Raw genomic sequence first — 144179 nt, 5'->3', positions numbered from 1 at the left:
TCTGAAGTTTGCCAGAGAGCACATGGATGATACAGCAGAGGATTGGGAGAATGTCATGTGGTCAGATGAAACCAAAGTAGGACTTTTTGGTATAAACTCAACTCGTCGTGTTTGGAGGAAGAAGAATACTGAGTTGCATCCCAAGAACACCATACCTACTGTGAAGCATGGGGGTGGAAACATCATGCTATGGGGCTGTTTTTCTGCCAAGGGGACAGGACGACTGATCCGTGTTAAGGACAGAATGAATGGGGCCATGTATCGTGAGATTTTGAGCCAAAAACCTCCTTCCATCAGTGAGAACTTTGAAGATGAAACGAGGCTGGGTCTTCCAACATGACAATGATCCAAAACACACCGCCCGGGCAACAAAGGAGTGGCTCCGTAAGAAGCATTTGAAAGTCCTGGAGTGGCCTAGCCAGTCTCCAGACCTCAACCCCATAGAAAATCTGTGGCGGGAGTTGAAAGTCCGTGTTGCTCGGCGACAGCCCCAAAACATCACTGCTCTCGAGAAGATCTGCATGGAGGAATGGGCCAAAATACCAGCTACTGTGTGTGCAAACCTGGTAAAGACCTATAGTAAACGTTTGACCTCTGTTATTGCCAACAAAGGTTATGTTACAAAGTATTGAGTTGTATTTTTGTTATTGACCAATGGATTAAAAAACCCATGTCATATTTAATACTAATAAATACTAATGAATGCTAAAAGTATCTGACAGGCTGGTCCATATTCATCTGGCAGGAAAAACTCACCTGTGGTTGTTGGTGTTCCAAAATATTTTAACAGTGCTCCTAAAGGTTGATGGAGTTTAATTTAGGTCAGAATAAGCAAAACAACAACATCCAGAACAGGTCTTACCAAATATAACGGCAAAAACTCCAAAAAGTAATTCAGAGCCATGAAGTACAAGTTTTGTTTCATAATGAGACGATGCTTGTCACAAAGCAATGGGATATAATTCAGCCTGAGACCAGGATAAGGTGAGGATCCAGGAATATCCCTTACATGTTACTAGCATAGTCCCCCAGTTCGGAAAAATCTAATTACATTTGCAGAAAAAAGTAAACTAACTAGTGACGGGTTATCTTTAGAGTGAAACTTGCTATAACTGATATTCTAATAAGTGAAAGGCTTAGAAACATGATTAAAACATGAAGAGCACATATGGTTATTTGGCTGTTAACTGATTAGCGAGCTAAAGCTAAGTTACCAATAGTGACGCCTGTGATTTTTTACAATGTACAACTGAAGCTCACCATACACTTACTCATATGAAGGCTCGTTTGATGCTTCTGTTTTGCTAACATCATTGTCACAGTAAATATTTCAGTATAACTAAGATGAAACATTTAAAACAAAGAATACAGATTCTTTCATGACAAAATTAGCAACACAAAAACATGGGAAATAGCAGGATCTGAACTGGTTGTGTACCCAGGGGTGGGCAGCACAACCTCAAAATTAGGACATTTCAAGAAAATTTGCAGTAATGATATTTTCATTATTAAAAAAAAAACATAACATTATATCGACGCTTCCAGGCAGCATCATTTTTAAGCATAAGTAAATTACTAACATTTCCCATCCTTCTTTTCCAATAACTTACCGTCACTGATGACAGACTACCTCATTTAAAGTGTGAAACAAGGTGCCAGCAGCAGCATTATGGTGGAACAAGCAGTTAGACAGAATAAGTTAAATGTAAGCAGAAAAGTAGCCAATGAAGTGTTTCCCCTGGAAACTTTAAGTATAGAACAACTCCTAACACTTTATAGAGTTCGTTTATTATTAAGAGTAATTAAGAAGTAATAAAGTGAATAATAAAGTAATAACCTTGTAACTTGTCAGGAGATTGCCACATAAGTGTGGAAACTCAACCATCAAAGCCAGTGGAGTTCTTTTTGATTGTTATCTTATATCCGTGTCTTGTATCAAAGCTAATTGAAGCCATTCCATTAAAGTGTAAATGCTGGTGCTGTGTTTTTGTAGATCGTCTACTCAAACTCTTTGACCCAACAAGAAATCTGAAGCTAGAATCCAGCCAGAAGTTTAAAACTGCATTAATTAGCGACCAGTCTGGCTTCTTTTCACTAATTATCAGTAAAACAAGAGCGAAATTTGTAGAAACTTTGCTGTCTGAGCTTATTAAACCATATAAACCAGTGTCCCCTCATTGATTACTTGATGCTGGTCTCTTGGTCATCTACCATGCTTTGTATGTCTTGAATGGCCTCTTCCTCTTCTAACTAACATGCATAAAGGAAAGAGAGAATCTGTCATGGCTACATCTTTGCAGTCGATCAGAACCAGCTTTGATCACCAGATGTGTAGACATGCACAGCTGTATTCATCCTTTAATTGCAATACCTAACTGCATTTTAGCATTTCTGAACAGATAAAGAGTTGTTGTTATTTTATACTTTTCTTTCCACTCTTGCTTCCAAGCCTTGTTGAAAGTTTTTATATCCATATGTCTCTCAAACATTTAGTACATTTTAATCAGATTTTCAGAAATGGATTCTTCATTACTGCTTGATTCTTTTTTATTTGTACGTCTTTGCACCAACTTTTTAATACATATTGAATAATGACTCAGATTAATTCACACTATTGTTAATTAAACTCAGGGGTTGATGTGGTATTTGGTAGAATGGGAAACACTAAGATCTAGTGTAGCAGTGCAGAGGGAGACATGGAAATTACAAAATAATTTGCACTGATATTTCTTTATCTTTTTTGGGGGGGGCATTGCAGCGATCAGCTGACCTATGCTTTATCTGAGATGACTGCTCTCTATAGTTTAAGACAAATGGATTTTAATTACAGCAGCTAGTATTCAATCCTTGGTCAGTGTACATGTGGGATTCAACAAATGATACAAAAGAGCATCATCAGCTTAAAATCAAATTGACTTGTATCCTTGACCGTGACTGTGTATACAATTATTAAAGATTAAAGATTTGGGTACATCAGCTGATAAAAGGAATTCAATCCCATTTCCAGCAACCAATAAAGTGAATAAAGTCAACATGTCCAAGGGTAATGCTAATTCAATTCTTCTAGACCTTTCTTCCAGGCAGATTGTACTGAATTGATTTAAAAGGTTTAACAGTCTGCTGGAAGTATTCTGCCCAAAAGGTTATGTAGGAAAGACTGTAAAATGTCCTCTGCTTTTCCACAATCACTAATGCCGAGCCCAGCATTAGTGTGCAGAGTACAAATATGGGAAAAACTCCCTTCAGCACTAAGTAAAAACTGCTAACTTAATAACGGAAGTAGCTGCATATAAAGTATGCAGAACAGGACAGAAAAATAAATTCTCTACTGGCATAAATAGACAGAGAAGAAGCACACTGCTATTACGCTCAGCCTCGACCTTTCCACATAATCATTTTTGTTAGCTTTTCCTTCTGGGTAATTGTATTGTCTCAGTAACAATAGTTAATATGTTATATTATATTTTTAAAATACAAAATTGTTTTTGATGTGATTTTTCTGGCTTGCGCCAACATTTATTCATATATATATATATATATATATATATTAGGGGTGCAACGATACACAAAATTCACGGTTCGGTTCGGTTCGATACTTTGGTGTCACGGTTTGATATTTTTTCGATACAAAATAAAATGTTCATGCCTTTTTAATTTGTCATTTATTAAAATTATAAATATATATTTTAACTCAAAAGTACAGTTTTTAAATTTAACCGTAACCCTTGTGCGTGTTTTTTATTTTGACAGCGAATGCGCACCTGCAGACCACTTATGTGCAGCCCTGGTTATTTAGCTCGTCATATTGCAGCCACAGAAATTCTTTTGTCCATGAAACCATAAAGCTGCACTTTCTTTTTGCCTTATAGTCTGATTTGTCATAACTTTTCCGTTTTGCGGTAAGCTTTTCTTTGGCTGTCACTTCTTCACCCTGACCTGTCTTATTTGTCTCAGCAGAACTGAAATATATATCCTGCTGCTTTTACACACGCACTCACATAAGCTCAGCGATTCTCTGCGCGATCAACCTCTCACATGTTTAAGCTGCGGGAGATTTCACTTGTCATGTTTGCGTAGTAAGCTAACGATTAATAAGACAATGTCAGAGGAATTGGTGCACAAATTATCATCACTCACAGATCAGTGCTGTCGCTCTCTATACACAGTTCGCACGATTGCAAAGTGAAAGCAAAAAAACAAGCGCAAATTCAAACGCGATTTCAATATGTCACATATTGACAGTGGCTCACCGATGCCAATGACATAATTACCCAGCTACATTTCTGAAAGAATGCAAAAGCATTGACATATATTTTTCCTTCCTACGATAGGGAAGAGATAGATTTTGGTAGCCCGACTGGAAAAATCTCTAGCCCCAGGACGTCGGGCTAGCGATTTTGCGAGCCCTGTATCTGATTGAGGAATCACTCATCTTTGGAAAAGAGAGTTTATTACAGAGAAATGGCTCTTTCCAAAATAAAAGCTATACTATCCGCTTCTTCTGGGCTATATTCTCAGCAGCATATTAAACATATCAGGTCCCCATAAGGAGAATCCTGTGCTAACGGCTGTCTAAATGACTCGGGTAAAGTTTGTAGCATGCATGCTTGTTGTTTTTGTCTTTGCACTAGGATAATGTCGGCGTAAATGTGCAGTCATATTCGTTGTGTTCCCACTAGTGCTTTCAGGTTAACCTCGTTAAAATGACCTTAACGCCACAACACGGCAAATCTCCGTTAACGAGCTACCCCTGATAGCCCCGTGCATGGGGCTAGACAGCCAACACGTTAACGAGCTAACTGCGCTAACACGCTAGCTCCCACCCATGTAATTGAGCATTGCATGGCACATCCAACATACTGTTTTACTTAATCCATGACTCGCTTACCTTCAGGGTCACACGTCACATGAAAACCAAAATAATTCCAAACGCCAGATCTGAATGAGGGTGGGGGAGGTTCAATTTGCCATGTTGCAAGGAGAGCTTAACTTCTGTCACGCTAGCTTGCCCTGCGCTCTTCCTTCTGACTATGCTGTCTGTGTGGAGCGCTCAGTGGATCTGCGCTGTATCGAACGGTTCAATATCGATACGAATATCGTTGCACCCCTAATATATATATATATATATATATATATACACACACACACACACACACACACACACACACACACACACATAACCTGCCATGTGTTTTCTGCTGTGTCTGGTGTTAATTAAGCTACAGTGAAGAATATTAATAATAAGTATCAGATTTCAATACAGTACATCTTATCACTCGATTCTAAAATTATTTTTTCCAATGTGTTTAGTTTTGCAAAGATAGGATTAACCTTCAAGAAACAAGAAAGAAGAAAAAGCATCAGGTCTGTGTATCTGTCTATATCATGTCAAATCCACTCACTCCACAAGCCACTGAGCTATTAAAGACTAGTACAGAAATTTGTACTTTTCTACAAAGGAAAGCACACTCTCAGCCATGTTAGTTTGCCTGGTGCTTTGAACATTAAAGTAGATACAGCAATGCAGGGTGAGTGTCGCAGGCAGATTGCTTTGAATCAAGCCCACTGTTGACATGAAAGACGAGCCAATTTTACATGTCTACTGACTCATCGACTGTGTGTGATCAGAAGCAGGAATGTTGATTGTAGAGCTCCGTCTGAGTATCTACCCACTGCAAATGTATGGTGTGCATTCAAAGCAATGGAAATTACATTTAAACAAGAGACAACAGCCATGCTAACAGCTTGTCAGGCTGGATGTAGATGCAACTGGGATCTCATCTAAATGCTAATGTCAGCGCGCTGCTACTCACAATAATAATGTTAACGTACTGATACTAAGCAGATATCCTTTCACCAGCTTATTAAGTTTGATTCTAAACAATTGACAATAAACGCAAACACATAAAACAAGTACATTAGGGGCTAATGGTATTTAGTCATTAGTAAGAATTAGACAAATTAAAATGTTGAGCTGATGACGATAATACTACAGTGCAGCACAAATCATCTTCTGTCATGAATCTCTGCTCGGCAGTTTACTGCGGTCCATGCAGTCAATGCTAATTGGAAGAAAAGCAAAGTCCATCAAAGCCATTACAGAGATAATCATCAGTGCTGGCTTGCCTTCATGAAATGAAAAAAAAAATAATCCACAGACCTAGCTATAATTGCTAAATGGTTTTAGCAATTATAGCTTTTGGATAAGATAATTGCTACCCAGGTTATGTTTACTGTTACCCCATTTAAACTGGGAAAACAGCGACATAATTGTGATACACAGAAATAATGTTGGATATTTCTACTGAAAGAATAAATATCAGATACCAGCATGGGCTACAGTGGATCTAGTACTGTTCTTGGTGTCTTTGAAGAGCAGAAGTTAAGGTAATTTCTGTGGGAATAAAATTAGCAGGTGAATCAGAATATGAGGGCTGCAATTGTGGAATTATCTGTGAATTGCTTGAGGCAATCCAAAGCTGTTTGGTGTAAAGTCACGGACCATTTACCAAAGGTCCTAACACCATGTCTGTGCTGTGTATGGTTTGGCCTAGGCTATGCTGTATTTGATAAAATGCTGAAAAATAACCAACCAACCACTGCATGTACATACTATCACTGTTTAAGTTACTAAGGCGAGCCAGTGAGCAATCCAGCTTTCTTAGAAAATATGACACTAATGCATGTTGCATGTTGCATGTTTGTGCAAATATCAAATGTTCAGACGTGGTGGTCTACAGAAAATAACCAGCCCCAGTTTGGAACATGCATCAAAGGTAGGACCATAGCACTAATAAAAGGTAAGATGATTTTTTTTTTGTTTGTTTGTTTGTTTTACAAAACTTGTAAACGTTTAAAAAAAAATAAGTTCCCTTGAATTGAAACAGTGTGGTAGGATACGGTAGTGTACGTGGGATTGGTGTGGGTTTAGAGCAAGAACTCTGCAAATGATGCTTAGTTTTTACCAAGAGGAACTTCTCAGAAACAATAAGCCACTGTTTTCTCACTGGATAATAGAGTTTGTTTTGGGGTTTTGTTTTGTTTTTTTGCAAAGTTCTCGGCTGACACTGAACCTGAAATTCTATCTTGCCGAGTATGGCGCGGTGACTCGATATCATCTGTAGTTTTTGATGGCAGTTAATGAGACAGTGGTGTTTTGTGTTCCAGTGCACATAACGACTACCTCAATTGTGTCTTTTATTGACTTTTAGGGTCTGAGCGTAGGCTGCTCACCAGCATAAAATTGTTGGCTTAAAAAGCCGTCCATCGATTTCCTCTGCCGGGTTGGGCTTGTTTCCATGCTTCCCTCTGTGTATCTGGACCAGGCAGACACAGCACTTGATGACAGCTTCATTAGTCAAGCTGACTTCATTAAAATTAATCTGTGGCTATGCATATCGTTCAGCTGAATTATTCATGCTGGGTTATTTACGGTTTTAGAGTTGAAAAATTAGGGCTTGTGAAAAGCTATCTGATGGTGTAAAAAGCTCATTTATGGTAAAGCTCAAACACAGTGCACTACAAGGTAAATGCTTTGCTATTAGAGATACAGCAGAAATATGCAAGCCTGGTCGACTGAGCTCTGTCCACAACATGACACTTCCGGAGACAAAGAAACTGACGTACTCTGTGTTTTCATTAGATTCGGGTTCAAGGATTGCTGACCTTAAAACCCCTAGCTCACAATCATAATCCTTCCTGTTATTGCCATAGCAACACTGCAGCATTTGTTAAGGCTATGTGTCAGTTTATGTTTAGGTCTTGTCACATGGCCTAGAGGAAAAGACAGATCTGTGAATTACACATACATAACAATCAAATCTATGGCTTTGGGATTATGTCAGTCAGTACTGTCAGTTGTAAATGTAACGTGCGGTTGATGGTTTGTGAAACGTGTGTGAAACAGATAAATGCCAAATCATTTGAGACTTTCCAAAGCTACATGTACTGCTGTACTGCAAGACTGGCTAACAATGCTAACATTTCCTGTGTAAGCACTAACCAATGGACTCTAATGTCTCTTTGGACGTTTGACACTGTAGTGGCAACGAATACAGGCCCAAAGGAAAAGTCTGTATTCCCCAGCCTAATGGTGAATGGTCTCAAGGTAAAAGTGAGTATACAGGTAAAATTGGTACAATACTGATAGTTTGCAAACTTATATTAAATCTAGATTGTACTGTTAGACTAAATTTACCAGAATAACATTAAACCCCAACCAAAATTCTTAATCCCTTTTGCTTGCATTTGCAGTTAATATTGAAGTAATGTTGAATTCATGACCAAAGATAAACAGTGATCCAGTGGTATTTCAGCTGACGGTTAATAATGACACAGCACCGACATCACTACTAAAGATCAGCAGGACATGTACTTCTTTATCTACGGCCAGAAGAAATGTTCCAGTCATGTTGATTAAAATGTATCAAATTATAACCTTAGAACTTTATCATTAAATATTAGGTTCTATCTGGCCTGTAAATAACAACAAAAACCTTGACATCAGTTAGAAGGAAAAACATGTTATTGTGTGTTTTTTGCACAATACACAGTCTTTTGCACATTTCTATTGCACTGTTGTGTCTTTATCGTTCTGTTCTGTCTGGTCTTGCACTGTCTTTGTTTTGGTTTTTTGCAGTTTTGGCACACTTGCACTTTATGTAGTCCTGTGTTTATTGTCTGTTATATGTCATATGTAGCACCAGGGTCTTGGAGGAACGTTGTCTTGTTTCACTGTGTTCTGTACCACTGCACATATGGACTATTGTTTGACGTCCTGGTTACTTGCTTGTCCAACAACACTTAAAACTATTGAAAACGTTTATAAAAGAAGTTTAAAACTACTTGACAAAAAACCGACTTCCCACCACCACTGTCATGTGTTAAAAAAACATAAATTACTGAACTTCAATAACTTAGTGAAACTTAAAAGAGTGTGTTTAATATATAAAGTCTTACACCCTTGCTCCACCACCACTAAAGCAGTTCATTAGGCATAAAGAAAGCTCAGACAGGACCACTCGAGCTTCAATGCGAGGAGACTTGTCCCCACAGACGGACAGCATTTGGGCAGAACGTCCTCTCTGTCAAGGGAGGCCATCTGTGGAACAGTCTTCCTCAACCCATTAGAGAATGCTCTACACTCAATTTGTTTAAGGCAAAGGTTAAAAACTGGTTATGGACAAATCAAGTATGTGATCATGTATGAGTTGTATAGTTTTAATGTTTTATTTGGGAACAGAATGGTGTGTATGTGTAAGTTTGGTGATGGCGTTTTTATTATGAATGAATGATGAATTTTTATGAATTATTATGTCTATTTTTTATGCTTAAGGACAACAGATGGAAATTAGCCCTTGGCTATAATCTGGTATGTTTACATTCATGTAATTTTTTTTACATTTATGTTCATTAACATGCACTGTCCTAAATAAAATAAATAAATCATGGTTGGAATGACAGTAAAGCCACTTGACTTATTTAATTTATCAAATCATTACTATTTTAAAATCACATTTGATGAATTCACTCCTACTTGGTACCACGACTTGCCTCCACCTGGTCTGGATCAGAGCTGTGAACAGCCTGTATGTAAAGGAGAATTCTCAGAGTGCCACTAAAGTGCCATTTGCTTATGCATATAAAAAAAATATGCAAGGAGCATGTTCTGCTCAGATTTGGGGGTTTTCCCTAATATTTGTCTCTCTTTCCCTAAATCATCCCAGCTAATATAATCCTTCCATCACTTAAATTCTCAGTTATATTAGAAAGCTAATTTCAGTAAATTAAATTTAAGAAGCATCTGATAGTGACAGTTATAAGTCTACAGTATGCATCACTGAATGTAGTGTTTGACAATATGCATAAAATACATTTTGCACAATTCAGATATAATAAAACAGTAAGTGAATTCTTACTTTGTGTATTGACAGATGAAATTTCTAGGGTACAGTAATGTAGACTATAAATGCAGGACGTTTTCATATCTGGCAGGTGGGATCGGGTGGGTGGGGGTGGGGGCGTCAGCCTCAACACATCATCCCCACCGTAAAAAATGGTGATGGCAGCATCATTCGTGTTAGCGTGCCCCAGACAAAGTCAAGACCTAAATCCTATTGGGAATCTCTGGCAACAGTTGAAGATTGCTGTTCACAGACACTCAGTTCAAACTGCCCAGCAGCGTCTCCACTTTCTGAGAGTGCTCAGGAGGAACAACCTGGAGGAGAGGCTGCTGGTGACATTTTACAGAGCCACCATAGAGAGCATCCTAACGTACGGCATAACAACATGGTATGCAGGGTGCTCAGCTGCAGACAGGAAAGTACTGCAGAGGGTCATCAACACAGCCCAGTAGATCACTGGCTGCTCTCTGCCCAGCCTGGAGGTCACTGCAAACTCTCGGTACCTCAGCAGAGCTGGCAATATCATCAAGGACCACTCTCACCCCAGCAACCAACTGTTTGAACTATTACCGTCAGGCCGACGGTACAGGTCACATAAAACCAGGACAAACAGATTCAGGGATAGCTTCTTTCCCAGAGCTATCACCGTAGTAAATAAGCACAAAAACAATTGAACCTATTCCATACCGTCACTGTCATTATATTATGCTGCTATTCATACTGTCATTATATTAATGCTGCTATCCTGTATATATTGTACATACTATTGTTTGAGTACTTACGATTGTTTTTTTTTGTACTTTTTATATTTTACATTTATATTTATTATTGAAACTTGCACCAAGGGAGTGGCACTCCAATTTCGTTGTACTCTGTACAATGACAATAAAGGCTATTCTATTCTATTCTAACTGACTGAAATGAAGCGATTTGGCAAAGAAGAATGTGCAAAAGCTGAAGTGAAAGGTGATTCAACAATATGTAGACTCAGGAGTGCTGAATAGAAATGTACAGCACATTTTTCAGATTTTTATTTGTGAAAAATCTTCAAAAATGCTTATTATTTTCCTTCTGCTCAACAATTATGCCCAACTTTTTGATGGCCTATAACATAAAAATTACAATGAAATATCTTTAAGATCATGGTTGTAATGGAGCAAAATGTGATGAAGTTCAAGGAGTATGAATATTTAGGAGTAAAAAATCCTTATTGGCAGTCATCACCAGGACATGACAGTGTCAGGTTTAATCATTTCATCAGGTATTTAAATGTTGATCCAGCATTCATTTTTTCTCAACTTTAATGATACTTCAGATCAAGAGGTAACATTGTTACCTGAGCTGTGCCAATCTGCTAGAAACCAAAGCAATCACAAGGAGGTTCTTGGTGCAATAATTCAATTTAGGTCGTTTGTTTATATATACACAGCGACTGTTGTTGTGATAGCACCAAATCACAACAACAGTCACCTCAACACCCTAAAATAATACTGCACTTAATTTCACCTTGCTGCTTGTGAACTCCAGAAACCGCTTAGCAGTAAAGCATTCAGAATATGCATTTTCCCCTCATGACTGGTGGTGGACAATTCTTGAGCAATGTATGGATGATGTCACAGAAACCTCAATAAGCAAGTCTCATCACTCTGCAGTCATATTGAAGGGATTCAACCTTGGTTTTGTACAGGTTTTTCTTTTGATGCATTATCAAATAAACTTAATGGTCTCAGGAACATAACTCCATCATAGGATCACCAGGCCAAGTCTGCTACAAATTGCATAAAGTCTTCTCTGGATTTGCCTTAAGACTTTAAAGCTTTTTCCTCTCAGGAACTTGTAATTCTACCAACATGGTTTTGTTGTGGAATTTGTTTTGGAAATTTCAGTTCAGGATTCTTTGACTTCAGTGTCTCTTGTATCTCTTTTTGTACAAATTCGGCCTACAAAAGATAGTTTTGAACTGATTATAAGGCAAAATATTTGAAATAGATATATTTTAAAATAAGTAGATTTTTGCAATGAGTGGCCCAGTGTTTTGATTTTGTATTATTGTTAACTGGTAAGGTTTAGACAACAAAGCTATGAAAAAAGCATGTGTAAAGTAAGTTAAAAAAAATGCAATCAAAACCTGGTCTCTTGGATGACGGTCAAGTAAGTTATGCCTCCAAAATGCTTTATGTGGACTTCAGTCTTTTGAAATGTAAGCCTCTGTGGAGAGAAGCTGTATCCGATGTAGATGTAGTTGAGCAGTCTGCTTGTACGGGAACATCATTATATTGTACACAGTGTGCGGCGGCACAGCCTTCTCAGCATTAGGAATGCTTGTTAGTGCCATCAGACTATACAACAAGTCAGCTCTCAATACATTACAACACAACCACTTTTTTTTTTTAAATAATTATTATTACTCCATGCCTGAGTTCACGTGGCTGAACGCAGGCATCGGTTTTATGTACTGTTTTTCTACTCCTTGCAAGACAGCAGTTGTCTCTAGTAATAAACAAATTCTCCATCAGTTTTAAGTTGGTGTGATATTCTGGCACAGTAACCACTGTTTTTTAGTTGTTTTTTGTTTGGAGGGGGAACTGTGCTGTTTTAAAATTCATGACCTACAAAAATGTTGCTGCAAGCCAGAAAAATCACATCAAAAACAATTTTGTATTTACAAAGCTAAACAGAAGGCTCCCGTGGAAAGCTCTTTATTCACAGATCGTGACAACAATAAATGATTTTACCAGCAGGAACAACAAAGCTAAAGAAAAAGTCTTCTGTGTCAAAGATGAGTCATTTGTATGTGTCCCGAATGTGGCACAGCGAGTCTCTGAAACAATGCATGATAGAGTTGCTGACATCCACTGAAAGGAAAACGCATGCAGTGGGAACACTTCCTTAGTAATAAGCAAAGTGAGATAGGATTCTTTCAGTGTAGAACAGCTGGACTGCTTCTGTATATATTTCCTGTCTAAGGATGTGTGTGCTGATAGCTGGGTCTGAGGACTAAAAAGAGGCATTGTTGTAGAAGATTACCCTTACAGTTCTGTTAATACAAAGTTTTGAAAGACTGATTAAAATATGGAAGATGTAAAAAATACAGTGATTATTGTCATGTACAAAGGAACAGTGCAAAAGGTGGATTAGCCTTAGACTGAAAGTGGAAAAAGCTTTAGGTGTTGCTTTAAAGTAGACTGGATGGACCACAGTTACATCGTCAGTGACACAAATATTAGATAAGAGCAGCACTGACCCCACAAACAGCTGCTGTTAAGAATGACTCCCTAGTGAAGTCCGTTCTGCAGTTTTTTTCTCCTGTTGTTTCACTGTGATCTGGTCAACATTGGGAACCTATTGTCAGTTTAAACAAGCAAGACAGGAAATCTAAAAACACAGGTAAGGGGCAAGTTCACAGAAAAGCCACAGACAGCATTTCCATGTAAATGGCCTCTTCAGAGTCCAATTAGTAATTCAGAACCATAATTGCAGCTAAAGTTGGAAAAGAAACCAGCTATTGTTTTCCCTCGCTGCTTTGCCCGAATCAATAAACTAATCTCGCTAGCTTTTTCGCAAGCAGCGGGGGTCTCTCTACAGCTGTGCACATTATTCTGCTTAAACCTCAGTTCCATTTTGGAGATATATTACTGTTCAAAAATCTTGAGCCACCAGCCATTTCTTTATATTTTGTTTTTAAGGAGTCAGACTCTCTTCTGATTTTTTTAAAGCAGTTTTGAGTAATATTTCTTCAGGCTTTCTGAGGATCTTTCAAAGTTTTCCATTGGGCATTGGCTGCTTTTTCCTTGTACATAACCATTTTCAGAGAAGTGCTTTTATTTGCTTCTTTTTAATATACTTAACTGTAACCTAAGAGTCATTTAAGCAGAAAAAAGGCACCTAACTCAATGGATGAGATATGTGAGGTAAGATGAAAGGAAGCCCTTGAGCCAGATGTAATACAAGTCCAAAACATAAAGAGTCAGTCACAAATAAATAAATAAATAATCTAACGAATGCATTGAGAACACGTTATATAATAATGATCCACTAAAGAAGAATATACAAGTTAAAAATATGGACTGATTAGTGATGAGACAGAGGAGAGGCATGAAACCGGTGAAAGTAAGAAGAACAAATAAAAACCAAAACAAGACAAAAAGACACTAAACAGGAGACAGGGATGATTTGCAGTAAATGTAGACAGAGAAACGCAGAAGAGACGAGTGTAATAATGAAAAAAAGTAGCTATTGCAAGCTAAATGTCATCGTTAAAAAGAAACAACTGGACTGGCCCTTTTCTCAGCACTGAAGGAAAAAAGACGTCAGAAAAGCAAAAAGCAGTTCTTAAAATCCATAAATCTTGGGCTGGTTAAGACTCACTCAAACAAACAACCACAGCGACTACTCTTTAGTAGCGAGCATTTCAGTCTGCTGTTCTGCAAACAAAGTGACACCCTGAACTGTACCTGAATATCGCCTTTGATAGGAGGAAGATCGTATCCGGTTGTTCAGTCTGACGTCACTAGCCGTGTCTGGGCCTAAACTCCGCTGCAGGTCCATATATCAAACGATCACTATGGCATTACTGAGAGTTGAAAAACTGTCTAAAGTCTTTCATCTTTAATAAAATGAAAACGCGTTCTGCTCTACCAGGTGTAACAATTGAGTTTAACATCCAGGCATCCATAAAAACGGAATTTATGACATTTAACGGAGATAGAAGTTAGCAGGGAGTTAGCTTGCTAGCTTCTATCTAAATACAATATAGCATGTCCTGACTGCGGGGTTTTGGAAACAAATTAAAACGTACAGCTCTGTTATCACTTCCAGCATAAATGAAGACAGGAAACTAAACAGCAGTGACGTTTGTAGGGTTACTGAAGTTGGGCTAGCTGGTATATAATGATGTGCTACGTGACCGCTAGCGACACAGCTATGTTAGCATAATATACACAAGCTAACTTTTTTTCCGCTCGATAAAAGTTACCGTGAGTGTTCTCAGTGGTCAGGAACAAATGTAATCGCATGGCAGGATGCTGTAAAAGGACCAAACTTCAGCCAGGAGAACAACTGAGATAATCCATCTGTGTGATTCTTACTCTGAATCTGAATAAGTACGAGGGACCACTGTGTGCGGTAAGACCATCTCTTTTACTTCCTGTATTACCATCTACCGGCATGCATTGCCAGTGCGTAACACGTAATTACACAATCAAACAGTGAACACATACTGCCCATACAACAAATGTACCAGAGACAATTATGAATACACCACATCTCCCCTTTTAAACAAAAACAGAATATTCCTTTTCTCAGGACAGAACTTCTCTTTTTCAAAGCCATACAAGAACATCTGGCAAACAATCTGCATTACATTTTTAACCTTTTGTTTTTGTTTTCTTGTTCTTTTCTTTTCTTAACAACTCTTTTTAGCTTTATTTTACTGTGCTCTACAAAACCCTTATAACACAGTTACATAACAACAACCTTTTCTTACAGATCTAACTTTTTAGGTTTAACTATTGGCCTCCCTGACTTGGTTCTGACCACATCAGTGTTAACAGGTGTAGCAGGGATCACACTGGGTGTTTGAGGCTTCTGCAACACAGGCACATTAGCAGGTTCATGCACAGGTGAACTTAAAGGAATCAAATGCACACGATTACGCCTCACAGTCCCTTGTGGTAACTCCACTGTGTATGATCGGGGTGTAGAGTGATTTTGGATAACAGTGCCTGTAGTTTTGACATCAGTCACCCAAACTTGCTCTCCTGGGGACAGGCTGCATAAAGGTTTTGCGCGGTGGCGCCTGTTGAAGTTTGCCATGTCCATCATCCTCTTCTCCCTTTCCTTTCGAGCGAGCAGTGCGTTGTCCGGCAGTGTGGGCTCCAGCTGCGATGGAAGCATCGGCAGTGTGGTTCGCAGACGTCTGCCCATTAAAAGCTCTGCAGGGCTGTATCCGGACTGCAGTGGTGTAGCTCTATAGGCAAGAAGAGCTAGATAAGGATCAGCTGCTTTTTTCAGAAGATTTTTTACAGTCTGCACAGCACGTTCTGCTTCTCCATTACTTTGCGGAAACTTGGGACTGCTTGTGATGTGTTTGAAGCCGTATGCTGCTGCAAAGTCTGTAAAGATTTGACCTGAATACTGTGGTCCATTATCAGACATGAGGACCTCTGGGATGCCGTGACGGGCAAAGAAAGATTTCAGGTGAGTAATGACATCGTTTGATTTTGTCCTGTTTAACAAAGCAATCTCAACAAATCTAGAGTGATAGTCAACAGCGAGAAGGTAAGTTTTCCCTCCCAGCTCGAAAAGATCTGTGCCCACTCTCTGCCATGGGTGGGCAGGGTATTCTGTTGGCATGAGTGGCTCACTGTTATTGTGTCTTTCTTGAATACACGTTTTGCACTTGAGCACCATCTCAGAGATTTGTTGACTCAGCCCGGGCCACCACACTGTTTGGCGTGCACGAGCTTTACATTTTACAACACCTTGATGTCCTTCGTGTAGTTTTTCCAGCACCTCGTTTCTCATTGCTGAAGGAATGACAAGCCGTGTGTCTTTTAACAAAAGGCCGTCTTCAACAGTGAGCGTGGCTCGGTCAGGCCAGTAATTTCGCAGTAAAGGCTCTTGTTTTGCATGTTCTGGCCAGCCTTCGGTGCACATGTCCATGACGCGAGCACACACACTGTCGCTTTTCAGTTGTTCCTTCAGTGTTTGCATATATGATGAACTGACAGGCATGTTTGCTACAATACTGTCGACATATATGTCTGTGCTTTCCATTAGCTCTTTGTCTGACAGGTTCATTGGTTTTTTCAGAGGTGAGCGGGACAAAGTATCTGCTGTCCAGAGCGATTTCCCTGGGGCGTACTGCACAGTGTACGAGTAACGCATGAGTCTCATTCTGAATCGCTGGATCCTGGGTGGCAAGAGATCCAGAGCTTGTCCTCCCAGTAAGGAAACGAGAGGTTTGTGGTCCGTTTCAAGACAAAAATGTTTACCAATCAGGAAATCACGAAAACGCTCACACGCCCATGTAGATGCCAGTGCCTCTTTTTCCACTTGTGCGTATCGTTGTTCTGTAGGAGAAAGGGACCTCGATGCATACGCCACTGGTCGCCATCCTTCTTCCCACAGCTGCAAAAGAACACCTCCGAGACCATAGGATGAAGCATCTGCTGATACTTTAATGTCTCTGTTGGGGTCATACATTGCGAGCACTGGGGGTGAGGTCAGGGCATCTCGTAATGTTTTGAAAGCTCTCACTTGGTCAGTTCCCCAATACCATGCGTTCTTTTTGGAAAGAAGATCTCGCAGGGCTTTGTCTTTTTCAGCTAAATGGGGGGTGAACTTGCCCACTTGATTCACCATGCCCAGAAAACTGCGCAACTCTGACACATTAGTTGGCTCTGTCATTTCTGTAATTGCCTCCGTTTTCTTCGGGTCAGGACTGATTCCTGTATCCGCTATGATGTGACCCAAGAAAGCAACCTTGCTCTGGGAGAGCTCGCATTTTTCAACATTCAGCGTTATGCCTGCTTTTTCCAGTCTTTGCAGTGTAGCATGGAGACGGGAATCGTGCTCCTGATGGTTACGTCCCCACACCAACACATCGTCAATGTGACACACCACTCCTTCGAGACCCTCGATGACCTCCGCCATCATGCGCTGAAAGTGTTCGGGCGCTGAGTTGATCCCAAACGGTAGGCGGTTAAAGTGGAACCGCCCAAAGGGTGTGATGAAGGTGGTGAGTTTGGCAGACTCATCGGACAGGGGAATCTGCCAGAAGCCCATGTTGGCATCCAGTTTGCTAAACACTTTGGCTCCTGCGAGCATTCCGAGACTTTGTTCAACCGATGGCAGCACATATTTTTCCCTGCACACATACTCATTTAGTCCGGTAAAGTCTACGCAAAGTCTTAGCCTAGGGCTGTTTTTCTTTGGAACAACAACCATGCCGGCACACCAATCCGTTGGTTCCTCAACTCGGGTAATGACACCAAGCTCTTCCATTCGTTGGAGTTCCTCTTTTACCCTTCCCATCAGAGGCAGAGGAAGCCTTCGCGGAGTTTTGAGTGAGTACGGCACAGCATTCGGTTTGAGTTTAATGTGATAGGCCCGCTGCACTTTCCCTAGACCATTGCAAAGTTTAGGGTAAGTAGTCTTCAGAGTGTCCATTGAAACCGCGTCAACTCGCACCAGCAGGCCAAGAGCTGTAATGGCGGGCAGGCCTAGCAGTGGAGTGCTCAGGTTTCTTACAACATAGACCTTCTCTGTTGTCTGTTTCGCTCCGTAGTTGAGCTGTAGCTTTGTAAAACCTGCAACGTCCAGTGGTGTTTTTCCAGGGCCTAACAAAGGTTTTTCTGGCTGCTGGAGAACTGGTCTGTGTTCGTTAGCAAAAATCTTTGATAAGTCCGAGTCAGCTATTACAGTCACATCTGCTCCAGTATCCAGTTTGAAAGTGATTTTTGCATCTTTCACTTGTATGTTGGCTGTCCACGCCTGGCCGTCACTGGAAACTGAGCCTAGGAAGAAACCTTGCTCCTCTTCCTCCTCAATACTTTGCACTGTCTTGCTTTGTCTGCAGACTCGCTGGTAGTGACCTTTTTTTCCACATAAATGACATTTTGCATCATTTGCTGGGCACTCAGGTTTCGGATGTGGAGAGCCTCCGCACTTGTAGCATTTGTTACTTTGTCTCTTGCTATATTGCTGTTGTGTTTTGACAGTTTTATTTTTGAACATGTTGAACTTTGTTTTGTCGTGCTTTTGTATCACTCTGTCAACTGTTTTCGCATTTACATGCATTACATTTGTTTCACTTCTCAAAGCTGACTGTTTCTTTTTGATTTCTTCTGACTGCCTGGCCATATTTATAGCTTTATCCAAGTCCAAGTCTTTTTCCATCTGCATGCGCTCAGACAGCCTCGTGTCGGCCAAGCCCACTACTATTCTGTCTCTTATCAGCTCATCGTGGAGCGGTCCGTAGTTACAGTGCTCTGCTAATGCATGCAAGGCAGTCACGAATGCATCAACAGTCTCATTCGGCTCTTGTTTGCGCATATTAAAACGTGCGCGCTCATAAACAACATTTTTCCTGACAATGAAAAAGTTGTGGAAGCTATCTCTCACTTTAGCATAGTCCCGTTGGTCTACATCACTTAACTTTAGTCCTCTCAGGACGTCATCCGCTTCGTCTCCCATACAATATATGAGAGTGTTCACTTGATTTTCCTCCGAGCTCGCAGACAGATTACTTGCCTGACGGAATCTCTCGAAGCGACGGACCCATCTTGTCCATTCGTGTGGTTTGGAAAAATCAAAGGGCTCCGGTGGTTGGATGCTAAACGTAGCGCTGGGAGTGCTAGCCGCGGTGCTAACTCCTGCCCTCGGACGATCGTCTACGTCGTCATTCGGCATTTTGTTTCCACCTTCCCCTTCTCCTCACACTCGGCAGATGTATGGAGTCTTACGAGTCACACAGCACTTCTGACACCATGTGTGATTCTTACTCTGAATCTGAATAAGTACGCGGGACCACTGTGTGCGGTAAGACCATCTCTTTTACTTCCTGTATTACCATCTACCGGCATGCATTGCCAGTGCGTAACACGTAATTACACAATCAAACAGTGAACACATACTGCCCATACAACAAATGTACCAGAGACAATTATGAATACACCACACCATCCACAATACGAGGTTAGTCATTCATATACTGCTGCATGGGCTGGGCTGTAGTTACATCCTAAGGTTTTAAAAACTGAGCTTAAATAAATGATTAGCGGTAATAAAAGCCGAGGGAGGTCAACAGTGATCACTGACTGTTTTAGGAGCTTTTTGAGATTACATAGAAGAAAATACAAAACATTAAACATGTTAACAACACAAAAGCCATATTAAACGCAGACTACTTTAGGCCCGGAAGTAGGATTCGTCGCGTCATCACTTAACAATCGGATAGATTTCCTCCTGCTCAGCAGAAAGAGGAAATCTATATGCTCCCCGTTGCCTCGTCCAGCTGCTCTGTCTCTCTCAATAGTTTGCAGCTTGGTGTGGATACGTGAGGAGGTATTGACTCTGACAATTACATCTGTCTGTACGGGCCTACGCACAGCTCAGCTTGCCATTTAAAGGGTAGTACAGAATCGGGGAGGACGCTACACCTGTCCAAGTGTACTTCAAGTTTTGTCCAGAGTCACACAATCCTTGGAAGGTATCTGAACACAAAAATTCCTTCCTCTTTTTTTAGCAAAGATGAAAAACAAGACATTATGTCAATCTAAATTAGATATCAACCATCCTGCAGTAGTATAGTGTCCATCACCAGTGTATCAGTTAGTTAGTTATACTTCTGAAAGGCTAACCTTTTGCCTCGCTCTTCCCTCTCTGAGTATTTTTTCCCACACATATCTCCATTTTCCACATCTCTTCTCAGTCCCCTCCTGGGCTCTGTTAGTAATTAAAACATCAAGGTGTACCACAGAGTGTTTAGTATTTCTGTTTATCAGGGAACTAGAAAGTGTTTTTCTAGTTTTTGAATAAAAAATGTTTACACAGCAGCTGTAGCCACAGCTTAGGTCAACATGCAAATGGAGTTCCATTATTTCCAGCAGCCAGAGTTTGGCGTGCATGTAAAATGACGCCCCACGGCACTCTGAACTCAGTTAGGTTTTGCCCTGCATAAATGTGCACTATGTTGTTTACATTCAGGCAGAAAGAGAATTTCCAAATGAGGGAATGGGGTTTTATACATGCAAACCATAAACATCTGCAGATGTATTCCCTGTCACAGTAAGTACCAAATGCATTAGTAAGCAGAATAATCCCTGCAGAAGATATGTTGCCATTCTGTGTGATTTACGAGCTGCTGTGAAAGGGTCAAATTTACTCTCAAAAGAGTTCAGAAAGTGCAAAAAACCCCAAAACAAAATCACACAACAGCACAAACTACACCTATGGACGTATTAAGAACAGTAAAAGCACAGCAAAGATTAAGTCAACCAGCCACACAATAGAGTTGACTGGAGTACGGGGGAAAAAACACAGACAAATATAAAAACAACAAAGCAGTCATAAAATCAAGCTGTGAGATGGACGGGAGGTCAGCTGTGGGGAGTCTAATACTGTGAGTGATTGACAATAAAGGTTTTGCTACAGTTTCTGTTAAACAGGACGGTCTACAACAGTGTGCAGCGGTTTGGTTTGTGTGTGTGGCTGGATATAAAGGCAGTGCGCACGAAGCTGTTTCTGTAATAAAGTGATCAGTGCGCTATCATCTCTGCTTAAAAACTAAACTAAAATATATCAGGGCTGGATATATATATTTATTTATTTGCTTAAAAACAGACAAAGAAGAGAATGCAAAATGACGACTACAGCAGCCAAGAAGTAAAACCACAAAATTTTGCATTTTTCTAAGAAGCCTTTAACTTGGCTAAAAGTCAGCATTTTTTTTTAGCTCAATATCAAATTTGAAGGAGCAGCCAAAAGTTACTCTGATACTGAACCCGACGAACCAAGAGAGACATTAAGAAATGAACGGTGACTCGGGACTTTTGCACAGTGACAGGGAACCACAGTTAATGTGCTTATCAAATACACCCGTGTGAAAAAGCTTTGAGTGGGTGAGTGGGAGCGGTGTCTCAGAGCCACCTTGCAGACTGTGATGATCGACTCCCTCACTTAATAAGGAGATTAAATGAGCTCAGACTGGGGAGCTGAAAAACAGAGTTTGTAAATGAAAACTTAAGAGCAGAAATCTTGTCAATGAAGCTAAAATCTGTGCACCACACTCTGTTTAAAACATCAGTCCTCACAAGCATTAAATGTAAGTCAATGTTTGCTGTGCAGCACTCAGTCAGCCATGCACAAACCCTTGCTCCACAGAGTACATCCTGTTCATTTATATGCAGCAGCTATTTCAATCTAGCTTCGCTGGTGCTTCATTTTTGGGCACGCGCCTCCCCTTGACAGCAGTTCAGTTCAACCTCGATGCAGAGTGAAGAAATGAGGTGCAGGTAAAACACTTTCTGAAGCGACAACACACCTGAAAAACAATGACAAGGATACAGACCTCTCACTTTTTACTGCAGCAGCTTACACTAAGTAAATCATGATATATATGAAGATGAGGGGAAATTATCTGTTATCAGTAGAACACAGAAGCCTCAGTATGAAGACATCTTGATAGGAAAGACAGACCTGGGACCGAATTACATACATACACAATTGCACAACATTTAAAGCTAAACTTGTGGTCTGGTGTCACTGTTGTTCATTTTTTGGTGCATAATTTGATTTAGTGTCTGCAAAAAAGGTAGTAGTGCCATTTCTTCTTCACTGTTCTGGAAGTGGCTCTATAAAATGCACAAAGAGTGGATACATCTCATATGTGAGTGACGATAAAAGAAAGCGAGAGCGATTATTCTTTTGTCGTGAGAAAAAAAAGAAAAATCACTTTGTGTAGGGAAAAAAATAAAAAAATAAGTTCCTTTAATGGCGAGAAGGCTTTCAGGTGTGAAAGAGCTCATCTGGAATTCATGTCTTATTATATTGCCATCCCACCGCTCTGATTCGTGCAAAGTCTACAACGGTCGAGGGAGGATTGACATCCTCATGCTGTCTTTGTATTGATCATATATTTTCTCTTATATCTTGCCAAGATCTGTATCAATATTTGCTCGCTTTAACTCAGTGGGGCATTCGAGGCAGTCATCAAACGGTGTAATAGATGAAGCTGACGATCAGTGCGTATCACAGATTCATAATGAATTCTCCATCTCATTTGTAAGAAGTAAGGTTTGAACATTCATTTATTCAAAGCCCATCAAATTCTTTTCAGGGACTGTCTATTAATTACATTGATGGTGTTCAGTAGAGGATGTGCTACGACTGACAAGGTCTAAAAAGTGTTAGAATACAGTTTGTTCACAATGAGTCCTGAGCTGCGGTTGTTTCCATTTCCACAAGTATTCTGTTTTAAGATTTTAGACATTATTTTTTAAAATCAATCAAAAATCTAATGTTGAACGAATTATGTTGAAATAATTTGATGAAGCTGAAAAGCTGCCAAGGTTCTGTTGAGGCTGACTTCAGAATTGAGTCAATTCACTTATTTTCAAATGTTAAAATGCTCAAGTTTACAGCAGTCTCCTGCAGGCTTTCCAGAGAAAGTGCAAATGTTATATGCAGTTAATTTAACAGTAGCTTTGTTTTTTACTCCTTATTCTGCCATGAAACAGCAACTGTTTATGACGCAGCAGCGTTTCCTTTATTGCTGCCACAATAAACCTCTTTGTTGCCATTTTACACTGAAAGCAGGACAAATAATTACAGCAAAACAGACTGTTCTTTCTTGCATTGAATTATCTCAAGACGGGGTTAAACAAGTGAAGCTTAACCAAAAGGCCACCTAATTATAAAGAGCACCAATTATAAACATGTTTTATAGGTTTAAAATGCCTCAAAGTACTACACACATCATGCAGTATTAGCCACAGTACACTTAGAAAGATCAACACTTCATGTATGCTTATTGACTGAGCTCCAACTGGTCAGCTCCACAGTCACCAGAGCTCAGTAAAATAGATTGAGGAATGTTTCCAGCACTTCAGGGCGATCGTGGCTCAAGAGTTGTGAGTTCGCCTTGTAATCAGAAGGTTGCCGGTTCGAGCCCCGGCTTGGACAGTCTCAGTCGTTGTGTCCTTGGGCAAGACTGGGTGGTCAGAGGGTCTGGTGGCGCCAGTGTCCGGCAGCCTCCTCTCTGTCAGTGCGCCCCAGGGTGGCTGTGGCTACAATGTAGCTTGCCATCACCGGTGTGTGAATGGGTGGATGACTGGTTGTGTAAAACGCTTTGGGGTCCTCAGTTGGACTAGTAAAGCGCTATACAAATACAGGCCACTTACTTTGTTAAATCTATGGCACAAACAACGACGTCACTTCTGAAGATGAAAGGAGACGAATCCAGTGATAGCTAGTTGTAACTAATAAAGTGGCCGGTATATCATATTCATATACTTGAAGAACAAATCTCCTTTACTTATTTGCTTTATTCCACCTGATGGTCATCTGAGTCATGTGTTAGAAAGAATACAATCAAGTGGGATAAAAAAGAAAAAAAGAAATGATCAACAGGTTGCAATTCCTCAAGTGGCCACTTGAGGCTGAATTCAGAATTGAGTCAATTCGCTTATTTTCCATTGTTAAAATGCACAAGTTCACAGCAGTAAAAAACCTGGTACAAAAATGGCTTTTGTGGATAAACGTCCTTCAAAAAAGACGTGACAACGCAACTGTACGGACGCTGGTAATGCTTATGGTTAGGGGTGCACATGCTCTAATAATCTATGGCATGCTGAGACAAGAAACTGTAGCAGTTGCCTGTCTGCTAGGCCTCACCACTGCTTATTCCAGTCACTGAACTCAATCTTTGCATCCTATTTGTGCTGTCAGTGCATTTGGAGCATTTTTATTGGAGTTATCAGATGAATAATATGGCCTACTGTGGGGTGCTAAGCATGCAGGGAGTTTGGTGAGTAAATTTTTAATGTTACTAAATTAAACTGTTCATCTGCATTAGTTATCAGATACCTACATTTGTACGGCCCTCTTTGTCCAAATATGGTCATTTGTGGCCCCTGTAAACTAACCTGGTGATGACCAAAATGCTAAAAGTGCCACTCATTGACAACCAATGGGCATTGTTAAGTTATTGGGTTTGCACATCTTTTATATAAAATCAGTGGTTACATCATGAAGAAAAGGAATAAAGGAGTTCAGATGATTTGTGCCATCAATTCTTTATAAATGATTCATAAGCAATAAACAGTGCAGTATCTTAAATAGCAAATACTCTGTTTTCTCATCTGTTTAGTGTCCTGAGGGAGTACCACAGGGTGAGATGCACGGCAGACCCTGCCCATAACATTACTAACTCTGATAAACAGGTATTCTTGATTTTCAAATTAATTTTGAATACATCATTTATTCAGCAATAATATGTGTTATGCACCTTTTAGACTCCAGAAGAACATCAGACCAGTTGAGTAAGATGTGCAGCAGTCCACTGTTATCTGTATGAAATTTTCTTGTTATAATAATGGGATCACATTCAACATTAAGCTTCTTATAAACACAAAAATTAGGTTATATCATTGCACATTGCATATTCCACATATTATATAGGCTAAGTATACTAACAACACTGGAACTTCCTGACCTCGCTTCCCTCAAGCCTCTGAATAGAGCTGTCTTATCTGGGCCTAATAGCCGCTCTGATAAATGGACACAGCCCCTCAGGCATGGACCATAATAAGAAGACAGACCTATTCCTGGGACTAGCAGCCATTATGGAGTCACAGCCCCATTTTATTTTAATCAAGCTGAGGTCATGCACATGAATTATAAAGCGCTTTATTCATCTTTGCACTTTCTTTAAAAGTTTAATTAGAAACTCGTGCTTGGACAATAGCAAAAGCCCTCAGACAATGACACACCTGGATCAAAACACCTCTTCCTTCCATTACATAATCCAATGCAATTTTCCCATATTTCAAATATCATCGGCACATGTGATGGGAAAGTGTTGTATTGTAAAGCACCTTAATGCACATCTGTTTGATTATGTATGGTATTCTAATGACAGCAGCCTGGACACATGTCCTGGATGCTATAATAGATCTCAGGTATACACTGTTCTGCACGTGCTCTGTCTGTTTGTTGTGTTTACTGGCTCACTGCATCAGGACAGGAGAAAGTAAGGAAATGGTTCTGTTTAAATTCCAGACGTAATCCATAACAACTGAAGTTTTTGTGGTTTCCACCAAGTTTTATTTCACACTCACAGTTTCACAACTGTTTCAAACATCTTCAGGAGTCACGCCCTGACACATTTGCGCTCACGCACAATATGAACATGAGGTATCACTTAAGTGTGGTGTTTTTTTATTATTATTTTTATAATGTTGACGATATGTTCTGTGTCTTCGTGACATCTCTGAGGCTTTTTGTTCTCAAATCTGTTCTAAATTGTAGGACACAAGCAGTTTATTCTCTGTGCACATGAAGTGGTTTGTTAAGTAATGCATTTGTCATCCACCATATGGTAAATGGCCCGATCATAACACCCTTCTTCAATCAACCTTTTGAGATTTACGTGTTTTGGCGTCAACAGCCTTAAGAAGACAAAGGCAGGAAAGAAAATTTTAAATGCCTCTTGAACACACACTGTGCTCAGTGATAGAATCGATTGTGGTGACAAAGATAGACATATTGGATCTCAAGTGTCTGGGTCATTTAAGGCTTTTTGTCTGACGTATTGAAGATCTCTGCCAGGGAAGATTGGCTTGACTGGGTGAAGACAGAAAGCCTGGGTATGTTTTTTCAGTGCTACCTACACACACGTGTCCTGGCTTTGGGTATGTACCATTATCAAGTCGGTAAACTGCATACCTCCCTGTGAGGAAGAGACTAGAAGTCATTCTTTCACGTATAAGGCTTGATTTAGTTATAGTAAAGCCGAATGTAGCAAACCCACATTTCTTTCTTTTTGCTTTTTTCCAAGGAGCCAGATTTTCTTCAGATTTCTAAAGTGGTCTTAAGCAATAGTTGTGCAGGCTTTCTAAAGGTCTTTCGGGGGGGGGGGGGGGGTTGTGTTTTTTTGCTTTTGCTTCTTTTTAGACCACCAATGACCTACAAATCATTCAGTAATAAACAATGTTCCTTAACTTAAGCAATGAACAGAGAACTTAGCAGAGAACCAATTTTAAATTGTATCTTTTAACTCTTTGTTACTATGTTGGAAAAAATATCCACTTTCTTTAGATAAATCTATGAAAAGTGTCAACGATAACACAGTTTGACACTCATAAAATAGTATTGATGCACCAATAAGGTGATTCCCAAAGAGCCATTAACTGAAAACTTGGCATACTTCGGTGTCAGGGGAAGGGTGGTTGTCCAGAAGCCATTACTGAATGGAAGGGAAACGGGAAAAAAAACCCTGATGTATGCCAAATTACAAAAGCACTGGGCTGAAAAGAGCTTATGGAGTGATTGATCCAAATTTCACCTTTTTATTTCATATCATTGTTAATATCATTAACTGGGGAAGTCAAGAGAGAGGTACAACAGCATCATGGTATCAAGCTGCATGTCAATCAGTGGTGCTGGGGACCTTGTCAAAATTGGTGGAATTACAAACTCAGAAAGGTACTGTCAGAGTTTGACACAGCACTGAAAAAAGACAAGAAAAGCTTACATAAGAGAGCTCAGACTGTGCTGAAGAATAAAAGTGGTCATAGCAAATAATGGCTTTCAAGCTTGTTAGGAACATGGAAACATGAAAATGGCCTCATGTGGCCACTGTTTGTGCTGAGCCCTGTCCAGGGGCTGGATCACAGAAATATTTCTGTTGTTCTAACAGACCAAAGGTAAAGTTGTCTCTATTGTTTACAGTCAGGCTGAGCAACATGGCTGAGATGTGCTCATTTCCTACATATCCCAAAAACACTCAGGTGTGGTACGTTTTTAATGCGCAGAATGTTTTGAGCATCTGCAAAACTCTTGCTGAAACACATCTGAGACAGACAGGAGGATGCTGAAAAAAGTGAACCTTCGTAATAATTATCGTTTTCGCTGATGTGAGTAGTTAACGCATGCACATTCAAGCTTCCTCAAAGAAGACGCAAAAGTAGCAAATATCAGACAGAATAATCAGCTCAATACTCGCATTAAAGGACGGAGATTGATTTTTTTTTTTTTAAAGGACGGAGATGAATAACACAGTGAACAGACGAGTTAATCACATTCACATGTGTGCTGACTTTGGTGCATAATTTTTTTTTCCCTTCAAGTCATGTCTATTTTAATGCCCTCATGTACAAGTAGTTTAAATGTTGTGACCAATCATGAGACACTGGAGAACATTAATATAGCTTTGGGATTCGACGACGGATGAATGTGATGATAGAAACTGAAGTCAGGGAGCACAGGCCAGCACAAACAAACTTTATTGAGGTTTTCTAGACAACACACAATTGTTACAAGTAGGCCTTTATATATTTCATTACTGAGCTGTCAGTGTTTCGTTATTTTATGTCAGTTATTGTAAGTAATTTCCAATTGAATGCTGGGTATGTGGTCAGTATAATCCCAGAATAAGGACACGTCATAGTGTTTTATACTATAAACACTACCAAGCAGAACTGAAATGCGACCCTGTAATGCATGAAAACTGAAGTGGGGTGGCCAATATTTTTATTTATCAAGTTCTATGGTGAACTTTTGGTCTTGGTGTAGGGAACCATTTATATTTTAGGGGGTGCGCTGATTGGTTTAAATATTAATGACCTCACGAGCGCCCAGCAGCCGTTGTTCTTATTACTGTTAAATGTCCCTGCCGAGTCCCTGCTGGGTGCTCGCTGATGAGGGTAAAAGCAGATTTATTGTTGGACAATTTGTGTCGGATTTGTCTGTGCAGCCTAATGAAAGCACAGAAGCGCATTTCTTGTGGCCGTAATGATGTTTCACAGAAATGTTTTATTAAGTTCTCCTGGCTAGCAAATTACACACAGAAGATGCACATCTTCAACCGCTCGCTTCAGAAAGATGTGCCGCATGCTGGGTTTTTGCTAATCTTTCCCACCTCGCTCTCCGTGAGTTCTAATGATATGTTGCATAATAATATATAGCGCACGATTGAATAATTACATACGCTTGCATTCCATCCTCCACGTGGAAGATGGAAACGCTATTAAGTGATCTTCAGCAGAAAATTTGAGGCCTAAATATAAAGTGAGCAAACAGAAGTATGTGTAACCGAGGCCTCCGAGTGCAAATAAACAGTTGAGCTTTAAATCCAAAGGGATTTTTTCTTTTCTCAACGTGACGGTGCTGATGGGAAGAAAGAAACAAGTCATCAGAAATCACAGCCCTAGATTCTTGGGGGATGAAAGGAAAAATGGCAACATGTATCAATGACTCTCTAGGGGCACTGAACACAGAGTGTCTGAAAATAAGTACTATTGATGTCGCCTGTTAACTATTTCAGCCACCGAGTGTAGGTCGGACACTGTCATACACATGATCGTATGTACACATGGGCGTAAAAGGAGCTTGAAGTATTTAATTCAGATGACATACGAGATATTTAAACACAGACATGGGAACAATCGCATTTAGGTGAAACATTTCACAAGATCAGCTGATAAACAACCTTTTTGTGGAAAATATTCAACGCAGTAAAATATCAGAAACAACATTTTGAGTCATACACCACAGTCTTTTTAATCAAATCACAACTGAAGCTGGTGGGGATGTGATTATTGGCTTTCGAGGTTTTTACTCGTCAGCTGGTCTCAGACAAAATAAAACTCCTACCTGATAACGGTGCCAGACGAAAACGCTACTGCTCAAGTTATTATCAGCTGGAGACCATTCATATCTGAGCATTTCCTGCTAATAAAGTCAAAGTAATATTCAAGCTCAGGTTAGTGCTTGCAGAGAGACTCTTCCTCTGAGCACCACGAATGTCAAATTTGGGATTTTAGTGAATTTATCCAGTACTTGAGGACATATTTCAGTCACAGCTATTTTTTTTTATTGTTTTTGTTCTTTTAATTTGAAAAATGTTTTCAAAATGTGATGTGCAAGATCGTGTGTCTGGCATTTTCTGTATGAAAGCGTTGTATGCAGTGATCATCTGTAGAGTAGGAACATTACACTGCTAGGCTGTTTGCCTTCACACTTATTAGAAGAGTTTCAGTCTTTACCATGAGGGAGCCGTACTTTCACACCATGTGAAATGAGGTGTAATCAGTGTGTGATCATCGGGGCTTTCATCTGCAGTCCGATAGGCTCTTGAGGCTGATGTACATGGAGCTGACCACAGTGGCTTCTTCCTGCATGGACTCCTTCAGGTCAGGCTGACCTACACAAAGCAGGCTGACCACCCTTTTGGGTAGCTTTCCGCTAAACAGCATGTAGATGCAGGGGTTCACACAGCTGTTTAAACTGGCAAGCAGCATCAAGATGGTGAAGGTTGCACCTGGAGATAGAGGAGGAGGACATGAGAGTCACTTTATTTGGGCTTGGTTGTCTCTTACAGATTTGTGGCTATTTTAAGTTATCTGTTGATGCTTTGTGAAATTAAGGACCATTAACCTTTGACCTAATGTACTGTCTGTCGATTACAGTGACTTCATTCAAGTGGAGAGGGCATCCGTCCCTCGTAATTTCACTTTTAAAGTTCACTTTCATTGTAATACTAAGAGATTTTAAGGTGTAGATGTTAGAAATAATGTAATTTACTGGATGTATTAAGTGTAACGGGATTGTATAAGTGGAATGAGTTCAAAGCAATTATGCAGAAAATTCTAGTTTCCTCCTCTATTGTTTTCCTGAGCATGATGGCGTTTGTAGCCACTTAAACTTGCAGTAATAACAATTTTTTTTTGCTTTCCAGTGACTTTTATGTCAGACTGTGCCCTTTTTGCGTGTTGTGGGATCACTGTCTTCTTACTCTGTGTGGGTGCCTCGTCGTCCCAGACAGACCAAAGCTGCACGGTGAAGAAAGGTGTCCAGCAGAGGATGTATGCGAGCACGATGACCACGGTCATCTTCACCGTCTTCACCCTGGCCTTGGACACTCCTGCCACGCTGCTGGCCCTCGATGACGGAGGCTTGCTGACCGCTTTCCCGACGTGGTGCGTCTTCATGTGGAAGTTAAGCTGCACTGCGCGGCAGATGCGCACCTGGCACACGATCACGGTGAGAATTGGCAGGACGAATATCACCAAAGTCGTCCAGGTTACGTAGGCTCTCCGTCCCCACGGCTCGATGAACTGCGCCCAACAATCGTACACGCCGGGAGCGACCTCGACCCGAGAGAAGATGAAGACCTGCGGGAGGCTGCAGAGGACGGAGACGCACCAGGCGGCGCACACCGGACCGTTCCAGCGCGCCCTGCGCCTCTGGAAAGTTACCATGGGATTGCAGATGGCTTGGTACCGATCTATAGTCATCACTACGATCATGTACGTGGAGGCGAACATCCCGACCACCTGCAGGTACTTTACCGCCCGACACAGCACATCTGGACCGATGAACCTGTCGGTGATGTCCCAGATGAGTTGGGGGCAGACTTGGAAAAATGTGACCACCAAGTCAGCGACGCACAGGTGGAAAACGAAGACGCGCATTCTGGAAAGCGGCTTCCTGCGCTTCCACAGCACCAGCAAAATCCCAAAGTTTAGGATCCCCGCTGTGATGAAGATGATGGCGAGAAGGGCGATTTCCACCTGCGCCAAGCGCTCATCCCGAGGATCGTCACCAATCAGTGCACTCTCCGAAGAGACGTTACTGATATTTACACCGATCCAAGCCATGCGTTCAACCCAAGCGCAGCACAGAGGGGATTAAATAACCACTCCAGGTGAATCCAGCGGCAGAGGCGGCATGTGAACGATACAGAAAACTCTTGGCGATTTCATCGAAATGTAAAAACGACGGTGGGAGGGACACGGGCTGAACAACTGTTGAGCTTCTTCATACACAGAGAGCGGTAGTAAAGGAGATCAGCGGGTTTTATGTCTCATCTCTGTGGGAGGGAGGAGCAATCTCACTCCAGCACAGAAAAATTTATTTCTCACAGTGCCAGAAACATTAGCATTCACACACAGGGGCCACCTTTTATTGTACAGAGCATGCAGAAAAGGGCAGCCATGAAAACAACCTTTTAGTAGAAGTGTATAATGATCTGTACAGAAAACAGAAATACAGTCAACATAAAAAAGCCACAGACACAAACATTCCTCTGCTTCCTATCATCATGTGAACAATGAAAATAAACATCTACTGTGAATAAACTGAATTTATTCCATGTGTTGTCGTCCTTTACAGGTCAGAGCGAGTTTACTGCAAAAGATGAGAATTCAACTGGCTGAGCATCAACAATAGTGGCCCAAGGCTGCAGGCTCAGGCTAAAGAGCATTTTTCCGCCCGATTTCATGTCTCACTCACCGTAGCGTCCTTTCTGATTGTTTGAGCATCAGGCTGCTCAAACAATACCCAGGAGCAGTGCAGTCGCAGCATCAAGCGTCCATGTGATTACCATCTAAACACAACAAAAACATTTCTGCTCCTCTGCTTGTTTATAGCTTTACATAACTCAGCAGTTCATCTTTGTCCATCTGGTAATGACTCTTCTTCCAAATGTCACGGAGCTTCTGTAAGGTGGCGCCTATCTCTTTGCCCGAGGTGATGCCCAGCTTCCTCAGATCGTGCCCGCTGATGGGGAAGCGAGGGATGGACCATCTGCTCAGCTCTGACAGGAGCTTCTCCTCACCTTTGTACTTGAGCAGCTCGCACACTTTACTCTGGGAATCCAGCTCCCGACTCTGAAAGGATGCGACATGTGTGTGAATCGAAGTAACCACAGAGGGATTTTCTAGAACATCCCAGTCACAAGCAACAGTAAGAAAGGTTTACCATTTACAGTAAATACTTGGCTGAACTGTTCAGGACACTGTGGTCTGATCAGGTTTGACTGACAGCGGTCTGGCAACAAAAGCAGACAAATCTTAAACTGTCGCCACCGTTTTGACTCAAATTCTCTTAAATCCTGAGTGGTTAAAAATATGCAGCTGCACATTTTTCCAACTGACTCTCAGCCGACGTCAAACCAACATGCACACAGCAAAACCCAAATAAAGAAATCTGCTCTATAAGGCGAGACAAGCCCAGTGAGAAACCAGAGAAACCAGTCTTCGTTCTTTCTCCGTCTACTTTATCCAGTGGTGCCTCTGGTGATGGAAGGGTTGTGTTTTTGTTTATCAATGTCAACCTGAGTAAAACAAAAATTAAATTAAAAGATATAAGAACAAAAACAGTCTAAAAAAAGTGACAGCTTAAGATACAACGACTAAATTTGGTTTTGAAAATAACTTTAGAAAAATGGTGAGAACAGAACACTGTCTCTCCCAAACTGACTTTTTATATATTCAGTAAACATGCCATCTTTCAATTATTGCTTAATCCTACAAGGTGTTGTACATGTTCACTTCCTCGCTCACAGTCAGGGATCCACCAGCATGTTATAAACCAGGCAGCCCTCCTGGCCTAAGCTGACTCTGCACCGATCACTTTTTATTTTTTAAAGAAAGCTGCAACCATTAAATGGTGGAACTTAAAACTCTTACTTGTTCAGCTGATTTTCATTCACTAATTGAATGACATGAAGCAAGAGTCACTGGATTAAATAAACCAGAAATAAACCAACTCCCTCCTTTACTCGCTATATTTGCATAAATGTCTTGATGGCTCTTTTTAAACTTCAGGATACTTCCTGTTGATGGTCATACTCTTTACTGTCTGTGTACAAAACATTGTAAAAATCTACCTCATCTTGACATTTACGAGGCTTTCATGTCACAATCAGTATGTTTGTTAGTTTCCATAATTAGTTTTGTCACCAGCTCAAGACACGACTACTCGCGCTGGTAGCAAAGCACATTTCCATAGCACGGGAGCGTTTATGACTTAGAAACAATACTTACAAGTGCGGTGTGTAGTTTCAACATATAGAAAATATTGTAGAAAGATTTAAAATATGTTGCATTTGACCCCTGGCCAATAAACTGATCTTAAAGTCAAAGTAATAATAATAATGTTGTATAGAGCCATTTAAAACTATGGTTCTTACTACCATTGTTTGTACTGATCACAAGCATATAGCGACTGATATACGGATTCTAAATATCACAGTACTTTGTACCTCTGATCTCTCTTTGCGGTCAAGTTAGGTTAAACTTTCATAAAATGTCTTATCTGTAAAATCCTGCTGCCTTTGTTTGCATTGGCAACACTTTTTTTTTTTTTTCAATTAGTCCCTAAAATGTGTTAATTTTACTGCACTAAACTTCAAGTACATTTAAAAAGAACAAAGAAAACAAAATAACTACATATAAAAGACAATACTATTCCCTTATAAATACTGCCCAGCATGTATGTCTAGTTATACATGGAAATATAAAGAAAGTGTAGAATGTCAATAATGTAGGCTTTATAGTGTTGAAATTGTCTATTATACTTTAGCTTGAATGTGGAATCATGTGTCTAATTAGCAAATCTAAACACAATTTCATATTTATGTCTTTAAGAACTTCAATGACAGTTTTAAAAAAATACTGCTACAACTAAAACTGAAGTTGAGCTACGGTTTGTGAAAGATGCACTAACTACAGAAAGAACTAGCAGAGTGTTTTGGTAGCTGTAGAGCAGGGGTAGGCAACTCCAGGCCTCGAGTGCCGGTGTCCTGGAGGTTTTAGATGTGTCCTTGATCCATCACAGCTGATTTAAAGGGCTAAATGACTCCTCAGCATTTCTTGAAGTTCTCCAGAGGCCTGGTAATGAACTAATCATTTGATTCAGGTGTGTTAACCCAGGGTGGGATCTAAAACCTGCAGGACACCGGCACTCGAGGCCTGGAGTTGCCTACCCCTGCTGTAGAGTATTTGACCCTAACAGATCTGGTTTTGGTTCGGCTCTTTGACCTGTTCTAGGCTCCTCTGCTACCCCCTGCTCTCCTGCAGTGGCAGTGCACAGTGTTGGCTGGCTTTGATAGATGAGATTATAAACTAATTAAAAATAAAACTGATGTTTCTATAAACTCTGGTGTCAGTCTCTCTCCGGTGTGTTTCAGCTTATGAGCTGGGTTGTAACGAAAACTGATCAAAGCTTAAACTAGTGTCAAATCAATTTAGCAAATCTAAACACCAGAGCGATTTATGTTGACATTTCCACATAAAAAAACAAAACAACTTTAAAATAACAGCTAAAACAAATACTGCTATAACACAAACTAAGGTTCAGCTAAGATTTGTGAAATATGCACCATTTACAAAAATAACTACCAGAATGTTTTGGAAACTATTTTTTTTTTTATTCTACAAACATTGCAAAGATAAATATTTCATCAAAGATCAGCAGTGGTTTTGGTTCAGCTCTGGTTAACGATGCCACACATTTCCTAAATACTTCCTGCCTCTGAAAACAAAGCCGTAACAGTCGGATGAGAACATGCTGCAGTCTGTTGTGAATGACGGCTGCAGGCTGGCAACTCTTGAACATTAGCGACACAGGCTATGGTAGGGAACATTCACAGACTCAAAGGGTTAATTAATGTCTGTGAAACTGGCTTTTTAAACACATATGTGACTAATATCAGTGACCACATTGGTCTGGAAATAATATTCTCTGTACAGACTGAGTGGAAGAAGAAGAAACTTACGTCAATAATAAAGTCAGTGAAAGGTTTGAGGCTGTCTGGCTCATCTTCTCTCTTGCAGAGCTCCCGTCTGTATTTGACCAGAAACAGTGCCAGGTTCTTCTCCTCTCTGGACACCTTCAATCGGATGTCCATCTTTTCCACCTGCTCTGGGGAGCGGAACAGAGCAGCCAGGATGGTCATGGGTTTGGGAGAACGGTCTTTGGCGTTCTGCCACACTCGCTTCATCTCGTCAATATCGCCATCTGGAGGAAACCCTGAGGAGCAGCAGGGACAGGAGGGAGTGACCAGAACTGACGTGTAACAAGACAGAAAATGTTTGGTAGAATGATTTCTCCCTCAATCCTATTAAATACTAATTTAACAAGAGTTAAATCAGAGGAAATAGAACCTTATTAGATACGAGACAATAATAGAGCTCAGAGGACCACAGACATCAGGAGGCACTTAATCCTCTTTATCTCAGGGAAGGAAACCAAAACTTTCTCCCAGTTATAAACAGCTGCAAATTGCAAGAAAAAGGTTGGCACATTTGATCCATTATGTCCAGACCTATGCTAAGAAAACAATGATTTCACTGCCATCCCCTCAGCCCACTTTTAAGAAGGAGGCAAAAGGGATACCATGCTCTACACAAAGAGGTCAAATTTGACCATATTGGGTAAAAAATGTTGTCTACAAAAAGCATATTTCACAAATAATAACCAGTTCTATGAGTATGAGTGTATGTGTAACCGTCAGCTAAATAAATACATAAAATAAAATAAAAAATAAAAAAACCTACAGGGAAAAACTAATGTTGACATCTGAGCTGCAACCATCATGATTTCCTTTTTAAAATAATTAATTTTTCTAATTCATCTTTGGTAGTGCTGGATATAATGTGAAAAACTCTTAAAATGTCAGATTTACCTTTTCTTCTTTTTAAAAACAGCTGAACATAAACATATAAACATTTTTTATCTGGAGTTATTAATTATTAAGACACCCAGCCGTGCCCTCCCTCTCTCACCAAGGTACTGAGCCAGTTCCAGGCTATAGATCAGCTGTAGCAGGTGAGCAGCATGGTTCCCGACCGCCAACTTTTTTAGCTCCACCCAGATTCGCTCTCCCGATATAGCGCCCAGTCCGTGACCATTTTCCCTGATGGCAGTCAGTGTCTCAGACTCGTGGTCACCGGGCTCCGAAGCAACTCGGCCGTAAAACCTGCGACAAAATGATGGGAGTGAGGTGGTTAGTAGGCTCACGTCAAACAAGGAAGACAATCTGCTTTTTAAACTTCACAGTCTCAAGTAGATACAAAAAGAAATGAGAAAGTTACCTAAAATATCGTAGTATTCTCAGGTAGTCCTCTTTGATCCTTTGTTCAGCGCTGCCAACAAACCGCACTTTACGGTTCTGCAGGTCCTCATATCCACGATAATAATCATACAATGTGCCGTCCAGACCTGTTATAGGAAGCAGAGTCACACAACTTGTCACAAAAAAATTGGAATGCAAAAACAATACTTTTTGGTTGCAACTGGGAACTTCAGACCGACTCTTCTTCTAGTTCTCTTTAATTTGTTTGTTTTTACATTGATTTCGCATATGAAAACTAATTTAAGCTTGCATGGCAGGTTTGAGATGCACATCACTGATGTTTTGACATTTTTAAATATCAATATAGCAACATAATTTCTGACATTTTAAGTACTTCCAAAACTGTTTTAATGTGTTTATTCTCAATACAAACTCAAGTTCTCTGCTCTGTGATTGCCAAGAAAATTCTGGACAACCTGCTCGAGTGCTTCCTGTGGCTTAAGCTTCCTTTTGAACTCACTGTCAAGCATCAGTTAACAGATTTCAGGAAAAACACCAAGAACACATTCCTAATTTTGGCTTCACTTTTCTGGAGACCAGATTTATTTCTTAAATGGTGAATCTGTCCCATTATCACAGCTGTACAATACTTGAAACATCATAATTTAAAAAAAATAAAACGTGCAAGATGAAAATGGTTTTTAGATTTTGGGTGAAGGTGAAGGTACAGGTGAAAGAAGCTCAGTGTTATCAATTCTTTGTACAGTCCATTTTTAGGCTCAGTGGAGAAGAAGGGAAATTACCCAGAAACATGGAGTTAATGGTGAGGTCTCTCCGCTCAGCGTCTTTCTGCCAGTCAGTTGTGAATTCCACCTCTGCATGACGTCCATCAGTCTGAACATCCACTCGCAGTGTGGTCACCTCAAAGCTCTCATTGTGCAGCTGCAAACACCCAATAAAGGAAACACTCATCAAGATCATCCTGTTAGTGGGCTGCTTATTTATGCAATGCATCAGGGCCGTTCAACCATTACAATCTTTCCATTAAGATTTAAGATTTGACTGATCAGACTGATGATGCAGCTGGCTGCTCAGTGAATCATCACAATCTTTGCTCACGTATTTACTTTATATTTGCACACTTACTTTATTCCACCATTATAACTGACCCTCACATGACCACGTGGTCATAAACAGATGTGAAGAATCTGGACAATTACACTTTTAGTTTGTAATTCTGTAGGTTATTTACCTTAAAATATAAAACAGCTACTGTATGAGACGAACTTTTTGATTTGTTCATTTAAATTTTAAAACATTTAATTCTTAATCCTAATTATGAAGAAAGCTCATTCAGCCTAAAACCTTGTTTGACTGGCTTGTTTTTTTTTCATTTGGTTTTTATTTTAAGAATCATCACAAGTGTTGATTTGGACAAACTAGCTCTAATATTTGCAATGCATTTTTAAGCTTCACTAATTCTTGCCTTGTTAACTCACATGACCTCCCCTTCACCCATATTTACCATAAACACCAACTCTAAAATCTGAACCTCATGCGAATCTTTAAAAATGACACCCAGCATCTATCTATAGAGTACACTTCAAATGTAGCTGTCTAAATACTTATTATTTTCTTAAGTGCATTTTATTTTCTATTAGACAAAAACAGACAGAAAATATACATTTTCTAAGAAATCAGTAATAAAGTTATTGTTCCTTTCAAACAACATTAGCTACCATAACTATACCAGGACAGCAAGTTTGGTTAAGCAGTCGCTGACAGTTAAGTTTAACACTGTGTTCAAAACAGCTTTTAGCATTATTTAGACAAATGAAAGACTTCATCAGCGTTACACAGCAGAGCCTCTTACTCGTGCAGTGATAGTCCCGTGCTTCTCTCCTTTATTGTTGATCATCCTGATCCCAGCCGTTTGAAACATGTGCTTCATCTCCTCAGGAGTGGCTGTGGTAGCAAAATCCACATCTTCAGGCCGCTTCCCAGACAGCAGATCCCGCACAGCACCTCCAGCTATCCTCAGCTCATGCTGGTGTTTCTCAAACACCTCTGGAAAAACCGTGCAAACACACTCAGGAAACTTTTCAGAAGTTGTGCCTGGAGGTTGTTTTGACCTCTGCAGTGTATTTGCTATCTTGCAAATCACCTGATAAGTTTAAAAATTTTAACTATTTCATCCTTAGTCTGTTAATAAAACAGGGAGTTTTACATCTCACGATCTCTTTCTCGTCTAAATATACCTTTAAAAAAAAGGGGGCAAGTTTTACACACTGCTTTGGTCCTGAAGCAGACATTCTGACACAGAAGAGAAAGAACAGTTGCATCATCTGTGAAGCACTGCATCAAAGATGCTAAAGTGAAGTTTGAAATGCAGCCATCATCACAAATATCAGTTAAATCAGTCACTCTGGGGTATGTTCTGTTTTTGATTAGTTCACTATCATGTTTTACTGACGTGACTCCCACTTAAATCCAACTCTGCTTTTCATACCATCAAAATATGTGAAAAAAGGGTCTATGGCTGTTTTAATCAACAGGATTTATTCAGGCAGGTTGAGGGACAACATCAGGGAATGACAGCTTCTTATAACTTGGTGACTTTTCACGCAAACGTTGAAAACCTATTTGGCCCGGCTTCTTCAAAATAACATCCACAGGCTATTCAATCATTCTGGCATAAATGAAAAGTCAGTCTCGCCTCCAACCAGATTAAAATGCAGCAGCTCTGCTTCTACCTCTCTACATGTTTTATAATGTGTTTTAAAAGTTTTAAATTATTTTACTAGTCACTTTTAAAGCAGCTGAGGCCCTTCTGGTTGCTCTAAAGTCAAGACTTAAATCTAAAGGTGACCGTGCTATTGCCATCACAGCCCCAAGCTTTCGAAAACAATCTGCCCAAGGAGATAAGGTAAAATTGGTGACTACTTGAAATCACTAGAAAAAACACATTTTTATAAACTTGCTTTTGTGACATCATTGATCTCTCTGGTTTGTCTTTCGCCCTCTTATTGCTGCTTTATATTCTCATTTGGTTTTTAATTCTCTTTTGCTTTCGTTCAAGGAGCTTGTGTTTCTGGTACTGTTTATGCACGTGTGTATTTCTGTCTGTAAACACGATAGCTCAAAAGTTTGACATTAATTATGATATCCATTAAATTTTGGCTTAGACCCACTGAGGTCTTCAAGGTCAACTTAATGACTTGTTGGTCATAAACTGACAAAAAGCTTTATAACTTAGAAACTATGATTTTTACAAGTGTGGTTAGCACTGTATAAAGATTTAGAATTTCATGTCCCATTTGGGCTTTAAACCTCTCATTCAAGGTTAGTAGATTGATCTGAAGGTCAAAACAATAATAATGCTACACAGAGCTATTTAAAAGTGTTTCTTACTGTCCAGCGAGTGAGCTGCCTTGGTGGAGATTTGGGCTCTCAGAGTGCTTCGTGTGTTTTTTGGCTCTTACAATATAATACGTTTCTGATGCAGTGCTTTTTCTGTCTTAATATTTATTTTCTTTTTAAATCCCGTTTTATATTTGGTCCCAATTTCCAAGCTTTCTGTTTTAATACTAAATAAATAAAGCAATTATTACTATCAACATAGAAGAACCATCATCAAACCCTTCTTTCCGGTATAGTAAACTCAATTTCTCGCCATGGAAGCGCAATGCATTAAAACAATAAACCTGTACCTAATAAAAAACCTCGATGTTGAATAAAAACTGCATTAATAATTAATTGTATAAGAAAGTAAGTAACAGACCGACGGGCGGTCTTCGTTACTTAACTGCTCTCCGAGTGTCCCCATTTATTTTTAATAGGAAGTGATCAAGTTGTCAGTCACTCTGTCATTGTGCACGGGTATTAACATTTCACAAATAGGCGAAAACTCAGAGGTTTAAGTGACCGTGCAGCTAGCACGTGTCCTTCCGCAGCTGTGCCTCACCTGCCAATCCATTCAGTCCATCAGTGAACAGGGACTGGAACTCGCTGGTCTTTAGCTGCATGGTAAACAGGCTTCTCCAACACAAACTTGCTCTACCACTCACACGAGGACTCAGTAACCTGCTCCACATCTGCACAGACAAAAGACACGTTGTCACGGGCTGCTGCTTGGTTGTGTATCACTACTTCTATCGAGCTAGCTAGCTATGAGTCACTGAACGCATGCTCCTGCGCTCGAGCAGCTCTCGTGAACATTTCACGTTGATGTTTTTCCACGCCAACGTATGTGTAACCAAAAACAACAGACAAACTGACCTACAACTTAACAAGGAGATTATATGCGCATAAATCGCCACTATTTCCCATAACACCGTCCTGTTATCTCTCGTGAAAGCTGGCCGGAAGAGTTTCCATACCGGGCACTTTACTAGCCAATAGCGCGAGGTTTCGTCAGGCAGTGTTTTTAACGAACGTGCAACAACAAGTCTCGCGAGATTCTGGTTTGAAGTTAAGGGCGATTGTCTGTCAGATTCTGTGCGCTGTCAGATTTAGTAAAGGGGGCAGAAGTGATGGCTAGGGTGGAGGTGGCACCGCTCCGACCGTGGACCGACTTCTTTCCGGGCTCAAATAGATTCGCAAAACCAGACAAAGATTTTACGAAATGGAACAACAGAGTCGTCAGCAACCTGCTTTATTATCAAACTAATTATCTGTCTTTGGTCACCTCCGTTTTCCTCCTCGTCGGGTAAGTAATGTTATATCAGAGAACTTCGTCTTTTTTGTTTATTTACCCAGCTCGCATAAAGTACAATGACTGTGATGCACTGCTATTGTTATATTCTGAATATGAACTTTTATTTCTTTGGTGCCAGAACCAACGACCGATCATTAAATGAGAATGTAATTTAAGCAGTGTTAAAATGCACATATATTAACTCTATAGTTGAGAAACAGCCTGCGTTTGTGGGGGCTGCTCTAAACAGTGAAACAGGTATCTGCAAACAATTTTGAGAATGGACTTAAGTAGAATAACTTAAAACAAGATCCATGCACAGACACGTGCCTATGCAAAGGAATTTTCTGAAGTCGTCTATTATCTTGTAACTACATACAAGGTAGATGTGACATATATTATCTCTGATCTAAAACATCCTGGCTTTGCTTCTCACTACCCCCCCCCCCTTCTAAAGCCCAGCCTGCTAAAAATAATGATGTCCACTGAGCTGTGCCACAACACTGTTGCTGTGGTCATGAAAGCCCCATAAGCCTTCTGGTCAGCTGTTATATTGCAGATAGCACTGGTGATAAAACAGCAACTTAATCAGAGGCCCCCAGTCTCCTGATTAGTGAGCACTGGAAAATTTGTCAGGGAGAACTTTGACACGTCTGGTTTTTCAGAAAACCCTGTGATGCTATTTCCATTCAGTGTAGAGCAAACAGTCTCTGTGCTGTGTGTTTGTGAAAGTCAGTTGTTTTATAGTGTTATTGTATATGATAAATCAGTGTAATATTATACTGTTTGTACGGTTTGAAGGCATTTTTGCAAGCTTACCAAAGAAGTATTAAAAGTCAGTGTAGGCAGATTAAGTAGGGACTATGTGCAGTGTACTCAGTATTATACCTGTAGACCAAACCTACAAGAAGAAGAGGATTTTCAGGATTAGAGCAACATTCCTACAAATTAGCAAGAAATCAGCTCTCCATGTTGACTAAACAATAGAGCTAAATATGAGGAAGTAGAGCTAAACCGTCAAAGTATAGATGAGGTGACTGTAACAAGACATTAAAAGAAAAAGTCACTGCAAAAGGAAAAGTTCCAAGTAAAAGTACTACAGAATGCCCAAAGAGCCTCTGTGGACTTTGTGGAGATTAACTTTTCTGCTATAAAAGGACGAACATCTGCATATGACAATGAGTTGATCATGCTACATTTTAACCGCTTCCACCTTCATCAAGCCGTGTTTCCTGAAGTTTTCTTGAGCTTTTTTGATGCCAGTAATCCAACAAAGCCTGACTAAGTTGCTTAGCAGGCCACTAGGCCACATTTACTGAGGTCATGGACTTGGCCTGGTGGCATCACTGTCGTCGTGCCAAGGCTGGATCTATCACAAAGCAAATATGTCTGCACAGGCACAAGAGATATCTTGATGTCTTGATGGAGATGAGAATAGAATGCTTCAATCTGCTGATTTATTTAAACCTTAGACAATGTGATTATATCAAATTTGGACAATGAGAAGTGTTATTGTGTTTTGAAAATGTAATAAATGCTCAGATTGTCCTATCCTGGATTTGTAAGATTTCAGCCTCACAAAAGTTAATTCTATTTTCTGTTCCTTAGTGCTCTAAATGTTTTTAGTGTGTGAGACATCTGAGCCGCCGACGAGCCAGTTTAGCAGCCCTGCTGTTGAAGAATGTGGTTTGGCATCTTTTGCACTGTCTGTAGTTTCCATGAAACAAGAAAAAGAAAAGGATATCATGTGCATAGCAGTATATGTTGCTCCAAGTATTTAAATCGTTAAGTGTTATCAGGGCCTTCACACATGCATGAAGGCATGCACATGTGCGCTAACACACCTTGATACCATCACTGATTCTGCTTTTCCTCTTTAGCCCTGAGAATATCCACAGCACAGTTTTCCAGTCCATCTTGAATGTGGTCAGCGCAAAGAGGACAGCTCTGGTTTTGCTTATATGCAGTTTTAACTTGCATTTGTGGATGCACCAGTTTAAAATTTATTTCTCATCAGTAGTTTTTAGAAGTGTTCCTGTGCTATTATGCAGTGTTGCGCAAGGGTCTGAAGAGGTCACAGCTAACTCGGTGACACCCCCACACTTTTGGACTGTCTTCTCTGAATCTTTTAACAGCAACACTTCGGGCAAACTCAACCTGTTTTGGATGCTTGTTTTCTATCAAGTCATATTTCTAAGTTTTAGTGTGAAATGTTCCACCAGAGTTGTTTGGGGTTTTTTTGTTTGTCTGTTTTTGTTTTGTTTGCATTTCACAACTTTTCCATTTTTCTTTTATGAAACAGGTTTAGTGGCATCAGGTTGCAAACAGCAAGGGGCGTTTCTCAGTTTCAGTGGAAAAATATTAATCATCCCAAGTGTACACACACTTATAAGTATTAGGGGCACATTAAGAAAAATGGAGTTGTTTCAAGACAAACTGCCACGTTTGCCTGTGTACATGAGTTAGTGATCAGCCAGCGTGTGATACAACATACATGCTCTGATATTGAAACTATCGATGCCCTACGAACTGTCCATTACAAGCTGTTTCAAAAGAGAAATCATTCCCTTCATTGTTGCTAAAACTGATTCTGAAGTAGTTTCACCAACTCAGAGGGCAGAGCAACCGTGGCATTTTGTCTTGAACAACTGTAATCTCCACATTTCGACTTTTTTCTCGAAATAGAATTGCGACTCTAATCTTGAAATTTTGACTTTATTCTAATTCTTTTTATTCGCTAAATTTTTCTTGATTTGCCCCTACTGCTGTTTCGTACAATTAAACTAATCTGAGATTTGATTTTTGTAAACCAATCTGATCCACTCAGCAGTTGCTGTTGCACACACAGCATCTGACCACTTGATGGAGCCAGTTAGCACACAAGAACAGCGCCTGTGCTCCAGCTGCATGTCAGATTCAAGATTCGGGACTGTTTATTGTCATTATGCAAGCATAACGACATTAAGGCAAAAAAAAAAAAGAGCCTTAAATCACATAAATATACTGACAAAATACATTATATGCAGCATGTACACAGTGAAAGTGGGCCTTTTGCATGCTTGGACTGAACATGAGTTATTTACTGGCTGTGTATGTCTGTGTATACCTGAGTGTCATAATCGTGTGAAGCTGAGCAGTAGAAAAGCGCACTTTACACAAGTTATTTTACATATTATAAAATGCACATAAGGAGGTATAACCCGAGGGGTAGGACCTGGAGTTGGGCAGACGAATATTGCACACAAGGGTTGTACGTCGTTACCATGGCGTCAAGTTCAGCAGTATGCCAAAGCTATTTAAACTTGCCCTCATATGTTCTATGCTGCTGCCTTGCAGGATCCTGAAACCTCTGGAGACGCTCATAGCCATAGTCGTGGTGTCGGTCGTGTTCGTGGTTTCGGTGTGGGTGGGGGAGAACGGAGCTGCGATCAACAACTTTAAGAAGCAGAAACCTTCAGCGTTCATCATTTTGATCATGGTTACCAGCTGCATATTGATTTCCATGCTGGGGAGCATCTTGGTATTCATGTGGGCCATCACTTTACCCCTGACTTGTAAGTTTGGCTTTCAGAGGGGATTGGGTGATTGAATGTCTAATAATTCTTCAGAGCATAATGATCACTGCATTTGTGACATCATGAAATGTTTCAAAATCAATGAAACACATTTTCCAGATCCTCAAAGTGTGATATTACAGCTGACATTTTTCTACGGGTTTGTTTTTCAGTAATATTTGCACATGCTTCATGTCGCAAACGCAATATGCAGAATAAGCTGGAGAACAAGATGGATGGATTTGGACTGAAGAAGACGTTTATGGGCATTCTGCTGGATTCTCTGGGTCAGCAGGAGGAAACCATTCAAAAGATAAACAACTTTCTGAATTAAAAGTTAAAGAGTGACTGGATTTGAGAAGAACCAAATGCACATCTGTGCGCCAAAGATTTTGACTTTTTTTTTTTTTTAATTTTGCTTAGATTTCATACGTTTGTCTCTCTCAGTCTAAACCCCTTGAAGTTTCATGCACAGCTTGTGATTTAAAATGAAAGATTGTTATCTAAAGGGCTTTATCTTTACCTCAGGGCTTCTGTCACTCTACCCAGAACTCGTCAGGGTACTTTTTTTTTTTTTTTTTCTTTCTCCGAACAGTGATGAGGGCGTGTGAGTGCAGCCTCACATCTCTGCTATGCAGTGTGCAAGTGTTCCTGTAAAACCAGCTGCAGACTTAACCCTGGGTACGAAATCTGTGTTCAATCATTCTCAGAAACAGCCGTCAGCCCTGTCTGTTTGTACTCAGCTAAAATTGCGAAAGCAGCACGAGTGTTGCCTTTTAACAAAGAATGAAGAGTGCACGCTCAGTTTAGCTGTACTGCCAAGAAGCTCGGAGGCTGGATTGAATAATCTGCTCACGCAAAATGTAACACCAGCTTCAGTCCACCAGCCCACCCGATGCTCATCCAAATAAAAAGTAGACAAAAGAGAGAGGACTGCTGTGTCTCAAGTCAAACTGCTTTGTCAATATTGTAAAATAAAGACTTCAAAGGTGACCCGTGACCATCAGTGTTCCCTCTGAATCTTTGAGTGCTTCATCTTGACAGTGATGGATTGGTTAACTTTACTTTCCTCTCCACTTACCCCAAATGCTAATCAGTGGGCTTGCAGTAGATTATAGTGCAGAGAGCTGACAGTAGATTCATCTGCACTCACTCACCTCCAAACCTGATTTAGTCGCTGTGTCAGCTTCTCTTTTATTGGATTCCATTTAAAATTGATTGCAGATAACAAGAATCCATCCAGAACCTAATGCTCTGTTATTCGGTTTGAAGCGGCAGCGAGGGGAAAACGAGAGGATGGTCCATGTTAACCCTTTGCTTTCTAAGTTTGCTGTAGATGATGATCTCTTCGCATTGCTCAGTTAGACTCAGCTGCTGGGTTTCCCCTCCTTTTTGTACTTCAGCACTGATTTATGTCCTGCGGTGCTTCATCAGCATCCATATTGTGAAACTTGGACGAGTGAGTATAAGCACCGGTGGCAGTCTAGTCAAGTAAAGTCATGTCTCAGAGGGCACAGTGGAAGCCCTTGTTCTAGCTGCTGATGCAGCTGCTGCGAAGATCGTATCGGCACGTGTGCTGCTGCACACCCAACAGGTGTGTGTGTGTTTGGTCTTTTCTTCTTCACAGTCTCTCCAGGAGTGAGGCCTCTTTTACACTCTACAATACCAAAATCTTGTTTCTGTGCATTTCTGGGCAAAAATCAGCTGCTTTCACCTGCTGTGCGCTTCTTGCACGGGTCACTGAGCAATGTACAGTACACAGTGCTTGCTTTTGCATGGTTACGCGTACTTGCTGTGCTGCCTTCCACTTGACCCCTGCGTCCCCACCCCCCTCCTTTTCCCTGAGAGGCTTTGGCTTGTGGCTAGCTAAGCTGGTTAGCTAGCCTCATAACTCAAACAGCCTGTCATTCAGCAGATCTCGGCTGCTTAGACCTACACCACAGTCGATCATGTGACCCATTAATGATGACCCACCATGACCTGTGCAGTCTGCTGTATCCTCATGTGAGCTGTTCCACCTTCCGGTTTGTCCATGGGCTTTTTGTTTTTTTTTGTTGTTGCTGTTGCCTCCTTTTGAAGGAAGAGACAGGAATGAGCTGTGAGAGCATGTGACCTGGTCAGCTAATCCAGTCGTTCACCTTTCATAGCTTGTCAGAGTCATTACTCCCTGAATCCTGGGGAAGTCGCAGGATTCGGGGAGTAAGCACAGCATGATTTCAAGCCATTTTAATCTCAGTTTGGCTGAGCCCTGTGGCTGCTCAGTTTAGTGTTTCATGTGTGACACTTCCTGTGTGTGCTACCATTGGGAACATTGTACATTCTATATTTAATAATCACTCAGTGTACAGCTGGTCTATTACAGTCTTTATCATATAACTGCCTGCACTGACGAAAATCAAGGATTAATGAAAAAAGTGAAACTGAACTAAAACATATTAGCTGCGGGGCTGTAATGCGGAAACAAGAAGCTGAAAGGTCCTAAAACGGACAGCCATGGAGCTTAGGGGATTTGGTGAGTTTTTCTTTTCCTTGAACTTATTTACACAAAAGAAAATGTATACAAAAGATGGACACCACGCCACCATGACGCCACCCATTGTTTATTTAAGTCCAGTTGTCAGGCATCGTGCGTGTGTTTCCGCCATTGCTATTGTCATTTTGGAAACAGACTTGCTGAACGAGGGGGGGGGGACCTGACAGAAAATCAACGGACAGTACCCACTCATGAGTTGTCATACACAAAATATGACCGTTATACTGGTTATATTACCTATATAAAGCAAGGCTGCCCAGCAGGCGGGTCATTTTCCACTTGGATCACTGTCCTTCTGGAGCTGTTTGAAATTTCTGTTCCCATTGTTGATTGTAACACATTTGCAGTTTATTATAGTTCATTTCAGTATTTTCACACATTGCTTGTAACAGCCACTTGACCTCATTCAGTTGCAAACTGATAGCAGACTGACTCCATCTTATCATTTTATCACCACATCAAGGCACCAAAGTCTTTTTGAAGAAGCCAACTGACAGCAAGTGGTCGTAGACATGGTCCCTGTCTACGAAGCGACCCCATCAAGGACACGAAGTGAGGAGTTCATTACACACATTCATGATAATTTGGGTTGTGCTGCAGTCTCCAACCACTCTCTTCCCTAGTTTGCCCCAAGGGTTGTTTTTCCCCATAAGCCTCTATGCAGAATGCAGGTCTAAGGCACTTCAGGATCCAGGAGCTGTGTCGATCATTTATGTACAATCTATGGTTCTCATGGTAATCTAATACACTATTCAACACTGTTTAGTGCAGGTTTAAATCAGAAACCATTCAGTCAATGAACTCGTAATACAGATATTTGATGCCAGTACTTCCAGTACTTGACAGGTTTCAATACTTTGCGTAACTGACGTTTCCATTAGTCACACAGGTATTGGAGTCCATGTACAGCCTTAATCCACTCTGCATTACAAGAGTTTTGTGTGTTGCGTTTTAGATAAAGAGAAAGTCAATAGAAATCTATTGTTTATGTAGTGAGGTGTCAGCTGGAACAGCCTCCCATGATGTGTAACTACAGCTGGTGTGGCGCGGCCGAGACAGGGAGACAGCTGGATGAAGAGCTCTCCCCCTCTTTCGCTGCCCGAGGAGCTGGAATTGTCCAAGACCTCCCTTGAGCTTGCTCAAGAAGCATAAAACTGAGAGGCACTCTGAGCAAGGAAAGCTGCTCAACTCTGGCCGTCTTAAAGAGGGGACCCGAGGCAGGATACATCGATAGAAAATGTGCAGCAGCACAGGAAGGAAAGGAAGGGGAATGGTAGTGAAAGGTTATAGTACAATGTGAAGGGAGGAGGGCTCGGATAACATGTGTAAAACAGACTTCTCATAACATGAATGCCTGCAGGGAGGGTTTGATGCTATAAACACTAGCTTGTCATTCACACAGAAGACACAAGGAGAGGTTTTATAGCCCATAGTGGGTGTGACAGCCTTTAAAGACTGGTTCGGTCGGTTTACAGCTTAAGAACCCGCACACACAAAAAAGCGCCTGGTTACACAGCAAGGCAGTGAGAAAGTACAGCAGAGCGACAGAACTCTGCAGAGCAGTGAGTTTCTAAAACCGGCTCATTTATTCACACTTGACTGTCATTATGAGTGATTGCAGCTCTGTATTCATTCATTCTTAAGATGCTCAAAAGAAAAAAACCCAGTACTTTAGAGTTATCTCTCTTACTATAATCTGCTTCCTTGAATGAACACCAGATAAGCAGCTTCCAAACCATTTATATGAGGAAAACTCATTTGTGTTGTGTTCTGCAGTCATTAAATGTAAATGACACTTTAGGTTTTCTACCTATTTTCCTTCTGGAAGTGGTGATTATTGCACTTTTATACCCAATTTCATTAACTGAATTGGCCCAGCAGACGTTCATTTAGCTAATTCAAAGGATTTGGATTTAAATCCTGTGTTGTCCTGCACTAAGGGGGATAAGACGCTTCGAAGGCTCAGTTTTAAATAAATATCACCCACAAACAAAAGCACTGGGAAATTCAATTTTTTTTAATCCAAACCATTGTAATTATACAAATTACTAAGAACCAGCTTAACAATAATTGTTTACTATATATTACATGCTTTTCAAATACATAAAAATGCTCTAAAATAATAAAAAAAGACTAAGCCAGTGTATTTACATACCAACATTTACACAGTTTTAATCTCTTGAGAGAAATTTGGAGCACCAGTCCATGATTTCCAGCATGGATGAAATAACCATGTTCAAAACAAAACAAAACTGGTTTTTCTGTCTTCCCACAGAGGCAGTAATATTCGAAACTGGTGACTCAGGTAATACTTAAGTGGTGCAACAAATAAGCATTTGGCTCAATTATGGTGTAAGTATTGACAGTGAAGCAAACTGAATACTTTGTAAATGACAAACGAGTGTAGAGACCGGAACGGTAACAGATGTTGTAATAGAAACGTGGATCAGGTGACTGCAGAATGTTTCCGGAAGTAGCCTTTTCTCTCGACTCCTATTTAACGAGTTCAGTGCTTCATTAATGACCTTATAAATCCGTGTCTAATCCTTCATGGTTACAGTGTTCATATGAGTGTGCAAGTAGCACAACAGGATCAGTCATGTTCTTTGTTCATTGCCGCTCGGTATCCTCTTAGAGCGACAGTTTTCGTCCTTGGTTCAGTATCTCTAAAGAGTAATGCTATACCCTTTGCTATACCATTCAGTCCACTGCAGGGCTTGGTATAGTTTCAGTGCACAGGTCCCATCACTACAAACACTCGCAACCCCATGATTAGACACTCCAATGGGGTTCTTGTTGTGATTTAAAATACAGGGATGGGCATCAGTTTGGCAACTGCATTCAAGAGATCCAGAAATGAGAATACTTCATTTAACGTGCTGAGTTCCACAGAAGTTAAATTCCTTCATTCTTTGGGTTCCTTTTACAAGGAAATTACAAAACAGGTAAGTGCAGTTTAAGGCACAGTGACGTTTTGTCAAGGTGAAGTTTTTGCACAGTTGTAAGGTATCCGGCTAAACTATTGTTCCTGGTTTTGAGTCTTCATGCCAGTAAAGCTGTTCTTCGGGGTCCATGTTAGTGTGCATTTGGCTGTTGATGTGGGAGTCCATTTGGCTGACATCTATATAGGATCTGTAATGAACACACAAAACAAACACATTAGGCTGCAAACTGCTGACTGTGACTGACTACGGGGTTAGAATCGATTAACCCTGGGCTGTGCATCTAAACTACAAAGGTAAAATGTCAATATAAAACAGCAATGTGAGCCATCACCTGTGTTTCAGATTTTGTAATGTGAATGCTGATTTCAAAGCCAGGGTCAAACATTCTCACCCAGTTATAAGGCAGATGCACACAGACACAATAGCCGTCTATACACAAACACATGGCCTTCCAATGCAACAGTGCTCAGGGGTCACATTTTCCCTTTGCCACACAAGTGCTCTCCCACCACCACCACGAGGCACCAAAGTTCGTCAGTGAAATCAAATGATCTGGTGCTTTCTGTCAGTCCCTGCTATGCATAAAAATTAACACATCACCATCACCATGTGGGGAAGTTTTTACACTTTCTCACCCTTTCTTCTCTCCTGTGACTTTGATTATTGGGGGGGAGGGGATAATTTTCCTGGTCAGTAGCATAGGAAGCACCACCACACCTCTCTAAATACCCAGGGGGGCATGCCATCCTATCACATCCTCGCCACTCAAACTCTGGGAGACATCTGTGCATGAGAGGGGGGCAAAGGTCAGTGGTGAATGAAAGCGCATGGGCAAAGAGTGGAGGGAAAAAACAAACAAACAAAAACAAACAAAATCTTGACAGTAAAGGAAGACTGCGGAGAAATGTGACCACTGGATGACAATGTGGCAGTTGAGGAGGAAGTAGGACAAGCATATTTATATTTTTTTATATTTTTTCTTAAGGAAGCCATGCAATCACAGTATCAGACATGACACTGAATGATCAGTCAAACATCTCAAAAATGCAAAGTTCACTTCAAAACATCAACAAGCAGACTCACGAGTCAGACTGCGGGCACACTAAAAGAAGCAACTGCACGGGGTCTGGCCGATGCTGTTTACTTACTATGAGCTACCTTTAGAAAAAGACACCTTACTGAGCCTGTGCCCTCTGGAGGATTGTGGCTGCGCAGGGCTGGAGGCCACCTGCCTGACCCGACAGCCAGGGGAGTAGTAGGAGGAGGGGGAGGAGGAGGGAAAGGAAGAAGAGGGCAGGGAGGAAGTGGAAGGATAACCAGAGGAGGAAGAACTAGCAGGGATAAAGGCACAGCACCTCTGGCCATCAGGGCTGTGCCAGGAGTCGCCATATCTATAAGAGAGCAGGGGCCAGTGGACAGTTAGGGAGAGCAGAACCATTTTTAAGCTCTTAGGAGGAACTGACTGCGGGCAGCACAGATCCTCTAATCCCATCAATGAATACGGCTGTGAAATTAAACACTGGCCTGTTTGTGGATTCAGTTTCATAATTTATAGGTGAAGGTAAAGAAAAGATGAAATTGGCAACACATTATTTCACATTGCTGATGGGTGTAAGGGATAAAACACCAAATAGCAGCTCGTGTTTTCTGTAGCCATTCCCTCTAGGTAATTAAACACTAGCACTTAACTCTGAGGATAAGAAGGATCAGGGAGTGGCTTATTGGATAAGTAGAAGAGCTGAGGGCCAGGTTTTTCCCATCTTACCTGCTGTGGGCGGAGTGGGCGTAGGAGGCTGTGCTGTAAGAGAAAGACTGCGGTGCATGCACGGGCATGTCATATTCCAGCATAGCACTGCCGGTCATGTGACTGTGCCAGTTTCCACTGGAGGCTACTGAGGACATGGCAGAAAAATGGTACAAGTCAGAAAACAACCCACCAACATGTAGAACCAGTGTTAGAAACATAATTCAGAGGACATTGTGAAATTGTCTAACCTGACGAGTAGGAAAGGTTCCTGCTGCTGTAGGCTTGTGGTGCATGTGTGGTTGGATAGCCCAGACTCTGCTGGGAGCCTCTGTCATACTCATAGTCGTACGCAGCCTGTTTTTGTGCAGTGTTACGTTTGTACCAGCCTCTCAAGTGTTCAGCCACCAGGGCCTTCTGGATGTTCTTGTTGATCTGTTCGTTGCTTCGAGGCACTGGACGCTGCCTGGATGGCCGTATCGTGGCGTACACGTTCTGTGATGCACCGTCTATCTCGTCATTACCGTAGTGACCATACACGCTGGGGCTTTGATAAGCTGTTTGGGTGTGGTGGTAGGAAGGGTTAACATTATAGTGTCCCTCCATTTCATTGTCGTAAACATAGACTCCATTGGAGTAAGGCTCCGGTTCTGCGTAGTTGGGATAGCCTGTGACATAGTAGGCTGTTGTGGTGGGCCGAGCCCGAGGCTGGTAGCCATAGCACCGAGTGTCTGGCTGAGCCAGGTTGGGCATGCTGCCCGTGTTGGCGTACATGTCTTTTCTGTGGCGCCCGCGCACTCTGCGCCCGTGGGTGTGGTGGTTACCAGGGACGCTGTATTCCACACTAGACTGGCTTGTGTAGGAGGAACCGTCATCGAGCATCTCGGTGCTGTTGCTGCGTCGAGCTGACGGGACAGTCAGTGTTGGCATGGATGGTTTGGTCTCGATCATGAGCTGAGACTGTGACTCCAGACTCCCGCTACGCTGGCGGAAGTGTTGTGGAGAATCCTCTGATCTGCAATTAAAATTAAAGTTTAGTGAATGTAATGCATAAGAGCAGTTTATGAAGCGGGTCTTCAAAATAATGAAAGAACTACATAAAGCTCATACCTCAGCTGTGTGCTGCTGTATGCGTTGCGGGTGAGGAGGGGAGTGGGTGGCATGCTGCGTGCATCACGTGGCTGCCTGGAAGCTGCTTTACATGGGCTGCTGTAGACCGATAAGGTGTCATTGTGACTGTAATGGTGCGCTTCCTGGTCTTGGTCATAATGTAATCTAGAACACAGATAGGAAATATGTTCAGATGATTAACACCACTATCTTCTTGACAGTAAATCTAGGAAAGGAAGAAAAAAAAAAGGAAAAAACAAAACAGGTTTGCTCGACTGCGGCACTTTAGTCATTCCTTACACCTGAATGAGTTCCACTGCATAGACCATTAATCTTTTCATGCAGCAGCAAGCATTATGACTTTTACCACCCTTCTTTTAAATGAACCTGAGAGTAAAACATCACCCACACCACTCTAAACACTAACGCAGTAGCTGGTGTTTAAACAACATTTCCAGCACCGCCTTCTGTTTCCCTTTTCCTCTCAGCTTGGGATTGTTGTTTGCTCCTTTACAGGCAGAGACATGTTGTTTTTTCATCTATTTTTAAAGCCGGTGTGTTTGGGCTGATAAGCAGACTGTTGGAGAGGCAGGAGAAGGAGGGAGGAGGTTGACTGTCAGGAATGTAGCTCTGGATCTACTCTACAGGTCTGTACTAGCTTCACGCTTCAGGCCCCTGGAGAAACAACAGGCATTGCGTATCTCCACAGAAAAACAGTTCAGCCATGTTTCCCTGTCATCAGTCATCATACCCATCAATCCAGTGGTTCTCTCAACTTGCCTACATGTATCTTTGTTTTTATTTTCTAGCATTTTACACGCATACTTCCAACTGCCTGTGTGTTGAGCTCTGCCTGTATACTGTGTCTGAACAGAGTTGTGTAGTTGCTCACATTCAGTCTCCTCTTCAGTCACAGTGTTAGGACACTAATAAAGTATGCTCCATGAGTGTGGGTGCTGGTCGCATACCTGCTGTCTGCGAGCTGGTCATTGGCAGAGGCTCGTCTGTCTTTATTGTAATGAGCATCCAGAGTGTCTGCGTGGTGTGGTCTGGGGGAGTATTGGACTGAACGAGACCGCTGCCTCTGGGAGCCAAGCTCATCATCTGGGAATGAAAAGTCATTGTTTTAAGTATAACTCATTCATAAATGAGATGGGATTTAGGAAGCACATGCACACTGAGCACACTAACCATCATCCAGAGTGAGGCTGTCAGATAGCGAGCTGAGTTCTGAAGGCTGGGGATCATCTGGTCAGAGGACAGAGAGAGACAAGTGTTCTAAGAAATGTCTCTGATATTATTATCCACAGTCTTGTCTCACTATGACTAATGTTCTACAAGCTCTGATATGCAAGTATGTGTCACTGCCACTGTTCGTGAAATCTACCTCGTAAGATCAGTGAGGCTCTCTGAGTGGGTTTCTGTCCTTTTTTGACCCTGTAGTCGTTGATCTGTTTCTCAATCTCTTCCAGGTTTCTCATAGCGTCAAGATAGTTGTGCTTCCTTTTCCTTTTCACAGTCTTGCACAGGTCAGCCTCATTGGCTAGCTTCATGGCTGCTTCCACAATCTTTTGCTGCAAGGCAAACCGACTCTCCAGATTCCTCAGATGTGGATCCTGTAGGAAAACACAAGACTGACACAGTTAATGGGGACTTTCCAAAAAACACACAGATCTTGTTGGAGCAGAGGCACCCATATGAACAAAGAAACAGACATAAAGCACTCAAAGCTAAAAACACAAAGACATCAGTCTTTTAGAGTCATTTTATATACTCATCTTTAGTTAAAGACAGAAACTAGGTACAGCTCCCCATAAGAGTCTCATATGATATGTTACACAGTGTAGGCCTCAAAAACAGAACTGAACTCCAAAAGCCTCACTTTAAAAAGTCAGCTGATCTAAATGAGCCGTAGCTAAACAACAACAGTGGGGCACTAATGGTGTTTCAAGTGTCACAGCAGCCTCACACAGCAAAACCACAGCACAAACAAATATCTGCATTCACCTCATCATAGGGGAAAAGATCATCCAGTTTGAAGGCTGTCCCAACACGCCGTCGCACGTGAGGAACCTTCTCACCTGTGGCCAGGGGATATTCCTTAGGCAATCTTCCTGTAAGCTCCTGCAAATGAGAATAGCAGCCAGAAGTCAGCTGAGAATTTGACACTTTTGGAAACAAATCCAGTAAGACAGACACTCACAGCTTCTCTTAAGCAGATCTTTTTCAGTTCTTCAAGTTTTGCTGACAGTTTGTCTTGAAGTTCCTTTTCCTTCTTTTTCAATTCAGCGATCTTCTCTTTCTTCTGTTCCTCGCTGACTTCAGAGTCAGCAGAACCTGGAACAGGGACAAAATAAAATAAAAAAAATTAATACATTATCACCTATCAATCTGATGTAGAATAGAAGTCATTATTTGATTATCTGTCTGCTTACCAGTTGAGATTAGGCTTCCATTGCTGGCCATTATTAGGTGATTTTTGCTCTCAATACTGGAAAGTTTAGTGATCCGGGGGGCGGAGATCTCAGTGAGGTCTACTGCGATGTCTCCTGAACTCCTGGTAGTGGTCATCTTTGACTGTAAGTGAGGAAAGAGAAGATTAGGAGGAGAAAAGGGAAGGCGATAGTATTTAATTTTATTGATAGCACAGTGCATCATGACAGCTGCAGTGGCATGCTAAATATTTATCATCAATTGACTTCATTGACTTCCTGTGCATGGCATCAAACCTGACATGCCATGCGCCTCCAAGACATAGCCTGAATAACTTCATATAACTGCAACCGCACACACTCAACCATCTTAACTATGAAATGCACATAACACACATAACACCTGCCTCAGTGCTCAAGCCCAGTGTGCGTTTCCAGAAGAGTTGAACACTTGTTCCAGGATCTTTGCTTTTAATTCACAGTGTATTTTACTTTTCTGTGCTTTCCAAACTAAATACTTTCTTTGTGCACATATGCCTTATCCCTTATCCCTTATCCCCCCACCTTAAGCTACAAATAAAACAAAAATACGTAAAATACTACAATTCTATGATGAATACTATATCCACAACATCATAAAAGTATTTCCTGGGGTGCAATTTCAAGCACTTTGTGCACTTTCAGTTTCATTTTGCAAAAGTGAATTAGAGAGGGTCTGGTTACATGAATTATAACAGCTTTTAAACTTAAGACCTAACAACCTTCCAACATAAAACTCAATGGCATGGAATCTGTTTACTTTAAAACTGGAAGCCCTCGATAAACTCTGAGTCAAGATATTTACACTAGTCACGAGTAAGGGACACGGATCAGGCAGTGTATCACATGAAGAACAGTCATTGTTGTAAAAGGCTGTGACACAACAAACCGTTTAAACATCATTCGGTCACTGTTCAAACTGAAAAAGACTGCAAGCTTTTCTTTGTTGCAATCCATCTAGAGGTTACTCCTTTTACAGCCTACTGAAAATAGGTCAACACCACAAGACAAACTAAAAACATGCAAATAACAAGAAGATTTAGCATTCAAAATTTAAAAACTAAAAACAAGGAAAAAGTCCATTATGGTCTCTTCAATCTTATGATTGACTCTACTCCGAGAAACCACCATGCATATTCTCTAAACACATCAAACAGTGTAAATTACTGGTGTAAACTGGTGTAGAGTGTTTCTTTGTGTTTCACAATAGAAAAACTGGCAGACAGTGTGAACAAAGCAAAGTGAATCATGGAGGAGAAAAAACAGGCAGACACTCACTTTGCTTTGCTTCATGTCCAGGTAAAACTGGTGCTGACTGATGGCCATCACCCAGATGGTTTTAATTAGTGAATGGCTGGCATACCACGTGTGAATAACCAGGCCAGACTGTCCAAAGGTTCGCTTGGTCACTGCTCTTCTGTAGAAGATAAGATGGACATCCAATACTTGCTGTATTGCAGATACAATCTGTTTAATTGCTTAAATTCGAGTGCCTATAATATGTTCATTTAAAGATTCCTCATTTTATTTTGGGTGTGTACCTAAAGCCCAGTGTGCCCCAAACAGTCCCAGGAAATATAAGCCAAACTAATGCTGGTCTAAGATCTGTTGGCTGGTATCAACAGTATGAATCTGGTATGTATCCAGAAAAGACTACTCGTCATATCATCCCATAAAGCACAAGGTTTTAATCAACTTGTTTTTCATGTATTTATATTACAAATATATATATTACAAGGGAATGACAGTAAAAAAGAAAAAAAAATCCAGCCAAGTTTAGCTTCCACTATAGCACAAAGAGAAAAAACAGTAACCCACAGCCAATTCTTATTTATTGTTTTCAAATCAATCTTTAAGTCATTTTTGATTGTCCTTCAGTATTACGGTGCTCACTTAGCTCTGGCCTGTGGGCAAATGATCAAATGCTTACTTCAGCCACATTAGCTCGCAGCATAGTGCAACTACAGACTCTCCTATTCTTGTGAGAACACTGTCATCAAAAACTAATCCACTGGGTGCTCAGTTTCTCAGAGAGCATTAGAAACTTCTAAAAGTCAGCTCTTACTGGCAGCAAAAGAACATGCTTGTTTGTGGATGAAACATTTTAAAGTCAGACCTAGTGGACACAGCTCTAGCAAGTTGGCGAAAATGGAGAATGCGAGGCAGTCATTCTATGCTTAAGGGAGTGCCAAACTAGCTGCTAGCTAGTTAACCTGATTACAGAGCGATAACATGGATAACACATTTATATGGGTACATAAAGGAAGTAAGGGCTCAAGTGTCAACGAAGCATTTCACGTAGTTCAGCAACAGTGTTTGTTATCCAACTACAGAACCCGTTACATACATAACAGCTATATAACAAATCAAAGGAAATTAGAAATAACTAGACAGCACAAGGAGAACAAAAATATTATTAAATCTAATTAAAACTAATAATTAAAACTTCTAGATCTCTGTGTAATAATATACTAAGTAGATATGAGGAATAATTTTAAATCTGAAGCTGTCTGTTAGGTTTAATAATGGCTTTAACTGCTGGAAGTGGCACATTAAAGCTTGTGTTAAGGGCAGAGGGCTTATAACAACCTTAGAATAATAAACAGCCACTGAGCAGCAGGAAAAGACTCATTTAACAGACATGTTAAAAGGCTTTAACAAGGTGTCCTAAATGGGCCAGTGGCTGCAGATGACCTTCACAGTGTGTAAGGTGTAGGATAAGGAAGCAAGAGCAGTTGCTAAAATGGGAACACTTCAGAATACAAGGAAAGCAGCTATTAGGTTAAGTGAAGATAAAGTGGGTTTGTCTTCTGACCTGTGCGGGTCGTTCACTTCCACTGAAAACTTCTTCTCACGGAAATACAAATTCTCCAACTGCTTCCACTGAAACAACTGCAGAGACACAGAGAGGGTTCGGCGGAAAGGAGGGGAAGGGACAGACAGAGATAGATTACACATCACTGAGCACACATCAGCCAACACAACACTATAGAAATATGGATTTACATTACATGAACAAAAAAGAGGAATCAATACCACCAAAAGATACTAAGCAGAGAGGTGGGTATCTAGAAAACTGGCTTAGATTCAGCCACAGCAGCCTGCCTGTGAACACGGTTTATAACGTATACAAAATAACTGCTCAAGTCATGAATGGGACTCAGTGGGCCAGCCAGTCAGGTGTAAGTTCAGGCTAACAAAAGAGTAATTATGAAGCTGCTGCAACTGCAGGAACAAAACTGTGCCAGGCAGCAAGCCAGCTTTTCATTTCTCTCTGTTGAAGAGAACAGACACGACTTCTCTGTGTCAGAAGAAACATCTGTTCTACCGATACGGAAACAACTCAAACAGATTTAAAGTTTTTGTTGCCTTTCAAGAACTCTTTTCTGCTCACGTACAGGAAAAAACATAATAATAAGACCAAAACAATGGGGCTGCCAGTGTTCATAGAAACTGCTTTACCTGATACCAACTCACGAGACAAGGACTGAAACGCCCCATTGTACAAAAACGTATATATATACACACACACACACACATGCTTCTCGGGCTAAGAATCCAGTATCCAGTTCCATTTTCAGAGTTTATTCTCAGTAAAACAAGTACAGCACATCACAGCAGTGACAGACACAATGCTTTACACATTACAGAAAGCACAGCACACTAACAATCTAGAGAAGAGCACAAAGATACTAAAACATGCCAACTTAAAGATTATTTAAATCAGCCTGACAGGTAACTAGTGGACACCACAACATGGCTTACCGTGAACGTTGTATCTGTGCTTATCAAATCTCTGAGGAATTCTCTGGACTTGTATTGAATCCTTTGACTTTCCCACAGGGCTTGAGCTTCTTCGAACAATACTCTCTCTTGTCTGTTGTGAAGCCAGATAGGTGTTGCAAGAGTTTTGGTTGAGATAGCCACGCCCCCCCACCCCCCTCCTTAACCCCAACCCCTCCTCCACCTCTCTCTCCTCCTACGATAGCAGGGACACCTCCTGCAGCCTCCAGTGCTTAGTACTGCTCTGCACTCTCTTTCCCCCCCCCTTCTCTTCTACGCAGCTCTCTTCCTTTTTGGTCAAACCAGATAAGCAGGTTGTACACAACTATTTGATGAACCAGATATTTCACCTTTGCTCTGCTTACTGTCACTCACAGACATTTAAATGCCCCACACTAAATGTGGGAAGTGTTCTGCCGCCCTTACTGTAAACAGAAGACGGAGCACTGCCATGTATAATAATCCACTACAACCATCTCCCCCACCAAGAAAACATGCTGGCAATAAGTAACTTTGGGATAATCATTAATAGCAGTGGCTTTCTTTGCCATTGTGAGAGCAAGTGAGCACACAGCATGGCCCAAATTACCCTACAACCTGAGCCTACAATACTGAAACTGTACATAAATGCTTAGTTCAAACAGGGTATTCCAGCATGACAGATCATTCCACTAAATACTGCACTCCTAGCAGCTGGTAGACACATTTAAAGACCTAATTTTCTTGTGGAGGTCCTCACGAAAATTACCACTGTCTAGTCACCACCATTTAACATCAATCACACAGTAACAACTGATACTTGTGTTGGCTCACTCATTCTGCTAGAGAAACTTCACACCTGTGTGCCAGCGCATAATAAAACTCTAAGGCGGCTTCTGGTAGAACCACTGCTCGAAAAAATGTTAGAGATGTGACACACCTCAAACTCGGCAATCACGCGACCTCTCAAAGAGGAAACAGTCCATGAAATCACCCAGATCACATTTAGAGAAAGCAGAATCAGTTTGCTAAAACCAGAAAACTAACCGGAATTAACAGCACACAAAAATTTTCTGTCTTCATTTTCTGTCATCTTCCTTGTTTTTGCCAAATGTGTCATTACAGGCAGGTGGAAGTGTGCCAGAAATGCCTGTGGTTTCAGATGGGATCAGGCTGTTCTCATGGAGACACACCCACAAGCCCAAGGACCCCCAGGGCCACAAGTCCTCAAAAATCATACATGGATTTTAAAATGGAGCCCTGACTCACATGCCAATACAGAAAAAGATCTGCCACACCCATCACAGAGTACGTCACATACCAGGGTTCTACTTGAACACTGTACATTTCCATGGCATGACACAACATGACACACAGCTCAAAGTAGTGATAAACTGATAAAAATGTAGCTCCTGGAACAAAAAACATCCTGTTTTATTTCATAACAGGAGTGAGGTGAGTTGAGTGAAAATAGGAAAACAACAAAAACACACACCATAGAAAAGAAGTTTGTTCAGTTTTTATTTTTCTTGAACAGAGAGTGAGAACACTTTTATACCCCCAGCTGACACTGTCTCGTAATGACCTGAAGACTGGTTTTGGTTCTGCTGGCTCATCGTACGTGTGGACCAGCATGAGGTCCCATTACATGAAGGGAGAGAGCCCAAGTGACGCAGAGAGAGAGAGAGGGAGACTGACTCCTGGTTTAATTTAAGAAGAAATTAAATGTCGACTTGCCATCTGCCTGAGTCCCAGAAACAGTTGTGGCACTCCAGTTTTGCTCCTTCATATTAAAGCATCACAGGCTTCCTAATTACAATTCTGCATCTTTTTCCTCCCATTCCACATTCAGATCTTTGGGATAGATAATCAGTGGGTATTATCTACATGCTTACATACAGTTCCATTATGTATGCATAATGGAAGCGGGAGAGTATTCACTTTACTAAATATGTCACTTTTCTAAAGCACAGCAGGGAAAGGGGCCTTTTCAGTTTCAGGGTATTCAGTTAAAAGTGATCAAAGTGGGGTGTGTGGAAAGAAGATAATATTGGGTTAAGCTATCATAGCTGCTTTTTAGTTTTACTAGACTTATACAATCAAAAAAATAAAAAAGCAGCACTGAGCAAATGTTTTGTCCTCTTTAAATCAGCACTACAACAATGGCAGCAAGTACTAATTTCCTGTTATCTATTTAATGAAAAACTGTTCAAAGCAACATTGTTGAGAAGGGAAAATGTTCACACAGAATTGAAAATTACATTTAAAACTGCCGTGATGGTCAACTGACCTCCCCTTAATACTAAAATCCAGCACCTCACCCACATCCACAGATAACGGTTTTGTTTTGTTTGATCAATTGTGTTCCCTCTGAGAGACAGACAGACAGACACACACACACACACACACACACACACAATTACCATAATGAATGCAGCATGCTGAGAGGGGATGGGCAGGAGGCAAGGAGGGATGGGATGGGTGGAATACAAGGGCTATGAACTAAGACAAGAATACTACCCGGATATAGAGACCTCCCTTCAAGATAAAGGAAAATGAGGGAAACAGAGGCTTCTAATTACCAGCAAGAACAACAAAAAGAGTTATTAAGAAAAAAAAAGCCACATTCTCCCCCCCCAACAGGAAACTCTTATGAAGTTTTTATGCTCCTGCCCTGAGTAGAAGACTTAGAAAAGGCAAAAAGGCAGTCTTGCTTTGGATGAACATTTCCAACATCCCAAAATACAAATTCTACCTATCCACTTGGCTATCGAGGAGAAAACTCTGGTCCCAAAGCTTTGCTGCTTCCCTGGAGCACCATAATTACCCCTCCTATAGGACTGCTGGGAGAGCCACGCTGTGCGTCTGCCCATTAATGCCTTGCCTCAGTACTGCACACCCTGCTATGTCAACAGGTTCATACTGTATAAAAGCAGCTATGATGAGACTAAAGAAAGAGGCCAGTGAAAATGCCTGGGTAGAACATTATTAAATGACACCTCCCAGACAAAGGAGACAACAATCACGGACACAGCTACACATTAAGAACGTTTGCCCTATAAGCAGGGAATCTTTAAACTGCAATGGATACTATACAAACTACATTATTACCAGAGTGATGTTTTAAGACACACACCACTACAAATTCAGTACAAGTTATAAGTATAATTTTAAAGCCACTAATCTTATATAACTGGAGTAAGCTACAAATTATAGAAAAAAAACAGCTTTGCAAGAGCTGTTATTTTTATTTAAACACACTGGCCTGGTGATATATTTTTAGAATTAATCAAAAAAGGACTATGACACTATTTTTTCAAAGTGTAGGTCTTTGTGTATTTTACCACTTAAACTTAGAAAGCAGATTTTATAATCCATACCACTCTGCATTCCACCCCTGCTAATACTGGTCCATACTGTATTTACTCCTGCAGCCTTGAAAGCACTACGCACATACTGACACTCCAAAATATTTTCCCCCCCCTATCTGTGTTCCTCTTTCTCCTGACTGGCATGGGAACCAGAGGCTTAATTACACCTATTTACAGTCTGGATGGATCATTAACCAGCCAGCAAGAAACACATGAGTGGAAGCAGAGTTGTCATCAGACAAAGCCTTTCAATGACCCTCAATGCATCATACTTCCACAAACTTAAGAGCTTTCAACTTTACATTCGATGAGTGACTTGATCAAGTATTAAATGGCACTTGTAAGAAAGCCAGGTCTATTTATAAAGCCCACACCCTAAGCTAGTCTGAGTAACTTTGCAAACCAAACAAAAGCAACAAACAAGTAAAACAAGTAAATTATAAATAGGAACGCAGATCCAAACCAAAATTTAACATATCCCTTTTTTAGTTCAGGCTCTGTGTCTCCATAAAGTTTCATGCAATTTGGCAAAGTAGATTCATCTGACAAACAGATGAATGCAGTACAAGTATACCTTCACCAAAGACAGGACAAGAGAAAGAAGAGCAACTGTGGCAAATACAGCAGCTATAACGAGAGGTCAACCCACCTGTCGAGGTTTCAGCTTATCCTGCCAATCGTACTGGCCAATGCCTTTATAGCTGACTCCCAGCCACCACGGTATTCCTTGCTTGTCCTGCAGGAAAGCACACACATGCAAATAAACCACACTTTCACTCCTTAGAGGTAACTTTATTGGTGTGTCTAAAAAAAAGAAAGAGGCCTGTTACCAAAGTAATTACCCTGTTAGGCTCACAACAATTGCAACTCAAGAAGAGATCAAATACATTTAAGCTCTTAAAACTTCAACACTGCTGTTTGATCTCCTCACACACCTTGATTTAATTAGGTTTGGTAAGGGAAAAATAAAACTGTGCATGAATAAGAAAGTGAGAAAAGCTGAATGGATAGATTGCTGTCTTAGCTGAATCAAAAAGCTCACATTTCAACCATCATAGGAAAAAAAAGTAGGAATAGGGGTTAGATTGATGTGTTTAGACTAGATGTAGACGTAAGCTTGTTTTAATGTTAAGCTACTGTATGACACAAGGCACTGCCATTACCTTCACTGGGTAATAATGGACTCCATATGTTGGCAGGGACTCCACCAGGGCCAGATACCTTCAGTGAAAGAGGAACAGGTTAACAGGAATTCAGCCACTTACACTTCATCACTGTCATCTGGCTGTTGTAATACAACAGACTGAGTGGGATTTAAGCTACAGCCATTGAGAAGCCACAATCATTTGAAGTGGCAAGCTGATCGATTTGTTTCAGGGCTGTGACAGAGTCCATTGATCAGTTCAAGGGCAGAAATCATCGGAGTGTAAATGACCCAGGGTTGCACAGAATTACAGTCCTGGGAAAAACAGTGCAGGGCTGACACTCTCCCAAGGCTGGCTGGCAAACTGCCGACTCTAAGAGCACCTCCTCTAATTAATGACACATTCTGGCATGGTGACAGTCACCTCTTAAAACAACAGCCACCACAGAGCAGACATGTTAAGTTAAAGAGTAAGACCTGACGTAGAAGCTGCTGTAATGCAGAAGAGAAGTTCAGCCTTAAATCATTTTTAGTCTCTCACACACACACACACACACACACACACACACACACACACACACACACACAGTTGTTTTCATGACTTACTGAACAATGGCTTGCCCTCTGGTCAGTCCTATCAGCTTCTTGTAATGTTCAATCACTTTTTCCTCACTGTAAATGGATAGATAAAACATTTAATGAATAATCCATCAAGTGTAGCATATTGAAGCCACAGAGGGATTGCTGTGCGAGGGCCATTTCTCCAACACACTTTCTGACTGCTCATGCAGAAAATGCAGTCTGCCCTACTGGCTTGCTAATGGCTCTCGTCTACCTCTCCTGCAAACGCCTCACATTTACATCCCATTGTAATCATTTCTTAACAGCCACACTGCAAACATACTGAAACTTAACACACAGAGAAAGCGAGAACGACAGACGTGTACATGTGGTCACCCAAGCACCATAACAATGTAATTTTAATTAGGATATTAAACTGCTGTATCAGCTTCAGAGACTGTAGCAGCCTCAGATGACCAAGATAAGCAAGAGCAAAGTGGATTGAAGAGGCAGACAGTGATCTTTCAGACAGTCTGTGGCTGTCAGCACCTCCCAGTGCTCTCCAGGACTAATGAGCAAACGTAATTAACACGACCCAGACGCTAATGAGTCACACTGTCAGAGGAAAAAGCTTCTGACAATAAGAGACTAGGTCTGCATTCAACCTTGACACCTAAAAAAGCTCATCAGAAGAGTTAACTGCTGTGTTCAACCAGGCGTTGCTGACCAGTGAGCAGATTTGTTAGAGTCGTGAAGAAAGGGGCTGTGGTGTTGGCTAAAAGTTTCTTTGGTGCTAATCCGAAACTACTTAATCATTCATTATCCTCGTGCATTTTGTGGTTTTCTCAGACCACAAGATCTCAGATATCTTACCAGTAGTTGAGAGACGGGTGTTCCCTTAATACTCTGGTGGGCAGGACTGGTAGCTGTTTCAGGTCTGATGTAGCAGTTTCAGCACTGGAGTGGGGGAAAAAAATTCTGTTAATTTACAGTAACAGAAAAAGTTATTGTGCTATCCTTTATTGCTGGCAGTGTGACAGTAAAGCACCAAAACTGCACCGATTATTGCCTGTTAACACACAATAGTGTACAAGACTTCCTATACATGGGAATCATGCTTAGAAGTCCAAGGTATCCTGTTTTGGCCTTAAAGTAAGTGGCCTGTGTTGACCATGAGTAAAGAAAATTTCAGTGTTTACGCAAAAATCTCAACCCAAAGTCTAAAAATGTGTCGAGAACATTTCTCCACATGTTCGGACTTTCACAGTGCGTTTTGGATTTCAATCTTAAGGCATGGCAGCAATAACTCACCCTTGTAGATCTTTAAAAAAGGTGCACTGTCAGGATATTGTTTTCATCTTTCTTATCTGAGGTAGAAAGAGTATAACGTCCCGCCAAGACAAAACTTGGGCTTTATTCATGTCTTGCCAGACTTCATTTGCGCAGCACATGCAGAGCTTTTAAGTCACAAAGGGCTTGGAGAAAAATAATCTCTTAAAAAATATCAAAGCCGTTCTATGCAGGTTCTCCGCAGTAAGCCACTTCAGTTATGTAATTTACTGCATGTAAATAATAGTATATCGATTCCTCTTCACGGGTAAGCCAAAGAAGGGGTGTTCTCATGCACAAACCAACCAACTGTTGTAATCACTTTATCTGTACAGAACTGTGGTGTTACTGACTGTCAAGGTCTCTGATACTGAACCATGAGTCACTGCAGCCTCTTGTAGATGGGAGCACTGGGTCTACAGTTTCTGTCAGACAAAAACGGCTCAGGCTTGGCGGGCCAGTCCACTGGAGACCTGAACAAAAGCCATTCACAAGCACTTGGCAGCCTCTGCCTGTGTTGAAAAGTACTGTATGGGCCAGTCCTATTACAAAACAATCCATGTCTTCTCAGACAGGCCTATAATATTAATATGTAGATCACACCATATTTAATATAAAGCTATTAGAACATCCTCAGCTCTTGTGCTATCTAACTAAATTACAATAACCTTGAAAATAAGTATTGAATGACTTTAAGATCATAACCATTTAACCTCAAGCTGACTTTGTGGTCATCACTTTAGCTCATCTTCAGAGAGTAATGGAATCAAACGGTAAGACGGAACCCTAACGATCCAGCTATGCGAACCTGCTCCCTAAACCAAAGGAAAAGAGTGAACCACCACAAGGACAGAGGCTCCTGACTCATTCTCCCCTGTAGTTACCTCTCCTAGGTTGACTGGGTTTTGCTGCCACGGCACTTAGCTGTGTGTTTGATGGCATACATTTTATGGGGAGCTGGGGCCTGGTGTTGTCGAGGTGATCTACTCTGCAGCCGCACTGCCGTGTCAGCAATCTGGAATTCATTACTATGTCTGTTATCTTCCCGCAGAATGCAGCGTGGGGGCAATTCCTACACCCAGTGCAGCCCAACCCGGAGCAGCCTACCCAGTGTGGGAGCGATAATGCTCATGTGTCAGCTGTTCCACAGGGCTGAGACATGGCGAGTTTGGAAGAGAGCACAATGAGAGAGCTGGTTGCTGTGAATCGACCACTAACTACAGGGTACACCTGCAAATAGAACTGAAGACCAAAACTGTCTGGGTGTAATGCCGGTTTATGCGCCGCACATTTTGAACTAAACAGACACTCAAGTTAACTCGAAATCATCAACAGATGAATAGACAAATGTCTGAAGATTACGTTTGAAGGTAATTACAATTACTCAAAAGAAAGAAAAAAAATCCCCAGCCGCTCTTTAAACTGTAAGGCATAATTAAAGCCATCAATCAGTTCAGTGATTTCCAATGCTTCCACCAAACCCCAGAGAACTGCTGAAACTTGTTGCTGTGAATTATACCTGCAGGTGCGGAGAGGACAGCAATAAAGTGTGAATCAGTATGCAATACTGCACAGGAAAAGGAATTCTAACACAGAACACAATGGGAGACCTGATGGCGCATTAATTCAAATCACAGCAGGGGGCCAGCCCACACCAAAACAAAAGCATGACTACAGTGAGTCCTCCTGACGCCAAGTTGTCTGCAATTGGACAGTGGGTCTGGCTCATCCCTCTTAAGGCAGCTGTGTCTGTATGCGGAGGGCTCCCTGACTCCTCCGCAGCTAATCTTTACTGCTCCAGGACCCTTCGCTGATACAGTATATGGGAGGCACATTCATATGCTTCCTGAGGGGATTTACTTGGCCTATTCTCTCACAGGAGTAGAAATAAAGGAGATCACTGACAGGGATGAGAAATACTTCCACAGAGAAGTGGGGGATGCACCAGGACAATAATAGTGGTAGATAAATGGGATGGGGGTGCTATGATCAAGTCAGACAAGGAAAAAAGTATTTTGCCACTGAGGGAAATCCATTCTATTTATTAATGTGTAAAGTAAACAAAATCTATTGTGTTTTACAGCCTAAAATCTAGCAACCACAATGCAAGTAGATATCCCTGCAAATACAGACTAACGAAACTCCCAAAAAACTAAAACAGAACTGTTTGATTTGGAAACTTCCCATCATCCTCTCTGATTCTTCCAGATTTGTTGGCCAGTTTTCTTTTATTGTGCTTTCAGAGTCAGGGCAAAGTACAGCCCATCCCTACACCCACATGAACTGAAAGTTCAGACAGTAAAGTGCATGTTACACTTTAAGGATATAACAAGCCTGAAATCAAAACACACTGAAATGAAACACAAGAGGAATAAATCTGCATTGAAGCTATAATAAATGGTAATTAATATTTATCAGGTCAGTCGCGCTTGTAAGAAAATGGAGCAAGTTAATGAGCACAAGCAGATGCAGCCAAGTTGTGTTTTTCCCTTTTTTTCCTGCAGGAGAACAAAGGCAAAGGTTTGACAAGAGGTTGAACTGCATTTTCAGCATTGCATATATATCGCCATTCAAACAACACAAGCGCACTCGCCTTACAAAGCACAAATCTTTGTTTCTGCACAATGGACGGAGAGGCCTTTAGAGGCAAAGCAAAGAGACAACACATGCAGGTTCAGGCTGCTTCAAGCTGCTTGCTCATTCAATCAGACAGGCCAGTGTTTACTAGTGGCAGCAAATGTCCTTCACTTCTATGACTGGAGGGGGAAAAAAACAAAAAACAAACAAACAAAAAAAAACAAACAAAAAAACCAAACAAACCCCCCCCCCCACACTTTATCACTAGGCAGGCTTCTGAGAGCAAGTTGACTATGAAAGCATTATCACAACTAGTGAACAGATTATTGAGCTCTGGAACAGAATCTCCCACCAGTGTCATCGACCCAATCGTGTACACTACGTCCCATGTTTGTACATGTGTCATTCAGGCCATGTTTGTTAGGGTACGTGACATTTATTAATAGATGACGCCATCACTACATGCCAAAAAGTAAATCTGTAAAGTGTTCCATATGTTTAGAGAACAAACACATTGCATCATTGCAATTGCATACGCAAAGGCAGGAATTAATAGTAAATCTGTCTTTGAAAGCACTATGTGGATAATGCCAAGCCACATGAGGTTCAGGTAAATGCCACAAGAGCAACCAGAAAAAAAAAAACAAAAGAAAAAACAAAATTATTAACTCAGATAAGTCCACCATAATACAAAATCTGAGCCAGCAAGTTGTACATTAACAGACAGCCATCGTTTAAACAAACAGAACTGACCAATGAACTTGGCAAACTCTGCTTCCTTTATAGATGACAGGAACAAATACTTTATAGATTATGCAAAGCCTGCATTCAAGTGCATAACTTAACTTATAAAAATGTGTATGGAAATCCGTTTATCCAATACATCAAAACATCTTTCTAAACTTCAACAGATAGTACTGTTTTGAATGAAAATCAACTTGATGTAATAAAGACCTTTGAGCCAGGCAATATTTCAAGGGGTTCTTACCTGCTGTAATCTCCTTTGGCCTCCTAAAAATGGGAAAACAAAGAAATTAGTGAAAATATTGCTAGAAAAGTCAAGACTTAATAAACTGTGCTAGTAGCTAACATTACCGCAGAGGTCAGTCACTACAAAGGCAACATTACATAGTAAACATCAACACGTTTAATTTTGAATTTCATTCATTTCAATAGCTAATAGCTAAAAGCAAGCATGTAGTCGAAGCATAAGGTGATTTTAGACGTCACTGTTGATATAAAAAGGCACAGTTTGGGTAACAACAGCTCCGACTGTAGCCCCCCCACCCCCTCAAGAGACAACTATTTTCAAATGTTGCGAGTCCACAGAGCGTCCTCGTTTGGGCTGAGTGACAACACTTTAGCCTGGAAAGGCTGCGACAAAATCTTTCTTACCTGCAATGCGAACGCGGCTAACTTGAACACATTTTCACTCTCCACTTCAATGGTCTCCTGTTGTTAAAAAAAGAAGAAGAAGAAAAAATTGGCAAGGGTATTTAAAAAGACAATGTGTAGCCCGTTTGAAACACTTGACTTGAGAGAAAAACCTTCCCGTCCCGTACCTCGGTCCCACCGTTACCGACTGAACCACTCTCGCAAAGTCAACCCCGTGTTACAAAAAAAAAAAACTGCCCGTGAAGAGGATTTAACATGTTTTTCAGTCCCCGAATTTATCCTGTCGTTTACTCGTTAAAACTTAACGCACACACCGGAGTGCAGAGAGAGCCTGGGTTAATGCCCTGACTGAAGTTGCTGCCCCCTCGGCAAAGTGGTACGGTCCGAAAGCAGGTTCAACAGTCTGCGTCTCCCATGGAGATCAGTCTGCTCTCCCCGCGAAAAGAAAAAACGGCAACCGCAACGTTTGATCACGTGCTGCCTTCATGTGCTCCTCGTATACCCCACGTTCCCCTGTCCTCTTTTAGCAAATTTGCGCAGAACTTCACACATTTAAGTTTATTTCAAAATGATTAAAAATAATCAAACACCAGTATCTATTAACGTTTATTAACTCTTGTCAGCAAGTAGCACAATAATTTTGCTTAATTTTTTTTTATAAATAATTTAACTAAAATACAAAGGGAAAGTGACTCCGGAGCTCTGAGTTTTTCATTTCTGTGTTGAAACCTTTTGTTCTGTTTGAATGTACCCTAAACATTAACATTCGACTTTGATAACACCGTTAGTAAATTAGAACAACACTAGGTGGTTTCCAATTGCCACTGAAAGCAGCATTCTGCTCTTGAGCGGTGGTAGAGGGCCTACTGAGAGATATAACAGTATATTATGAATAAATATTACGTAGGCACAACAATTCAGTGTAAAGAACCATGAGCAAAGGAAATCAGCGCATAGCAGGCTATGGGAAGTTGTTACATCTGAAGCAAAATGATGGGAATTTGTGATTTGTCATGCTAAAACAATAGGGAATCAAAATGGGCAATATTAATTCTGTAGAAAAGTGCATGTTTTATTTTTAAAATGTGCATCATGTAGATTTTTTTTCTTAATATTTACTCAAAATTAAATTACCCAGAGCTGTTATGCACCTTCCCATAATGCAATCAGCTATTGTGTGCAATTTATTAAAATGCCAGTTTTGGATACCCTTATACAAAATATTAAAAATAATAATAATTTTTTAAAATATTTTGCTTCAGATGTAACAACTTCACATAGCCTGCTGTGAGCTGATTTTCTTTGCTCATATATATTATATAAAACACATTTTGCTCGCAAACACTTACATTAAACACTAGAGATTTAGCATTTAGGAAGAACAGCTCCACTGTTGTGTTGTCTTTCAAGAGGGTGATCTTCTCAATGTAAAACCTGTGAAAAGTTTATTTTGGGTCAGTAAGGCTTACTAGAAACAGATTGCCAGTGCAAGTCAGCCAGTGTTTGAGCATTAAGCACATCATCATGTTCAACACAGTAATGCTGTTTGGAAGACATACAGCTGGATTTAAACCATGTTCCATTACTGCCACCTGCTGGTCATGACGAAACAGTGGATGTTGCTTCAAAACGGGGCTCTCATTATTATAGTGTGTAGAACAATAAGACATGATAGGCTGATGCTTCCAGTAAAACACTCACTCACCTCACAAGGAACTTGAGCTCCAAAGGCCCCGAAGTCTTGGAGAAGTAATGATCGAGGACTTTACGATCTAGCTGGAGCCAGTTACTCTGGCCACTGAGCAGGGATTAATTGCAAAAGAAAAAAAAGAAAATCATTTTTGCAATACAGCTATTTTTCAATTATTTCCCTTTTATTGTTAAAGTAAATTTTCCTCAAGTGCACTTTTGCATTAAAGTGTACACATGTGGAAATGTACTTACGTGTCATCTATGAAGCACAATCCAAAGTACTCTTTCTCCTTCAGATTAAAATGTGACGCTACCAGATCTAGCAGTTCACGGGACAAAAGCTTGGGCTGTAAAGTTTTAAATAATATGCAGGAGCTCAGTTTAAACTACTACTACTATTATTTTTTTAAACATAAAACACCATAAATACAATGTGAAATAAATTAAAAGGGTGACGTACCTGAACCAGCAGCTCCAGCTTGCGGTCATCAAGGAGGTGAACTTGGCACAGGCGGCCCTCTGTCATCTAGAGGGGAGAAACAAAGACAACTCCTGTAAAACAACACCAGAACACCTCACTGTCTCCACATCCACCTGTGCGTCTCAGCTCAAAGCTGTGCCTCCACTGTTTCAGGCCTCTTTTCAGGTCCTCTTCAGTGTCACGATTGGCTTTGAATAGGTAAGAAAATCCACAAGCTAAGCACCCATTTGGGACCCACGCTCCCAAAGATCAAAGTCTTCACAAGATCATTCTCTTTACATGTCTGAAAACTATTGTTTAAAAGTCCACTGGCAACACTTTGGCCACAGGTCTGCTTTTTATAAGGCCACAGTGAATCTCAGAAAAAGACATGGAGATTCTTTTGCCGCCAGACAGGATCCCATATCCTGTCTGCTGGTGTGTCCTTTTCACCCACATATCCTTCCTCTGCATCAACACTAGTCCTATGAAAACATTTAAGATGTCGTCATCCCACTTTTTCCTCTGCTGTAAAGAAAGAGCAGTGAAAGACAATGATGTCCTCCTCCAGAGTTTAATTGAATTCCCAGTCTATTGTTTATGATGAATGGTTTGTAAGACTCATTATGTTGCAGTCAGCAGAACTGTCTTTCACTGCAGAGCACCGTAAACATTATTGTCTTGTGATAACTTATAACTTAATTTTTTAAGCTGCCACCAACACTTTGATCTGGTTCTGATCATTTGAGACGTGCACACTCCAAGTGCCATTAATACAGAAAAGGGATTTCTATGTAGCACTGAGGAATGCAGCGACACTGCTATATTCATTTCCTTGTGTTAACATATATTATTCCTTGCTAGTGGAGGCATCGGTCTGCTACAATGTACTATGAACACACTTCATATTTGCAGGCTTTATTCAAACACTCCTGTCTGTAGAGTAGCTGCATATAAGGCTGCCATGAGCAGCTGTTAGCTTAGCTTGGCATGATGATGGGAAACAATGGGAAGCAGCTAGCTTGGTACTGTCAAAAGGAAGTTCGACTACAAGCACAGCTGAAACATTGACATGGTTCAATGTTATTTCATCTTTCAAAAACTTCATTCCCTCTTAGTTTGACCAGCCCAAAGTGGTTTTTGTAATATCATGTAGTAGACTGAGCCTGTGAAACACACTAGAGGGAAGAAGCGCCAGCAAACACAATCTCAACATATAAGAAAGCTTATAGTGATAATGTTAAAGCTTCTCATTGGGGCTGGATCAGGTGATCATTTAGTTAAGATGTAATAGGCCCCAGCTGCTGTGTGCTTGCTATGACGCACTGAGCATTTCTCCATCATTGGAACTCTCCACGTGTTTACACACCACTATGCTATTTCATCTTTTATTTTGAAAGTCTGGCTTTCTCGCACAGTGTCCTTTGTTCTGCCTTCCTCCACTCACCCCCAACAAGTCGCAGGACATGACTGCCCCTCCCTGAGCCTGGTTCTGCTGGAGGTTTCTTCCTGTTAAAATGGAGTTTTTTTCTTCACACTGTCTCCAAGTGCTTGCTCATAGGGGTTGTCTGATTGTTGGGGGTTTTTCCTCTGTCATTGCAGGGTCTTTACCCTACTTGAGGTGACAACTTTTGGGATTTGGCCTCTTTGGAGGTAACTGAGGGTCACACTGACCTCCATTCAGGGAGACCACAGGCAGGGAAGACGTCTTGTGGCACTTTGTTAACCTTAAATGTACTAGGACATATCGTTCTCAGCACCACAACAGAGCAGTCATTTCATTTTTATACAGCACAGGCTGCTTTTCCAAGCTGCTGTTTTTCAACACCCAAAACCTCAGTGAGACTTACGCTTCCAGAGACAGCTGGATGTGTGTGTTCAGTTGTGTGTACGGTCATGCTAACTTTTTATTGTGCCATAATTTTGCTGAAAGCTGTAAAGTTCCAGATTTTAAAACGACCTCCTCAGTCTACTGTGCACGTGTCCAAAGGTTTAAGCCTCTGAATCTCTGCCAAAGACAAACATAAAGAATCACAGCAGCTCGACTGTATGAGAAACACATCTTTGGCAGCTTTGTTGTGGTCTGCCCATTATGTGGTTCTCTTTTCATACTTCTTTGTGTCTTGCTCTCTTTTGTCTTGTGTCTCCTGGGCTTTCTTGTCTGTGTCTGTCAGTGTTTCTTTCTTATCTTTTCGTGTGCGTCATGTCACGTTTTTACTCCCTCTTTTTGTTGTTGTTGGGGTTTTTTTTCTAGCCTTGTTATTGTCACATGCCTCTTGATTGCGTTGACCAGAGTCTCATTAATTCCCTGTGTATTTAGACTCCTGTCCTCCCTTTGTTAGTCATCAGTTTATCTGTTTACTGGCCACCTGTACGGTTGCCTTTCTGATTTGGTGTTGTGCTGTTTGACCTTCTGCTGGTTTATGTTTGAACTGTGTCTTGCAACAGTTTTGGTAAGTCGTATTAAAGCTGATATTGTTATATTACCTCTTAGCCACATTTTTGCATTTAGGACTCTCCTGAACTCCACACATAACAAGATTTGCCTTGATAAGAATTATAGTAGATGACAGTAATGTCCATTGTTTAAACAGGGATTAATCACTATAGCAACCCTTTTATGAGTTGTTGTTGCTGTCCAAGCCACAGTCCTTCCAAGAGCCTATCTATCAATGCTGTATTGTTGTAAGCCGGGGACATCAAAACAGAAAAAAAAGGGACAAAGGTCTTTAGATAATGGTCCGATTTTAAACTCACAGCCAGTCGTTAAAGTGACCTCACTATCTAAAACTGAGTGGGACACAAAGCCTCTCATCCATAAGTTTTTACTCTCCGTGTCAATGTTTAATTATTTGTTAAAAGTGTCTATAACGGTATCCTGTCCTCCGTAAAATAATGTGCACAGCAGAAACAAGGTCTTGTATCGTTCTTTATGATGACTAAAATCAGGTTATCACCTCACTAAATTAACCCATGGTTTCCCAATCTAGTTATCAGTTCATTCAAATAATACAGGCTGTACTTCCTGAGAATTCTCAGGAGGAATAACATCACACAGAGACTGCTGGTGTCCTTCTACAGAGCCACCATTGAGAGTGTTCTAACTTACTGCATATGCATCTGGTATACTAGCTGCACAGGGGCTCAGAGGAAAGCACTCCAAGGGATCATTAACACCGCCCAAAAGATCACTGGCTGCCCTCTCCCCACACTGGAAGTTCTACACAACGCCCACTGTTTTAAAAAGGCCCAAAACATCATAAAAGACACCTCACATCCTGGCCACTCCCTGTTCGAACTGTTGCCCTCAGGCAGACGGTACAGGGCAATCAGAGCAAGGACTAATAGACTCAAACACAGCTGTTATCCAACTGCAATAACACATCTGAATACTACAAAAAAATGTCCATCACGCCACTCTTGTGTTAATCTATGCACGGTCTGAAGCATGTGTGTGGGAATGTATGTGAATGTTTTACTGTTATATCTTATTAGTATTTTAAGTATTCTATCTATTTTATTTATTGAATTTTATTGTTTTATTTATATTTTGATATTGCTAGGGATGATGCAATGATCGGGGACCATTCTTAATTTCGTTGTTCTCATGACAATGACAATAAAGTTTCTGATTCTGATTCTGATAAGTAGTGGTTATACAAAGGAAAACAAAATTATAATATTATAAATATATGAAGAGGTTAAACAAATAATACAGACTGAAAGCTACACAGACAGGCCCACTTTGATGCTTCAGAGATTAATTCTAGGAAACAAACTTTTCAGTGACATAGAGGAATGCTTACATTTAATTGTTGTATTATGTGCATTTTGGGGGTTGAGGAAGTCAATTTCAAGTACTATGAAAATGAAAATAGCGCTGCTTTAAAATTAAAGGGATGTGATACCTGTCTTTTTTCAGAACTCCTTTTCAAAGAAGTCAGTGTCAGGTTTTCTGTTTGCTCTTTCAAAGACACAAATGAACTTTACCTTCACATGATAGCATGCAGGGAAAGAGCAAAACCCGAGAGAGAAACCTGAGTCTGCCCAGATGACGTCCATGAAAGTAAGATGCGTAAACCACGCAGACAGCGCTCAGGTGTTCCAGGAACCACGCATTTCAAAGAAAATTTTGGAAGTGCCCCTTGTTACCCGGAACGCCGAGATCAAACGGCCGGTCACGCTGCTTTCCAAATGATTACCACGTGTCCTGGGAGAGGGACCCTTGTTAAAAAAACAGACTTTGTGACTCAGCATGAGGCAGCCTGTGCCTCCTCACGTTCACACAAATAAACACATGCATGCACTAATGAGCCAGATGAGGAAAAAGCACTGACTCACTTCAGTCAGAGGAAAGTTTGGCCATAAAAATCCAATACAGTAATTAATCACAAGTGCTGCCCAGGCAGCTAGTAAAATCAGCTTTATCTGACTTCCTCCCACTTGAGATATTTACACTAATGCCCTCATACCTGGTAGCATTTCCCAATCCTGAACCAGGCTTCTAGGAAGCGTCTGCATGGCATCAGCCCACGATTGTACCAGCTCCTCAGTGTCTGATGCGCCAGGCTCCAGACAAGCTGGCTACCCGATGCCACCAGATCCTCCATCCCACGTATGATACGCACAGCCATGTCCGAATGCTCTTTCTCTCCGCTGGCCACCTTTCTTTCTTCTTCTACTGGTGACACCTTGCACTTTCAGAATGAGTAGAAGAGCTGATCTGTGGACTACTTTGTTTTGCTTGAGAGCAACAAGCTTAAAGGGAGCACTTACACTCCAGTACACACAGACACACACACTAGTCTACTATGTCTCCCCCAGCTGATGTAATGTCAGTGAGAGTCGGCGCTCTGGAGAGGCTGGAGCAGAGCAGCGTGCCTCCGGCTTGGTCCTGGGCCCCAGTCCAAAACACTGCCTCACAGAGTGCAGGGGAGGGCAGGACAGAACCACAAAGCCCCTGCTGCAAAGGCTCCATCTCCCACCACATAAACACACTTGTATACTAATACAACTTACATGCGAACAAACCTCAGCTGGCCACTCTAAAGTCCCACATTCGTTCATCTGTGGCTCACAGTAGTATAATGTTGAATTTTTTTTTTGAGGGGGGGGGGATTGGGCAAAAGCGAATGACTACATCTCTCGCATTACTTTTTTATTTCAGCATTTATTTCAGTTTCATTGTCTGAGAAAGGGTGTGGGAATGGTCCGTCACTTTGTCTGGGATGTGGGGAGCAATTTCCTGAGGAGTCCAGACATTCCCACCCTCTATATTCTGCAGAAACACTAAAAATAATTGGTCCTGTTTGGATCAGCATGGCTGGCAAAACTGACGAGGCAAAACTAAAAGTGATACCGTCTGGGGAAAATCAGTTGGGAGGGCTTTGATGCAAACACGCCTTGTTTCTTCCTTTCATACGGCTGTAAATAATAGGTGAACTTCACGCGTGAGCTGAACACCTGAGTAGACCTACAACTTGGAGAAGGTTGAGCAAAAACAGCACGAAAGGAGAGATGGGGGAGTGCTGCGGCTCACATCGAAGCAATATCCTGATGTTTGTCTATGTGATCCCAGTTTCTGAGAAATTTAAAAGTGGCCACAGACAACAAGGTGCCGTTTCAATGCACATGATCAATGTAACCGTCTGCTACATCTGCAATGACAACACAGAAGAAGGGTGGAGACAGAGGTGAGAGAAGGAGCCTATTAGTGAAAATTGTGTATTATTAATTACCAATGAAAAAGCAGGGCAGGAAGTGAAGGTTTGTGTGTAAACAAACACAACCTTAGCACCCACCAGGAGCCGCCATGTATCTAAAATGCATTGTGTGCGCAGCTATGCATGCACCGTCTCTGTGCAGGAAGTGCACAGGCTACTGTCTGTTTTAGCTCCCTTCCTACTTCATTTAAGTCATCTTTTTTCAGATTGGCAGCCCCTGGCAAACAAAAGATTGGTAATGTGCCATCACTGTACCAAACAGCATGCCAGGGATACACTTTCATTTTCTTGCATTCATTTCAAGCGTCCAGAATCAGAATCAGAATGGGTTTATTGCCAGATGTTGAGGTTTACAACATTAGGAAATTGCTGCGGTGCTTCAGTGCAGACAATAAGAATTAAAGTGCTATGTAGAAAGAAAGATATGTGCATGAGATATACATGAGATATATACATGAGAATAAGAATTATGAGTGCTACGTAGAAAGATATATATATGAGTGCAGGTGGTGATCAGTGCCAAACATGAAATGATGCAGTGACACAGCGTAGGGTCATGTGTTAGTGGCGGGGACAGTCATGTGGTTATTGTTCATGTGTCCAACAGCAGAGGGGAAGAAACTGTTCTTGTGGCGAGAGGTTCTGGTGCGAATGGACCGGAGCCTCCTGCCTGAGGGGAGCAGGTCAAACAGACTGTGTCCAGGGTGAGAAGGGTCAGCTGAGATCCGGGCTGCACGCCGCAGTGTCCTGGAGGTGTACAGGTCCTGCAGAGATGGGAGTCTGCAGCCAATCACCTTCTCCACCTTTCACCTTTAGTCCAGAAAGGATTAAATACATGTGATGTTGTAATCCATCTCACTTGAATCAGATGGATCTACTTCTAAGTGAAAGGATTCACTGTCCTAAATGTAAAGTTGCAGCTAACTATAATAAACACGGACAGGCGTGCAAAGCCACAGCTGCCTGGAGGGCAGCGGTCGAGAGAGCCAAACATATGGTGGACACTGTTGCTGCTGTTGAACACACACACGTGCTTGCCATGTGTGCAAAGGAGGCCGATGTGTTCTGGTCCACATCATTCTGAAACATGAAAAGGGGCTTATGCATCTGTGGCACACATTTCTGCCATGTAAACATCTTGACTTTCCACTTAGAGCATGTCACATAAACTGCCTGGTTAATAAGCATTTAAACTGCCTGAAAACAATTTCTTGCATTAAAAAAAAAAAGATCACTCTTTGATTCTTGCAAAATTAAATGAACCCATTTGGTAGTGGGTACATTCATTATGTAGAGTGAACAATAAATTAGCTAGGTACACTGGTTAAACAAACAATTATCAGTGTATAGACATGCAGATGCTGTCTTTAAGACACACAGTTTTACTCTCTATACCAAGTTTCAAAGAGGAACTAACTGATATGAACTTTTCCAGATAAAAGTTAATATCATCCGTTGGGTAGATACATATTTAGAATATCTATCTGATACTCTGTGACTCTGTGTGATCTGTAAGTAATGTTAAATCTTAAATAACTGCTTTTTTGGGCAGATGCAGTACTGTGTACACCTTGTGACAACTACTCAAATACTAAATCTCATATTGAATAGTCATTCAGTCTCTAACTCTTAGAGGGGATGTGTGGCTAATTAGCACATAATTGCTCCATTATGTTCCCAAGTTACTTGCATTTTGGGCTCTGTGGTGTCGGCCAATCGTGACTAATGGCGCATCTTCTGCTTTTTGTGTCTGCAAACTCATGAGCACAAATGAGCTTGAAGCTTAAAAACAACATAAAAAGACAACAAAACCAGCTTTGATCTCTGCATGCCTGAAATAGGTTTCTTTGTCTCCTGGTGATCATAGTGACACACTCATTCTAACTTCTGAAATCTCACACAAAACAAGCTTGCAAGTACAAATCTGTCCACTCAGTTCAAGGTAAAGTGATTACTCGACAGCTAAATAAATGCTTTCACAGAGAGAATTTATCACCTGTGTTCCCTCTTATCGTCCACTGTCACAGCAGCCGTAAATACCATGAGGTCACAGCATGGTCCGTCACCCCCTCTGATGTCACTTGTGTGTCACTCTGAATTAGTCATGTGCTTTCACAAGGCTGTGCTCACTTAAAGGCTCATTCTTTTCCAGCTGCTGTTGTACTTCACCTCGGACAGAATACGATCATTGTTGCGGACGCTGCAATGCACCTTTATTGCCAGCAGATGGGGTAACAGGGTGTCAGACAACCCTTGGGGGCAAATGGAGGCAATCCTTTTGTGGTAAATTATTCTGTTTGGAGGGTTTTCCTCATGCTTTTTTTTTTTTTTGCCAATGTCACACCATTTCTCCTCACATAAAGCTCTTATTTCACTTGTGACATGTGGATTGAAAATGTAATAAGAGTACAGACAGGCAAGTTGTTACAATTTAGCCAAATTCTATCCCTGAAGCTTCGTGTTAATAGGCTTGAATCTGTAGAGAATACAAGGCAGGGCATGACAGGGGGAGCCACGCTGCCAAGATCATCACGGTTTCTTGTCCCGGGGCTCTTTTCAACATGGGATGGCAATTACTGTGTACAGTAAGTGGTAGATTAATAGTCTAAACGAGGTAGGCCTCCCGGTGAACAGAACAGAGCCGGAGCAGGGCAGGGAAACAGCTGTCACCCACACACGCCTGCAGCTGACGAGCTTTGCCACATACAGAGACTGCAGCTGACACACTGAATGGAAGACATTTTGGACAGTACGCTTGACACACATACAAACACACGCAGGTCGGCACTCTCACTTACAGTACCGTCTCCTCACAGGACCCTACCCACACACACTTATCACGCTTCCCGACTGTCAGTTGTAGTTAGAAATTTAGCAGGTGGACACAGCTGTCTGAGATCATGACACCCGATCAGAGCATGATTTGTAATCATACATCACAGATGAACAAATGTGGAACATAAAACATTAAAAAGGCCATCTTTGGTCATGCATAGTCTATGTCCTACTTTTTAAAGGGCTTTAATAGTGCAAGCATGGCTACGCTGATTATCAGATGTTATGCATCTTGTGTGTTCTCACTGTTGTTAACCTCCCCCTGACACATGGCTTGAAATCAATAAATCAGAAAGAACTAATCCTTTAAAGACAAAAGCTTTCAGATTTGACAACCAAGGCAGCGTAAGTGAGAGATATCTATTATGCATCTTGACTGAAATTGTCACCGCATCTGTTTAAGAAACCACAAGACATCTTAATTACAGCCAATTAACACTGTGTGATAGAGCTCCATTTGGCACTCATTGGTGAGACAGAAAAGCTTTGCGTGTGTGTGTCTGTGTGTGTTTGGGCAGTGTGGGGGGTGGAAAAAGAAAAGAAGACCGGGAAAGAGGCAAGGGCCCGGGGCTTCAGGCTGCCACCATGCACCTATCGGCTTTTGGGTTGTGACTAGGGATTTGGGGCCAGCTCCTCTTGCTGTACAGGATGGCCCTTAGGGGCACGCTGGAGGCCACAGGCCACGACAAACCATGTGTGTGAATAACCCAGATGCTATGAAGAGGAGGAGGTCAGGAGCTGGGGGAAGGGTGCAGGGGGCCTAGAGGCCACAATATGAGTCAACAGCCCAACACTGACTGCCACGACAAAATGTTGCCTCAAGGGACTGCGGGTGCACAGATTTGCCCAGGCATTTCTTAGAAGAAGCATAAAGAGCCAGTGTCAGAAGTTTTCAATATCATATCCAAGTGACGAAAAACATGAATGGCCACTGTGCACATCACCACAGGCATCCCAGTGAAACAAAGAGGGACGGAGCAGAGGGCGGGGGGAGGGGAGGAGACACTATCAGTCTGTAATGAGCCTTGAGGCCATGCACGGGGTGAAGTTATTGAGAGGGTATTATGATCTAAATCTGTATTATGATCTGAAACACTAAGAACTGTTTTGCAAATACAAAAAACTGAAATATGATGCTTTGGAACCCCACGAAATCAGAAGTCACGAGTGAATTTAAAGAGAAATACAGCTGTTAGTCAGCTGTCAATCAGTACTTTTGGACAATTTAAAAAGATGGCTCTGGGAAAATTATGACACAACTCATACAAATTTCATACACTTTACAGACAATTATTTGCAAATATTTAAAACAGCTCACCAGCTGGCTGAAAAATGCATTTCAATCTTTGCTCCGCAGTCATTTATATCTGAGACCCAGCACACTGACTAAGCTGGATACAGCATAACAGTGAGAGCTAGGTTGCAAGGAGAAGGTGGGTTGCCAAGCAGCTTGCAGAGGTACAGCAGCTGTCGGTGCCCTATATAAGAAATTTCCCAGAGGAATTTATTAGAATTATGTCAGCAGATGTGATCTGCTGGTACTGTGGCTGAGCCTGCCTGCATTAATGCTACTCTTAGTATCTGTGGTTACATTATTTGTGGATGTTCAATTTGATTCCTAATGTTGCTTCTTAATCTGATTTTCACCCCGGGTAAGTGATCTGATACTCTGATGTATTGGCAGGTTTTCATCTGATAACAGAAATTGTGCCCTTAACACACGTAAAATTATCGACACTAGAAATTCCTTTGAGTCTTCCCGTTCCCATCTGTTAAATCAAAACATTTCCGTTCTGAAGTGTCTAAATCCATTTTGTGGCCACGGTTCGCGATTAGTAGAGACCTGGCAGATGATATCTGCATCTGTACATGTGAGTCCCTCTGGCTTATCATTCCCAATCCAATTTAGTGACTAGATAATCAGATCAGTGATATGGCCTTATCTGGCCATATAACACATGTCTGAGAAACCACAACAGATGTGCAGCTGTGAAGTGCACATGTCTACCCCCCTGTCCTGCGCAGGCACACTGCAGAACCCGTGAGACTCACGGAGACATCACTTTAAAGTAAAGACTTATGGGAGGTCTTATGGGAATACTGTACTGTCAGTATTAAGCCACCAATATGGTAGAATACCTCTATTTTTATCCTGTCGTATGAATACAAGCGCTCTCAGCGGGCCGAGAGCTCCCAAAGGTGCTGGCATTGTCAGAGCAATTTCATGAGGTGCCTTGATTTGAAGTGGAGTTGAGTTCATTGCGAGTCAAATGGGGATTTATATGTGCATGGAGTTTGTAGTGCAAAGAGCCTAAATATAAAAAAAAACAAACAGGGCATCTGTTTCTGCTTTACTGCTGCAAGTATGTCTAATTCAATACTTTTACTGTTTATATGGTCACAAATTCTGAAACAGCTGCTACACAGCAGATGGAAAACATGTCTCATTGCTTTTCAATATTTTATTGACTTGAAAACACACCACATGAGAGCAAATTAAAATTTTAACTGTAAATATTCTTAGGAGTTGCCATGAAGACAGAAAAAGTGCTCAAAGCTCAGACAAAGAACCCAGTTCTTGTGGTAAAGAAACACACAAGCATCCAAAAATTGAGATTAGGAAGAGAGATGAGGCAGTAGCTGAAAAATATAGTCCACTAGGCTGCATTGCAAAGCACAAAGCTGAACCAATCCGTATTTGCATTTTGAAACTGGTTTAAATAACTCTTTGGTTTAAAAATAAATAAATAAATAAAAAAAGAGGTCATAAAACAAACAAACCACCTGCCTCTGTGTTAAATTTGAGAATTTCTTAAGTTCATCGTTTTGCTTTTACAGCTTGAAAGTCCTCACTTGCTGCTCTCCTTCTGTGTATTTGCAGCTTCCAAAAAACGACTTTGCCAAAAAACTCAGAGAGACCCACAGAACAGAATGACAGACTGACCAAGATGCCAACAACAGCAAAAAACATCAGACGAAGTGAGTGAAGCAGGCGGAGACCTAAACTGAGCTAAAACCAGAGAGACCATTAAGTATGACATGTAACCGTTTTTGTGGTCTGCGAGCAAGAAGCAAGAAGAAAACAACACGAAGGGCATCAAAGCAGAAACATTAACAGGATCTGAGTCTTTCTGAACTCTAATTTTGTGGCTTGACTGAAAATGATAAAGACAACATGCAAAAGTTGTCAGCAAAGTGCAAATTATTGGTGCCCAGTCACCTTTTGAATTGAAATAACTTGTGAGTTGTAATAATAATATTGATAAAAGTAATAAAGGCAGAAAATGTTGCAAATGTTTGAATTTTTTTCTTTATGACATGAAATCAGAGTTGTTACCTGAATAAATAGCACAATACTTTTCAATATCAAAATTCTGAAAACACAGTGGTATATTATTGATATTGTTTTTTTGCTTGTCTTTTATTGCAGCGTTTCTACCAGGGAAGCAATTCTTCTGGAACTGAAGGAAGCTGCATACGGCCAGAGGTTAAACAGGCCTGGAATGACATTCTGACACCTTCAGTTAATGAGCAATTAAATGTGATGGGCAGGTTAATTCATACTGTCAAATGAGTTAATTTCTCATGCCTTTCCATCTGATGCCATGGTGATGTTTACTCGGAAAATAAGGACATAGCCTGCTTACATCTTCAAAACCTCCCTTTTCCCTCATCGTCACTGTGATGCATTCAAGGGGCAGATGTAAAGTTGCGGTAACAGTACTTTAGCAATATGCTAGTAGAACAGAAGAGCAGCAAATGTAAACGGAGCAACGTTTTTCTACGTGGTAGAATGTTAAAGTGTGACTGAGAGAGAAGCACAGGACAAGAGAGGAAGATGAGAGATTTCCAAAGGTGACGACTGCAAGTGAAATTTTATAAACTAGAAATTTAAATCTTCTGTTTATATCTTGATCTTGATCTTTTTAACAATTTTTTTTAACAAAGTTTCAGTCCAGTATTCAACAAAATCCAAAGTATTATCCTGCTTATGTTATCTGGAAATACACTTTACCATATTGACAGCTAGTGTTGCCCCTAGCTGCTGCAGTCCATACGCTAAAATGTTTGTAATGACTAACATTAAATGCGTAAGCTAGCTTAATGACGCTAAACTTGCTAACGCTACAGTACAGTACCCAGTCTACTTTTTTTTTTTTTTTTTTTTTTACAATTATTAAGTACATGGGATAAATTTTGGTTTGATATCGAGACTCATGCAGTTCTACTGGTACTACCACAAACTACCAAATGTCTGGTACTTCTGGCATGCCTAAAATGTAATGTGATTAATTTTGATGATATTCAGAAGTCCATTCTGGAAAACCATTTAAATGTAACCACACAAATTTTAAACCACTGATCATCTTCGCCACTATGACAACCACCGCTGCCCCTGAGGACACCGAGTGTCATCTTTCTTCCCGGTGTGCTCGACACCTGTTATAACTGTGCCCTGCACACAACCCCCATATCAGCTTTCCATCCAAGTCCAGTGTAGAGTGTCATCAAATGCTGTCCTGACATCATTTATTTCTAGTCCAGGTCTGATTCTGCAGGTAACATTGCTGAGGGAAGACCTCAACTTGTTGCTTAGCACACTTTTGTGAAGTGCTTAGTAAGCACACGGCTGATACAATAGTATAAAGTAGGTTAAAGGGTACTCTCACATTGTACAAACCCAGTACACAAGCCTCTTAGGAACACAATGCAACCTTGAAAATAAAAAACCCTCTAGATCAAAGTCGTATTTTTCTATTGAATTACAGGTTTTCCCCCTATGACGCAGTTTCCTTGTCATTGTGTCACACTCCTAAATCTTTCCTGCATGTTAGAGCTAAAATGCAGACGCTCATCCATGTCCGAAAGCTCAGTCTGATCTGTCTGAGTGAACCAGCAGGATGCTCGTTTTCGGTCCACAGGGCAGGTGATAATTACTTCCTGCAGATCGCTCTAACCCACCCTCCACCCCCTTTGCCCCCAACTCCTCCCCTCATCCCAAGCTGCCATGGTGAAGGTGACCGCAGCTGGATGATTTCTGTCTTTCTAAACTCACGCGATCTGTGAGCAGCTAGTGTCTGCATGTGTATTAGCTGGAGCGGGGGCGTTGCTTTCCACTATTAACCCAGTACAAGAGGAAGCTCAGGTAACCCCTCTATTAATGATGAATGCTACGCTCTAGTGAGCGAGCACCTGCAGTATCCAGCCATCAATATATACACTCTGTACGGCCACAGACCCACACAAAATAAATTTATAGAGATATGATTTGAAAAAAAAAAATCAAACCAATTCAGCAGGAAATTACTTTGTGAGGAGTTATGAGGGCATCGCATATTCACAGAAGTCTCCAGTGTGTGTCTTTAACATGCCTCTAACCCTTCTGGCACTAAATGTGTGAAACACTCACATGGGGTTTTAAGAGCTGAGGAGTATTGATCATTGTGGGTATGAAGCTGTGGGGTATGTCTGCTTGGGAAGCACGGTTGCTTTTTTCTTTCCAGCTCCACCACCATGTACCTCTCCATTTGTGCCTGAGAGGATAATAATAGCAACTCAAGCCCTTTCCGTCCATCCCTCCGCCTTTACCTTACACACATTTGCCGGGCAGGGACTCTCATTCTGAACATTCAGGCTTTTAAGCACCCGCCTTTACATCACCACCTCGCAGCTCTCCTAATGTGTAATTTGGGTGTAGTGTGTATTCAGGAGTGAAATACAGAGAAATGGGGAATGATTACAGGAGAGGGATTGTTGAATAGATAGAGAGAGGTGCACAAGCGGCATCATTTCAGGGAGAGTCACTCCCCTCCATATCTCCAAAAAAAAAAAAAAAAAAAAAAAAACCTCCCGGGCAAGCCGACAGCAGCAGCACAGATAGAAAGAAAGGTGGTGGAGGGCTTTGCTTTGTTGTTATTTTCATTTTCTCAGCCTCACAGCAATTATATTCTAGTCGGAAAAACAGGCAATGATGAGGAGCAGGAGGAAGAACAGAAACGGGGGTGTTCACTTCTGGAGCGGAACTGTGCACTGAGCTGTTGGGTTCAAGGTTCCCTTAAATGCCCGAGGATGTGGCTGAAACTGGGAGGAGGAAGGCGCTCCTCTGCTCAGGTCTGCTAGAAGATCCACATCTCAACTGCACACCTGAGCAGCAGTACACAGTGTTATGATTCAAGAAGTCTTATGAATACAGACAGTTGGGAAAACCAGGAAATGTAAGTGGATGGAGAGACATTGTTTAAAAATGGTTATTTGCCTATCCTGATACCAACGTGGCATTCAAATGCCTGTGTCTGTCTATACCAGGGGTGTCAAACATAAGGCCCGGGGGCCAGAATTGGCCCGACAAAAACTCTAATCCATGAAGGAGTGCAACGATTTCCTGTTGATGAAGACTGTTCACTCCCATTACCATTCATACTCCACCAAATTAAATAAAAGATAAATGAACAAAAACTTTATATTTTATTAAAAAGGTCCTGATAGTTCATTGCACAGACTTTCCTACAGTCTGTGGAATCAACTATTGTGACTTTTTTCTGCAATTTTACTCATGGTGGCTGTATGTGGTTGACATCCCTGGTCTATACACTCAAAATAAATTATTATTAATAATAATAATAATAAATATCTGACTGTACTTGTGTAATGAAATTAGTTAAAATCAGGTCAAATGAAATGTACTTAATTGGTATACATTCAGATTTTCTTTCATTATTAATTATTTGAATAAGTAAATCTTTGATTTTTATATATTTCAGTTGCATTTTGCATTTTAAAATTAGGATGAAGAATCATTACTTTGAGTGTATGTGTTTGTATCTGGCTCAAATTAACAGCACCGCTTTTTCTTTAAAAATAATCAGATGATGCCAAAAAACTGGTATCCACTGCTTCATAATTTCCACATTTGTCATAAAATGAGTGAGTCCGCTCTAGCTTATGCATCTCCCCGGAAGCTTTAGACACCGGTTATTCCCGAACACATTTATGTGGGTTTTACTGTTTATCCTCTGGAATAAATGGGAACATTACTGACCCGCTTGCTGTTGGAATCATAGTAAAAATAATAATAATAATAATTCCACGACAGGGTTTTGCAGCAATAGAAACAAGTATCACTGAAACTGCTTCTTCTGTTATCTGTACACCCTCAGTTATTCTCCGAATTACACAAGGTTGGCAAACATTATCGCTGGCTGGATTATGGTCACAGGCAATGACTTTCTTTGGATAAACAAAGCATGTACCAAAGAAACGTTAGAGGGAAGAGGATGAGGCTGACGGTGGATGAATAAAGCACTGGACTGTGACACCAAACAGTGGAGTGGACAACCTTAGATCCTGAACAGAATCCTTTCATGACCCTTAAAGGTGCAGAAATATAACCATAAAAATGAATTAATAACACTTTTGGTGATACAAGTAGACAAATTGCAAGATGGGATTTTTGGCTTGTATTCACTGACACTTTAGTGATACTGCAACATTTCAGATGCCTAATTAACAGCACCTTGTCACCCTATCTCTTTAGATACTGTTGGGACCCCTTGTTGTCATTTGTTAACTCACTGGGCTCCCGTACAGCCTGCAGGGTTATGCTCCAGATAAACATCTTGTCAAATGAGGAAGTAGAAAAACTGACAGGACAGCGGTGTCACCCAGAAAGCAGGAGTTTGAATGTAATGCATCACAGCTAGTTTTTGGACTTAACTGGGAGTTTGAACTGGGACTGGAGTGTATATACATTAGCTGTGTGTAAAAAAACAAAAACAACAACATTATATAGCAATATCTAATAAAGATTTTTAAAAAAAGGTGGGCTGTGCTATACTGTGCAAAAGTCTTCTGAAGTGGACCAGCTTTCTTATCAAGACGGTCGCCAACTGCCTGTTTCGCCCAATTTGAACACACTTATGTTGGTATAGCCATGCACAGTTGAAACTGTGATTTATTTTACCACAAATGTTACCCTTTTATTCTGTGCCTGTCCCTGGTTCAGTAGCCACTGATACGCGTGGGTAACCCGTGAATATAACCTTGTGTCCATCCTTTAAATAATTCATAAGGAGGTGGTCTTGAATGATGCATTTTGAGGGGGAATTTGTCCACAAACTGGGAAGGGCCTGCCCTTAAACAGATTGGAGCTTGTTTTAATGCAGTCTCTTTTATCTAAATGATATGGAAACAGACTCCCAGAGGAATACCAAACCCAGCTCAGATCCACTCTCCAAGGTTGATGCAAGTGTTTTCTGCTTTATTCTGAAGGGAAATAAACACACAAACAGAGTCTGAGCACACCGCATTAAAGGACCGCATCCCTCAGCAACCAAGCGAAAACTATCACTGTACACATGTGGCATTTTTGGTACTGCAAATTTTGAAACTGGCAATTAAAGTGGGAAATTTCCCAGTGTCTGTGCTTTGAATGCGAAACTGTGGTCCAGACTCTTTGTTTTACTCAGGATGTCCTTTCTGAAAGGAAAAGAGATGTCTGCACACTGCGTAGCTGTTTCACTACCAATGAGGAACAGATTCCTGTTGACACAACTTTTCAGTGATTATGTTATGGAAAGAACTAGAGTCATTTACTGCAAACACTGGAGGACTGACACATTAGTGATAAAACATTTAGGACTAAATATTTTCACTAAACGTCCGCATGACCTCTTCATTCAGATGTCCTGAGGTCTGGTGATCTGAATAGATTTCCACTGTGAATATAGATTACTGATGACCCACAAACACTGAACTGAAAAACACTCCAGCGTCTGACCTTTTAATTAGGCCTCAAGCACTCCGAGAGGTCTAATCAACACACATTTTTTGCTTTAGTTATGAGAAATCTTTTTGACCCAACACTTGAATACTGTCAGATGATCAAAGGGCAACATCTATTTTATGTTTGGAATTTCTGCAAAGCTAACTCTCGTTTTACAAATGAAGAATTCAGTTTCACTCATTTCCCGTTAATGCAGTCATTGAGACTCCAGAAGTCCCTCATGCAGTAGCAATTAAAGGAAATGAGGAGATGCACAAAAACAATGCATTTTAAGGCCACGAGTTCAAGCTTCCTTAAATTTAAAAGAAATATCTGAACACAAGTCACACAAGAGACTCTTCTGTGATTTGTTGCTTTTAACAGAGGGAGAAAACAAAGTTAGCATAAACACAGAAATTCTGCTAGAGTTTCTGTAGACTGATGCTACCTACCACAAATTGGTAGATACAAATCGTAAATGGCCGGCAGCATCTAAACATTTCAGTAAAACTATGTTAGCTAATGCTATCTAAGCATTGGATTTACACACGTTTAGTTACAATGAGTGAAGAATGCATTCTGTACCTCTGAAGTGTTAAAAAATGTCATGTCAATACAGTACTAATGCACTAATGCAGATTTTTGTTGGTGCTCAAACAATACTAGTTAAGATTAAGATGGCACCTGCTCTGTTAAATATACTTTACGTTAGTTTTATGATATTTTGTCTGAATCTCGTGCCCTTGAAATACCTGATGTCCGCTTTTAAAAGTTTTCACAAGCTTGCTAAAGGAGCAAGCAAACTTTATACTTCTGTATAAAATTTGGAAGAATTGCTGTTTACATCATCATGTCACTCTTTGATAGTAAGTTTGATCTCCCAGAGTGGAAGACATCTCTCAGACCAGTCTGGCAGGATTTCTGCTTGCTGAAAGTGCTGGGTTGCATGAACCTGCATGGTGACTGTATCACATAGTCTAACTGACAAATGTTATCATTCATACCTATGCATGATTAGATGCGTGGGAAAGAAAAAAATGCTGATGAGCAACTTTTAACACAAAGCAGGTTCATTGAGGAGAGGTGAGAACACGTCTCTTCAATGACGTGCACCTGTGCAGCTTAGGTCACACTGCACAGGTGGACTTGACGTGGTGTTTATTACTGTTTACCCTTTAAAAAACCGGCCCTGTGGTTAAGGCTGTTAATGGACTCTAATGGGCAAATGACTCCTATGTGCCGAGGCAAGCGTTGGAATATTCTGCGACAGTTAATAGCTTTATTGAATCAGAAGCGCTGACCCCATTAAAAGCAGCTGAACATCCTAGACTAAAAGTCAACACAAAGCAGCGCTGCCTTTGCAGTTTGCCTCTGTATGTGAGTCAAAAGAGAAAGACAGGCAGCACATGTTGCACTCATGAGGCACAATTTCAATATAGTCACCTATACAAAGCAGCCCCGTGCCTTTGTTCTGTATCACTCACACACTTCCTGTCACTGGGTTTCCTCATGCCAGAGCTGTATCATCACAAATGAATTCCACTTTAAGAGAAGAGAAACTCTTGCCTTGACTTCTTTTCTTATATAGAGAGGCTCAGTTTAAAGTATTTTTGTTTTTCACCATCCACACACTTACACAATACACTCATATGAGACCCATACAGGATATCACGTGCTTGGATAACCATTGTTTGTTTTGGCCAGGAAACAGGATATTCACACACAGGAGAATGACCGGCTGACCACAGAGTACTTTAAGACTTTTGCATTTTAAAAAAAAATGTTCACGAGTTCAGTTTTATGCTGACCTGACGGCGCACCACAATTGTTACTGACTGGGACACACTAATCATTGACAACGTCATAAACACACCAGCAAGTCACTCACGTTGACATGTCAACAGTTCAGCACCCAGCTGACACTGGGTCAGTAGTAGTCACGGAAAACGCAGGCGGGTTGCACAGTCATAGGATCCAGTCATAGTCACAGTCATAAGATTTGTGTTTTTAAACTTTTGCCACACAATATAGTTTTTCAAAGAGTTGATGAAGTGTTTAATTTACAAGCTTGGAGTATGGTGAAGAGCAAACATCTTGTCAGGTGTCACATGAGCACATACTGATAATCCAAGACAAACAAAACAAACGGTGTGGCTGCCAGAAAGCCTGTTACAGGTCCCCTCACACTGTGTTTACATTAGATTATTCCAGAAAAAAAACAAACGGTTCTAAGCGGTATGTTCCCGTACGAATGAAACCATTCTTACCGTATTTCTTTTGTTGTGATGTGATCGCTCCTACTTATTGTCTGTCCGCAGAGCGTCTGAGCGCACACCGGTCAGTTTGAAAGGACAAAAAAAACGCGCTCCTTATTAAAAGCGGGTGCTTCTTCACAATGAGACTTCTTGCTAAAACGAGGAGCCGCTTCAGAGGAAGTCGTGCTGAAAAGTCCAGGAGGAGAAGAGGCTGCTGCCTGCTCGGCATAGTAACCTTCTGTACCACACTCCACGCACACGGCGAGTCCCATCCATTCACACTCCCCGCCTCCTGCCGGCTTCCTCCTCCTCTTCGCTACCTTCCACTGATGCCCTGATGGGGCAGATGAATTTCCCACTGCTGCTGTTGGGAGCCAATAGAGAGGCGCTCTCTGCTGCCCAAATCCACCATTGCTCAGCGGAAGAGACAATTAAAAACAAAACACTGTATCAGAGTAAGCCCAAGATTAACTACTTTCAGTAATGGAGATTTAAAAAGCGATTCAGCAATTTATGTTCGTAAGACCGCTGTAATTTTAAATGTATTCCCTATTGCACCAGACTTAGCCAGTTTTAGTCCATTAGGCATAGTTAATCCCTTCGCACTGGCGGTTGTACCTCCCCAATATATTTATGTTGTTGTTAACTGTGCACAATAGACACACAAATAGCAAGCAGCTTTTATGGCGATCATATGAGAGTTTTACCAGAAGTCAGAGAAGCGTTTTGTCGAAGTGGAATAAAGTGTTATATATTTCCCACAGCTCAGTTTTTACACGACGGAAAAATGAATGTGAGTTTTAGAAAAGGATCAGGGATGCAAAATGGCCCACGAGCAGCTAAATGTCTTCTCCAACCGATCCAAACAGGTTGCTGTACAAAACACCACATGACAAATCAATAAAACAATGACAACAACAACAATACTTTGGCGGTGAGAGCTGAAAAAGCTCCACAGCACCAGGTTTTCAGTAGATTTTGGGGACGGCCAGGTGCAACAACTTCTGATATAACCAATCATTCATTTTTATTTTGCTCATGTTTGCTCATGTTAGTTGCTCATGTCAAATGGAGCACCTGCAGTGCCAAATTCAAAGGGAAACCCTATCCAAACCCCAGTTTCCCACAGCTCCTCTCCTTGGAGCCTTTTAGCATGTTTTTACTCACCGTTTTGCTTTTCTGACAGGCTGCTTTAATGCTTTGGTTCACTCTCATTCATCACATCATGTTTATCCATCTGACATCACAATATATTTGCAATACTGTGCAGGGAGTTGAGGTTAGATTGCAGGCCTGTAAGAACACCAGTGTATTATAGACTTTCCAGTGATCACAGGAAAGGAAAGGAGTGCCACACTGTTGTGCCTACATGGGGTTGGCTCAACAATAGGAAAGCTGAGTAATCCACAGAAACTCCAGGAGAAAGGAAATGGGAGGGATGAAACTGTCCATTTTATTATGAACCAGCTGAAGTACGTGCTGGTGTTGCTATAAGGTGACGTTCCCTTGGCTACCTCAGCCTTGTATATGCATGGAGGAGAGAACAAAAAAAAGGTCCTCATGTTTAAACGAAGGCGTGCTGTGCTACTGGAGCTAAATGCCCACCAAACCTAAATGAGTAACCCCAGGGACATCCCCAACCCCCCTCCTATTTGTGAGGATTTCTGTGAGCTTGTGATTAGGCTCACCCCAGTGCCATGTGTGCACCAAACCCCCCCAAACCTCCTCACATGCACACCAAATCTCTGCTTGGCCTTGGCTCCCATTGAGATTAGCCCACTATTGTTCTGATGACACTTCAAATAAGCTGTACTCTCATTATGGTAATACAACAGCACCATTGTGTTACCCAGTTATTTAAAAAAGACAAAGAAAAACAGTAACAAAAAAATGTCCTATATGGAGTACAGAGGGAAAGCAGATACATGTAAAAAGAAAATGGAATAACCAAGATAAGAAAACCCTTATTTGCAGTACATGAACTCATTTTTACCTCACAGAAAACTGAAGATCTGAAAACTGAAAATGTATCTGTTTAAGCCAAATAAATGCGAAGCAGCTGATTTGAAGCTGAAGTTAAACAACTGACAAGATGGGGAAACTCTCTAAAGAGGGCCTTAGTTTGTGCACAGGGAGGAAGCCATGGATTTTAAACACAAAGGGATTATGTTGTGCTCGTGGAACAGATGTTAGCACGTAGACAAGTCTACCCTCCTGAGAGTGGCCTCTGACTGACATACTGTCACACAGTTATTGGCCCATTGTTGGTGTGTATCCTGTCCTCTGGGTCTTTGGTTGCATTTTGCCCCCACCCCCTCCAGTAAAGCTTAACTCACCCAACACCAACCTTGACCTTGATGGGCTGCTAATGTCATCTTCCTTTATGTTCTGACAGACATTAACTCCGGCCAACTTCCAAGATCCTCTCCAAGCAAACTCCACATGCTCATGAATAGGTTGATATGAACAAAGACTGGATGACAATAAGTAAAGTCAACAATAAACGAGCACTGACCCTCCCGTTCCCCTCTTTTAAACCTTCAAGCTGTTGTGCCGTGGTCCTGTGCCACCAGTTATCATTCTTCCTCACAGCTTGGCCTTTTCAGCGTGTCTTTAGTATTTTCCAGGTCAGGGTGAATTAATTAAGTGGGTTTTCACTAAATGAAACCCAACCCCCACATATTCTGTAAAAATGAAGGGCTTTTTAGTTCGTTGTTGTGGGGAAAAAAAGATCATAGAACACAGACACTGTGTATAGACAGTGAAGTTTAAATTTAAAGAACAATCAAAACCAGCCAAGAAAAAGAAAAACAAACCTTTTTGCATTTTTAAATATTATGGCTGTTTTTATTATATTCCTCAAACCATATTGATGATTTGCCAACATCTGCCACGTTCCTTTCTGCTAGCTGTTCAACGTTCATGGCAAACATGCAGTTTATAGGCTGTGTAATTATTTCTTTAGGGAAGGGGAGATGACTCTTTAGGGTAAAATTAGGCTTCCAGCAATCTTCATGCACAACACACAGGTAGATAATTTGAGTTGCTCCCTTATTTCCCGAGGCGTCACCACAGCTGACAGATCTCCAGTTTGATGTGGTACAGATTTTCTGTCCTTGCTGTCACACCGCTTCCATTTATCCAATCTTGGCACCAGTACTATGAGTACACTAGCTTGTGAGTCCATCACAGTACCAACACCGTGTTTGACTGTTGATATTGTGTTCTTTTTATGGAGTATTGTTTTTATAACAGACATAACGGGGCTCAAACCTTCAAAGACGGTCAGCTTCTGTCTTCTCAGTCCACAGAATATTTTCCCAAAAGTCTAGCGGATCATCAAGATGTTTGTTTTCCGGCAAATATAAGGCAAGTTCGTATTTTTTTTGGTTTGTTTTTGTTCTTTTGTGAACTCCTGGATGAATTGTCAGTGCAGTCTTGGAGTAATTTTGTTATGTAACATTAACAGTTGTTTAATAATTTAACAAAGAAAGGCAATTACTTTTTCGCACAGGGTCAAATAGCTTTGGACAGCGTTTTACCCTTAACAAATGAAGTAATCCCTTAGACGCTGAATATTTACTTACTCAAGTTATCTTTGTTTAATATTATAATTTCTTTGGTGATCTGAAACATGTAAGTGTGACAAATGTGCATAAAAAACAAAACCCTGAGATATGAGGATGCCACTTTATGTAGCGATGTCCTAATGTATTTCTACCCCTTTATTAATGTCTTCTAGTGTATGTTTTTCAGGCTATCTATGTATTTGTATCAAGAAAGTCATGTTTTATATCTTGTATAGTTGCTCAGTGAGACTTAGTTTCTCTTTTAATTGAATTAGTTATTTAATTAATTATTTTACTTTTCTTTTATTTGGTTTTTATTTATATCTCATGTAATTTTATTTATAGTTCCAATGTACAGCACTTTGTGTCAGCTGTGGTTGTTTTAAAGTGCTTTATACATAAAGGTGATGATGATGATCATCATGTAGTAAAAACTAAAGGTAAGCCAGTATGGGATGGGTAATTTCCCCTTGAAAAACATCTTTTTGCTTTTTCTTTGTCTTCAAAATCTCATGTGATCACACTGGCAGAGAATCGAAACCTTTTGCAGGTTTTTGAGATTATTAGGACGCAGCTGGAGAGATACTGATTCAACAGGAAGCCAAGTAAAGACAGAGCACTCACACTGACAGGACAAAATCACATGCTGTGTGTTATAATGTTGTTCAGCCCTATGTACAAATGTGTTCTTTTTCTAATTGTTTTCTTATCTAATGTGCAACACTAGATTTTTTAAAAATAAATTTTAACTTCAATCCAACAGCTGTACTGAGAGAAGCAGCATTCACACGCTGTTGCAGTGCCACTATGTGGACTAGATGTGTAATGCAAGCTTTAAATGTAGATAGGAGCTTATCAACACAAAACACAAATCAGTTCCTATCACACACTTTCACTTCCAAAAACGTTGGCATGGTGCGCAAAATCTCACTTAAAACAGAATCCAATGATCTGCAAATTTTATAAGCTCATATTTTATATTTTTAAAGAAACAGCTGGAGGAAAACTTTACTGTTAATCAGGTTAAGTGGAAACAGATCAGTAACATCACTGGATATAAAAAGAGCATCTAAGAGAGGCAGAGGTTATCAGAAGTAAAGATGGGCAAAGATTCACAAATCTGCAAAGAAAAAAACTGCAAAACAAATTGTGGAGCAATTTCAGAATAATGTTCCTCAATGTAAAACTTAAATAAAATCAAAATGCCTTATCAGCAGAAGTACATAATATTCCAACAACTCTCCCTGTTAATCTTGAGAAATCTCTTTGTGCAATACCAAAAGTCAACATTGGGGATCTTTGAGTTCTCAGGTGACACTTTATGAAAAACACGCATGATCCAGTCATGCAAATCACTGCATGGGCTTGGGAACACTTCCAAAAATCGCTGTGTGTGAACGCGGTTCCTTGTGCCATCAACAAACGCCGATAAAAGTTCCATTATGCAAAGAAGCTTATTATCAACATTCACTTAGCCTGCGTTTCTGAAGGTATGGGGGTAAATGTTGATGTAATTAAATGAATAAGCACACAATTCTGTTTATTTTCTCACTTTTTCCTCTGTTTGCTGCTACTCTCTTTTAAAACAATTAATCAATTAATTGAAAACAAAGTCTTTTTTAGGTCCAAATCCCAAGAGGTCATATTATTCAGATACAATATTAAGAAAACGTAACCTAGACACTAAACAACATTCCAGGTCAAAAGGAGTGAAGTTGTTTGGCTTTTTTTTGGCTTTGTCGCCCTCTAGTGAAAATTGACCTGAAACTGTTTGTTTGACCTACTCACTGACACAGAGCTGCTTTATTCTAGTACTTCTGTACCAGTTGAGTAACCTCACACAGCCTTTAACATTATCTCCTGACTACAAGATAATGTGCACTGCAGTCAGCTATGTGACATACCAACAGCGGTCTTACACAACAACCTTTCACACAGTAAAAAGAAAACATGCCAGTGGGTAATGAAGAAAAATGAAAAGTAAAAACTGCTATTATGCTCTATGCTTGTATAGTGGCACCTGAATGCTTATAAATGTATGTCCCACATATCTGTTTTAGGTTTTTCAGCTATCACATGTCAAAATGTAACTTATATTTGTTCTAAAATTCAGTGCTTATTTGAAAGATGCCAAAACGCAGAACATTTTTTTCTAATGCAACATGAGATCGATGTACTGTCTCACTGTTCTTAAACATATAAATCATGGTGAAGTGTTACAGCCTAAAGAGGTTCAGCCTTTCTAAAGTATTCTCAACATGTTGTAAAAGAAATGAAGAAATACAACAAAAGGGAAACAGCCGCAGTAATCAAGGTGAGTGGAGATAAAGAGTTGCTTTAAAATACTCTGCAGGTGATTGGAGAAGCAGGTGATTGCTGAGAAGTCAGCTCCTGGGAAGATTGGCAGCAATGACCCACTTGAGGATAATCTTTCTCACGGTGGAATGATGGACTTCAAATGACCTCATAACTCATCCCAGTTTGATGGCCTGCAACTTACTTCCCCAAGATCATTGCTGATATCTTTCATGCTTGGGATTATTCCTTCACAATAATGTGAGACTTTAAAAGTCAAACAGAAAATGATTACTTCAAATTCATGATGCAAAAGCTACGGAGTCGTGTGGTGTATTCAGTTTTTTCTTAAAATATCAAACTATATTGATGCTCACAGTACAATGAAACTGTAAAATATTTTGCAATAAAAACTTGGGGGGAAAAAATCAAGAAATAATATCGTAAGAATTTATATTTATTATAGATTCTCACCAGAGAAACACAAAGACTTTAGACAGTGTAAAGAAGCACTGAGTCTGACGGCTCCTCCAACAATGGCAACATAAATCCGTCCAAAGTCTATAAAAGCAGAAGCTATCACTTAACAACAATTTCACTTTTTATTTGTTTTTCCAAATATATCTGCATTCGTGAACATTTACCAGCGGGTGTTACTGAATGTCTTGGCCTTAAAAACCACTGCGTAAATGGAAAGCCCTGAGAAACTGCCCGTGGCCCCAGACACCAAGTCAGCAGACCAGCTGATGGCTTCGTGGATTGGTTACAACAAAGAAATCCTCATTTTAAAAAAAAATACCGTAACTGTTTAACTCGTTTGCTCCTCATCATACTATTTTTGAGTATTTAGTAAGTGGCAAAAGATAACATATATATTTGTTCTTGGCTAATATATACTGGTACCTTCTTTTGCTTTACTGACTGATTGCAGCATTACAAATAATGGACTACAGGAGTTCAACAACTTCAAGGAGGGAAAACAGCCAAAATGTGATGTGCTTTGAAACCCAGCGAGCATTTAGTTTGGCTTGTTATGTATTCATGATATTGTTCCTGTCATTGCAAGAAAATGCAGTGACAACGGTCATGTAAAACACACCTACAGCTGCAACCTTCTTGGCAGGAAGTTCCTAAGACACCGATTGGTCTTCATCAAGGTCATGGGCTTTTGTTTCCCCAGTGTCGAGTCTTACCTTACACTTAAAAGTCAACACTAAGAAAGGTGTCAGTTGGGTAGTTGGTCAAGGTATAAATATTTGTTAAATTAGCCTATTGCACTGTGATCCTGTAAGAGTACTGATACCATGGTAACAAACTCAAACTGATACCATGGTAATTATGGGTAAATAATTAATTAATTAATAAAACATCACTCTTCTTCCTTTGGCTGTTCACTTTGGGGGTCACCACCAGTGTTGGTCAAGTTACTTGAAAAAAGTAATCAGTAACTAATTACTGATTACTTCCCCAAAAAAGTAATCCCATTACTTTACTGATTACTTATTTTCAAAAGTAATTAATTAGTTACTTAGTTACTTTTTAAAAACACAATTTACAACCTGAATAGGTGATAAAGCGATAGATCTGTCAGCCCAATTCTACTTTTTCTGCATAATCCATCATACAAAATGTAATCAAAGGGAAAAGTCTCTTTTTAAAACTTGTTTTATTAGTTTTAATCTTTTAACTTTCTGCATCCAGCAAAAATTTAATTATATGCACCATTCACTGACTGGAAGAAGTTTGTTTAACATTCAAAGACTAGCGGTCCTGTTGCTCTATTTTCACCTGTAAAGCAGGACTGCGGTAGGCGGAGGTTTGCCCTGGTGCAGGTGTGCCGCAGCGGTCAGTGGAAGAATCCGCGAGTTTCTCTGTGAGTTTCTCTGTGAGTTTCCCATTACGTCGGTGTTTGCTTGGAAGTTTAGGGGTTTTTTCGCTTTAAAAAGAAGTTTTCTTCCCACGCACAATGGACGCTAATGTTTTTGTCACTTTTTATGGAATCAAACTTAAAGTAAGGTCAGTACTTCCACGCTTTAAACGCTGCACGCTCATACTCTCTCCCACACTCGATATGTGATCCATTGTTGATCTGCACACAGCTGTTGTCACGAACGTCGCACTCACTTACGTCACTGCCATGAGACATTCTCGCAAAAAAAAATCACGGTTTTAGTAACGCAGTAACGCAGCGTTCCTACGGGAAAGTAACGGTAATCTAATTACCATTTTTGCAATAGTAATCCCTTACTTTACTCGTTAGCTGAAAAAAGTAATCAGATTACAGTAACGCGTTACCCATCTCTGGTCACCACAGCCACCCCCATCTCATCCTATCCTTATCCTCTATTACACCAACCCTCTGCATGTCCTCCTTCACCACATCCATGAATCTCGGCTATGCTCTTTTTCTTTTCCTCCAGCCTGGAAGCTCCATATTCAACATCCTTTGCCGAATATATTCACCATTGCTCCTCTGCACTTGGGCAAAACCATCTGTTCCTCACTACTCTAACTTTGTGTCCAGCCTGAACTGTCCCTGTGATATGCTCATTTCTAATCTTCATCCATCCAGGTTCATCCAGGTAACCCCCAAAGAACATCTTAGCATCTTCAACTCTTAATACCACCTTGTTACTTTACCAAAAGAAGAAGAAAATCCCTTTATCAATCAAATTTCTAGCTCTACTCTCATTACATGCTTCAGATACACTGTACTTCCACTTTAGTACAAACAGTACAGCTTACACTCTAATTTATTTGCTGTTTCACTTTGACACATGGAATGATTAGATATTTGGAGTGTACTTGGAGTCATGACATTCCCATAAACTGCTGCTGAAACGTGACCGAACCTTTAGGGAATCCTAACACAGGAACTAAAGATAAAGAGGACAAAGAAGGGTCTGTCTGACAAATGAAAGATGCATTTTACTGTATTCTTCTCTATTCGACTTGAAATTTAGAAGACACTTCTGCGCTACCTAAGGAATTACAGCACAGTGCTTGCTTGTGGCATTGTGTGTTACGAGACCACACACTGATGGGCTAGGAAAAGGAAGCATTATCTGTGCTATTCTGCAATAGATCCTGTGAATAGCCCATTATCATTGGGGAAGAACACAAGATGTAGCTTTGAATTGTCCTTTTGTGTGCACACAACTAAGCTTGTAACAAGTTGCATCCTCACACACCAACAAGTAAAATTCATTTTGTATGCTTAACTCAGTTACGCATGGGGGGTGGCGGGGCAAGAAGCAAAACACATCTGACAAACCATATTTACAGTCTGTGGCTAACTTAATGTGCTAAAGGGCAAAACAGCAGGATTTTGTTTGCACCAGATGTGGTTTTTTTTTCTTCTGACAATTGATCCCAAAAACTAAACCATAAATCATTTCAAGTTATTTTCTCCACAGGATACCAGGCCTCCAAAAACTCACTAGATAATTGTTGTACTCACACAGATTAAGACAAATGCTGGGTTGTAAAATCTTCTGTGAAGGTACTCAACAGTCAGATCATCCAAGTGCAAGAAGGTGATGAAACAGTCAGGGAAGGAAAGCACCAATTTTAGATCCAAGTTACAACATGGAAATGGCTGAATCACAACTCATGCTTCCTGTTTCTCAGCGGCTGCGCTGCAGCGTTTACAACCTCGGAAAATTTGGGCTTCCACAGGAAGACTAAGGATAGCCTCCTGCCATATCATTGTGTTCCATATGCGTCTGTCATTTAACACATGTGAGTGAGAGTCAGAAATCTAATTATACTTCTTACTTGTAATAAAGCACCAAAAGACATACTTCGAATAAATTAGATTTCTAAGAACACAACATTTTTTCCCACCTTTGGTTTTCATTAGTTTTAGTTCACTGTTGGAGCACACAACATGATGTCAAGCTAGAGACAAGACTTTCTATTGATAATGAAGGAAATGAGGACACTGACCCCCGTGGAGAAAATGTCATGGTTCGCTTGGTGGTTCAGAGCTACCATCACCACAGAACTGAAAAGCTGTTTGTAACGATACAGCAGATTTTTATGAAGATAGCATAACGTAACATGGTCAATTTGCCTTTGGCACAAGTGCTGCACACTGTATGGTAGGAAGACCTACATAAGCTATCCTGCTACATAACACAGTGCAGAGAAACACACACTGCTTAAAGACTAGTGATCAATAAGCAAGCAAATATGAAAACAATGTATATATCAATATAAAATACAGTAAAGGACAGACATAATGATCTTCACTTAAATTTTTAATTTGCTCCTAAAACGCCTGTGCACTGATGAGCACTTCTTACGTATCGCCTCCTCATTATCAAATCGCTCTTCAGCAGTTTCTCAGCATGTTTAACACTAAACTACTGTACAGTGCTTTTCCTGTCACACATCTGCAGCAGCTGTGTTGCTTGCATTCTATTATGTGTGTAATGTTACGATCCAATGTTGTCAGTGTTTTGTGTTAGGCGTGACTGTTATGTGTTTCCTGTTTTACTTTGAAGGTCTGTCTTATCTCAGTGTGTTCAGTTTACGCTTCCTTGTCTCGTCAGTTCTGATTTGCCCCAGCTGTGTTTCCCTCCTGTTGTCCATTCCCTGATTGCTCCCTCTATGTATTTAAGCCCTGTGTTTCAGTTTGTCATGGGTCGTGATCATTGTGGTGTTGGTATTGTGGTTTTGTAAATAGATTTGTAAAGAGATTTGTAAAGTAGCAATTGAGTATTTTTCCCCCCCCCACCTTGTATATATTGTTCACTGCAGCAGCCTAGTAGGTGTGAGAAGCCATTTTTGTTGATTAAGTTTTCTCCTGTTTTTCATGTAGTGAGTTAGGTAAGAGAATTGTCTTTTGTTTGGTTTTCATTTTTTTGTAGGGAAGCGTAGGGACCATTAGGGAGTTTTTTGTTATTTTTGGCACTGCTCACTGCTGAAGCAAATAAATGGCTGCTTAGCATTTTAAAAGATACTATTGTTTGGGTTCTTGTTTTGGGTGGAGTGTGGTGGGCCAATGTTTTGTTGCGTTCAAGACATTCCTAGACTTAGAACGTAACAGTAACCTTTTCCTAATATTAGAACATTTGTAAAGTCAGCCATTCAATAATAAATAATCAGTGTAATTTGTCACATGCTGCCAGTTTCACACCTTTAATGTGAGTGTACTCATACCCAGATCAGAAAAGCCTGTGTGAACTCAACAAGCTGCCGACCGGCTTCGTATGACCCCGTATCCTGATTGGCAGTGTTAGGGTTAGTGAATCAAGATAGCAGGAAGATACCCTGGGTATGCTCAGCTTGCTTTGAGTCTCTTACAACAGCAACACACTCAAATCACAGAACTAAAGGTCAAATTCCAAACTAAACTTACCAAATAATCAGTACTTTACAGCACTTGTGTGATTATAAAACCAAAGAAAACCATCAGAAACAAACAAACAAATAAACAAAAACAAAAAAATCAGCAGCAAGTCCTTAATCTTCTTATTGATTTTACACTTGTGTCTCAAAGGTGCCGTATAAAAAGGGGTTACTGACTTATACTTAAAAACAAATTTCCCACATGTGGGACTAATAAAGGTTATCTTATCTTAGTGTACCTAGTCTGGTTTTATTTCTTATTCTTTTTTGATTTCTACTGTAATAAATAAAATTTTATTTTACTCTTGGTCCTTGGACCAGCTCATCAAAAAGGACCCTTTTAAACGTGCAAAATTTCTGTTTCAACATTTTCTGTTACCTACTTTCATATTAAATTGTCAGAATGATAAGAAGATCTACTGAATTCTGTCATTTTATGCAGCCTCTGCATTCTTGATGTAAATGGGGTGCAAAACTGTTCACCATCACAGCTCTGAATGGAAAAAATGTTGCCTGATAACAGTACTATTGCAAAATTCCAAAATTGCTCATTCTCCTTCCCTAAATCAATATGTTCAATTCAATCACGGAAGTGGAGACATCTGTCACTCGTCTTTAGGCCAGCTCATGAGTGAGACAGCGTTGTGTCACTTCTTACATTTTAGAGCTCTTTAAAAAAAGAAAAGAAAAAGGAAAGGATCTAATTTCTCAATCTGAAGCAGTGGTAAAGGGTGAATCCTGGAGTCACTGTCATGAAAATAAAAAGGTAAGAAACGTCCTTGATTCTCTGTAAATATATCTTCTTTTATTTTGGGTCGATGCGCCTCTTGGGTTTAGAATAAAATTCAGCTATGTTTCCCTTAATATTATGTTTCACGTGCCCATTTTTTCTACATTTAACTGAAGCTTGTTTATCATTAACTAAATTGGAACTTCATACCAACAACTGGCAACACATCAGCTGTGTGTCTGTGCTGCACATGCATGTAAATCTTTTTCTTAAATGCCGATTGTAGAGAAATGGCTTGTGGTTATACAAAATCAAAAGGCAAAAGGTTTTTGGAGACTTTGAGATCTTAATTTCACAAACAACTCTGTGGGACTAATTTTGCTGTAGACATGATCCATTTATTTATATTTGTGATGCATCAGTTCATTATTGTTTAGTCAAATTTCCACGGTGGCACTAAATATGTGTTCAATCAATTTAGGAAACACAGGTGTGCAATTATAATAAGATAAATGATAATCTGCTAGGGCATGTTTATGCATATATGCAATTACAAGTCACATTTCTTAAAGGTTTAGTTATGACAGATAGTTGGTTCTGTATTTAAAAGTGACAAACACATGCAGATGTAAGGAACAAACTAACCACAATGGAGAAGCAAAACATGACTAATGGCATTTCTCTTTTTTTAAACCAGTTAAGCTTAAGTATTGTTACACAGTGGCCATATTCACTTTCTGGGATCATTATGACTGGTGAAAATATGTATAAAATGTGTCCTTAAAGTTTTATCAAAACTCTGCTGTTCCAAAACATGTTTAACAAAACATTTTCGGGGAGATTTATTTTAGCTGTTTTTCTGTCATCTTGTTCCATACTGCAATAAGGAGAACAACCCAAACACAACACACCTATAGAGTGAAGTCTGAAACATTTGCACCAAGAAGGTCAGTCACTGTGGCAGAGGGGCAAGTAAAGCAAAACAGTCCAAAAAACTCAACTAGGAACATAAGGAAACTAAGTAAAATGCAAAAACTCATACCTGAGCAAGAAAATGGAAACAAAAACTTAGAAAAGTTTGATGTGGAACACTGAAAGACAATTTTCCAACAGTATATGGTGTAACAGTGTGAATAAAGCTAAAAGACGGAAGCAAACTAACCAACATTCAATAAAATCAGAGATTCCAAAATAAAGTAGGAACTAAACAGAAACCTCAAACTATGACACATGAATGCACATCACATGACTATCCATGTACACTGTGCATCAGCATGTTTTTGTAAATGGGAAGAAGATCGTTGTTTCCTTAATTATGACAAAACACGTAGGATATTGAGTGACTGATAAGATCCACTTGTGCATCTTATCAGTGGGTGAGAATGTGGGTGTCTACATGTTTGTTTCCAATAGTCTTTTTTTGGCCTGTCTACACTTAAACAATGTAAACAGTGTTTTAATATCCTCATCCTTTAGCATTTCATATCTTTGAAAAAAATACATTGTGGTTTGTCAGGGACTAAGCAGTAAAGCATAAAGGACACAGGTGGTTTTAATTCAAAAAACGGGTTTTATTGACCCAAAAATCTGAAAATATATTTAACAAAGCCAAAACTTAAACAGGCAGACCAATAAAAGAGGTCAACTCAATAAACTAAACTCAAGATAATAATTAACAAAACCTCAAACAAACATATGACAAACTGACCTGCTGAAATGACACACAGGTGACCTTAAATACTGGTTTAGCTAAACCAAATGACACACACGGGGGAAACAAGATGGCTGCCATATAACCAACTAAAACAAAACAATTAGACAAACATGAAACACCCCCCAGGCAATGAAGCATGTGGTGCAATCCAATTAAGCTGTCAGTGGTACTTCAGGTCTCCCAGCCCTTTGCCACACCTTTGCCAGACAGGAGGAGAAGCCAACCCCCAGGTAACTCAAACAAACAAAGAAAGATGTATTAATATAACATAAAACAGAACTTTGACCTTGCAAGGTTAATGTGTGCACTAGTGATGGGCAGATGAAGCCCCATGAAGCACTGAAGCTTTTCATCCAATTGGTTCACCCCAACGCGAAGCTTCATGAAGCTTCATTTGCTCTAGCAGGACACCTACTGGACGTAAAAATAATAGCTGGCATGAATTTGAAGAGTGTGGCATTTTGCACACAGCCTGTAAATGTCAACAACAAAAGGAGTGTGTAAAACATCTATATTGTAGTGATGGCAGTATACTGTGTATATTTATAGTGGCAGTATGGGAAATGATTATTTGGAAATGCTTGAAATGGAAATGATCATTTACTGTGAGGTGAGGTGTGGTTGGGGTGTGGACAGTAGTTGTGCTTTTGTAACGTTGAGGTATGGACAGCTACACACTGAGGCTTTGAGCCTCAGTCCTGCCCACGTTTTATTCTGTAAAAACTAAATTTTCACTGCTTTTATGGCCTTTTTAGTGGGGAGAACATAGCTAGGATTTAATGATTTAACAAATCTTTTAAATCCTTTGTCCTCCACAATGCTAAATGGCTGGGAGTCCTCAATCACCATGCTGACCAGGTCTTCATCTATTTGAGATTGTTCTCCTGAGGAAAGACAATAAAGATAAAGCACAAATATAAATATCACACACGTAACTTATAACAGTTGTATAATATTGTTATATCATTTAGTAACATTACTGCATGCTATATTATCATTGCATTTGATGGCTCACCTGGTCTTGCTCCACAATCGGTGTTCCTCTTATTCTCATGCAAAGCTCTGTAGTGCCTAAGCATGGATGTTGTTGTTATATCCCAGCTCCCTGGCACATAGCAAACACTTCACCTTGTACAAAAGTCAAGACAGCTCAACATAAATTGTATTGCACCATCAGTATCATGAAAATACATCTTCTGTAGAAATTTACATACCTTGTTGGGAGGAATAAAATCAAAATGTTCCCACACAGGGGAGGACATCCTCCTCTTCTTAGCTGCCTCCATTCTCTCCTGACTTTCCTCACTCTCATAAACCTCCAAACGGTCTCCAAACTCTCTCTAACCGCAACTCTCCATCAAACACCCACATTTTGAATGAAGTCTGAGGGGTTTATATCGCTGTCATATCTCGCGGCAAAGTTCGAACCACTTCATGAACCAGTCACGTGGTACAGCCGGGCAGCGAGGCTTCGGACGTCATCATTTTCAGCTCCTCCCATAAATGAAGCAAGCCTCGATACGCGCTTCGCGGAAACGCCCCCTCCATTACTCGACACACGCTCCGAAGCCTCGATACAGAACGTCCCATCACTAGTGTGCACGCCATATAAACATTGGAAGGTGTGATGGAAAAATAAATACATTTAATAAAGAAACAATATTGAACAATAAGTAGAATATTTTAAAGTAGTGACTGTAAATTAAACTAAAGTGAATCAACGGGTGGTGAGGTGTGGAGCTTACCATGTGTGGCATGCCATCACATGGTTGTAGTTGTATTCATTGATGGATTAGTACATAGAACAGCAGCTGGAATAACAGCTGTTATAGCAGGAGAAAAATGAACGTGAGGACACAGGCCTGAGAAAACAAACTCGAGCTTCCATTTAAAATGGGAAAAAATACATTTAAGGAAAGACCATACTGTAACCTGCCTAGCATGTATGCTTTTTTTTACAATTATATGTATCAGAATTTCAGACTACTTCTCGCATAGTACTAGAGATGGCACGATACCACTTTTTTTACGTCCAATACCGATATCATAAATTTGGATACCTGCTGATACTGATATATATCTAATATCCAGTATAGAGTATTTTATAATCAATAAAACCTTCTCTTTTTTTAAATATCTTGCTGCATTTTGTATAAGTTCAAACTCAAGTTTAAAAAATAAAACTAAAGCTATTCTGGTATACCTGTATGCAAAAAATACAGTGTACCCAAAATATTTCATAGTTCAGCAAAACTGATCAATCTAATACTCCATCCTCCCTATTCTGGTATTTTAAAGAGTACTTAGTGGAAATATTAAGCAACCTAACTAATAGGGTTCCAACTCCCAGCAAAAAAAATAAATAAAAATAGGGACACCCCCCCCCCCCCCCCGCCCGCTTCATAATGCTTAATTGACGTAATTGATTTTAATTTAATGCACGTGTAAAAAAAAAAAAAAATGCACAGAAATCGATAATTTTTCTACAATGATTGAACATATTCACCATCTCTCTACAACAGAACTGCAGACTGCACAGATGGTATCTTCCCGAAGGAAAAAGTACTATAGCTTAGGGTATATTAGACTTAATAGTTACTATATACAGTAATGGATTTTGATACATTTTACATCAGATAAAAACTTTGGTTGTAAGATTCAGATAATTATTTATTAAAAGCTAGACATGACAATTTGAAAGAAAAGCATGGTTTTGTGCCCTCCCTTCCCCTGTTAATGCCCTACCTGCCCCCCTGGGCTAAACTTTGCTAGATCCGCCCCTGCACAGTTACCAGCTGTCAGCTAAATAGAAAAGGATCCTGGTGTAGAAAGTAATATTAAATAAATTCTAACAACAGCTTAAACGTGCTACTGTTGTTTATCCGCTGGTTTCCTCTTTCTGGCGCAAAGTGGGCGCTAAACAAACAAGAGAGACGGGAGTCGCGACAGAAACGCTGATCAGCTGATCATTGATCAGTTTCATGATTGAAGTAGCAGCAGGAGGGGGAGAGAGAATGAGAGGCAGTCAATCCATATATCGGTTGTTAAGCTTAGCCTGGGAATCCTTTACAAAAATTCAGAGATGAACTTACACACTTGCTTTACCTCTCTGGGATAACGTTCTCGGAGATTAAGTGCTGGTTTGGAAGCACGTATTGAGGCTCCAAATGCTCAACCAGACCCCGTAGGGTGTACATTTTAGGACATCGTCAGGTCTCAGGAAAAAAGTCATCAGGTCTCAGGCAAAAAAATCGTCAGGTATCAGGAAAACAAGTCGTTGGGTCTCAGACAAAGAAATGTCAGGTCTCAGTTCTCAGGAAAAAAGTCGTCAGGTCTCAGAACACGAGCTATCAGACGGAGAGAAAATCTTCCTACAGGTGGCGCTGTTGTCATGTGCCAGCCGAATTGATTTCCAAATACGTCATCAACGTGTGACAGTGAAAGAACGAAAAGTCATAGACTATGTGCACGTTAGCATATGCTACTTCCCGTGCAGAAACTTTTTTTTCTTTTTCTTAATTTTTTTCTTAATTTTTTTTTAATATGAACTTTATTTAGAACAATAACAATGACAATCTCAAAGAGACAAGCGACATATTAAATCAATCAGAACAGAATCACATCTCCTATACACCACAATGAAATCGACAGTAACTGAAAGTAAACATACATACATACACACACATATATATACATATATATGCATATACATATGCATACATACACATCCATATTCACACATCTACATAATAATAATATAAAAAGATGAATAACCAATACAAACATAAATAAGAATAAAAAAAAGAATGAAAAACAAGGAACAGAAATAAAGAAGACAAGGGGGATCGTAAAATCTCTAAAAGTGAGGTTCCATAAACAAGACTCATAACTTAAATAAGGGGCTAAGAAAAATCAAACTCTTCTAAAAATCTATGCAATTTGATTGCTTGGGGCTTATTTATTAGCTTAAGAGATTTACGGAACAGGGAGAGGTCGTTTTTAAGAGCAGGCCATGAAGGGGGGGATTTAGCATATCGGCATTTATGTATGTAATACTTTGTTATAATAATGAGATTGTTAATTAAAAACTCACTATTTTTGTCCTTAAGGATTACTCCAATTTGAATATTTTGAAAAGACCAAAAATCTATATATCCATACTGGGACAATATTAGGACATGGAGAGATTTCCATAAATTCTGGATTGTCACACATCCATAGAACATGTGCTCTGTTGTTTCCGAAATTATTTTACAAATATAACAGTTGTCTAACACAAATTTAAATCTTTCTCTCATAAATTCATTGGAGGGGTAAATATTTTTTGTAGTTCTAAAATGGACTTCTTTAAATTTGGGGGGAATTGGAAATGTTAAATATTTGGTTCTGATCAACGAGATCTCAGATTTGTTATAATCTTTAAAGACGAGTGAATGTTTTGTCCTACCTGGATATAAGGTGTTAACCAAATACCTCCTCAAAAACTGATTATTGCATTTTCCATTAACCAATTCAAGACCATCTAGTTTAACTTTATGCAAATTTGGAGTCTGTATATTTGAAAAATTGTTCTTTACCGTATTTACAAGGACTGTTGGGATATTCTGTGAAACCTTTTTATAGAGCTCAAACGAGCAACTCATGTCATATTTCTCATTAAGCCTGTTTAATTCAAGTATATCTCCATTTTCATCCATTATATGTGTCACAGACCAAATTTGTTTTGTCATCCATTCTTCCACAAACATAGATTTCCCCCGATTCAATATCACCCTATTATTCCACAATGGAACATTGTGGGGACTAAAGTTATGTTTAAACATTAATTTCCAATTTAACAAAACTTGTTGATGAAATTTGGAAAGTTTTATGGGTAGTTTAGAAATTTCAAAATCACATACTAAAAGGAATTGGATCCCCCCAACTTTGTTGAAAATAAGAGATGGTATCAAGAACCAGATCTCATTATCATTTTTCAAGAAAGATCGTAGCCAATTAATCTTTAAAATGCCATTCATTATTTCAAAATCGATTGCTTTTAAACCCCCCTCTTCATAATCTTTTATCAAGTCCCTGTTACTAACATAATGATGTTTATTTTACCATATGAAATTAAAATTCACCTTATTGATGTCTTTTATAATTCTTGGTGGGATGGCTAGGGAATAAGCTGGATAGATTAATCTGGACAAAGATTCAACCTTGGTCAACATTATCCTGCCGAACAACGTTAAATCTCTCTGTAGCCAATGGTTCAGTTTTTTTTTGCATTTGTCAATTGTATTCTGAATATTCTTTTCTTCACTATCAGCCATGCATTTAGTTATCCAGATTCCAAGATATTTGATTTCATTTTTGACAGGTATATCATACAAAGAAGAGTGAGAACAATTGTGGATACTCATGAGTTCACATTTGTCCAGGTTCAGGCGTAGTCCAGAAGCATCAGAAAAGATCTTTATTGTATCTAAGGCCAATGGAATTTGTTCTTTATTTTTTAGAAAGACTGTTGTATCATCGGCAAGCTGACTTATTATTAATTTGTGATTATTTATGTCTAATCCTTTGATGTTTGAGTTTATGACAGTAATAGCAAGTAATTCAGTGGCTACAATGAATAAAAGAGGTGAGATGCTGCAGCCCTGCCTGATACCTCTCTCCACCCTGAACCTGGGACATGTGCCTTCTGAAAGAGAAACACAACTATTAATATCAGTGTATAACATAGTGATCATATCCAGAAATGCATCACCAAACCCAAAATGTTTAAATGTCTTAATAATAAAAGTGTGTTCAATAGAATCAAATGCTTTATGGAAGTCCAAGAACAACATAAAACCATCATCCTTAATTAGGTAATTGTAATCGATGAGGTCCAAAACCAAGCGGATATTATTTTGGATCAACCGTCCTTTGAGAAATCCTGATTGTGTTGGGCTAATTATTTCAGAAATACCTGTTTTTAGTCTTGTTGCTAAAACTTTTGTAAAAACTTTGTAGTCTGTATTTAAAAGTGTTATAGGTCTTATATTACTTAGTTTTTTTCTTATCTTTCCCCGGTTTTGGAATTAATTTTATAACTCCCTGTTTCATTGTTGTCATAAGCTTCTTTTGATTTATACATTTATTTATCGCACTGAATAATAGTAATTTTAGGTCTTCCCAAAAGTGCTTATAGAAATTAGTTGTTATACCATCTGGTCCCGGTGAGCGATCAGATGCCATGCTCTTAATAGCAAAATCAAATTCTTCTATAGTTAGGTCTTCATCACAAATTTCTCTAAAATTATCATCAATTACTGGAATCCAATTACTGATTTTGTCAAAGAAGGAGGTGACATTTTGTTCTGAGTATGAAGACTTATAAAGGTTACTGTAAAAAGTAAATACTTCATTTGAAATGCGTTTAGGGTCTGTACATTCCTCTCCGTCGATTATTAGGTTACATATTGAGTTATATTCTTGTCTACGTTTTTCTAGATTGCAAAAATAGGCAGTGTTCTTTTCACCCTCTTCTATCCACTTGGCTTTGGATCGCAAATAAGCAGCCTTGGCTCTATAAAGGTACATTTCGTCCAATTTAGATTGTAAATTATTAATTTTTCCTTTTTCTTCCTCAGTCCAATTCAATTTGCCATACAGATTCATAAGTTCTTTTACTACATTTGATTCCTCTTCTTTTCTTTGTCTGTTTAACTTTTTACCAAATGCAATTGAGGTTTTTCTGATTCTAAATTTAAGATATTCCCATTTGAGTATCAGTGTATTGATGGCTTCATCATTCTGAATATCTAAAATTAATTTTTTAATAGAATTACAATACTCCTCATTTCTCAGCATCTGACAATTAAATTTCCAATAATCCTTAAATGTGTCGTTTTGGTCTTTGCTTTGTAGTCTCAGAATAATGGCGCAATGGTCACTTAAGGGACTGTTAGAGATGACTGTTTCCTTAACATATTGTAAAATTGAGTTGGATACCAACCAATAATCAATACGTGACCTGCTTTGACCATTAGGTTTGTGCCAGGTGAATTGTTTTACATCTTCGTTTAACACTCTCCATACATCTATTAATTTAGTATCATTAGCGAATTTTTCAAATATTGGGTTTTCATGCTCTCTTGAAAACTTTGAAGGCCATCTATCCAACCATTCATCAGGAGTCACATTGAAATCACCTCCAACTACTATATAATCAGTAGGGAATTTGGTATAAAGTTCCTTTATAACTGTAGAAATTTGATGCAGCAGGTTCTTATTCTCTTGATCATTGTTGTATCCATAAACATTAACCAAAATAATCAGAGTATTATCAATATTTAACACACAGGCAACCCAATGTCCATTTTTGTCTGCCATGTTGCACAAAAACCTACCAGGACATCTGTTGAAACAAATAGCAACCCCAGCTGACCTGTTTGTACCATGACTAAAAAAATTTTTATCTCCCCATTGTTGTGACCAAAATTTCACATCAGATTCCTCAGAATGAGTTTCCTGGAGAAAAAAAACAATTTGCCTGTTGCCCCTTGCAGAACAGAAAAACAGCTTTGCGCTTAATTGAGTCTTTAAGTCCCCTTGTGTTAAAGGAAAAAAAAGAAATATTAGTTTTTAATTGGAACACGGAACACATGAACAGCTTTAAAGAGGAAGTTTAGGAGATGGAGTAGGAAAATCTTGAGGTAAAAGTCCCATCATCCGAAATGTTCCACTGTATATTCCTTTCGTAGTCAGATGTCAGCCCGTACCTGGAGTCTCTACCCTGATACGTTTGCCTTCTATGAAACCAAAAGGACCCCTGAAGCCTGCAGCCTTGCCTTCCTTCCGTGCCTGGTCGATTTTTGGCCACAACGCTTGTCTGGATCTCCAGTCCTCTGGGGTCAGGTCTTCAGCAAAGCGGATGCCTTCTTCTTTGCACACGGGAGAAGCCTTTGTTCGCCTCCAGATGTCATCTCTCACGGCACGTCTCACAAACAGAATAATGATTTGTCGATGCTTATTCTCCACCGCTCTTCCCACTCTGTGGACAACATCAACTGCTTCTTCCATCTTCATCTTTAGGTCCGGAGCAATCCTTCCTAGAAGTTCCACCACTTCTTCTGATATTTTCATTTGTTTTCTCCTTTTTCCCTTTGATACGAAGACACCATCTTCTTTTGTATCTTTCCTGGCTCAATACACGATCCTTAATATCGTCATTATCTTTTTTGATTGATTCCATCTCTTTTTCCAGGTGTTTTATTTTCTTTTTGCATTCTTGCAGCTCCTCTGAATTAAATTGCACCGATTTAGCAATGGAAGCCAGCATGGCGCTATGTTGTTGAATTTGTTTGCTAACTTCGTCCATGCGGTCATCAACACGTTTTCCAAGACTCTCAATAGCTTTCAGTATAGTGTCAGTGGATGTGTTGGAGTCATTATCACTAGCCGTACCTTTTGCTTTTTTCTCCATATGTGGTTTCTCAGGAGTATTATCAGGGGTTGTTAACAGTCTGTCCCTCTTGTTGCTGCTGGAATTAGCAGTTTCCATCGGAGCTGGGTAGTCATGCTCGCTGTTTCTCTGGGTTGTAAAAGGGAGGTTTTTCACTGCCGGAGGTTTCGTGTTGTTGGTTTTCTTCATGTTCGGGCTGAAACGTCGTCAATATAGCTCAAAGGAGTGGATTTTATAACTTCAAGATTAAAACATCGGGACTTTAGTGAGGAGTTCAGATGGATGCGACTGCTCAGTCCGCCATCTTGCCCGTCCCCTCCCGTGCGGAAACTCCTGTGGGGAGCTTTGTTTCCGGTGTCCTATTCGCGCCCTGTTTGCGGTCCAAAACAAGTTAAGCAAATGAATGAATCAAGCGGCGATTTACATTTCTATAGATGTCTTGGGCATTTACCTAATATATGTGTAAATGATGTTCATTGACTTGACAATATTTTCCCCCCGCGCCTCAGAGCAAAAGAAAAAAGGGATTCAAATTTTATATTTCTCAGTATCTGTAAACAGCAGTCCCTCATTTATCGCGGGTGTTATGTTCTAAAAATAACCAGCGATAGGTGAAATCAAGTAGCCAATTTTATTTTTTGACGCTGAAAAACGTTTCGTGGACATACAGTACTGCACTTCAGAGTCACACTGCAGCGATTCTGTACTGTACAGGAGAGACGTCACGGAGGAGATCGTCTGCAGCGATCAGGACGCAGGACAATGTGACGCAAAAAAAAAAAGCATGCAAACTTGCACTAAAAAATCTGCGAAACAGCGAGGTGAAAGGTGAACCGCGTTATAGCGAGGGACCACTGTAATTTTGAAGGTAAGTCACAACATACCCTTCGTAAATACTAAAGTATAGAAACCCTTACCAGCAATCATTCATTTTTTGTGTGGCTTTTTTTTCACGGTTTGTTAACATGCTGTGTAGGTGTGTACTTGACTAGCTGATCTCGACATAATGGGGGAAACATCTGGTTTGACTATTCTTCACCTGCAGTGTGAATGCTGAACATTTGCCTGTTTAAATCATAAGACCAGTCACTATACAGAGATGTGCTTCTGAATGTGGACGATGTGTCTTCTGCTGCTGTAATGCAGTTCTGCTTGTGTTGAGTGATGTAAACAACTGATCGATCTAAACTCTTTAAACATCAAAATTGATCATTAGATTTTTTATGACACAACAGTGGTGAGTGTTCCCACCTTCTGCTCTTTGTAACTTAACGCAATCTTTCAGTTTTCGAGTTTTAGACCTGATTTTGGAGTATATCTTCGCAGTAGCGATTGACCGCAAAGTAAAGCTACCCTACATCCGGTCTCAAACCAAGAAGTTAGCATTTTCTTGTGCACAGGGTCTATTGACCTCACCGGAATACTACCACAGTTCATGCTCCTAACGACACAACGTAAGTTTAATTTGCTCTCCCTTTTGTCCATACTTGTTGGACAGTTGTGTTATATTAAGTTGCGGTTAGGTTGTGAAAGTTACATAACGCATATCAGAGAAGGAAAGCTAATTTTGTACGATAAAATAAGTCAGCACTATTTTTGTCTGACTAATTCCTTCTAGCTAGCGACAGTGGTGTTGAAACGCGATCTAAATTTAAACTGGTTAGTAATTGTTTTATATACGTTTCAGCGAATGGACAAGCTGAAAGCTTACGAGGAGCCTGCATCCTTTCTGTCGCTGTTTTCTTTATTTCTCTTTTTCTGTTGCTACTGTCAAGATATTTTGTGATCCCGATATGTTGTTTTTTGTTGTTGTTTATAGATTTGCTGGAATATGTCATCTGACGAAGATGAAAGGAGTATCCGACTTTGGCTGGTTTCTATGACTCTTCCAAAAATACTTTTTTTAATCAAGCATTAAAAATAAATGACAAAAGTACAACTTATTTAGTAACTACTGTTCACCTCTTTCATACATACACCTCTGTATGTATTATTGTAGGTTCTACCTTACAATATAAAGCGCCTTGAGGTGACTGTTGTTGTGATTTGGTGCTATATAAATAAAATTGAATTGAATATCAAAGAAGTGTATTTTTTTGCTACACTCCTCCTCTTCCTCACACACTGCTGAGTTTGTCCTGGTGGATGATCAGGGCTGCAAAGCCTCACAGATGATGTGCAGCAGTGGGTCCCTCAGTCTGTCCTCACTCTGGACACTTGCAGTTGTCACACATGGAAATCAAATGTGTGATAAGCTGCAGGATTCAAACACAAGTGTAACTTATTAATACATGTTCATACTTTTATTCCACAATCAGAGAGAAAGAAAAAGAGAGAGAGTGCAGGACAGACAGGTGACAGTCTCAGGTGTACACACTGCTACAAAACGGCACCAGAGAAGGAGGATTTAGTGTTTGTGTTATTACGAGTGCTAAACAAGAAGAGTTCCCAGATGGTACAGTGGACACATGTGTGACTCCTGTGATTAAAGCATCTTTCTTTCAGCTTAACGAGTGAACCGTCAGCTCGTTCAAACACACGTTAAAGTCCGTTTGGCTCGACACCACCGGACAGAGGCAGCAATATAACATAGCTAACATTAACAGTGCAGTGAATCCTGCTTGTGCCGTGATATTCAGGACTGCAAACCGAGCAGCATCACTGACTTTCAGCTTGTGTTTGTGGATATATTACTGAACTTAATTATCCATAAAATCATCACATTCTCTGTCAGATTAAGGACAACTATTGAACTGCATATATTTTACAGTAAAGGCTTTAAAATCAAGTTAGTACAAACATCGCTAATATTTGTAACTTTGCCGACATGTGGCCAACAGTAATGTTTCAGTGTTCTTCGTTATTAAACATTTGCACATAAATAAGTGACATAATATTCAGTACTTACTTTTGAAAGTTTAGTCTTCGGTCGCCCCGCTTCTGCCGTCTGCCGTATTTCTCGGCAAAATTATCCACATCCATATGAATTGTGGGACATACGGGACCCCTAACCCCACTTCGAATTGTGACAGCCATAGTCGCGTGGCGGTGATGTAATAGGTCTCAAAATGCGTACTCCAAGCATGCGGTCTCTTAATTGGGACACAGCCGTTGTGTCGTTCGGAGCATGAACTGTGGTAGAATTCCGGTGAGGTCAATGACCTTATGTTCTTCCACTGTCACACACGTTGATGACGTATTTGGAAATCAATTCGTCTGGCACATGACAACAGCGCCACCTGCAGGAAGATTTTCTCTCTGTCTGATAGCTCGTGTTCTGAGACCTGACAACTTTTTTCCTGAGAACTGAGACCTGACATTTTTTTTTGTCTGATACCTGACTTTTTTCCCGAGAACTGAGACCTGACATTTTTTTGTCTGAGAACTGAGACCTGACATTTTTTTTTGTCTGATACCTGACGACTTTTTTCCTGAGAACTGAGACCTGACATTTTTTTGTCTGAGACCTGACTTTTTTTTTTTGTCTGAGACCTGACATTTTTTTTGTCTGAGACCTGACTTTTTTTTTTTGTCTGAGACCTGACTTTTTTTTTTGTCTGAGACCTGACTTTTTTTTTTTGTCTGAGACCTGACTTTTTTTTTTGTCTGAGACCTGACATTTTTTTGTCTGATACCTGACTTTTTCCCTGAGAACTGAGACCTGACATTTTTTTGTCTGATACCTGACAACTTTTTTCCTGAGAACTGAGACCTGACATTTTTTTAGCCACTTTTACTTACTTACTGTTACTGTCTATTGCAAAAGCATGTGATTTTTTTTCTCATTTCTTTTGTTGTATCTATGGAAAAAGCCAAAAATAACACAGTTTAACAGACAGATATAAAATTGTACTTGCACCAGCAAGATGATTCCCAAAGAAGCTGAAAACTTGGCATCTTACAACGTGTGTCCTTAAAACATTTGAGGAAACTAGGCGAGGCCTTGAAATATCTACAGCAGATGAAGAGTATCTGAGAATCAGGTCCTTCAGAAAATGGAAAAAAAATCCAGCAAATTCCTGACACAAATATATCAGGCCGTTCAGTTGATCCATCCATTTTCTGAAGCAGGAGTTTCATCAGAAATGGTCTCTTGAGAAGGGCTGCTCACAAAGGTAGCCATATTTACATATTTAAAGTCATTGGCAAGAGGTCTTATAGAGCGGTGAATCCAACGGAGGAGGCCAGGAAAGACGTACAACAGTGGGTGTCTAAAGCCATCTGTGAAACATGGTGGAGGCTCTGTTTCACAGATGGAGATTTTTCAAAATTGATGGAATTATGAGCTCAGAAACTCACATTTTGATCCACCATATAACATCATCTGGAAACAGTCTGATTGGGACTGGCTTTGTTCTTCAGAGATAACAATGATCACAAACATGCTGCCAAAAAAGTCAAAGCATAGGTGAATAAAAAACATGCAATGAAGTCATCAAACTGCCTCCCCAGAGCCTGCACCCCAACATTATGTAGTGTAGGCTCATCTTGATAGAGACCAGAACAAAAGGCAGCCAACATCCAAAGAAGAGCTTTGTATATCCTTCAAGAAGACTTTCCCATTTTCCAAACAAAATATAAAGAAATTAAATGTATACCTCACTATTTTACACTTTAAAACAATAGCTCATGAGCATAATATGGATATAAAATCTGTGCGTATAAAAATATTTCACTTTGCGTGTTTGCTTTTTTTGACTCATAAGTACATATGTCCTAAACCCTGACAGGGTAAATCATTTTTTTGTCTGTAGTGAACAGTGTTTTAAGGACAAAGTTGGATTGTTTCGCAGTAACTCAGCTTCTTGTGAAATTAGAAAAATAATCCAAATTATTTCGATTTTTAATTGATTTTTTTATTGATATTTTCAGCAAGGCAACAATGAGAATACAGCCAGTCTCACTGAACCTTAACAAATGAACTGCAGACTAAATTAAGCATGACTCAGCTTTTTAAAATATGGTTATAACACAAGTATGATTTAAACCATAGCAAGTGCATGAAAACTGCTGTCTTCTAAAAGGCCAAATGGAAGGTATTTTTCTGTGGAAAATCAATATCCGACACACAAACACTGAACATTATAAAACGACTTAATGAACTGGAACTTATTTTTCATAAGCAAGACTCCAAAGAATCACTTTTAATGAAACAAGATATAAATTTCTGTGAAATAGGTTGCATAAAAAAGAAAAAACAAGAGTTTCTTCTGAAGCTCTTTCACTGGTGATGTAAAAGCAATAGCTGTCGACCAGAGGCTAGATTTGACATGCCAGGCTAATTAGTGCGATTATCACACAGCTGCGCAGGCTGAGAGGATTTGAAGTGGTTTTATCAAAAGGATCATTTTCTGAGGGAATGCCTCATCCTGACAGCGTGTGCAATGCCAGACCCAGTTCAGTTTGGGATGTGCAGCTGCTGTCTGCTGAAATATGTACATGGATTCGAATGGATGAACTCTCAGTGGACAGACTGAGATTTTGCACATGAGTAAATCTGCGATGCTTATTAAAGGTTTTCCAAAGGCCTAAGGCACTGCCTCACACCTCAAAGCTGATTGGTTATTTGGAGTCTGACAGTTCATAGTCAGCATTAGATTTCCTTGAAATCATTGTCAGACTTGGCAGAGTTTAGATAGAAACCCAAGCAGACCCAGTGATATTACCAATCTTATCTGGCCATTGTTATTGACATTGAGGTAAAGATCAGAATGAAAAACTACAGTTGATCAGCTTAGCAGCTCAGCTTAGAAATGTACTTTTCCTGGCATCGAAATGTATGCATAAAGGAAACCCTTTGTATAATAGAGTCCAAACACATAAATGCTGGGCCACAGACCCCTGACAAACTTTGTTTTGACTTACATATTGATTTATATAATTCATTAAAAATGTTAGGGTTACTGTATGAAAAAACGTTTTCCATTTTCAGGGGTCAAGTTGGAACCAATTACTGATTTTCTATTGAATGACCTTTGGTCCATTGGTCAGTTACTATGAGTAACATGGTAGAGGTTAGATAATGCAGTGAACCCATAACCAGGAATTATAGCACAAATCCCTTAGCTTTGTGGAACATTTATTGCCTGGTAATTTAATAGTTTGGTCTAAATGTTTTTAGCATTGGCACTTTTTTTTATAGTGCTAAAGATAGCACTGTTTATTTGAATAGCTGCAAAGCCCAGTGTAGCACTACACCAAAGTTACACCATGATGTTCATTAGGTGCTATTTCTCAAATCCTGATATTTTTACAAACCAAAAGCAGAGTTACAAAAGAAAATGGACGTTACAGTAATGCTTTCTGTATTATTTTAGGATACTTAATCAGTTAGATTACATCCGTGTTCAGGGTTGTATAGATAATTACCCACCCTCTTATAGTGTATAACAGTCCATGAAGCATAAATGCATCATTCACCCTCATTCGTAGAACAATAACATATTCTCAGTAAAAGAATCTCTGGCTTCCCTCTTGCTCAATCATTACATTGTGCTCTACTACAATACCTCATATAGCTCAGTGACTCAGGATGGCTCAGGAAAAAATGCCATTGGCCAAGTACATACACACCAGCGTTTTGTTTAGCCTGGCTTATTTAACTCCTCCCTCCGTTTTTTGCCCTTGGGTGGGCCGGTGTTTTCAGTGCTCCTCTGGACCAGCATGGCCTCTACAAGCGCTGCCAGGATTCCCCCCCTCTACCGGCCGTGATGTCACAGGTCCAACTCCAAGAGATGCCAGTGTTTTCCCCCTACCAGGTTCGAGAGTGTGGGGAAGCGAGGAAGAAGAAGTCCGGTCACCCTTTTCACCACGGCGCCCAACACAGGTCTGTCCACGACCTGACGCCTCCACCTGGCCCTTCTGCTGTGAGCCAGTCATCCATAAAGGACCTGAAGGTAAGGCTTCCAAGACTCTGGAAAACCTGCTTGAGTCACTGATGATCAGTAATGGGTATTCTCCAGTTGATCCTTGTTTCCAAAAACTGCTTAAGGATTTTGTTCTTCTTTAAATCACAATTTCAACTCTATTATGGACTATGAACAAATACAGTTTTTTAAGAGGGGACTGTGTTAATTCCATACAGGGGATTATCTCTTGACAGAATTCCTGTTTCCAGACATTTGGCATTAAACGCATTTAATCCTATTTGCTCCACTACACTGACATATTTTCATTCATCTGAGTCCTGGAATGACCGGATAGACCCTGAAAGTGTGAGTGTACACATTTTTCAGTCTGCGCTAGTTATAAATATTAGTTTCCTGAAATAAGGTCTTCAAATATAGTTATTTTTCCAGGTTTGAGATGAAGAGAAAGTATGAGTATTTACATTCTGCATTTTAAGTGAGCTGTTAAAGAAAATTTTGACTATAGTTGGTGTGTAGCTGATGGATTGGCTCTATAGATTTGATGTGTATTTGAGTTAAAGTAAAATGACTTTACCATCGCTCTGTTTCACTGGGTTCATTCCTGCTGCTCAGTCTTTTTGCTGATGTGTTGCACCTTTGATATATCATTGTGTTTAAGCCTGCCATAATGTTACTTGGTACATGGAAAAACACAACATTACTGTAATAAAGCAGATTATTTATGGAATTCTTTTGGAGGATCTTTTTCTTATACTTCATAACTTTCACACAACCCAGACAGAAATGCCATGTGGGCAAACACTTCCTGACAGTTTGAACCTTGTCTGTCTGGATTATCAGAGAGACCCCCCTTAAGACATGTATTCAGTGCAAAATTAGCTTAGAAGTACCAGGCAGAGCTGCTGGAGCATGAAAGTGAAAACATAAAGCTCAGTTGAAGTCCAAAAGGGGATGGGGGGGCCCTTAATTAGTCAAGCTTTCTCTGACCCCTGTGAGAATGGAGTGTAAAATAGTTCAGGGATTGAGACAAAGGCACTCACTCAGCAGTGTTAAGAATTGGGTTTCACAGAACTGCATATGACTTTGTTTTTGGATTTGACTGAGTTATGGCCAAAATTTTGGTGCAGATGGCTGGTAATTGATGACGATATGGGGTTTGATGTTTGACAGTTTCATAACCAAGGAGACAGCTTTGAGCTGCAGAGAAATTTGGGTCATAAAACACCGAAACATGAAGCGAAGACATGTTGTTGTTAAAACAAAACCAAAACTTTAATTTATGCAAATGCCTCTTTTTTGTCAGACCTAATGGCTGGAGAAAAGACCCTATAGGAAAAAAGACCAACTATAATATTAATAAAAAATAACTTGAGTTGAGATAATGTTTACACGTTTTTTTAACAAATAGAATAATGTAGTCCCACATCCTTAACCTTTTCCATTTCATTTTTTTGATGCATGTTGTGGACCCCTATTGGAATTGATAATGTTGTTTCTACTCGTAACCCTACAGAAATGTTGTCATTTTTTGAGCTACTGCTTCAACCAAGTGTTTGCTAAATTGTGGGATGAATTAAATAAAGCCCATTTATTATGTTATCCTTGGGAAGTACCTGTAGCAACACAAAACTCTAACGTCTTACTTGAGTAACCAGACTTCCTGCAATGGCATATCAGGATGGATTGTTTAGTGAAATGTTTCTTTAATAGTTTAGATCATTTCGACTTGTTGGTAAAACGTAAGATAAGAAACACTTGATCTATATCATGTTTGGGATATTTACGCTGCTCTCAAGCTTTAAGAACCAGCTAAAATTCAGACTACTTAAGACTGACAGCACTGCTTATAAAATTATATTTAGGTCATCTAAAAACCAAATCTCACTCAGTTTGAAAACTTGTTACAGAAACATTTTAAAGGTGATTTTTTTGCAGTTTAACATCTTAGTGTGTAATAATAACTGCTTTTTGATTCCATGGTGCACCACTGATAGGAAAGCTTCCTTAATTTGTGCCTATGAGCTGGAACTGTTCCTCTTGGGGTTGTGCTGTGTGTACACGGTGGCTTCTAAGATCATATCAGAGCTGTTACAAAACGTCTGTTTTACTTTGCATGGAACAACATACGGACATGAAAAAGCTCCATCAGCAGCTATTTAAAGTTTGCCTGCCAGTCCACCTTCTAAGTTTCAGAACTTTGTCTTGTTTGCTTCAGCTGTGCTTGAATAAAATTCCCTTATTATGTGTGCAGGCGGAATTTCAAATTCAATTCAATTCAAAATTTATTTGTATAGCACATTTAAAAACAACAGAGTTGAACAAAGTGCTTCACAATCTGTTAAAAACAAGAGAAAACAATAGAGAAACAAATAAAGATAAATAAGAAGACAGTGAATTAACAATAGAAGCATAAAACAGGCCTGATGGTACTCGTACTGAACTCGAATTAACAGCCAGTAAAAAAGTGAGTTTTAAGACGCAATTTAAAAGACTGAATAGACTGAAGTACGAATCTCCTCTGACAGATTATTCCAGAGTCTGGGTGCTGTTACTGCGAAGGCCCGATCTCCTCTATGCTTCAATCGAGACCTTGGTTGTGCTAAGAGCATCTGGCTAGATGATCTCAGTGCTCTTTCGGGGTCATAAATGTTGAGTTCGTTTAAATAACTAGGCACCATATTATTTAAAACTTTAAAAGTAAGTAAAATAATCTTAAAATCAATACAATATTTTACAGGGAGCCAATGTAAATTTGCTAAAACTGGAGAGATGTGTTCATACAATCTAACACCTGTTAAAAGACGTGCAGCGGCATTTTGGACTAACTGCAAGCGATGGAGAGATGAGTGTTGGAGACCCAAATAGAGAGAATTGCAGTAGTCCAGTCTAGAGGTGATGAAGGCATGAATAAGTGTTTCTAGGTCTCTTGGAGGAAGATAAGGCTTAGCTTTGGCAATTTCACATAACTGATAAAAACTTGTTTTCACAACTGTGGACACTTGCTTCTCTAATTTAAAGGAGCTATCTAAAAACACTCCGAGATTCCTTACAGTGTGAGAAAGATGAGAAGCAAGAGGACCGAGGGTGTCAGTTAACTTGTTTAAAGGCATTACACCTGTTTCTACAGCTCTGTCGCACATGACGTCCCACCGGGCTTCTCTCCTATCAAAGTTGCTCAAAAGCCATTATTTTCTGGGTTAGTGGTAGGATTCTGCATGGTATCGTTTGAAGGATTAATGATTAATAATAATTTTATTTATTTATTTATCTAGCTCATTATGCACAAGACTTGTGTTTTCTGTCATTTTATTCAAAAATGAACATAAAAACTATGAACATAAAAAGAGATCAGTTATTTTGAACTGACCATATTAAGAAGGTTATTATTAACAGGTAGTCTCTTTGAGATTGAGCTCTATATTTCAGGTGAGACCAGTGTACACAAAGGCTATACAAAAACTGAGACAGCTGCATAATAAAAGGACACATTATACATGATCACACAAAATATTATCTGTGGAAATGTTCCAGTGAAATCAGAAAATGCAGCTTCATAATTTTTTGTAGTTCAGTCCATTTATGAGCATCAAAGTATCTATGGTCGTAATGTGACATCCTAAGTAGCGTGCTTAAATTCCATAAAGAAGTTGAGGGAAGCAGGAAATCTTTTCAGCAGAGCCATGTAAACAAATATCTTCAGTTTCCCAGGGAGCATCATACCGCTTCTTTATGTATGATACAATGATGAGTAAGAAAAAAATCTCCTGTGATAAATCGTAATACACAAGCCTTCAAGGTGGATGTGGAAGCATGTATATAAACAATAGTGGCACAAGCTAGGGTTGACTGGCATGTTACACTGTGATATTGGGTTGGGTAAAGATAATATTGGTTATATAGAAAGTGAATAAAAGAGGTCCAAGAATAGATTCCTGTGGAACACTGGTACAAATAGGAAGTGGTCTTAACCTGAAACTGCTGGAGATTACTTTCTGAGTCAGATGGTAATCGCCACTCAAAGTTGCCACGTGCCAAGTTAAATGGGCGAGTTGTATGAATATGTAACCCCTGCACAATTTTTTCTTAAGTTTAGGCTATTAGAGGAACTACAGTTTTTTGGCAATTCCTTGCTACCTGGTACTGTGACCAGTACTACCTGACTTTGTTTGGTTTCCCTGGCTTAACTGTTTGTTAATGCAAATATCTAAACCAATCATGTGGGACAAACTCAGTGCATGTGGAATGGTTGTTGAACCCACGGGTTAGTTTACTGGGATTTTCCCACACAACGATGTCTAGGGTTTAGACAATGGTGAAAATCCCTTATTGATGCTATAATTGCAGACTGCTTCAATCCAATTGGAAAGCAACAATAACCATAATCAAGGCACGCAGAATAGCATCTCTGCAGCATCTCTGAATGCACATCATTCCCATCCTACAGGAGTATTGTTGCCGGCCATCCCTTTGCACGTACACACCATGCCACAAATCTCCAACTATCTCAAACTTGTTTCTTGAACATAACCATAAGTTCACTTTACTTAAATGCCATCCACAGATATCAGTCCAACAGAGCACCTTTAGGGAGTGATGGAACCTTGTTTATTCTACCACGAAGAATTAATTCTGTACAGAAAAGGCAGTCCAATGCTATACTAGTTGTTCCTAATAAACTGTCAGGTGAGTCACATTTTTCATGTTTTCCTGTGGCAGTTATTACCTTTTTTGCTTATATAATATAATGTTCAGTGCTAAACTCTGAGCTTGTATTTATGTTTTCATTATTCTTATTTCTAGTAGGATGTTTACTGGTAGTATGATTTTATTTGCAAAAGATTATTTTATATGATCTGTTTTATATTAGATTTTTAAAATAACATGTAAACTAATTTAAAAATTCATAAATCTTCATGCATAAAAATTGAATTTATTCAACAGTGCCATCAAAGATTTTCCAAAGTCATTTGATGGCACTGCGTAGCCCTAAATAAAAAAAAAACATCAGATTCAAGTCCGCGTGCAGCCCTTTGTGGTTTACACTGACCTTTTCCTCAAACTTCAGGCACATAAGCTGAATAATGCGAGATCTTTGTACTATTTGATTTTTGGGTTTGGCTCAGACTGAGCTGTAAACGACCTAAGAGAGAGTCTTTTGTTTGTTACATTTTTCAGAGTATACCTAAAGCTCTGTTCTCAATTTCGATCCTTCGAGATAACGTTTACCAAGAGTAGGACATGTCTCAACAAGTCTCAAAATCCATGACAAGAATTTTCAAACCCAAAATATAGCATTTGTATATTTTTAATACTGCATTTCATCTGTAAATGCTGGCACTGAGTAAGTGCGTGACCCTTCTCATTATGGCAAGATGGAAATGTACGCTGCTTGGTTAAAATTTCAATTTTAAAACTCAAAGCTTAGTCTAGTGCAAAGCTCCCACATCAGACATGACAGCCAGACAGTGTGTTTATGTAGCTGCTAAATTAAGCACTGTTTGTAACTTAAGCAAGTGCATGTTTCTAATCCCACACTGACTGGACTGCGTGTCTCATTCTTGGAAGAGGATGTTACATTCTTTCTAATGTTACCCGTTAGCCTTAGGGAAAGAAAAAAGAACACGTCTTTGTCCCAAGCTGCTCCTCCTAATGAATTGGCCTGTCTCTGCTGTAGCTGCCTTTGCTAAAGAGAAGTGCTAGTGAGGGCATTGGGCAAGAGAGCAAACTGACTCCTTCAGGCCATGTCAAAACAACATAGTGTGGTTGTTCAACTCAAAATCCTTCTTACGACCACTTTGGATATGAGAGTTTTTGCTGCCTTCTTGAAAAAGAAACAATTTTCTCAAAAAGAGGCTTCGCAGTAACATTTTATTTATTATGTTTATTATGTATTCTGTTGCAATGTACGCAAAGGAATTCATAACTGTATCTACATCAGCGACCTATACTAAAACATTAAAAGTTTTAATGGGGGCCATTTCTTCAGTAGAAAGCAGATTGTGTTCTGTGTTCGGGGTTTTCTGGAATAACAGTGGTCACGGTTGTGTAAAAATATGTGACTGCTTTGTCTTGTTAAATGCTATATCTTTGTGTGAACTTCAAAGACAAATACCGTGTTTTTTAATAGTTTTGTTTTTCCTTGATTTCTCCTGATTAAAGCACCATTTGAATTTAACCCAGGGTAAAATCTGATTAAAGGGCTGATTGTCAGCGTTAATTCAAGGGGTTTAACAAAAGCATTACATTAAATGTTCATTTATCCTGTGCTAGACAGACCCAACACATTACATTAAATGTTCATTTATTACCATCATACATAGTAAAAGTAACAGGACAATTGAATGAGATGGCTCATTGTCAGATGGAAGCTTGCTGTCTTATGAGAAATTAAACACATAAATATGTGGAGGAATGAAGCTTTCATTGGAATCCTCAATGTCTTCACAGTGCAAATGAATAAACAGCTAAAGCAAAGTGGAAAAGCACTTCCCATTTTCCAGGAAAGTGTATTCTGTCATATTCTTGTGATCTACTTATGTTGCCAAATATGTTGGTATTTTGGTGTCCCGGTATCATAAATCATGTCAACATGAGTGAACTATGGCAAGTGAGGAATGTAATAAAGCCTCTATTCAAGAAGTTTCTTACAGATTTTGGTCCTTATTGATATTAAAAAGCACTGAAAGAAACCCAATTTTGTCCTCTGTGGCAATGAATGTCCCGGGTCACGTATTTGTCTGGCCTGTTGCTACAAGCGATTCGATCCTTATACAACCATTGCAAGAGGTGGATCTGCATAGCCGGCAATAAGTTGGACTTGTTCCCAGTGGGAGTTGGAGTCTGCCATGGCTGCCCCTTTGTCACCGAGTCTGTTCATAATTCTTTGGACAGAATTTCTAGGCGTAACCAAGTGGTGGAAGGCTTCACCTTGGGCGGTCTCAGAATTTCATCTCTGCTTTTCGCTGATTATATGGTTCTGTTGGCTTCATCGAGTGGTGGCGTCCAGCTCGCACTGGAGCCTCTGATCACAAGCTTTGGGTAGTGCCTGAAAGTACGAGAACGCAGATTCAAGCGGCGAAAATGAGCTTTGTCCGAATGGCCTCTCCCTCAGAGATAGAGTGGGGAGTTCAGCTTCATTTGACAAGGATGCCACAGACTCGGTCTGTCTCGGTCTCTCTCAGATAAGAATTGATGCCCACTCAGTGACTTATAATTTCGCTTATTATCTAATAATAATAAGCGAAATTATTATTATTAGAGAAGTTATTTAATACACACAATACTATGCACTGCAGAAATGTGAAAAATCCATCTTAATAATTCTACTAGGGTCTGTTCAGATGTTGTAAAAGTTATTTTATGACTAATAAAAATATCATTTTTAGATATTCTTCATTGATATGAATGGCCACATTGACATTTAAATCAAAATAAGCATTGTTTTGCTTAGCAGCATGTCATTTTGGTAACTTTGAAATTTAAGCTAAGAACAGTTATTCACCAACAAAAAATGGGAAATGTAAGTTGAGGTGAAAGTTACCTTTTTAACCGATATGTTCTGTCTGCTTCTTTATGTCTCACGGTGTTATGAGTAGTTCAAATAGGTTTTGGCAGGTGGAGGAACCCTAAGATTGAGTCCAGCACTGCAGAGTGAAGTGAAGAATCAACTACAAACAAGTCACATCATATGTTCTGTATGTCACAATAGATTTTTCTTTGTGAACGTCCAGAGATTAGATGATCTGTGCTGGTAGTCTGATGTTCCTTGCGCTTGTAGTTCTCCCCTTGTGGAGCAGTAATTACACTCTGAAGTACTGTGGCCACAACTTGATTTAATTCTGCACTGTGAGAGAAGGAAAAGGGAAACTGAGGAAAAGGGAACATGGTGTAAATATCAGGCTAGAGGACATGAAAAAAAATAATAACAAATTTGACGGTACCATGCATTAATATATCAGATTTAATTGTTTGTTAACTGAACACGCTAAAATCCTGCAGTGCATCATTTATGGGCACTGACATTTTCTCTACTGAATTATCAGAAAAAGTCAAGGTACTAATACCTGTACTAAAGATATTCACAGCTTATGTCTTACATTTTTCAGGAAAATATGTTTTGGGAAATTTGTCACCTTAAACACAAACTTTCATATTTGTGTTTGTATTTATGTGAATTCCTTCCATAAATACAAAAACTTTATATTTACAAAAATGATATTATGTTGGAGATCGATTATTCTACTACTGAAAATTACACAGAAGAAAATGTTAGTATTTTTTGCTAGTATAGTATTTTTAAATTCATTATAAGGCGTTATTAATTTTTGTCTTTTAAATTAACACAATAAAAAAAAATTGTCAAAATGATCCAAAATATAAGCATGACTAGTGCTGTTTTTGTGGGTTTACTTGGAAAAGAAAAGAAAAAAAGAATTTACAGATGACTTTTTGTTGTTTATGGACCTCATTTTAACTTTTGTGGTCCTCCGTTTTTGTTTATATGTTTTATATAGTTTTGTTGACCCCCATTACTAGTCGTGTAGTGCTTTGATAGGACTGAAATGTGTATGTCCTGGATATGTCTAATACTACTTTCAGTCAGGCTTAGCTTGACTAGGGACCAGAGAAATCAAATCTTTTCGTGTGCGTGTGTTTATTGTAAACTATGGGGCTCTGTAGTTTTACATATAAATCCGTGAAAGGCTGGACTCTGCAGTTACTGAGTCTACAGAGCTTTGGTGCCTTTACGTGGTCTGCCACTTTGTCGCTGACTTGTTGTAGTTCCTAAATGCTGCCACTTTGCAATAATATCACTGAGAGCTGATATCACAAAACGATTTGCTGCTACCATGATCAAATTCAGTGTGCACATGGCTGAATCAGAGAAAATTTTACTGCACTAATATTGTTCTCTCAAACTCAAGATATGAACTCTAAAATAATTTATTTAATGCTTGACTTTTCAATCTGTCTACTGTACTTCTGCTACTGACTCGCATTGCCTAAGATAGGAAAGATCTTAAGTAGTCAGGACCGCTACTGTAGCCATATTCTTAAATGTTAGCTCACACAATTAGCATCTTCCTTTTGACTGAATGCTTTGAGTGTGGCTGGTTGCCAAGGAAGTTGGAAACAGTGGAGTGGGGCTGGTGGAGTGATATGAATGGATGTATTTCTTTTCAGGGGTCAAAGAGTGACGACTATCTCGAAATGTTATTGGTCCTAAAGGCATTAGTTTAAAGCACGAACCCATGTGCTTTCCTTGAGAAGGTAATAAACCTCTGTCTCACAAAGAGTCTGTGAATAAAGTGAGAGCTCGTCTTGCTGTAGGGATAGATGAAATACATCCCTTGTTAATAGTTCCCTCTGGACCCAAAGGTTTTGCTGAAGGAAAAGGCCAAGCTGTGAAGAAGAGACAAAGAAACGTTCTGCTATGAGTTCGCAAAGAATGCTTTCTCTGTTTCATTGTATAAACCTCTGTCGAGCCAGGGGGCTCCTCCTCTGTTTGTGCTCACCTCTCAAGCTTTTACTGAGTTTCCACTAATTCAGGCAAAGGCGTGACACTCCGTGTTCTATCAGCGGTACACGAGATGCAGTAGCTCATATAGGCATTAAAGAGCTCCCTCGTCAAAAAAGCGTCATCGAGAGGATCTCTGAATAAATGTGAGATTATAGAGATAGTGTACTATTTTTCATCATGAAAAAAGAAGCACACAAAGAGCTTTCAGTGCAGAGTACCTCTCGCTTTGCAGTTGTTTTCTGCTTGTAAAAGCAGACATAAAATATTATTGACAATCACAAAATGCAATGTGAAATAGTGTAAATAATTGATGCTGCAGTTTTTCTTTTAGCAAAAACATTGAATCTGCTCAATCTGCTCAAATGAGTAATTTAATTACTGGTAGCACTGTGGAACTTTATTTAATGGTTAATCTGCAGAGCCCAAAATGGAAAATAATTTGGCGTGACATCAATGTTACCCCTCTGTGAAGTATGGCCTGAAAATTTGACACCATGTCGGTGGTACAAGAACATGCACAGCTAGTCTAATGTTGCTTGTCATCATGAGTGAAATGTCCTCAACCCTAACTATTACAAACAGAAAAGACAGGTGTCTGTGAACGTGGGCTTTATTTGCCCTTCTTAAATAAAATGTAACGTAATAAATGTGGTGATGAAGTTTCTCATTAAAACTGCAAAAACTGTAAATAGTAGCAGTACAGTGAAAATGGTTAGTCTGTTTTCGTGAACATTGGCAACATTGACATTAAAAATGTTCAATAATAATTTGGGTTGAGGATAAGGAAAAAGAACAAACGCCACACTGTGAATACGAGCCAGAGATTAATAATAATAACTAATGATTAAATGCAGATGGTGTATACATGTTGCATCATGGGAAGCAGCCTAGACCTATTGCAGCCTAGACCTATTGCAGCGTAACTAAGGGAGGTTTCAGGGTCATTTGATTTATCAAAAAGGAATGTTTTAAGCCTGATCTTAAAAGCAGATTCATTCTAGGAACCAAAAGTAAACAAGCAGTCTGAAAGCAAAGTGCTCTGTTGGTGTGATATGCTACTATGGGGTCTTTACGATAAAATGCGGCTTGAGACCTTGGGCTGAGATTTCCAAATCTTGGTTTAAGGAGCTGATGTAAAGAAACCTATATGGGAGAATTGTGTTCTCTCATTCTATTTCCTGTCAGCATTTTGAATCGACCCTGAATGATTTTCAGGGAGGTTTTAGGAGAGTTAATAATATATTGTATCAGGCTAGTAGGCTAGTAGTACAATAACCTCAGTTTTATCTGAATTTAGAAGCAGGAAATAGGAGACCATCAAGATCTTTATTTCTTTAAGACATTCCTAATGGGCGTGTGTCACCTGGCTTCATAGATATGAAAGCTAGGTATCATCTGCATAGCAATGAAAATCTATGCTTTGCCTTCGAATGATACTGCCTAGTGGAAGCATCTATAACTTAAATGACCCATGGGCCACTGCTGGCACGGTCATCTCATGTGACGGCCACTTTAGCGTTCAAGTAGTACAAAACAACAACCAAACAAAAAAGAAAGCACCCACAAATATTTCCGAAAATGTAGTGTTTTGTTTGTTTGGGTGTTTTTTTGTCACGGTTTTGGGTCATTTTTCCAGCATTTTCAGTTTCTTGTATTTTGGTATTTATCTGAATTATGGTTTATGTTCTGATTCTTTAGTTATCTCATTTTGAATATTATAATCCTTTGTTTCAGTTTATTCTAGTTAGAGTTTTGTTCTCAGGTTTTGTGTCTTGTGCCCTCGTGTTTAGTGTAGGTTTAGTTCAGGGTTAAGTCTGCGTCCTTGTTTCTTGTTTCCTGTTTTATTGTGAAGGTCCTTGTCTCATGTGAGTATATTCAGTTTTTCTTGCCCTATCTCGTCTTGTCAATTACTTCCAGCTGTGTTCCCCACCTGTGCGTGTTCTCCCTGCTGTCTACCTTCATGTGCCTTCGCCCACCTTCCTTTGTGTTCAGGTTTTCCGTTTAGTTTAACCCAGTATAGATTATCTTTAGTTCCGTTTTGCCATCCTCTCCTTGTGTTTTATTCTACAATAAACCTCCTTCGCATCTCAGCGAGTGCCTGCTCTTGGGTCCTCATTTATTTCTCCACACGGCTCACTCTGTTAGCCGTGACAGTTTTAAAATTTCAAATATTGTATCACAAGAAAAAACTGCAAACATAATTTGTTCCCATTTTTTCCAGTTGAATCTGTGAAAAATGCCAACAACAACACAGTTTTACATAACTAAAATAATACGTTTGCACCAACAAGGTGATTTGATCCCTGGACTTCGACATTATTGTAGCGCTGTGGGACGCTCTTGACAGAAGAAGGTCAAATTGAAGGTCAAATGGTGCCCGTTATTAAGGGGAAAGGAAAATAGTCATAAAGAGCAATTTTGTTTTTGTTCCTGGCATTAAAAAGCCAATTAACATGTACGTTTGTGCGCGCTGACTCGCTTTTGAAGTCAGCCACACAGGCCACTAGAGGAGCTGCAGTTTGTGTCACTTCCACATTGAATTCATTTTCCAGTTCCAGGGGTTGCAGCTTGGCCGCAAGACATATTTATTTGAAGCATCCAGTTTATGTATTTCATGCTTAAAGGACAAAAGCACAGCCAGCATAAAAATGCAATGTTTTATTTTTTTACACCATTGTTCCCTTGTTGCTCCCAGATATTATTTTACATGTAACACAAGTTAATCATCAATCTTTTGGATAAACACAGCACCTACGGTTTACCTAATATACTCATATAATAAATATTGATATATGTGTGTAACATGTGGCTCTATACCACCTGTTGGACAAGCATTGCAACTATTCTCGACCCTGGGTAATGCCTTTCTGCTGTTTCCCCATCTTTGTTTCTTATCTATGGTTCCTGATAGTTCCATTTCTGGTAAGGCTGGGTAAAATAGCACTGGTTCCCAGCTTTTAGTATTATTATCTCCATGTTCCATCTTTTATGCTTGTTAAGGGCCAATAAGGGGTCACTACTTCTCGGTTCTTTATATAAGACAAGCCAACTTGTTGTTTTTTTGTTCAAAAGATTTATTCATATCAGGACCATCTGTGTAAATTTTTCAGTTGAAAGAAAACAACGCGACTTCCACCAGCGTTACGCTTCATGCATATCTGGCCAAAACATTTTTTCCAAGTCATTCAGCACACCCTCTGGGCTCAATGCAGTGCGACATTGACTGAACTTGGTGACAACCAATTCACAAAAATGAAGCGTGTTCAATAAAAGATTTGAAAAGCAACAAATCCCTGTTCACTTTTGCTCAGTTCCAAGTTAATTCTCCTAAATACAAAGATAATTGACCTAGGCAGCACAAAACTGTAGCCAGATAGGAAAAACAGGAATGAAAAAATATTTTGCTGCTAAACCAAGACATTCACCTTAGATATATACATGATATCAATGTGACTTTAACTTTTACCTGCTGATGATCAAATGTAATTAACCTCTAAAAAATGTTTTAAATGGATGGGGCTAGGGAAAACAGCATACGTTTGAGTTTTCGTATGGCTAGATCGTAGTGAAACAATGGTGTCAATTGTGTTTTGGGTGTTCAGAACAAATAATGTTTTATACTGGATGAGCAGAACTAAAGATTAAATGTTAGTTGGCCTTAAGCAAGCTTCGGTTTGCAGACTACTGGCCAACCAGTAGAAAGACTCCTTTGTGAGCTGCAGGTTGTGACGTCAAATGGGCTGTATAAAGACATAAATTCATAGCTAATCTGGAACAACACAGGAGTGGGAGGATGAGTCTTGGTGTCCTCCTCCATTTCTTAACTTGCATAACTAATGAGCCTTAAATATCAGATAAATTAAGCAGGACCAGTATCTGTGGACCCCAGTGTAAGCTAACAAGACAAAGGGATTGTACTGTATGTGCATTATTTTCAACTTCTGAAATACCTAAAAACCATGCTGGAGATGCTTGAATACAGCCACTATCAGGTGAGATGGACTGACATATTTTAAAATTTTTGAAAAAGAAAAAAAAAGAGTAGATGCGATTTTTACACTAAAAGAGTCAAAATATCTTTGCTGCGCTTGAAAACAGGACTTAAGGTTGAGGATTAGGGTTGAGTTCTAAATACTTCATTATGTGTACCCAGTTCACAAGTCTTTGGTTAAATGAAGACAGGGAAGCTGTTTTACACACAGTCGTATTTAAATTGCTGCACGAGTTGGACAGGTGCTGAAATGTTATATAGTGCTCTTTTAGAAAAAAAGAGCTTGATGAAAAAAAATGTAAAAGAAATGTTGTTTGGACATTTCAACATCTTATCACCGTATGTGACAAAGTGGAGAAGCAGTTGTAATTCTCTCCATTTGTCCCATATGTGTTTACCTTTTTTTTGCACATTGTACACATTATTCTGTTTCTATGTATTTGCTATGATTTGCTATTTGTCAAGTAACATTGCTTCACTCACTATCCCGGGTTTGTTTGTGTAAGCGTTTTGTTGCCGGCAAATCAAACATTCTGCAAATTAAGACAAATACTAAGTTATGCTTCTTTATAGAATCAGAATCAGATCAGAATCAGAAACTTTATTGTCATTGTCATGAGAACAACGAAATTAAGAATGGTCCCCGATCATTGCATCATCCCTAGCAATATCAAAATATAAATAAAACAATAAAATTCAATAAATAAAATAGATAGAATACTTAAAATACTAATAAGATATAACAGTAAAACATTCACATACATTCCCACACACATGCTTCAGACCGTGCATAGATTAACACAAGAGTGGCGTGATGGACATTTTTTTTTAGTATTCAGATGTGTTATTGCAGTTGGATAACAGCTGTGTTTGAGTCTATTAGTCCTTGCTCTGATTGCCCTGTACCGTCTGCCTGAGGGCAACAGTTCGAACAGGGAGTGGCCAGGATGTGAGGTGTCTTTTATGATGTTTTGGGCCTTTTTAAAACAGTGGGCGTTGTGTAGAACTTCCAGTGTGGGGAGAGGGCAGCCAGTGATCTTTTGGGCGGTGTTAATGATCCCTTGGAGTGCTTTCCTCTGAGCCCCTGTGCAGCTAGTGTACCAGATGCATATGCAGTATATATACTGCATATATTATACTTTATTATGTTACAGATTAAGTCATTTGTTCATACTTACTCTGTTTGTCTTTTCAGTCATCATGAGTGTCAGGTGTGGGGAAACGCCCGCTTGGCATTTCCTCATTTTAAAGTCCTGATCATGTCACACATGACATCATCAGGTCAAACCATGTGGAGGGGTTTCTTTTTCCAGAGAGATGCTTCCTTTTGTTTGTGTTAATGTTTAAAGGGATTTGTTGAATGTTTTTCCTTTTGTTAATACTGCCATTTAGTTGTGTAAATGTGCATATTAGAAGTGTGTAGAGGTTTTGTGTTTTTAGATAACCTGAGTAGAGTTTTAGATCCCTCAGTTGAGTGAGTGGTACTGGCTGGGCAATTGGAGGGAAATTGATGGCCCTATTTAAAGCCAGTCTCTACCAGATGCAGGAGAGAGGAGAGGTGAGCTGTGTCACCAGAGCCATGTTATGTTGAGTTTTGTTAAATGAATTGATTTGGGGAAAGTTTTGTTAAGTTATACATTAAATTAAGTTCACTGCAAATAAATTGCTCACCTTGGAAACCCAAAATGTCTGCATAGTCTGCTTCCCTACCACCTTCCTTGACGTTCGAGTGTGACTACTTCACACCGTAATGTTGCAAAGCAAGCACGTTAGATTATTTGGTTTTTAAAAGGCTGTTTTCAGGGGAACTTTTAATGTAACAGAGTAGTATAGTGTGATTAATTTGGATTTGTAAGTTGCACTTTGAAGCTGGAAACATTTGAACATTTAAGTTCTTGCATTTTTAATTTGTGCTTTTACCACACCGGGACAGATGAATTATTATAATGAAAACATTCATTTTTAAATCTATTTTTTTCTCTACGTGCCAGTGTATTTTTCTCCTTACCCTTAACTGTATCACACGAGCTTAGTCAAAAAATAAATCCAAAACTAATGTGGTGTAATGTTTACGACTTTGCCACTTAGGTCCAGACCCACCTGGAAAATCCCACCAAATACCACATCCAGCAGGCTCAGCGGCAGCAGGTGAGGCAGTATCTGTCAACCACCCTGGGTGGTAAAGCTGGCAGCCAGCCCCCCGAACACAGTATGCCACCCGGTCCTGGCAGCAGTGCACCCAATAGTCCCATGGCTTTGCTCACCCTCAGCACCAACTGTGAGAAAGAGGTACACCTGCTCACTTCGAGGACATTCAGTATCCTTACATGCAGATGTCTCGACAGAGAGTGAGGAGTTCATGAATTGTGCCTTTGTGTTATACAGATGGATGATGTCATTGATGATATTATTAGCTTGGAGTCAAGCTACAACGACGATGTTCTTGGATTGATGGATCCAGGACTCCAAATGAACAACCAGGTAATTTATTTTAAGATAAAATAAATACTACAATAAATACCAAAGTGTGTAATGTTGACACCTTCTTTGAGTTTAAATAAAATATATGACAGTTGCTCTTTTCAAGAGGACACTATAATGACAGGTTTTTAACACCAACAGCTACCTGTGTCAGGAAATTTATTGGATGTATACACCAACCAAAGTCTCCAACTACCAGGCCTCGCCATCAACAGTTGTCCACCCAACATTAAAAGGGAATTCACTGGTAAACTAACACTCAATTTATGAGCGTTTGGATTAGAAAAAGTATAAGGCTTTACTACATGTTGTTTACTACTGGTATATTTGTGGACACTCAGTTTAGTACACTTTTCTGTGACCTTTCTGTGTCTAAAAATTTACTGCTGATAAAATACATGCATAACCTTGTTTTGTATGATGTAATCCCAGTCCACTCAGACGCTTTTACATCTAAATACATAGGTTACTTTAGGCTGATGTCAATATTGTGTGCAATTTAGAAGTGCACAAAATACTGTTAAGTCAATCATGTGCCAAATAATTACTCCAGCTCCTGGCATGAAGCAAGTACTGGACAAGCCTGGATCCTGTGGCCAATATGAAAGCTATCAAAGGCCAGAGAGCTTTCCAGTAGGTAAGCAAAGCAAAATGAAGAGAAAAAAAAGACATAATGTTTTGTAAACTGTAAAACTTCACTTTCAGAAACTGTATGTTGAGTGTTTTGTGTATTTTTAAATTGCACACATTATACTACTGTATATTGCAAAATCTGAGATGCAAACTTTAAGCTTTTTTCCAGTTCTAGCCTTCAGATTGTTATTTTTTGTATTGTTTGTGATTAACAGGTTTCAAATATGCTAAACAAACCTCAAAGCATGTGAAATACAAACCTATAAAATGAAATAATTTACTCTGGATTAAATCACATTGTAATCAAATGCTTTTGTCTAAAGTATTGCTATTCAGCCTTCTTTTGCTTCACAGAGGCTGAAGTTCGTGCTCTGGCAAAAGAGAGACAGAAGAAGGACAACCACAACTTAAGTAAGGCAATCAAAATATTACTGAATTTCAATTTTTTATGTTTAATTTTAGTAGCTTCATTGTGTAGTGGTTTACACAATCGCCTAAATATCCTAAAAAGCAAATAGTTTTTTTTATTTTTATACTTAATTTTCTACTGCTAGTTTTTTCGTAAATCTATAATATATATATATAATCTATAATATATAATCCGTGTTCACAGTTCATGTCCTTACTTTGCATTCTAGTTGAACGAAGACGGAGATTCAACATCAATGATCGCATTAAAGAGCTGGGAACCTTAATACCCAAGTCAAATGATCCGTAAGTGTTTTTGCATGTATTTAAGCTAATGGATGCATGTGCCCAGCCATCTACTTGTCTGCCTACTGTAGTGATTCATGCATTAACCGTGTTTCAACATCCTAATGTGTCAAAGTCTCTTTAAAATGCAGTTGCCGTTTTGCTCAGCAGGATGTAAAGAACCCTGAGGTGTTCTGGTCAGCTGGTCAGCTGAGTCTGACTGTAGATATTTGTCTCATGTATACCCCAGAGACATGCGCTGGAATAAGGGCACTATTCTGAAAGCCTCGGTGGACTATATTCGGAAATTACAGCGCGAGCAGCAGAGAACCAAGGAGCTTGAGTGCAGACAGAGGAAGCTGGAGCACGCAAATCGGCATCTCATGTTGCGTATACAGGTGGGTCACTCTAAGGCTTTGCAGACGTTATGTAGGTTTTTTTAAATTATTATGGTCATGTTTTGTTTTGTTTTTACGTAAAACCACAAAATTAGTACAGCAAAAATCTACTTGATCCCAGATGTACAGTATTTAACACAAAATTAACAAATGCTTGTTCTTTTAATGCATCAATTACAGGTAATATGTAGAAAGCTACTTGTGTTTGACATTCTAATATATAAGGGAATTATCCTGTCCAGCCAGCAGCCAGTATAGCTTGGCAGCTATAGCATGAAGGGTGGCAAAAGAACCTGTGTGCAAAACCAGAGAATGTTTTATCTGGAAAAAATTGTTCTGTTCAACAGATGTTTCAGCCAATTTTGAGTAATTTGGGTCATACACTGCCTGACCAAAAAAAAAAGTTGCCACCAAAATAAAAGGGTCACACACTCTAATATTTTGTTGGACTGCCTTTACGGCATGCATTCGCTCTGGCATTGTTTCGATAAGTTTCTGCAATGTCTTTTTTTTTCCTCTTGCCTCTTTTGCCATCAGAATTAGTGTCTAAAGGCGAAGAAAGATGCCCAACGGATTTACTTTACCAAATGGACCATCCCAGCCTTGCCGTATTGGTCTATTTGGTTCACCTTTTATTGTTTATTTTATTTTATTTTCACTTTGCTAAATACGGGACAGACTTAACTGGGGAAAAGAAAGCGGAGAAAGAAAGAGGGAAAGAAAAACAGCAGAGAAGAGGAAAGGTAATAAAGGGCAAACAACAAAAACCAACAAAATAAGCAGACAAAAAATACATGTATCAATCACCTGGATCACCTGTTGAGAAAGAAAAAAGAGAGAACAATCAGAAGGAAAAAAAGCGCAATATAATAAACAACATCACGATGATCTATGGGAATGTAACAGAAAATACTAAATATTAAACATCATTGTGCAGCACGGAGGAGATAGGCCTCCATACCTTGGAGGGCCTGAGATGTCCCTAGAGGGGTGGCGTCTGATACCCAACCTGACATATAGACACAGACATACAGGCACACACAGATACAAACATCCATTCCCACCCTCATGCTCTCATATGCAATTACTCAACACTCACCCAACGTGGAGACAGACATAAAGAGACGCTGTACACACAATCACACTCCCCAAGTGTACTCTAAGCCCCAGGTCTAGGTACCCAGACCCAGGTAGTGTTACCCTCTTCCCTGGGGTGGAGAGAAGCAGACTGCCCCGACTCGGCAGCAGCAGGCCCCACATTCCAGACCCTAATCGGACGGCCAACTCCTCCTCCTAGCCCCCCTGCTCCAACAGGCAGCAGAGAACGGGGGTGTTTCTGCAATGTCACAAGATTTATTTCCATCCAGATTCTCAATGGGGTCTGGACTCTGTGGTGGCCAGTCTATGGCGACGTCCACATGTACATGGGTATTTTTGAAAACGCAGATTTTTCTATGCATTTGCACCTTTCATCCACACGTAAACGGTGTTTTCGATCACTGAAAACTGAGATTTTTTTAAAATTCCTGCCAGGGTGGAGACTTTTGAAAACTCAGTTTTTGCATTTACGTGTGGACGAGGAAAACGGAGATGCAATGTCAAAGGTGTGCCCCTTTTTTGACGTGATGCTGTGCGCCACGTTATTGTTTATATGTGATTATTTCTACAATGGCGGATATAGACAAAATACTGTTGCTGTTAATCTGACTACTTGAAGTTTTTACACACGTACATATACACAGGCAGTTACTGTCTCTCCATCACTTCATCTGCCTCTCTTCTTACCCTGAGCACTGAGCCCAGTTGGGGTTAAATAACTTGTTGCCAGCTGAACGATAATCGCCCATGCAGTAATTGTCCAATAGGAGGCTCATACCTATTTGCTTAGTTAAGTCCAGGTGGCGACTTTTTGGCCAGGCAGTGTATTTGCATCCTCCCACTTTTCACCAATTGTTTTGCACTTTACAAACAAGATGCAGCACAACCATTAGTGAGTTTCAAAAGATGCCTTTAGTTGGATTTTCTTCTTTGCTCTATGTTCCAGGTCTTATGCTGGCTTAGCAAATTTGCACAAAACATGATTTTGAAGTTGATTAGCGTAGATGTACTTTTTGTTCCAGTGTTAAAACATTGCAACATTTCCACCGTTTCTATCTCTATCTAGGAGTTGGAAATCCAAGCCCGTGCTCATGGTCTTACAGTGGTGTCATCCCCAACTGTCTGTACGTCAGAGCTAATGGCTCGTGCCATTAAGCAGGAGCCCGTCCTTGGTGACTGCCCATCAGAGCTCTACCAGCATAGTTCTGCCCCTGACATGTCCCCTCCAACCACATTAGACCTCAACAACGGCACCATCACCTTTGACCATATACCAGCAGATGCGGGGGAACCTGGCCCTTACGGCAGCTCTAGTGCGTGTAAAATGAAGGAGCTGGTAAGGGACAACACCCTAGGGCCAATTTCCCCCAGTGATCCCCTGCTGTCCTCGATGTCCCCAGATATTTCCAGCAACATCGACAGCCACCACACTTCCAGCTCAAGTTTGGAGGAGAAAGAGCATGGATGTTAGCCCAACAGCATGAGCTGCACTGACATTTACATTTGTAGCAACTCACCAGTGTGGCGCCTACATTAAAGATATCAATGTGAATGGATTAAAGAACTCGTGGTATGTTTAAATCTTTTCTTATTTTTGTCCACACTGGTGTAGAAGTTTTAAGTGTTACATGGTCAGACAGCTCAAAATTACTTGACATGTAATATACAGTGTCTGTGAAACATGACTGCAGTCTTATTTTGGACTTGCAAATCTGTTTATTTTTGTCATATTTCAAACTTTTCATATCTTTTCTAAATACACAGTGAACCTGGTGGCAATGCCAAAAGACAAAAGTATGCATATGTAAAAATGTATTGCTGATAAATCTCAAAACTTGGCACATGTTGTAATATTTGGAAATACTACATATAATAAATATTTAGAAAGAAAGGTTTTGGTATTAGAAATCCGTGTATTATTTAAAGTAATTTTTACACTATGTGGTTGTTGTATTATGAGGAAAGAGCAATCTTTTAGAAAAAGGGCCACATAGTAAAAAACATTATACTCATTTACTGGATAGAACTTTTGAAATTACATTATATGTGTGTGGTTTCTATGCTGATGAGAGCAGTGGAGAAGCATCTGGTGCTGTACAAGCACTTAACACTTTGAGATTTGCCTTTTGCTTCTTTAAAATGACAATATAAAGCATGTGTCAAACTCAAGACATGCCGATGAAATCCAGTCAAGGTTAAGCTTAAATGCAAGGGTCAGAGAGACAAAAACCCAATGCAGAGTGTTGTGGGGGGACTGAGAAGAAGATAATAGCATTTAGGGCTAAGTAGAGAATGGTAAAACCGCAGGATATATTAAAGACGTATTAAGTAAGTAATTACAGTAATCAGGTGAGAACATTAACTACAACCTCATTGCAGGAAAACAAAATGAATGTTCACTGTGAACAGAAACTAAACGTGAAGACAGAGGCCATGTCCACACTAATACGTTTTCGTTTGAAAATGTATTAGCATCTTTTTCTCTCTATTTTGGCCTTCCGTCCACACTGAGATGGTGTTTTTGGTCAAGGGAAAACGCAGCATTTTGAAAACGCTGTTTTCGTGTCGCAGTGTGGACAGCAAGCCCGGAGACACAATTTTGTCATGTGATGCAGATAGTGAAGGGCATTATACAGCAGTTGTTTTGTTTGCTCTCAATTTTGACAGCCCTATTACAGATTACTATCTGTACATACTCCAGATAGCTTTTGTTCAAATTCTTTAATTCTCACTCGCTTCTGCAACTTTGTACTTTTGTGTTACTCGCAGCAACAACTCCACCTCATTGTTAGTCCATTTTTAAAAAACTTGGTGCTTTTCCTCAAAATTCTGCCGTGATGTTTCAGAGTAAATAATCGGCAGGCAGAAATGACGCAGGTCAAATTGTCTCGAGTTTCACACATGTGCAGTACTGGAACACAAGCATTTTCGGCCGTATCAATGTGGATGAACAACTCTGAAAACGATAGTGTTGACGCAGAGCGTGGTCTGGCGTATACGCTGTTTTAAAATTTATCCGTGCTAGTGTAGACATAGCCAGAGACAAGGTCAACAGTGGGGGAAAGTGGCAGAAAGACAAGATGGAGAGGCAACCCATTCTCACATCCGAGGCGTAAAGTTTTATGCGTTCCTGAATGATGAGATCGGATACATGAGGAAGCATGAGAACCGTTTGAAATCAATCCACACATGTTCGTTCATTTTCCTCAGATCACTTTGGAAAATGCTATTTAACATCATTGAAGTGCTGGTTAAGGATAAGGTTAGGGTTAGGGCTGGAATACATGGCTGGAACGTGTTTTACCACGAGACCATCATTCTACTGTATTTCACCCATAACCCGGCGCGTACCATAAGAACGCTGAAGGTCACCTTCCGCGTTCCTTAGGACAAATCATCAGGATGTTATGCCTCGGGAGTGAGAACAGGCTGAAAGAGGAGATGACAGGCGCTCAAAACGTACAGGGAGTGCAGAATTATTAGGCAAATGAGTATTTTGTCCACATCATCCTCTTCATGCATGTTGTCTTACTCCAAGCTGTATAGGCTCGAAAGCCTACTACCAATTAAGCATATTAGGTGATGTGCATCTCTGTAATGAAAAGGGGTGTGGTCTAATGACATCAACACCCTATATCAGGTGTGCATAATTATTAGGCAACGTCCTTTCCTTTGGTAAAATGGGTCAAAAGGAGGACTTGACAGGCCCAGAAAAGTCAAAAATAGTGAGATATCTTGCAGAGGGATGCAGCAGTCTCAAAATTGCAAAGCTTCTGAAGCGTGATCATCGAACAATCAAGCGTTTCATTCAAAATAGTCAACAGGGTCACAAGAAGCGTGTGGAAAAACCAAGGCGCAAAATAACTGCCCATGAACTGAGAAAAGTCAAGTGTGCAGCTGCCAAGATGCCACTTGCCACCAGTTTGGCCATATTTCAGAGCTGCAACATCACTGGAGTGCCCAAAAGCACAAGGTGTGCAATACTCAGAGACATGGCCAAGGTAAGAAAGGCTGAAAGACGACCACCACTGAACAAGACACACAAGCTGAAACATCAAGACTGGGCCAAGAAATATCTCAAGACTGGTTTTTATAAGGTTTTATGGACTGATGAAATGAGAGTGAGTCTTGATGGGCCAGATGGATGGGCCCATGGCTGGATTGGTAAAGGGCAGAGAGCTCCAGTCCGAGTCAGACGCCAGCAAGGTGGAGGTGGAGTACTGGTTTGGGCTGGTACCATCAAAGATGAGCTTGTGGGGCCTTTTCAGGTTGAGGATGGAGTCAAGCTCAACTCCCAGTCCTACTGCCAGTTTCTGGAAGACACCTTCTTCAAGCAGTGGTACAGGAAGAAGTCTGCATCCTTCAAGAAAAACATGATTTTCATGCAGGACAATGCTCCATCACACGCGTCCAAGTACTCCAAGAAAGGGTATAAAAGAAGAAAAACTAATGACATGGCCACCTTGTTCACCTGATCTGAACCCCATTGAGAACCTGTGGTCCATCATCAAATGTGAGATTTACAAGGAGGGAAAACGGTACACCTCTCTGAACAGTGTCTGGGAGGCTGTGGTTGCTGCTGCACGCAATGTTGATGGTGAACAGATCAAAACACTGACAGAATCCATGGATGGCAGGCTTTTGAGTGTCCTTGCAAAGAAAGGTGGCTATATTGGTCGCTGATTTGTTTTGTTTTGTTTTTGAATGTCAGAAATGTATATTTGTGAATGTGGAGATGTTATATTGGTTTCACTGGTAAAAATAAATAATTGAAATGGGTATATATTTGTTTTTTGTTAAGTTGCCTAATAATTATGCACAGTAATAGTCACCTGCACACACAGATATCCCCCTAAAATAGCTAAAACTAAAAACAAATTAAAAACTACTTCCAAAAACATTCAGCTTTGATATTAATGAGTTTGTTGGGTTCATTGAGAACATGGTTGTTGTTCAATAATAAAATTATTCCTCAAAAATACAACTTGCCTAATA

The 144179-nt window shown here is 40.0% G+C and overlaps 5 protein-coding genes and 1 long non-coding RNA gene across 20 annotated transcripts; 2 read left to right on the top strand and 4 right to left on the bottom strand.

Annotated features, from left to right (window-relative positions):
* Window positions 1-27671: 27671 nt before the first annotated feature.
* avpr2b.1 (arginine vasopressin receptor 2b, tandem duplicate, 1) lies at window positions 27672-31484 on the bottom strand. The gene is made up of 2 exons (XM_085273092.1): window positions 30421-31484; window positions 27672-29946 (listed from the first exon to the last, which is right to left on the bottom strand). Exons 1-2 carry the CDS (start codon window positions 31283-31285, stop codon window positions 29738-29740), a joined length of 1074 nt encoding a protein of 357 aa, XP_085129218.1. The 5' UTR covers window positions 31286-31484; the 3' UTR covers window positions 27672-29737.
* Window positions 31483-40876, bottom strand: trnt1 (tRNA nucleotidyl transferase, CCA-adding, 1). Its single transcript, XM_085273091.1, has 8 exons — window positions 40765-40876; window positions 40451-40580; window positions 38360-38553; window positions 37290-37428; window positions 36506-36632; window positions 36197-36390; window positions 35188-35441; window positions 31483-32296 (listed from the first exon to the last, which is right to left on the bottom strand). Exons 2-8 carry the CDS (start codon window positions 40578-40580, stop codon window positions 32051-32053), a joined length of 1284 nt encoding a protein of 427 aa, XP_085129217.1. The 5' UTR covers window positions 40765-40876; the 3' UTR covers window positions 31483-32050.
* Window positions 40877-40961: 85 nt separating this feature from the next.
* Window positions 40962-45183, top strand: arl6ip5a (ADP-ribosylation factor-like 6 interacting protein 5a). The gene is made up of 3 exons (XM_085273090.1): window positions 40962-41194; window positions 44519-44736; window positions 44910-45183. The coding sequence occupies exons 1-3, from the start codon at window positions 41019-41021 to the stop codon at window positions 45068-45070; spliced, it is 555 nt and encodes a 184-aa protein (XP_085129216.1). The 5' UTR covers window positions 40962-41018; the 3' UTR covers window positions 45071-45183.
* A 4082-nt stretch (window positions 45184-49265) lies between these two features.
* On the bottom strand, window positions 49266-91654 carry frmd4ba (FERM domain containing 4Ba). 11 transcript variants are annotated; one of them, XR_014892425.1, is made up of 25 exons: window positions 76303-76554; window positions 71831-71896; window positions 71623-71717; window positions 71384-71476; window positions 71028-71112; window positions 69679-69735; window positions 69272-69294; window positions 65251-65334; window positions 64423-64488; window positions 63836-63893; window positions 63322-63408; window positions 58355-58431; window positions 56818-56956; window positions 55504-55645; window positions 55272-55405; window positions 55076-55192; window positions 54456-54684; window positions 54260-54316; window positions 54037-54172; window positions 53069-53233; window positions 52210-52973; window positions 51980-52106; window positions 51373-51605; window positions 50850-50997; window positions 49266-50401 (listed from the first exon to the last, which is right to left on the bottom strand). XR_014892425.1 is itself a non-coding variant. In XM_085273087.1 (24 exons), exons 2-24 carry the CDS (start codon window positions 71894-71896, stop codon window positions 50936-50938), a joined length of 3096 nt encoding a protein of 1031 aa, XP_085129213.1. In that variant the 5' UTR covers window positions 91417-91654; the 3' UTR covers window positions 49266-50935. The 11 variants fall into 11 exon arrangements, 10 of the variants coding, with proteins under 10 accessions (XP_085129213.1, XP_085129206.1, XP_085129212.1 ...); XM_085273087.1 differs by lacking the exon at window positions 76303-76554 and adding an exon at window positions 91417-91654 and having other exon boundaries at window positions 49266-50997; XM_085273080.1 differs by having other exon boundaries at window positions 49266-50997; window positions 51980-52103; window positions 76303-76556.
* An 11537-nt stretch (window positions 91655-103191) lies between these two features.
* mitfa (melanocyte inducing transcription factor a) lies at window positions 103192-141049 on the top strand. Of its 5 annotated transcripts, none has more exons than XM_085273072.1 (10): window positions 103195-103389; window positions 120148-120397; window positions 135970-136170; window positions 136267-136362; window positions 136504-136609; window positions 136916-136999; window positions 137350-137406; window positions 137634-137709; window positions 137939-138086; window positions 140251-141049. In XM_085273072.1, exons 1-10 carry the CDS (start codon window positions 103376-103378, stop codon window positions 140653-140655), a joined length of 1437 nt encoding a protein of 478 aa, XP_085129198.1. In that variant the 5' UTR covers window positions 103195-103375; the 3' UTR covers window positions 140656-141049. The 5 variants fall into 5 exon arrangements, with proteins under 5 accessions (XP_085129201.1, XP_085129198.1, XP_085129199.1 ...); XM_085273073.1 differs by lacking the exon at window positions 103195-103389 and adding an exon at window positions 104997-105297; XM_085273075.1 differs by lacking the exon at window positions 136916-136999 and having other exon boundaries at window positions 103192-103389.
* On the bottom strand, window positions 105876-106340 carry LOC146573737 (uncharacterized). The gene is made up of 3 exons (XR_014892424.1): window positions 106282-106340; window positions 106083-106195; window positions 105876-105951 (listed from the first exon to the last, which is right to left on the bottom strand). It is a non-coding gene; the product is annotated as an uncharacterized LOC146573737 (long non-coding RNA).
* Window positions 141050-144179: the final 3130 nt, after the last annotated feature.

Source organism: Mchenga conophoros, linkage group LG5 (assembly GCF_057382185.1).
Source record: "Mchenga conophoros isolate Kocher_MC1m ecotype Shallow Benthic linkage group LG5, M_conophoros_male_GT1.1, whole genome shotgun sequence".
NCBI classification, from domain to species: Eukaryota; Metazoa; Chordata; class Actinopteri; order Cichliformes; family Cichlidae; genus Mchenga; species Mchenga conophoros.
The sequence above is the reverse complement of the archived record's forward strand: the minus strand, read 5'-3'. Positions and strand labels throughout refer to the sequence as shown.

Coding starts and splice junctions, on each gene's coding strand:
- avpr2b.1 (XM_085273092.1), bottom strand. CDS start 31,285: ATGGCTTGGATCGGTGTAAATATCAGTAACGTCTCTTCGGAGAGTGCA. Junction 29,947..30,420: donor CGACGAGGCACCCACACAGA/GTAAGAAGACAG, acceptor CTCTATCTCCAG/GTGCAACCTTCACCATCTTG.
- trnt1 (XM_085273091.1), bottom strand. CDS start 40,580: ATGTGGAGCAGGTTACTGAGTCCTCGTGTGAGTGGTAGAGCAAGTTTG. Junction 38,554..40,450: donor TGGACTGAATGGATTGGCAG/GTGAGGCACAGC, acceptor CGGTTTTTCCAG/AGGTGTTTGAGAAACACCAG. Junction 36,633..37,289: donor CATTAACTCCATGTTTCTGG/GTAATTTCCCTT, acceptor TTCCTATAACAG/GTCTGGACGGCACATTGTAT.
- arl6ip5a (XM_085273090.1), top strand. CDS start 41,019: ATGGCTAGGGTGGAGGTGGCACCGCTCCGACCGTGGACCGACTTCTTT. Junction 41,195..44,518: donor TCCGTTTTCCTCCTCGTCGG/GTAAGTAATGTT, acceptor GCTGCCTTGCAG/GATCCTGAAACCTCTGGAGA. Junction 44,737..44,909: donor CATCACTTTACCCCTGACTT/GTAAGTTTGGCT, acceptor TTTGTTTTTCAG/TAATATTTGCACATGCTTCA.
- frmd4ba (XM_085273079.1), bottom strand. CDS start 76,464: ATGGCTGTGCGTATCATACGTGGGATGGAGGATCTGGTGGCATCGGGT. Junction 71,113..71,383: donor GAGCTCAAGTTCCTTGTGAG/GTGAGTGAGTGT, acceptor AACTTTTCACAG/GTTTTACATTGAGAAGATCA. Junction 56,957..58,354: donor GAAGTGAACGACCCGCACAG/GTCAGAAGACAA, acceptor TATCTTCTACAG/AAGAGCAGTGACCAAGCGAA.
- mitfa (XM_085273072.1), top strand. Junction 136,363..136,503: donor GACTCCAAATGAACAACCAG/GTAATTTATTTT, acceptor TAACACCAACAG/CTACCTGTGTCAGGAAATTT. Junction 137,407..137,633: donor GAAGGACAACCACAACTTAA/GTAAGGCAATCA, acceptor TTTGCATTCTAG/TTGAACGAAGACGGAGATTC.